General features: G+C 43.3%; 2 protein-coding genes across 2 annotated transcripts in view; both read left to right on the top strand.

The window, feature by feature from the left end:
* The window catches only part of RNF170 (ring finger protein 170), a 39,800-nt gene extending 11,718 nt beyond the window's left edge, over positions 1 to 28,082 (top strand). The window contains exons 3-7 of the mRNA XM_082243906.1: positions 8,960 to 9,035; positions 23,270 to 23,378; positions 24,176 to 24,249; positions 25,615 to 25,722; positions 27,564 to 28,082. Coding sequence (XP_082100032.1) covers positions 8,960 to 9,035; positions 23,270 to 23,378; positions 24,176 to 24,249; positions 25,615 to 25,722; positions 27,564 to 27,833 — 637 coding nt within the window. The 3' untranslated portion in view covers positions 27,834 to 28,082. The remainder of the gene's footprint in view (positions 1 to 8,959; positions 9,036 to 23,269; positions 23,379 to 24,175; positions 24,250 to 25,614; positions 25,723 to 27,563) is intronic.
* A 37,128-nt stretch (positions 28,083 to 65,210) lies between these two features.
* On the top strand, positions 65,211 to 143,455 carry SPINK2 (serine peptidase inhibitor Kazal type 2). The gene is made up of 4 exons (XM_082243907.1): positions 65,211 to 65,372; positions 77,772 to 77,809; positions 137,942 to 138,051; positions 143,234 to 143,455. The coding sequence occupies exons 1-4, from the start codon at positions 65,324 to 65,326 to the stop codon at positions 143,277 to 143,279; spliced, it is 243 nt and encodes an 80-aa protein (XP_082100033.1). The 5' UTR covers positions 65,211 to 65,323; the 3' UTR covers positions 143,280 to 143,455.
* The last annotated feature ends 724 nt before the right edge of the window (positions 143,456 to 144,179 follow it).

The raw sequence follows: 144,179 nt of genomic DNA, 5'->3' as shown, positions 1-144,179 counted from the left end.
ATGACAATATATCTGCAAAGGAAAATAGCAGCAGTATTTCAATTATGCTGTCAGCAATGGTACAAAGCATTGAAAAGTTATTTTACAAATGAAATACTTTTTTATTTTTTTTTATTTTAATTTTGGGTTTTTTTCAATGTGAAACTTGCGTAAATATATGTTAAAGGTGTAAAAATATTAATGAACAAAGCAAAAAAAAAAGTTTTATAATAGTTTATTAAGAAAAATGAATAAATGAATCAGTAGGAAAATAATAATTTATTGGAGACAGAGAATAAGGAGTTAATAAGGCTAAGTAGAGTAAATTGGGGGGGGGGGGGGTTAATAAGGTTAAATAGAGGAAGAATTTAATAAAAACACAAAAAAAAGTATTTTTGTTTTCTTGACCAGGTTTCTTTAACCACTTGCCTACAGTGCACTTTCACCAACTTCCTGCCCAGACTGATTTTCAGCTTTCAGCGCTCTCACACTTTGAATGACAATTACTCAGTCATGCAACACTGTACCCATAAAAAAATTGTGTCCTTTTTTTCACACAAATAGAGCTTTCTTTTGATGGTATTTAATCACTACTGGGTTTTTTATTTTTTGTGCTATAAATAAAAAAAAAAATACTGAAAATATTGTGAAAAAACGCATTTTTCTTTGTTTCTGTCATAAAATTTAGCAAATGAGTAATTTTTCTTCACAAATTTTGGCCAAAATTTATACTGCTACTTATCTTTGGTAAAAATAACCCAAATAAGTGTATATTATTTGGTCTTTGTGAAAGTTATAGAGTCCACAAGTTATGGTGCTAATCATTGAAAATTGATCACACTTGACCACACCTGATGTACTGAAGGCCTATCTCATTTCTTGAGACACTAAAAAGTCAGGAAAGTACAAATACCCCCCAAATGACCCCTTTTTGGAAAGTAGACATTCCAAGGTATTTAATAAGGGTCATGGTGAGTTTTTTTGAAGTTGTCATTTTTTCCCACAACTCTTTGCAAAATGAAGATTTTTTTTTTTTTTACAAATTGACGTATTAACAGGTTATTTCTCTCACACAGCATATGTATACTTGGAACTACACCCCAAAACACATTCTACTACTCCTCCTGAGTATGGCGATACCACATGTGTTAGACTTTTTCACAGCCTGGCCACATACAGAGGCCTAACATCCAAGTAGTACCGTCCGGCATTCTAGGAGCACAAATTACACATATAATTTCCTGACAACCTATTGCACTTTTGAAGGCCCTGGAGCACCAGGACAATGGAAACCCCTCATAAAATGACCCCATTTTGGAAAGCAAACAGCCCAACGTATAATTTTTGAGGCATAATGAGTCTTTTGAATATGTCATTTTTTTCCACAAGTTTTTGGAAAATGTGGAAAGAAAATGAAAACACATTTTTTTTACACAAAGCTGTCCATTTATGCAATATTTCTAACACATAGCATGTACATAGCAAAAATTGCACCCCAAAATACATTCTGCTATTCCTCCTGAGTATGGCGATACCACATGTGTAACACTTTTTCACAGCCTGGCCACATACATAGGCCTAACATCCAAGTAGCCCTTTTCACAAAGTTGTCCATTTATCCACTTTAAGACTGGGCCTATTTTTGACACTTGGTGTTTACAAGCTAAAATCATTTTTTTTTGCTAGAAAACTACTTAGAACCCACAAACATTATATATATATATATATATATATATATTTTTTTTAGCAGAGACCCTAGAGAATAAAATGGAGATCATTGCAATATTTTTTATCGCACCATATTTGCGCAGCAGTCTTCCAAATGCGATTTTTTTTTTTTTTTTTTTTTTTTTTTAAATTCACTTTTTTTGAACTAAAAAATAAGAAAACAGTAAATTTAGCCCAATTTTTTTCCATAATGTGAAAGATAATGTTACGCCGAGTAATTAGATACCCAACATGCCATGCTTCAAAATTGCGCATGCTCACAGAATGGCGCCAAACATTGGTACTTAAAAATCCCCATAGGCAACATTTTAAAAATTTCTGCAGGTTACCAGCTTAGAGTTACAGAGGAGGTATAGGGCTCAAATTATTGCTCTCGCTCTAACAATCGCGGCGATACCTCACATGTATGCTTTGAACACCGTTTACATATGTGGGCGGGACTTGCGTATGCATTTGCTTCTGCGCGTGAGCTAACGGGGACAGGGCGCTTTAATTTATTTTTTTTTCCTATTTATTTTATTTATTATTTTTTTATTTTTACACAGTTTAAAAAAAAAATGTTTTGATCATTTTTATTCATATTACAAGGAATGTAAACATCCCTTGTAATAGAAATAGGCATGACAGGTCCTCTTTATTGTGAGATCTGGGGTCAAAAAGACCTCACACCTCACAACTACACTAAAAAAGAAAAAAAAAAATTGTTGAAAAAGGAAAAATAAAAAAAAGCGGCCCTTTAAACCGCTTCCTAGGCAACGTCTTTTGACGTAGCTCCGGTCCTCCAAGACCATAGAGTCGAGTGAGGGCCATCTTGCCCTCACTCGACTTCCTGTCTGAGGATCCGGGACCGGATAGTTTTCCCCGCTGCCGGCAGGTCCGGTAAGCTGGGAAAACGTCTGGGACGCGGCAGGAGGGGCATCTCTTCCCCTGCACCGTAAGGGTAATTCCGCGGGGAATCCGCCACTGGGACCACCCTTATCTGAAAGCCGACCGCCCGCCTTTTCAAAAAATACCGGGGTTATGGCAGCTATCTGCTGCCATAACCCCAGTACAGTATTTAGCTTTTAATGGCCGACGCATATAGTCGTTAGGCGGTCAGTAAGTGATTGCATGTATATGGCAAACAGGTGACGATGACTGCTGGGGTGACAGGTGACGATGACTGCTGGGGTGACAGGTGACGATGATTGATGAGGTGACAGGTGACGATGATTGATAAGGTGACAGGTGACGATGATTGATGAGGTGACAAGTGACGATGATTGATGGGGTGACAGATGACAATCACTGACGGGGTGACAAGTGACGATGATTGATGGGGTGACAAGTGATGATCACTGATGGGGTGACAAGTGACGATGATTGATGGAGTGACAGGTGACGGTGATTGATGGGGTGACAGGTGACGGGCGATGGTCACTGATGGGTGACAGGTGACGGGCGATGGTGCACGGCGGTACTGATGGCAGTCTCTGGTGACCGGTGAACTTTAGGCTACGTTCACATGTGAGCATAGCAATCATGGGCAGAATCACTGCGATTCTGCCCGCGATCCAGAAATCATTGCAAATGGCGGGACGCCTGTGCGTTGCCCGTGATTTGCAATAGCACCCCAAACGCTGTGCGATGTTGCTGCGATTTCCGCCTGCCCAGCTCTTGTACCTTTTTTGGGCGTCATGCGTTGTTTGCGCGCTGTTACCGCGATTCGGCAGGTGGAAATCGCGGCATCGCACAGCGTTTGGGGTGCCATTGCAAATCACGGGCAACGCACAGGCGTCCCGCAATTTGCAATGATTTCCGGCTCACATGTGAACGTAGCCTTATGGGTGTAAATTTCTGGGCACTGATGAGGTGACTGTTGGGTGACAGGTGCAATTGGGGGGGGCTGAGGACTGTGTGGGGACATTTATTTTTGTGATTTTTTACTTTTACAGGTGTACAGAACAGTAACTCACTGTTTCTAGCTCTGCTCCCCTCACACTGGAAACTGTGTGAGGGGAGAAGAGCTAGTAACAGTGAGTTACTGCTTTTTGTTTACATTTTGTGATCGGCTGTGAATGGATTCACAGCCGATCACTTAGTAAACAGTCACTGTCAGTGACTGTTTACTACTGCCGGTGACAGCTGTGTTCCTACGGAACACAGCGCCACCGACATGACCGCGCTGCGCGCTCCCGATCGCGCATGCGCGGTCATCTTCCGGGCTCCTCCATTGTGATCGGCTGTGTCATTGGAACACAGCCGATCACGTGGGAAACAGCCATGCCCATTGGCTGTTTCCCCCCTGCCGGGGACACCCCGACACTGGCAGTGCAGGGCGGCGCGCACACGATTGCGCGCCTGCCCTGTTTTCTGGGATCACGTCATATGACGTCTTCCCAGAATAATGGTCGCACTGCTCCGCCGTCAATTGACGGCGGGCGGGCGGCAAGTGGTTAAAGAGGAAGTAAACCCTCCTCTGACACTTTTACCTATAGGTAAGCCTATGATAAGGCTTACCTATAGGTACTGTAAATATCTCCTAAACATGTACCTTTTAGGAGATATTTACCTTACATACAGCCAGTGACGTCACTGGCGCATGCGCTCTGAAGGAACGGCCGCTGGTGCCGTTTCTTCAGAGACCCGTGCCGTGACTGTCGGCTCCCGCGCACGTGCGCGGGAGTGACGTCACTGCGGCTCCGGCCAATCAGATGGCCGGATGCCGCGATCCCGTAAGACGGGCGACTGGACATGTCGCCCATCATACAGGTAAGCGGGCTGCACGGCGGGGGCTCGTTCTAAGGTAAGTATTGCATAATGAGCTAGTATGCGATACATACTAGCTCATTATGTGTTTCTCTTACAGGTTGCAAAAAAAAAAAAAAAAAAGTTGTACGGGTTTACAACCTCTTTAAACTGACTTCAGACCAAAGATAATCCCTTTGATCTGTAAATGAATAAACAGGACAGATAAGAAGATACAAGGTTTCTTTTTTTTTTCTTGGTGTTTCAGCAGCTGAGCAATGTTGATAAACATTGCCTGCTGTTTTTTTTTTTTTTTTTTTTGACAGCTGTGAACTTCTCTGATAGCTGAATGAATCATCGGTTGCTAAGCAAGCGGTGCCCCACTCCTTAACATCCCTGGCGGTATGATTCTGTCAGGAATTCTGTACCAAAAGCGGTACAATTTTTTTCATGGAAATTTGGCGTTATGTATTATAGGCCTACAATTCTTAGTAATTACTGACTTAAACCTGACCAAAACAAGAGTCTAGTAGACATCCCAGATGTGATAAATTTGAAACACAAACGCATGAATTATAATCGAATCAATAATATAATTTTATTATATAATATATAATATATGTATATTATAAATATAAATGTTATGTGTGTGTTTGTGTTTTGTGCAACGTTCAATGTTTGAATTTCCCTCCCTAGTTCCGCTCCCATGCAGCATTGCTGCTGCAGGGAACGGAACTAGGAAGTCATCACACCGACGGAGGACGGACGAGCGGCGGGGATCTCAGACGGCTGGCGATCTCAGCAATGGGAGATCCTCGCTGGATCACCAGGAGAAGGTAAGAGACCGCTGCGCGCTCTGCCCATCCACCCCGAGCGTGACTCGGGGATACCGATCCTAGCACAGAAAATCCACCCCGAGTCACGCTCGGGGTTACCGCTAGGAGGGTTAACTGGTGATTTATTGGTGACTGGCTTTTTTTATTTTTTATTTCGGCTGTCAGTGGGGGAATCCAGCCTGAAAGTACATGAATCGTAGAAATGCTGGATTGAGATCGTGATCGAGATAGCGATATTGTAACAATTAATCATGCAGCTCTAATGAATTTACATAGAACTGTGCTACAGGAGATGTTCAGATTTTGGGATAATATTTGTAACCACACCTGATTCATGCTTCTCTAGAACTTCAATAGCATCTTGGGCTTCATGATCCGTTTCTTTAGATATGTTTATTTTGAGATGTTGTGACATTCTAATTGCACAGAGGTGGACTTTTTAGGGGCTTATTCACACCACACTGTGCTGCAGTGCAGGCACCTTTTTGCAACGAGGTGCAATGCCCAGCTTTATGCAGCCAATTCTTTAACTCTTCTCTACACATGAAAAATAGGTCTTGCTGCATTTTCTTGTAGTGCAGCATACTGGAACATACACTACAGTGGGTACGGAAAGTATTCAGACCCCCTTAAATTTTTCACTCTTTGTTATATTGCAGCCATTTGCTAAAATCATTTAAGTTCATTCTTCTTCCTCATGAATGTACACATAGCACCCCATACTGACAGAAAAACACAGAATTGTTGACATTGTTGCAGATTTATTAAAAAAGAAAAACTGAAATATCACATGGTCCTAAGTTTTCAGACCCTTTGCTCAGTATTTAGTAGAAGCCCCCTTTTGATCTAATACAGCCAGGAGTCTTTTTGGGAAAGATGCAACAAGTCTTTCACACCTGGATTTGGGGATCCTCTGCCATTCCTCCTTGCAGATCCTCTCCAGTTCTGTCAGGTTGGATGGTAAATGTTGGTGGACAGCCATTTTTAGGTCTCTCCAGAGATGCTCAATTGGGTTTAAGTCAGGGCTCTGGCTGGGCCATTCAAGAACAGTCACGGAGTTGTTGGGAAGCCACTCCTTCGTTATTTTAGCTGTGTGCTTAGGGTCATTGTCTTGTTGGAAGGTAAACCTTCGGCCCAGTCTGAGGTCCAGAGCACTCTGGAGAAGGTTTTTGTCCAGCATATCCCTGTATTTGGCCGCATTCATCTTTCCCTCGATTGCAACCAGTCGTCCTGTCCCTGCAGCTGAAAAACACCCCCACAGCATGATGCTGCCACCACCATGCTTCACTGTTGGGACTGTATTGGACAGGTGATGAGCAGTGCCTGGTTTTCTCCACACATACCGCTTAGAATTAAGGCCAAAAAGTTCTATTTTGGTCTCATCAGACCAAAGAATCTTATTTCTCACCATCTTGGAGTCCTTCAGGTGTTTTTTTAGCAAACTCCATGCGGGCTTTCATGTGTCTTACACTGAGGAGAGGCTTCCGTCGAGCCACTCTGCCATAAAGCCCCGACTGGTGGAGGGCTGCAGTGATGGTTGACTTTCTACAACTTTCTCCCATCTCCTGACTGCATCTCTGGAGGTCAGCCACAGTGATCTTTGGGTTCTTCTTTACCTCTCTCACCAAGGCTCTTCTCCCCCGATAGCTCAGTTTGGCCGGACGGCCAGCTCTAGGAAGGGTTCTGGTCGTCCCAAACGTCTTCCATTTGAGGATTATGGAGGCCACTGTGCTCTTAGGAACCTTAAGTGCAGCAGAAATCTTTTTGTAACCTTGGCCAGATCTGTGCCTTGCCACAATTCTGTCTCTGAGCTTTTCAGGCAGTTCCTTTTGACCTCATGATTCTCATTTGCTCTGACATGCATTGTGATCTGGAAGGTCTTATATAGACAGGTGTGTGGCTTTCCTAATCAAGTCCAATCAGTATAATCAAACACAGCTGGACTCAAATGAAGGTGTAGAACCATCTCAAGGATGATCAGAAGAAATGGAAAGCACCTGAGTTAAATATATGAGTGTCACAGCAAAGGGTCTGAATACTTAGGACCATGTGATATTTCAGTTTTTCTTTTTTAATAAATCTGCAACAATGTCAACAATTCTGTGTTTTTCTGTCAGTATGGGGTGCTATGTGTACATTCACGAGGAAGAAGAATGAACCTAAATGATTTTAGCAAATGGCTGCAATATAACAAAGAGTGAAAAATTTAAGGGGGTCTGAATACTTTCCGTACCCACTGTATATTGCCAAAAGTATTGGGATGCCTGCCTTTATACGCACATGAACTTTAATGGCATCCTATTCTTAGTCCGAAGGATTCAGTCATGAGTTGGCCCACCCTTTGCAGCTATAACAGCTTTAACTCTTCTGGGAAGGCTGTCCACAAGGTTTAGGAGTGTGTCTATGGGAATGCGTGACCATTTTTCCAGAAGCACATTTGTGAGGTCAGGCACGGGTGTTGGATGAGAAGGCCTGGCTCGCAGTCTCCGCTCTAATTCATCCTAAATGTGTTCTATAAGGTTGAGGTCAGGACTCTGTACAGGCCAGTCAAGTTCCTTCACTCCAAACTTGCTCATTCATGTCTTTATGGACTTTGCTTTGTGCAGTGGTCCAGATCATTTGGTGGAGGGGGGATTATGGTGTGGGGTAGTTCTTCAGGGGTTGGGCTTGGCCCCTTAGTTCCAGTGAAGGGAACTATTAAGGCGTAATTTTGTACAATTTCATGCTCCCGACTTTGTGAGAACAGTTTGGGGATGGCCCCTTCCTGTTCCAACATGACTGCGCACCAGTGCAAAAAGCAAGGTCCATCAGGACATGAATGTATGAGCGAGTTTGGGGTGGAGAAACTTGACTGGCCTGCACAGTCCTGATCTCAACCCGATAGGACGCCTTTGGGATGAATTAGAGTGGGCACTGCAAACCAGACCTTCTCGTCCAACATCAGTGCCTGACCTCACAAATGCCCTATTGGAATAATGGTCAAGCATTCCCATAGACACACTCCCAAACTTTGTTGACAGTCTTCCCAGAAGAAGTAAAGCTGTTATAGCTAAAAAGGGTGGGCCAACTCCTATGGACTAAGACTGGCATGCCATTAAAGTTCATGTGCTTGTTAAGGCAGTTGTCCCAATACTTTTAGTAATATAGTGCATCTTGTGGCGCTTTCTGGTTGAGCATTGGGGTAGCATTCAAAATAAATTAAGACAGCAACACAGCAATGCACTAACACATGTAACGTGCATTACTGCAAAACGGTGGTGTAAATGAAGCCAAACAGTCTTTTTCTCAGAACTGGGCACCCTGTATTGCTCTTGACACATAGAAATTAATAAAATGCCAATACGTGTTGGTAGACAGTTATTCGATTTATGGAAATTAAAACCTCTCTGACTTCAAATATCACAACAGGTTTAGTGCATATATCAGGCTGATTGATAGCAGCTTTGAAATTAGAAACCTGGATTTTCTGAAATTTGACAAATCCACTCTTCACTGATATCTGTTGGAGTTTAAAACTTGATTGATTTGTTTCTTGAAGGATATACAGAAATTACAGCTAAGTTCGCATCTAAAGGAATGCTAGGGATGCTGCACCTGCAATATGTATTGTTACACAGATTGGGGCAACATTTTTCATTTGATGACATACGGTTATGCTATTATTTATTTCTTTTTATTTTTTTAAACAGAAATGAGGAGCAAAATATTCACCCTGAAAACCAAGAAAGGGTGAGAGCCATAAGGGAACAGCTACAAAATGAACAAGTGAGTTACTTTTTTCTTTTGAAGGGCACAACGGTATACTAACCTCCTGAATTATTTTTGCCAGCACAAATCCATGTATATCATAAGGTGTTAGATCTTGCCACTGAAACACTATAACTGGTCTAAATAGGTATGCGTGGATATTACAATTAAAGAAATATTTCAGTTTTTAGTGAATTCTGGGGATTTAACATTTTTTGTGGTTCTTGTATCACTCGGTGGTGGTAATTTCTGCTCATTATTACTAGGCACACCTGCAATGCCTGTTACAATCTATATGTATTTATATTATGGAGTATACAACAGGAATGTGTGAGCACACTAAATATCAAAGTGGCAGGAACAATGGCAGGGATTATAAAATACAATAGAAAGCAGAAAGTGATACAAGAGGCTAGTGGATGACAAAAACAAAGCAGGTTTTACCTATAATGCCTCATGCACATGGGACATTTTTACAGCAGCTGATTTTGGCGTCAGACGTTTCCAAATCAGAAATGCAATCTGGTGAAAAGTGCAAACCAATCTGTGAAATCCCTCCACCTGCTAGATTGGCCTCTCACCTCCAAACAGGACCCAGACGGGCCAGCAAAAGCATGTACTGAGAATATCAGACTCCTGGAAAGACACTCCAGCCTCTCACCTCCGGAGGTCTCAAGACACGGGACATGCGATGCAAAATATAAAAGGGAAAATATAGTGCTCTCCGTTTCAACAATCAGGCTTTATTGAGGAAAATAGAAGTTTACTCACATGTACAGGGCACTTCACCGTGCCTGCTGTTATGGCAATAGTAATAGCGTGTGTCACTCGAGAGATGTTCAGCGTCGGTCACGCAAGCTCCGCCCCCTATACGCGTTACGACGAGCGTATGGCTCCAACGTCTTTCTCGGTAGGGGTGGCTTGTGCGTGCCAAGCCTCTCTTTAAATAAGTATGCCTAGAGGTGGATTGGTTAGTGGACCTCTGCTCCTCCCATTGTTCCTAGCACTACACTGGACACCAGAACCGAAGATACAGGCACTTCCTCTTCGGTGTCACTGGTTAATAATGCTAATGGGGCAGTTTTATTCCATTAGCGGTGCAATGCACATATATTAATCAACTCGGAGATCGCGTGTCATCGCCCACATCTCTCTAGTGCTATATATAATTTAAAACATAATATAACAATGCCAAATATTAACTGCTTCATTAGCAATAAATGATACTCCATCATGTATTTTAGATATCTGAGGCTTTTTGTTTTATTAAGAATGAATTTTAGGATATTTTTACATATTAACATATTTTATTATATTGTTCTTGTAATTTTATGCATATTTTATGAGTATTTAATATTTTATGATTGTAGCGTGATATATATATTTTAGATGTTTTTATATAAATATATGTATTTTAATATTTGGCATTGTTATATTATGTTTTAAATTATATATAGCACTAGAGAGATGTGGGCGATGACACGCGATCTCCGAGTTGATTAATATATGTGAATAAAACTGCCCCATTAGCATTATTAACCAGTGACACCGAAGAGGAAGTGCCTGTATCTTTGGTTCTGGTGTCCAGTGTAGTGCTAGGAACAATGGGAGGAGCAGAGGTCCACTAACCAATCCACCTCTAGGCATACTTATTTAAAGAGAGGCTTGGCACGCACAAGCCACCCCTACCGAGGAAGATGTTGGAGCCATACGCTCGTCGTAACGCGTATAGGGGGGCGGAGCTTGCGTGACCCGACGCCGAACATCTCTCGAGTGACACACGCTATTACTATTGCCATAACAGCAGGCACGGTGAAGTGCCCTGTACATGTGAGTAAACTTCTATTTTCCTCAATAAAGCCTGATTGTTGAAACGGAGAGCACTATATTTCCCCTTTTATATTTTGCATCGCATGTCCCGTGTCTTGAGACCTCCGGAGGTGAGAGGCTGGAGTGTCTTTCCAGGAGTCTGATATCCTCAGTACATGCTTTTGCTGGCCCGTCTGGGTCCTGTTTGGAGGTGAGAGGCCAATCTAGCAGGTGGAGGGATTTCACAGATTGGTGTGCACTTTTCACCAGATTGCATTTCTGATTTGGACACTAATGCACATTTATTGGATTTTGAGCACAATCACAGCTTGTATGGACTTCAGTTATTGATTATATTAACATCATTTATGTTTATTGGTGCACGTCTGGCGCAGCACATTTTTTGTATTTATTTAGTGTGTGCATGAGGCCTAAATATTTTTGGATGGGCCGACCTTTTAATTGAGTTCCTTTTCCTCTATTCTAGGCTAGTGCTGAAGTTCTGTTCTCCAGTACAGCTGCTAAATAACTTCCTAAGGGTTTATTGAGATAGGCGTGTCTATTTATGCAAGATCTTGCTGGCAGCAAGATCGTGTGTAGTATCTTGTCTGCATGTACAGTACTGTGCAAAAGTTGTATTCAGATGTGAATAAATGCAGTAAAGTAAGGATGCTTTCAAAAATATATATTTTGATTGTTTATTATTATCAATTTTACAAAATGCAAAGTGAGCGAACAAAAGAAAAATCAAATCAATATTTGGTGTGACTACCTTTGGGCTTCAAACCAGCCATAATCCTTACACTTGCACAAAGTCAGGGATTTTTTAGGATTTGAATCAGGTGTATGAGTAACCAATTATATCAAGCAAGTGCTAATGATCATCAATTTCATATGTAGGTTGTAACAGTCATTACCTACAACAGAAACCACTGTCTAGGAGACTTAAAGGTGTTGTAAAGTCAGAAGAATGCATTAAGATAAAAGCCTTCTGTGTGCAGCAGCAACCCCTGAGCCCATCTCTATCCAACGATGTCCACGAATGCCTTGGCCGTCCCAGGACTCTCTCTCCTAATTGGCTGAGACACAGCAGCGGCGCCATTGGCTCCTGCTGCTGTCATTTAAAGTCAGCCAATGGGAAGAGACCTCAGTTCCATGTCTGAATGGACACATGGAGCTGTGACTCGGCTCGGGTGCCCCCATAGCAAGCTGCTTGCTGTGGGGGGCACTCACCAGAAGGGAGGGGCCAGGAAAGCAGAAGAGGGACCCGAAAAGAGGAAGATCTAGGATGCTCTGTGCAAAAACAAGGGCAGGTAAGTAGAACATGTTTGTTATTTTTATTTAAAAAAAAAATCGAGACTTTACAGTCCCTTTCAAACTGGGTGAGGAACAGCCAAACTCTCGTACTATGGTGAGCTTGTGGAAGATGATCATCAGTGATCATACACCATGGCAAGATTGAGCACAGCAACAAGACACCTGGTATTTATACCTCATCAGCAAGGTCTCTTCCAGGCAAAGTTTTCAAAGCAGACTGGGGTTTGAAGATGTGCTGTTCAAACTCTTTTGAAGAGGAACAAAAAACCGGAAACCTTAAGGACTGTAGGAGCAGTGGTTGGCCAAGGAAACCTAATGCAGCAGAAGAAAGACACATTGTGCTTTCTTCCCTTTGACATCAGAAGATGTACAGCAGTGCCATCAGCACAGAACTGGCAGAAACCAGTGGGACCCAGGTACACCCATCCACTGTCTGGAGAAGTCTGGCCAAGTCTGGCCCGAAGTGGTCTTCATGGAAGAATTGCGCCAAAAAGCCATACCTCCGACGTGGAAACAAGGCTAAGTGACTCAACTATGCACAAAAACATAGGGACTGGGGTGCAGAAAAGTGGCAGCAGGTGGTCTGGACTGACGAGTCATGATGTTACGCTGAGTAAATAGATACCTAACATGTCGCACCTTAAAATTGCACACGCTTTTGTACTGGCGACAAACTATGGTACCCAAAAATATCCATAGGTGAAGCTTTAAACACCTCTACAGCTTACCTATTTAGAGTTACAGAGGGAGTCTAGAGCTAGAATTATTGCTCTTGCTTTAATGTTTGCGGCGATACCTCACATGTGGTGCGAATACTGTTTACATAAGCATGCATGACTTACATATGCGTTCGCTTCTGCGTGCGAGCACGAGGGATGGAAGCACTTTAAAATTGTATTTTTATACTGTCTCTTTCATTTTATTGTTATCATTTTTATTCCCATTACAAGGAATGTAAACATTCCTTGTAATAGAAATAAGGATGACAGTTCTCTTTATAGAGTGATCTGGGGTCAAAAAGACCCCAAATCTCATCCTTTACCTTTTTAAAAGCAAAATATTTAAAAAATATATATTTTTTTGATCTTTTGCTTTAAAACAAAAAAAAAAATTGTTTACTTTTGCCCTAGACTGGACGTGACGTTGCTTCAGTCATTGCCATAGAGGCAATCAGAGACAATCTGAACTCTCACTGCCTCTGTGACCATCCGGCCGCCCCGTCGGACTGTTTCTCAGGTGAGCCAGTGGAAACAGTAAGCTCGAGAAATATCGGCGAGGGGGGGGAAGCGATCCAGTTGCTAATGAGCTACTCTGATCTCTTTTATGAGAAAGCCAGCCGCGGGCTAAAAAAAGATACTGGGGCTATGGCTGACAGCTTTAGCCATAACCCGGGTAAACCACTTGCAAACGTGTATATATACGTATTGCAGTTGGCAAGTGATTAAGAACCATCTTCAGCGTAAAGAGGAACAAGAGTCCTGGGAGTGATTTGGCTCCCACAGAGCCCTGATCTCAACATCATCGAGTCTGTCTGGGATTACATGAAGATATAGAAGTTAGAGGCAGTCTACATCCACAGAAAATCTGTGGTTAGTTCTCCAAGATGTTTGGAACAACCTACCTGCCAAGTTTCTTAAAACTTGTACTTAGAAGAATTGATGTTTTGAAGGCAAAGGGTGGTCACATCCAATATTTATTTGATTTGGCCTTTTCTTCTGTTCATTTACTTTCCATTTAGTTAATTGATAAAAATAAACTAACACTTGTATTTCTGAATGCATTCTTGATTTACAGCATTTTTACACACCTGCCTAAACTTTTGCACAGTAGTGTACGTGAAGCTTAATTGAACTCTACTGGCTGTTGCTGCCCAGGGCCAAGCATGTCAAAAATGTGTAATTGCATGCTGTTAAGTCTGAATGAGCGGCCTTTAGTAGGAATTCATAAATGACTGCCGAGGGCATACTGCACGTGTATCGCTGCCGACGGCCATCTGCATTCTAGCCAAGTAGGACAAAGATGTGCCAGAAACTGCTGTCCCCTCTACTCCACTCAGGCCAACATCATTAGCCCCTCTTTAACCCAAAAGGTCCCCACCGCTAGACAGCCAGATAATTGCCCATGTCATGCAGGCAATGACATGGATACCTGAAAGAAGGACCGCCACAAGTAAACAAAGGGAAGAAACTCTGGACACTGCAGGGTCTGCTTTTGGTAAGTGAAAAGGATATTTCATGACCATGCTATTGTTTCGATACAACACTGCAGTATTTTGAATGACGGTTGTGCGCAAATAAAATGTATGTCCTTTTTTCAGACAAATAGGGCTTTCTTTTTGTTGTATTTGATCAACTCTGCGTTTATTTTTATTTTTTTTGCTCTATAAACGAAAAAGACCGACAATTTTGAAAAACCAAAAACATTATTTACTTTCTGCTATAAGAGTCCATTCACACTGCTGCGACTTGTGTGCCCTCAAGTCGCCCCAAGTCGCTTGACATAACAAAAGCAATGTTAATCAATGAGTGCCATCTTAATTGGCACTACTGAAGTCGCTCCGACTTCAGAAAAGGGTCCTTTACTACTTTGAGGCGACTTGTATCCGACTTGTCCCATAGACTTTAATGGGAGTCTCCTCATTATCTTATTTGAAGCGACTTGTGATCCGACTTTCCAGGAAGAAGAAGGAAAATTAACCATGTATTCCCCACATTGCAGCCATGCCTACAGTTCCTATATACCATTATCTCTGCCTGGTCTGTGTGAGTGGCACTGGTGGACACTGATACGTGGCACTGATTCGTGGCACAGGTGGACACTGATTCGTGGCACTGGTGGACACTGATTCGTGGCACTGGTGGACACTGATTCGTGGCACTGGTGGACACTGATACGTGGCACTGGTGGACACTGATACGTGGCACTGATACGTGGCACTGGTGGACACTGATACGTGGCACTGATATGTGGCACTGGTGGACACTGATTCGTGGCACTGATATGTGGCACTGGTGGACACTGATACGTGGCACTGACACATGGCACTGGTGGACACTGATTAGTGGCACTGATACGTGGCACTGGTGGACACTGATTAGTGGCACTGATACGTGGTACTGGCAGGCAGTGGCACTGGTGGACACTGATTAGTGGCACTGATACGTGGCACTGGTGGACACTTAGTGTGAGGAAAGGGATATGCAGTGTAGTTAGGGTACTATATACCACTATTGTTAGATTCAATAATCTAGTTTCTGTAGGGAAAGTGTTAAGTGTCAGGGTGACCGTAGTGTAGTTTAGGGTGAACTGACTCTGACTGCTATGCCAGGGTGACCGAACTCATCCATGTCAGGGTGACCGCCATAAGAAAAAGATCATTTTTCTTAGAATTATTAATAGAGCGGGGTAGTGGCTCCGCTCCTTTTACACCTGGGTGTTTTTGTTTCAGGCGTTTATTGGGCTTTTTTGTGGACGTCTTTGGAGGCAGGCATGACATCTGTGTAGGGGGTATATATACACACACACATATATGTATATATACACATACACACATATGGGTTTTAAAAGGAGCGAAACCCTATCCATGCGCTAATTAAATAATTTGCAGGGATATGGTTCCGCTCCTTTTTAAAACCTATATGTGTGTATGTGCATATATACATATATGTGTGTGTGTGTGTGTGTGTGTGTGTGTATTTATACCCCTACACAGAAGTTCAGATGTCATGCCTGCCTCCAAAGACGCCCAAAAAATGCCCAATAAACGTCTGAAACAAAAACGCCCAGGTGTGACAGGAGCGGAGCCACTACCCTGCTCTATTAATAATTCTAAGAAAAATTATCTTTTTTTATGGTTCTGTACATGCTACAGACCTGAAACTTCACAGGTACACTTTTTAGACCCCACAGACACTAAATCCAAAGAAATCTCTTTTTCTCTTACGTCCTCCGACAGTCGCCGCCTCTTCATATTCGTCACATATGGGGGTATTAGACTTTGCTCCGAAGGAGTAGCTAGGCAACAGAATATGTTAACAATAAAGCTTTAACATATCCCACCCTCAAGGGGTGGTCCCCTCAGTCAATACCCTCCTACTTCCTGCAACCATATCTCAGTTTTAATGTCTAGCTTGTCAGGAGTGGCTGGCTCTCTCTGTGCTGGGACTTTTTGTCCCAGACTCTTTCTTCTTTTTAATATTTTATTTGAGTTTTTTCTCTACCTTTACTTAGCTGTTGTTTTTTGTCAGCATTAGTTAGTTCTTCGGACGAAGAGGATCATGCGGACTGGGTCTCGGGCTGATCCCCCTGATCGCAGGTCGTGGGTCAGTGGCTTCCCAGTCTGCCATCGAGCGTTCAGCCAGGTAACGCTCCTGGCACGGTGAACGACCCATCCCTGTTCGGTGCAGGGATGTTTGGTGAGGTGGCTACCTCACCGGACGCTGTGCGGTTTCTTAACCGCCATTGTGTGCGTCTTGAATTGCGACTCTCCCTGCCTCATGTGCAGCGGCTTGTTCGCCTGTGCGGGTTCCCCACGCCATATGAGGTAAGTGTGTCTATGTGGGGACCTGTCTGTCTGGGGGGGGTCTCAGTCTGGGACTGTGTAACCTGCCTTTAAATCGCACTGCTTGTCTCCCTATCTCTCGGCTGCATGCTGTGGGCTGCAAGGGGGGGGGGGGAGCTGTATGACACTGTGTGTGTCAGGCTGGGCAGTGTGGGAAGCTGTGTGCTGTGGGGCATGTTTTTAATGGCATGTTGGGGCATATACAGCGATCGCTGCGGCGATCTAACATGTATCCATATAATGGGATGAAATTGTGTGTGTTTTTATGCACTGTGGAGCGGCGGTTTCGGCGCCAAACGACGCCATTTTACCGGCGCCCGCTCCGGCCGCATGGTTTACATGCACGGCGGCCATTTTCTTGTAGCCTCCATAGGCTTACATAGAGCGCCCTGGCAGCATCACTTCCTTTTTCCTGGAACACCGGTCGAGGCAGCAGCAGCAGCGGGGTCTCCTCAGGTTTTATCCTTCTATTCCTGTTGTCCATTGCCTGTATTCAGTCTGTATATTCCCTGTGGGGGTCTCATTGTGCCTGAGTGTGTGCGGTGGGCTGCGCTTACCGCGCTTGCTGAAAGGGGGCAGTTAACCCTTGGTTGTCTGGCGTACAGGGGCAATGGATTCTCAGGAGGGCAAGTTTCCCACAGTATTGGTGGAAAGCCAGGGGACCGCTGTTTCCCCCCCAGGGGGGGATTTAGCCACTATTGTGGCTGGCCTTGCTGCCCAGGTGCAAATGCTGGTGGCTGCTCAATCTACTAAACGGCCCAGTGTTACTCTGTCCTCCGATTCTGAGGGTGAAGGTGATGGGGCTGTTCTGGCAGGGACCCCCCTATCGGGGTCCCGCTCCTCTCTTGATCTAGTGGGGTCTGAGGTAGAGGCTGAGGTTGAGGGGGTTGGTAATTCTCCCCCTGGCTCGCCTGAAGAGCTTGCAATCATGGATGAGTTGATTGCTTCCATTAAGCAGACGCTACGTTTGCAGGACGAAGTGTGTCCCTCCGCTGCCTTGGCGGCTTATGGGACGCAGAGAAAACGCAGGACGCCGCAGGTTTTTCCCTGCAATGCTGATTTTCAGCGCGCTGTAAAGGATCAATGGCGCGATCTGCGCAAACCTTTTGCGGTACCAAGTAAATTCAAGCTGCGTTATCCTTTCTCCCCTGCCACTGATGAACGGTGGTGTGTGCCTCCACCAGTGGATCATGCAATTGCGGTTTTGAACAAAGCCACTGCGATTCCTGCAGAGGGATCCCCTGTTTTCCGTGATGCCACGGATAGGAGACTGGAGTCTCTTGCCCGTCATACTTATTCTGTTACGGGTTCTATGCTTAAGGCTCTATTTGCTTCTCTCATGGCGGCCCAGGCGATCGCAAGTTGGACGCAGATGCTTAGGCGCGTCCTAGTGGCCGATTCGGCCTCGGCGGCGACCCTGGACATGGTGGATCAGATCCACCAGGGTGTCATGTATCTGTGTGATGCGGACCTGGACCTGATTCCGTTGGCTGCACGTGTGCACAGCGTGGCGGTGTTGTCTCGCCGCCTGGTTTGGTTGAAATGTTGGTCGGTGGACCAATCTTCACGTAAAACCTTAGCCAATCTGCCTTATGATGGGTCTCGCCTTTTTGGGGAGTCCCTGGATGTGTTGATTAAGGGGATCACCGGGGGTAAGAGCACTCTCTTGCCCCATTTCCCCAAGGCTAAGGGGGCTTCTGGGAAGAAGCATGCGAATTTTCGGCCCCCTCAGGGGTCCTTTCGTGCCTTTCGGCCGCACTACAAGGGCAAACCGTTCAAAGGCCAGGGCTCTCAGAAGAAACCCTGGTCTGGGAAACAGAAGTCCGGCCAATCCGGACCTGCGGCCCATAACAGTTCGGCCTGAAGGGGCGCCCTCACCCAGTTTTGGGGTGGGGGGACGCTTGCTCGGTTTTCTTCAGCCCTGGTTGGCCCGTGTGCGGGACAGATGGGTTCTGGAAATCGTTCGATCTGGTTACAAGATCGAGTTTCTCTCTCGGCCAGAGAGCAGATTTTTTCCCTCAAATCTACAACTGTCTCCAGAGCGCCTGCGGGATCTGCACCTGGCGGTGCGGGACCTGAGGGCTCAGGGAGTGGTGGTTCCGGTGCCTCATCGGGACAGATTTCGGGGGTTTTATTCCAATCTGTTCACCGTGCCCAGAAAGGAGGGCAAGGTTCGTCCAATTCTGGACTTGAAAGCTCTGAACCGCTCTGTGCGGGTTCGCAAGTTCCGCATGGAATCCCTGCGCTCGGTGGTGGCTGCCCTGGTTCCGGGGGAATTCATGGCCTCCATCGATTTGAAGGATGCGTATCTTCACATCCCCATATTCGAGAGTCATCAGAGATACCTTCGATTTGCCATTGCGGAGGATCACTACCAGTTCGTGGCGTTGCCCTTTGGGCTCGCCTCGGCTCCGCGGGTCTTCACCAAGGTGCTTGCACCGGTTCTGGCATTATTGAGGGCCCAGGGCATTTCTGTCCTGGGGTATCTGGACGACATTCTGATTCGGTCTGCGACCAGTCAGGGTCTGGAGAAGGACCTGTCTGTCACGATGCAAACTCTGCAGGAGTTCGGTTGGACGATAAATGTTCCAAAGTCGACACTGAGTCCGTCGGTTCGTCTTCCCTATCTGGGAATGATACTGGACTCGGTGCAGGCGAAGGTCTTCCTGCCGGAAGACAAACTCAGGACTCTTCAGGAGGAAGTCAGGTCCCTCAGGGACGTTCCGAACTCGTCTCTGCGGACGTGTATGAGATGTCTGGGATTGATGGTCTCGGCTTTCGAGGCGATTCCTTTCGCGCAGTTTCACACGCGGGGTCTCCAGGCGGAGATCTTGTCCAAGTGGGACGGGCGACCTCAATCTCTGGATCTTCAGATCTCGTTGAGTCTTCGCACCAGGAAAAACCTTCTGTGGTGGCTCCAGTCCCCGTTGGTGTCCGGGGGCAAGTCGTTTCGTCCGATCTTGTGGACGATAATCACCACGGATGCCAGCCTGTCGGGCTGGGGTGGTGTTCTGGGCGTTCTGTCCGCCCAGGGGACCTGGTCGGAGGGGGAGTCTTCCCTCCCGATCAACATTCTGGAATTGCGTGCGATAAGGCTCTGTCTTCATCGCTGGACGGACCGGCTGCAGGGCTGCCCGGTTCGGGTGCAGACGGACAATGCCACGGCGGTGGCCTACATCAACCACCAAGGGGGCACCAGGAGTGCCCGAGCGGCTCGAGAAGTGGCCGACATTCTGTCTTGGGCCGAGACTCATGTCCCGGCGATAACGGCGGTTCACATTCCGGGAGTGGAGAACTGGCAGGCGGACTATCTGAGTCGCCAGACCCTGGATCAGGGGGAATGGTCTCTCCATCCGGCTGTCTTCCAGATGTTGTGCGCGAAGTGGGGTCTTCCAGATGTGGACCTGTTCGCGTCTCGCCTCAACTACAAGGTGAAGAGGTTCGTGGCAAGGACGCGCGACCCTCGGGCAGACGCGTCGGACGCGTTAGTGGCCCCGTGGCATCAGTACAGGCTGATGTACGCGTTTCCACCGATTCAGTTGCTGTCCCGGTTCCTTCGCAGGTTACACTCGGAACGCAGCACGGTGATTCTTGTGGCACCGGACTGGCCTCGCCGGTCCTGGTACGCAGACCTCGTGAATCTGGCGGTCGACGCCCCCTGGCGTCTGCCTCTTCGGGACGATCTACTGTCTCAAGGACCGATTTACCATCCTGCTTTACAGTCGCTGGCTTTTACGGCCTGGCTGTTGAGACCGAGGTCCTGAAGGAGAAGGGACTCTCTCCAGAGGTTGTTCATACCTTGATCAACGCGAGGAAGTCTTCCTCGGGAAAGGTTTATTACCGTACTTGGAAGGCCTATTTTGCCTGGTGTGAGTCCAGGGGGTTTTCACCCCGCACGTACTCGGTTTCCCGTGTGCTGTCTTTCCTTCAGACGGGTGTCGATCAGCGTTTGGCGCTGGCTACGATAAAGGGTCAGGTGTCTGCGCTGGCCGTTCTGTTTCAACGTCCCGTGGCTTCCAACTCCTTGGTTGGCACTTTTATTCAGGGTGTGCGGCATCTGGTTCCTCCTAGGAGGGATCCTTTGCCCCCTTGGGACTTGAATCTAGTCCTATCTGTGTTACAACGTGCTCCTTTTGAACAGATCAGGGAGATCTCGTTGTCTATGTTGTCCAAAAAGGTCGCCTTTTTGGTGGCGATCACTTCGGCTCGCAGAGTGTCGGAACTGGCGGCTTTGTCCTGCAAGTCTCCGTACCTGGTTGTTCATTTGGATAAGGTGGTCTTGCGACCTAATCCTTCTTTTCTGCCGAAACGAGTTTCGGAATTCCATCTTAACGAGGATATTGTTTTGCCTTCGTTGTGCACGAAGCCTAAACATCCAAAGGAGGTGAGATTGCATTCTCTGGATGTTGTTCGGGCGATTAGGGTTTACCTTAAATCGACTGAGTCTTTTCGAAGGACGGACTCCTTGTTTGTTCTTCCAGAGGGTCCTTGGAAGGGCATGGCGGCTTCCGCCTCTACCATTGCCAAATGGATCAGGCAGACCATTGAACAGGCCTATGCCTTGCAGGGGAAGGTTCCCCCTGTGCCTGTGAAGGCGCACTCTACTAGATCTCTGAGTACGTCTTGGGCCTGTCGTCATGGGGCTTCTGTAGCCCAGGTGTGTAAGGCGGCGACTTGGTCGACCGTACACACTTTCACAAAATTCTACAAAGTAGATGTTCAGGCATCGGCGGATGCTTCCTTTGGCCGCAAGGTTCTTAGTGCGGCTGTTCCCTAGGGTCCCTTGTTGGGGACTCCTGGATGTTGGGATAAGTTTTGTATCCCCTGGTTTTTTGTCTTTTCCTGGGTTGTTGCTCCTGTTGAGCACTTATTTTTGCTGTTGCCCAGCTGGTTTCCTTCCTTTGGTAAGGTTCCTTTCTTTGATGTGGAGACTGCGTTGCCTTTCGGCGCGGATGCGTTTCCCACCCCTCATGTTTGCACTGCTTTGGGACGTCCCCATATGTGACGAATATGAAGAGGCGGCGACTGTCGGAGGACGTAAGAGAAAACGGAATTTTTGTAAAATCTTACCTGTAAAATTCCTTTCTCTGAGTCCTCCGACAGTCGCCGCCCCCGCCCCTCTTTTGGGGTTTGAATGTATACTCTACTGCTATTCCACTAAAACTGAGATATGGTTGCAGGAAGTAGGAGGGTATTGACTGAGGGGACCACCCCTTGAGGGTGGGATATGTTAAAGCTTTATTGTTAACATATTCTGTTGCCTAGCTACTCCTTCTGAGCAAAGTCTAATACCCCCATATGTGACGAATATGAAGAGGCGGCGACTGTCGGAGGACTCAGAGAAAGGAATTTTACAGGTAAGATTTTACAAAAATTCCGTTTTTTTTTTTTTTTCAATAATTGGCTCTCTATCAAAAACGACAATTTTTAAGAACTTTTTTTTGGTGGGCAATAAGGAAATGACAACACATCATATTCTGATTGGCCAAATACAAAGTCGTCTATCATACAAGTTGCGCTGAAGTAGCGCTAAGTAGTTTACTAGTAATGGCAGCGATCGGCAACTTATAGCAGGACTATTGCAGCGGACAAATCGGACACAAACTGACACTTTTGATTGACTCTTTTTGGGGACCAGTGACACTAATAGAGTGATCAGTGCTAAAAAAATATGCACTGTCACTGTACTAATGACACTGGCTGGGAAGGGGTTAACATCAGGGGAGATCAAAGGGATAATTGTGTGCCTAGCCAGTGCTTGTGTACTGTGGGTGTGCTGTCCTACTATCCCTTAGCTGACAGCCAGTTAACAAAACAGACAGAAATAGCTTTGTGTTTTATTCCAAAACTGAATTTACTTCTATCAATAGTTCTGTAAACTGCAATACAATCAGAGAGACTTAGAATTGCAATTATGTATTATATGTGACACTTTGCTAATAAGCACAACATTAAACATTACTATGCAGAAAGCTTATATTAAAATGATATATCAAACACACAACAGTTCAGTCCAAGTGTAAAATGAACTTTAGGAAATAATAAATAGACAGAACAGCGATCTGCCTTGTTTACATAGGTAGATCACTGTTCTGGCTCTCTGCCTAATGATCGGCAATTGCCAGCGGACATTGAGTCCACGGTACCCACAGAACAGCTCCCGCTGTGTATAATCACAGCAGAAGTGGGTTGCCAGCAGCACACATGCGCACCCCAGACCTGGAAGTGCAGGATCACGTACTAGGTCTTGCCGCCATTTATGTAAGTTATATGGTCGGCAAGCTGTTACATTTTTTTTTTAATATTAGCAATCAGTGATAGCTCGTGTTTTTGTAATTGTAACCAAGTTATCCTTTAATAAATGTGTATGGCAACTTTCACATCAAGGAAGAGAGAACAATTCTATGCCGAGCACCACACACCACATCTGTGGGGGATCTCATTAGGTGAAATAGGACACGGGTAAAAAATGATTAAAACATGTGACCTCTGTTTTTTTTTTTTTTTTTTTTTTTGTATAAAATATGCATTTTATGTTTCAGGATTTCTACTTTGTATTTTTCAGGAAACGGCAATCCCTGAGAGGCATCAGTTTTACTCAGACATGTCTTGTCCAGTCTGTTTACAACAGGCCACGTTTCCAGTGGAAACAAACTGTGGACATCTTTTCTGTGGTAAATACAAATGTAAACTGAGCACTGCTATGACTGTGTAGGGTTTTTATTTACTGTACTCTGGCCTGAAAAGTAAGATGAACAAATATCCAAAATGAAATCCGAGGACACCCAACTGACCATGTCCAGTTTTAGTGGGGGTAGGGCAGGGGGGAGGAGATGACGTGAAGCACACTACACCAAATGTTGGGTGTGGCCAAATTGAGACATTTAATCCATTGCCTCCTTCAACAATGTCTGCACATAGTAAGTGAGGAGGGACCAGGAAGACCACATGATATTAACATCTGACATCATCAGTAACCCCAGACACAGCCAGGAGCAGATACATTCCTCCCATCCCTCCTCCTGTGCCAGGCCAGTCACAGAATTGTTGCTAAGATGGAATACCCTGCAGCTGCCTGGGCCTGGGACACCATTAATAATGCTGGAAAGAAATCAGGGATATGTTGTTTTAGTCAGGGACTAAATTGTGGACACTTTTTTTTTTCTAGGGATAGACCCCTTAAACCAAGGACTGTCCCCTGAAACTGGGGACACCTGGCCACCCTACTGAAAATGATCTCCTCCCCACTCCTGCTCATAAAATTTAATTTAAAGTTTCAGGCAGACAGTTCGAAAGTGATGGTATTTCTTGTTAAACATATATTAAAACTAATACCTGACTGATTGCTATGAAAATATGCCAACTTGCTCTTATCTTTTTTTTTTTTGCTTTATAAATAAATTGGTTGCGCAATAGGGTGATGTTTTGGCTTGTGCAAAAATTTGAATTAATATTAAACCTCTCTTAACAGGTCCATGCATCATTGCATATTGGAGGTATGGATCATGGCTTGGTGCTATTAGCTGTCCCATTTGCCGTCAAACGGTAAGCAGAATTTTATGTCTTAAGATGGGGACAACATCTTATTGGAAAGTTGACAGTTGTCACAGGAATAGATGTGCTGATTAGAATGATTTTCCTATTTAAGAATCAAATAATGTGATTTCCATTGTCATGCTTTGCCAGTGCAGCAGCAGAGACAGGAGAAATCACACTAGTGTGAACGGGTCCTTAAGTGGGGTACACACAAGTAGAAAATCTGCCGAAAATTCCCGTCCGAGGTAAAATCGTCCGATTTTCGCCTAGTGTGTACACAACTTTCAGCAGCCGATGCCGACATTTTCAACGAAAAAAAACGGAGGGACTAACACCAAAATTTTTATCGTCCGTCCCCAGACGACCAATTTTCGTTTAATGTGTATGCAGTACATCCGTGAAAAATCGGATACGAAAGACCGCGCATGATCTGAAGTTGCTGACAACCCGGAAGTCTAGGAACAAATGTGCCAAAAAAAGAAAAATCGGACGAGAAATTTCGTGAACATTTATGCACTGTCAACTAAAAACGGTAATGAACGCTGAGCAAGAGATAGAAAAATCGGAGGATATTTCGTCCAGTGTGTACGGCCCTTTAGGGTGAATGCACTCACTCCTCCACTTTAACTATGGAGGAGCCATTGCTGGGGAATTGTATTCTGATAGTGGCACCTGCAGCAGTTAGGTTACAGTGATCAGCGACTGCCGCTGATTGATAACATTTTCAAGCATGACCCTTCGACAGAAGTAAAAAAAAAAGTAAGAAATCAGGAAATCAAATGGTCGACTTCTATTGAGCATGGACAGCAACACTCTTAAAAAATTGTCTGGTTTAGCAGGACGCAGACACATTTTTATCAGTGTGTGGCCAGCTACAGAAGTATTGAAGCCTGGCACAGTGAAGAGCATGGACAAGTATATTTTTATGTAAACGGTCTTATCAATGTGTGTGTTAACATATTAACACATGTTTCTATTTACCACTTGTAATTATATTTGTACATGGGACAGCCATATTTACTGTTGCATATGCAATCTCGATGAAGAAAAAAGACTAATATTGTGATGTGCTCCAGTTAGCCAGAAATGATAATGTATTTGCCTAGACTAAGATCACCCGAGGTAGCGAACATTACCTCTTTCCTACTCAAGGCAAGACAGAGGTTCTCATCAGTGAAGTACAATTTGATAGTGTTAACGTGTGCCTTGTTTATATGTGAAGTGTGTTTTTTTATGATAGGCTCACTCTAATCCAGTGCAGTCACTGAATAATAGATTAGTGGTATGAATAATTGATCACTGTATGTGTGCGTGCATTTTCCGACTTTAGTTGAGTGAATTTGGGATTTTAATTGAAATACTTGTTAATTCTAGGTTACTTTACTATTTCCGATGTTTCAAGTCAGTGAACAACCAGATGTGCAAGAGATATTTCAGGAAGTTAACAGTTATAATAGAAGATTTTCGGGACAGCCTCGTTCTGTAAGTGCAAATTACATAAATATTCAAAATTGGATCCCAGTTCGTCAGTGCAGCAAAAGAGATTCATTTCTTTTTTTGCTTGCTACTTGGTCTCTTTTCAGCCAACAGTATGTCAATGTGAATGTGATCGATTTAACACTGAAGTTTAGTTAACTTTTTTTTTTTTTGCTTCAGCTAAAGTTGACTAACATGTAACATTGTTTTTCCCACACTCTGCAGGCTGATGGTGTCTGTAGAAATCTTCTCTCCACGGATGCCTGGTCCTCTTCACAGTGCTAAACTTCAGATGCTGCAGGGTTCTTTGAGTCTAACATTGAAAGGTACTGAAGAAGTCCTTTCCTCCATTGTCAAAAGTCCTTGCATTGTTTTCACAGAATGTAACACTGTACAACAAAGCAAGGACTTTTTTTCGAACGAGGCAAGGGGAGGAAGGAGCTGGCATCCATCGGGACCTTCTCTAGCGTTGGACCCTATGTTATTACCACTGCAGCACCGAAAGCACTGTGAAGAAGACCAGACACCACTGGAAAGTAGATTTATATAGCAACCATCAGCCTGCAGGACATGGGACATATTTTCATTACAGGCAAGTTATGAGAATGCAGCAAAAAAACATTATTTTTTTTTAACAAAAAGTGATACTAAAGCCAAGGTGTTTTTTTTTTTTTCTGCAAAATAACAAATATGTTCTACTCACCTGCTCTGTGTAATGGTTTTGCACAGGGCAGCCCCCATCCCCTCTTCTCGGGTCCCCCACTGGCGCTCCTGGCCCTTCCCTCCTGGCATGTTTCCTCAGAGGAAACAGCTTGCTGTGGGGGTAACCAAGCAGGCTTGCTCCCGAGCCGCTGCTCTGCATGTCAGTTCAGACACAGAGCCACGGCTCAGCCCCACTCCCTCTCTCTTCTCATTGGCTCACTGGCCTTGATTAACAATGCAGCTGGAGCCAATGGCTGCTGTCTTGGCCAATGAGGAAGGAAAGTTCCTGGAAAGCTGAGGCTCTCGTGCAGATCGCTAGATCGTGATGAGGCTCAGGTAAGTATTAAGGGGGGTTTGGGGGGCTGCTGCACACAGAAGGTTTTTTTAACTTCATGCATAGAATGCATGAAGGTAAAAAACCTTGAGCCTTTAGAACCACTTAAACTTTAGCTTTAAAACTACATGTTAATACAGTATGTCTAATCTTTTGGCTAATAAATCAGTCATGTATGTAACCTGTTGTCCACAAATCCATTTGTTCTCTAGACATATAGCCAAAGCTTGCGTAGAATCCATTTAAGCATTTGTCTCAGGTATAATTGTTGTCCGTTAGATTTGTTGAGTTTCTTTGCTGTGCTGACTTCAAGTACAGATAGCTTATTGAGTTATATGTTAACTAAGGCTTGAATGTCAAGCACACCCAAAACTGATATTTTAGTCTTGGAAAAAAGGGGGTTAAACAATGAAGGAGCCAAGGGGGAATGATTGTTTGGGTGTGCTTAGGGCACCAATTGCACCTGATCCAGTCCTGGTTGTATGCCTATATAATGCCATTCATAGAACAGTCTTGTTCCACGAATGGCTTTATAAAGGCATATGAAAATCTTAATGTTAAAGGCATAGGAAAATGTTAACATAATCTGATTAATGTTTTGAAGTGAGAAGCTGGTTGGCTACCATGCACAGCTGCACCAGATTTTGCACTCTCCAGTTTTAGTAAATCAACAATAGTTTTGCAAATAGCGTTTTTGAAAACAGAGTTCAGCAATGGCAGCCTCCATATTTATCTCCATTCAGGTTTATTAAGAGATGCATTGCTAAATGTAAACAAGAAAATGATTCTGTTTTGTATTTTAATATTCTAGCTTATGGAAAGGATTATGGATCTGCCTACCTTATTACGCCATGCATTTCGAGAGATGTTTTCAGTGGGTGGGCTCTTCTGGATGTTCCGAATCAGAATTGTTCTCTGTCTGCTGGGAGCCCTTTTCTATCTTGTGTCACCACTGGACATTATTCCTGAAGCTCTCTTTGGTATTCTAGGTTTCATGGATGATTTCTTTGTTCTCTTTTTATTGCTTATTTACATTTCTATCATGTATCGGGAAGTTGTGACCCAAAGACTGAACAGGTGAAAAGAGGTATGTTTAACGCAGGAGCCTTCAAAAAATTCTCTATGCAGTTTTGAATATGTGATATTCTTTTTTGCTTAACTGGAATTGTAAATGAGTTGTTCATGGTGTAATAAGACATCGTTAAAGGTTTCTTTGCTTCCCTAAATGCTTGTTTTGTACTTGTATCTGAATCTTCCAGCAACATATTCTTTGTCTTGCATGTATCTCATCATGTAGCTCTTTGATGGCCACCTGATGGGTTTATAGCAAGCCAGATGGTAACATATTGTACTGAATTAGAATCCCTTTTAAGATACAAGGGATTGAAACTTCACAATCTGAAAAGAGCACTTGTTTAACACTGCATTGTTAAGTGTTTTTTTTTTTTTTTTTTAATTTTAGTAACCAATTTAAAGGTTACAGACTGGCAATAAAATGTAAAGAAAAACATTTTAAAGCAGACCCCCACCCCCAATTGATTATTTAGTTCAGGAAGACATGTTGCCATGTTTTATTCTCAACAGTGACTTTAAAGGGAATGCATTGTCTTTTCAATTTGTTGTTGTTCTTCTTCTTCTTTTTTTTTTTTTTTTTTTTATAAACCTGAAAAAAGAGAACAACTTTATGTAAATAATGGTAACGTTTTCAACATCTGGATTATATGTATAGTTTGTAGATGTATGTACATAAGGGCAGTCATATTTACTTGTTATATACAGCCTCTGCTTCCTGCTTTGTCATACTATATAAAAGTTATGCTTTAGTGCCGGTTCACACTTCAGCGATGTCAGACATTGCATGTGATTCGCAGCGCACTGCTTTGCAAATCACATGCGATGTCTGTGCGTTGTGAATTCAGCCATACAGATTGTCTGAATTGTCATACAGATTCTCATGTCCGAACTGGGAGTTTGCACTGCGATATGCGAACTGATCGGAGGGTGTCGTTAACTAGTTTGTATTGACACCCCTAGCGATTCGCATAAGGCAGTGTGAACTGCCTGCGAGTCGAGTGCAACGCGGGAACCTGCAGTGGATCCCGCATGGGTTCCCACATCACATATGTGTGAACTGGCACTTAGACTACATGCACACTGTACTCCAAAGGACTCCTAGGAGGAAAGCAGCTGGAAAAATATGGTAAAAGCTGTGTTTTTTGCATACATGCTTATGCACGTTCATGCATTTGGCATTAGTGCATTCTATTGGCCAGAATATTCATTTATTCTGGTCCCTAGAATGTGTGACCGTGCATCAACACGTTTCTATGGGCCTTTTATTTTAGCTCAAACACGCAAGTGATGGGTTTATTCTGCCACTAAATGCTCCTGCTTCTAAATGCCTATAAACGCATATGTGTGCATGGACACATAGGCTAACATTAGGGGTGTTTAGAGGTAGAGAAAAAAAAAACATGAAATGCCTGTAAAACAGGCATTTTTGAGCTGTAGCGTGCATGAGGCCTTACTATTCCTCTAGAAATGCACATTTGTGAGCTGGCTGACTCCTTGAAAACCATACACTCCCTATGTGATTGATATCTTATCTCAACAGTTGTTAAGAAAAAGACGGTTGCATTTCACTTAGTCATTTGGAGTTCCCTCACGTGGCTAATCTAAAAAAAATCTCAGTATTTTAATACGGAAGTATGGGATTGCAAGCACTCTACTACTTTAAAGTGTCTGTATACCTAATAATGAGTTTGTTAGTTACCCCCCCCCCCCCATTTGATCCGTTAATATACCATTGAAAGTGTTTTGTTCTATCTGTTCAAAATGTGCAAAAATACCTGTTGAACCTGCCAGAAATCCAGTGCACCCTATGCATTCTGTAGTGTCATTATTATTAGCCCTGCCAAGTTCACCTCTGTTAACTAAAACCCATCATAGTAAATTATGTAGATGAGGAGTAGGGTCTTTAAACCTAATTCTCTTTTATGCTAAGGTGACAACGCTACCTCTCCTTAGATACAGTATTTTGAGTGTTGTCACCCTAGGACAAAAAGTGTGGTACTGATACAGTCTCAAATGGCACTTTTCCACTGCAAGCACCGGCTCGGCCCAGCTCGGCTCAGTTTGCTTTTCCACTGCGTGGTACGAGTCGGCACCTTTCAGCCCTGTATAGGCTCTACTCAGCTCGGTTTGCATTTCCACTGTTGTAGTACTTAGTACTAAGTGGCTGGGATTACAACGATTCTCTGACCAATCAGTGGCTAGTAATGACAAACAATCAATGCTGCATGCAAAGGATTGTGGGATATGATACCGACGCCGTACCATGTAGTGGAAAAGCGCAGCTGTGCCAAACCATACCGAACTGTTCTAACCCGTACCGTGCGGTATCATGCAGTGGAAAAGCGCCAAACCGATCTGTACCATGCAGTGGAAAAGCGCCTAAAGTAAACATATACAAGGTCTGAAAAATAACACAAATGCAGCCACCACATCTAAGGACTGAAGCTGTACTATATTACATTTTTGTTTTTGAGTTTCGATTCCAGATTTTAGATACACTTTAAAGTCAATGCTACAAATGTAATTCAAAATATATGCTGACAGAAAATACACTATGTTTTTTCCTTTAAAAATCCTATGTTCCTATCAAAAAAAGTCTCCTCCATCCCCTAGCACAGCTGTATAAACTCTCCTATTGTTTTGAAGTAGGACATTTTTATAAAATTACAATTTTCCATATATTCCCGTAGAAAACCCAGTATAGAGTGGGTAAAACAGCAGTGTTACCAAATACACATTCACGTTTAAGTTTACCTTTTACAGAAAAATTGTAAAGGTGAACTAACCCCAGGCACCCTATCCCCCTGTCCCTGCTGTACTTACCTCTGGGGTTGCCGAGCTGTCCGCACTTCTGCAGGTGGTCCGGGGATGGAAATTCTTGCTTCTCTTCATCTTCTCAGCAGCGCTTCTGGGGCAGGCCAGATAGATTCACTGTGACGCTGCTGGCCAGTCAGAATCGATCTGGTCCATCCTAGAAGCAGTGCACAGGGAAGAGAGTGAGGAGCGGGTATTTCAAATTTCTGGACTGCTGGACCAGTTGCTGGGGTGCCGGCAACTCGGCAACCCCCAAGGTAAGTACAACGGGGACAGGAGTGATGGGGAGGTTGCCCAGTGTTCACCTGTAAATTTTTTATGTAAAGCTGAGCTAACCCTTTAATGAATTCTCCATAGAAAAAATATATACATTTATAATTTATACATATACAGAATGTGGGGATATATATATATATATATATATATATATATATATATATATATATAATACACATTTTTTTAAACTTCTTTTTAACATTTGGACAGTGAAAGCTTAAAACCCTGCCAGTTTTTTTTTTTTTTTTTGCAGTCGCTGTTCCCATTAGGGAGATTCATTTTCTCTGTCCTTATCCCCAATATTACTGGAAATGAAGGTGATGGGAGATCCAAAAAGTTTGAGTTGCCACCAAAACAGGAATAGAGGGGAAATATTCCAGTGGAAACTTTTTTCTCATGACAGCTATCGAAGTGGGGATTTCTCTCGCATTGGAAAGAGATCATTTGCATTGAGTCTACAGGACACAAAGTGAGGGGAAGTTTCATTAATGAAATACAGATGGTGTAAATAAAAGATTTTTTTTTAGCAATTTTAACCTTTTAACGCTATTCCAATTGAAAAAGGAAAAACAAAAAGTTTTGACTTTAGATATACTTTAATGGGACTTAACTAGCTTGGAGCATGGACATGCTCATTGGCAAACAAATATATCTTCACAGATGCAGCTTCATGCCTGGTGTTCAGGCCTGCAGTGGTGAGAGCGTCATGGCATCAACCAAAAAATAAAAAACCTATATGGTAGTTATGGACCGCAAAGTAACGGTGATATTGAATAACCTGAACTTCCTACAATACAGTTCTGTATTTGAGTGGCATATAAGACGGCCTGAACACTGTCATATGAAGGACAGTGGGCATGGCTAGTCCTACACAAATGCTGACTTTCAAAAAGTCAGTATTTGCATAGCGTTTTCAGTGAGCTGCTTGCGTTTGGTTAGGAGAGCTGCAGTTAAGGTCATTGCAAACACTTTATGGTGTCAGTTATACAGTATCAATGTCCCTTTTGCACAGGGTGGATTTGATTTAAATCAAGTCGATTTAAATCACTAGTAAAAAGGCTTGATTTAAATCAACTCGATTTAAATCATAATTTTTAAAGCGCAGCTGTCATCTCTGTCCCCCAGCGGCTCCTCCTCTGACCTGCTGTTGACTCACTGACAGTCCCATTCACTTTAATAGGACGGCTGGTGATGCAAAAGTGACACAACAAGGTGAGGGACGTGGCAGCAGCAGGTGAGTGGATGCCCCCTAACACGCGCTGCCATGATGGATCTGAAATCACAGGTGCTCTTTAAATGTAAGGACTCCTTCTTGCTTGTAGTTACTGTGAAATTTTGTGAATGCAGTGAAAAAAAAAAATGCAGTGCATGTTATCTTAGCTTGCAGAGCTTGGATTCATTGAATGAGTTTACCAAAAATGTAAACATTGCAGAATATACAGCCTCATGCTACGTAACTAAGCTCCATTTCATGCTGAATAAACTAAAATATTATAAATAGAAAACTATCTTTAAATAGATTTTTACTCCAAAACCATTTTATTAAAATAAATTTAATAAAAAATCAAAAAAATCTGATCTAAATAAAAAATAAATCCGATTTTAATTTAAAAAATAATATATATTTTTTTTATTTTATTTTTTTTTTTTAAATCATCAGTTTTTATCTACCCTGCTTTTGCAGTCTGTATAGTTTGTGCTTTTCTTAGAGGAACAGCACAGCTCAGTACAGCACCACATTCCAGTGGAGGGACCTATGCACTGTTTGTATTCTCAGTCACGAGCTGCGGCACATGCTTTGGGCAGATGGCATCAAGCTGTTTCTGTGAACACACAGCTATTCTCCCTTAGCTGGCAGGCAAGACTATTAACATATACAAATCATTTAGTGCAATAACACACAGGGAAGAGTTGAACATTATGATTTAGCTTTAAAACAGTCAGTGGACATTGTTCTATATTTATTGTATACATTCCTATGGTTTTTACATTACACCAGTGCCATTTTTAATGACAAAAGCTCTCTCTCTGTCTGGATAATATTAAATGTGGAAAAAAAGCCCAGAAACCTTGAAAGGCTGCCAGCTGAGCATCCCGTTGTATGCTCTTTAGTCCATGTGACTCAATGTCAAATGTAACTCCACTTTCAGCAGTTACACTTTGTGCTCTCTCATCCTCCAATGACAAATCACATATTTATATGTCTTTGCTGCACTGAGCTTTTGGTGTGTTGACTACTTTACGCCACACAGTCTCTTCTTTACAATCCTCCTTTTCTTTTGTTTTTTTTAATGCATGTGTGCTGCTATATCCATTAATTTAGAGAATTCCGAAGAATAGGGTTGTGCAGCTCCAAGACACCACAGAGTGGGGATTGATAAGTATGAGAGTTGTTAGGGGGGACAAAGTTGCTTAGTAAATGAAACTCCACTAAAAGGACTTGCATCTTAGGTGAGGACCAAGAATTTAGTGTACGCTTTGTTTAGATTCCAGAGTAAAAGGTCTTCATGCTTTACAGCATATGCAGCAAAATGTCAGTGCTGTACCATAAATAACATTTATAACATACAGTAAGTACTTCTGTATTTTGAAGTACTCCAATGTGCTTAAAACTTGTTTTAAAACAGTGTTTTCCGACTTCTTGCAAGTATGCAACCCATTATAAAGGCTAGTTTTGGCAAAATACTCCAAATGTTAAACGCCTCTTGACTTGTTTACCGTATTTTCCGGTGTATAATTTTCAAGTTAAAACATAGGTTTTGGGCTATACTCGCCGTATAAGACTACCTCCTTTCCGAAGCAAGGCAACACCATTGAAAAACATCAGATTTCTAATAGATCTCAAGGTATCCTAAGTACTGTAATACATGTAATCTCTCATATCTCCAAGGTACCCCAAGTATAAGTATTACCGGTAGATGTAATCAAGATGCTGGCTGTGCGGGAATCCTGTACCGGTATACCGTATGTACCGTAGCTTCGGCTACATATAGTATACCGCGCTGAGCCAATCACGGAGAGCGATGTATTCTATTATTTAATGCAAAGCCTGCTCAGATTGGCAGAGTCAGAGAGCCGGGCTGATGTTACTCTGCCAATCAGAGCAGGTATTCCGGTACAGGATTCCCACACAGCCAGCGTCTTGAGAGATTACATCTACCGTTAATACTTATACTTGGGGTACCTTGGAGATATTATAGTCGGCGTATAAGACGACTCCCCATTCTTGGAGGATTTTCTTGATTTTCTTGAGGTTCAAAAGTAGTCTTATACACCAGAAAATACAGTACTTTTATTGCCTGTACTATTTCCCCAGTCCCTCAATTTTACATAAATGTCTTCCAGGCAATTTTTTATTTTTAATAGCAAGAAAATACATGGATTGGTTTCAAAAGTATTATAGGATTTGCTGAAATTTCAAACCTGTCATTAAGAATTTACATTATGCTAACAATATACATTGTGGTTCACAAGGCAGCAGTTGACATCCTATATTGTTGAAGACTATTTTGAGAAAGGCTATCTCTTATCTACTCATAATGGTCTAATGATGTCACCTTTTATAGTGGATCTTTTAAAGGGAATCTATCTTTTAAACTAGATGTTCTTTTCCTCCAAATAATATTATGCTGATATAAAAATGGTCAAGTCAGAAGCACTAACGAAAGTATATTCCTGTGAATTTATGGCTAAAGTGACACTAAACACAAAATTCTATTGTTGTATTCTTAACTAAAAAAAAAAAAAACCTTTTAATTGCCCTCAGCCTCCTCCAAAGTTCCGAATTTATTTTCGTTGTTGATGTAATCTGAATTCCTGTTGGAGGGTTGCTACATTTGTTCTTCATAGTCCCACTGTATGTAGGAATGTAGCTACCTTGCTTGCTCCTTAGGTGGACTAGGGGCTATGAACTATGGTAGTGCGCACAGAGAGTGCACCACAACTAACATGTACTGCTTGCTTCAGACTAACAGATGTGGGGGAGCAAAGGAGAGGTTTGGGCGCTCATAGAGGAAGCTACAAGGAGGCAGAAAAGCACAGTAAGGGTCCAACCACATGTTTTTAGCACCCTGAATGGATGTCCCTTAAGTTGCAAAGGCAACTGACAGAGATGTGGGGGGGGATTACCATTCGGGGTTGGTCCACCTGATTCTGCCATAATTGCACAATCGAAATAAAAATTATATAAAAATATCCGTGCTATACAATTGAAAAAGCCCTCTTAAGAACCATAAAGGTTCACGGAAAAGGGAGGCTCAAGCAGCCAGCTAAATGCATAGACAGAGCATAAATAAAGTATAAAATGTCATAAGCAGCGCTTGATAGAAGGGAAAATCCACCACCTTCAGTGCGTCTGATAGCACACACCACCAACATGTGATCTCTCAATCTCCTTACCAGAATGAAGATGAAAAAAGCATGTAGCCAGTGTCGGCAGAGGATCAACCCAATGATATGTCAGTCCCCAATTTCAGCTTTGAACCAATCAACAGGGATGGTGAACCTCAGGTGATGGCTGATTGGCCAAAATGCATCAGGTGGGCACGCTGACACGCACATGCTGAATGACCTTTGACTTCTGAAATGTTTTAATGCTTGGATTTTATCTGCTTTTGTAAATATGTTTGCAAATAAATTTTAAAAGTTATTGAACATACTGCACTATGAGATCTCCTTTATCCCTCTTGGTTTACATCGGAGTTGCTGGCTGGAGAGTTATATCGGATTACACCATCCCTGTTGATTGGTTTAAAGCTGCAATTGGGTACTGCCATATCATTGGGTTGATCCTCTGCCAACACTGGCTACATGCTTTTTTGATCTTCATTCTGTTGCTGGCTGGAGAGTTATATTGGATTACACCATCCCTGTTGATTGGTTCAAAGCTGCAATTGGGGACTGACCTATCATTGGGTTGATCCTCTGCCGACACTGGCTACATGCTTTTTTCATCTTCATTCTGGTAAGGAGATTGAGAGATCACATGTTGGTGGTGTGTGCCAGCCCAGGTCGTAACTGGAGACCTCAGAAGGAGAAAATCTGGATGCCCGCATACTGAAATCATCTTTATTGAAAGATATCTATAGAGTATCTATAAATACCAGTGAATACATAGTGGAGGGGGAGAGACTAGCTAGCTGTTTCATGCTTATTAGCACTTGTTGATAGTCTAGGTTTTTATAGTATGTTATGAATGAGCGCTAGCTAGTAAGCTTGAAATGTGTTAGCTGGTCTCTCCGAAGCAAAGGGTAACTTTATCACTATAGCAGATGTTACAGTTAAATGCCGGAGCTGCCTTACCAAAGAACCCAATCTTGCCCCTTGCTCTTTATGACAGACTTGTGTGAATGTGCAAAATAGCTGTGCACTTCATATGCATAGGTACTCCTTTTCCTTTAACCTCATAGTTGTAGATCGGCAGTGTGAGATCATCTAAGACAGTGGTCCTCATCCCTGGTACTCAGGGCCCACTAACAGGCCAGGTTTGCAAGATAACTGAAATGCATCCCAGGTGATATAATTTGTTGCTCAGTGATTGCAGTACTCTAGTCTGCATCTCCCCAAGGTAATACTTAAAATCTGGCCTGTTAGTTGGCCCTGAGAACCGGAGTTGAGGACCACTGATCTAAGGCACCGTGCCTCTGACTGCTTGTCTTAGGAGACTATGCTGTGCGGATCAGTTCGCCTTTCTGGGGAGGAAACTCTGCCTTGGGAAATGCAGTGCAAGGATACATTCTGTGGGTCAGTGCTTTCTCCACCTCTCCTGCTGTTTTCCTGAATATTTTCCCTCAGGAGCTCTGACACAAATAAGAAAAGCCCTATCTTGTACCAAGATGGCCCTCTCCACAGAAAGAGGCTATATGGAACAGGGCATGGTAAGATCAGCCCACGAATCCAAAGTCAATACTGGTGAGACGTCCTTTGCCTTTTGAGCACAAATTCCATGGTTCAGGTCCTTTTAAGGCATTCAAGAATTGTAGAAGATAAACTGCAGTATAAGTGGGAAACACTTTTTCATTTACACCTTTTTTTTTACTTTTATTATTTTACAAATTTTGGATAACACTGTTTTTTCATTTAGTTATGAATTTATAACAATAGTCAACACATAACACACTTGTTTCTTTTTCCTTTTTTATTTAAATGTATTTTTCATGGGTACACAACAGTAAAATTCATATCATGGTTCCACTCAAGATGACCCAATACACGGGCGATGAATAGGCAACCTCAGATAAACGAGGTAAAAAAGTTCTGGAAACTGAACCTGGTTACAGACAGTATAAGGAGTGGTAGCTATATTTTGGTAAAATACAGTCCAGTGATATTAATGGGAGTGCTAGGCTTCGAGAATGCATTGTGTAAAAGATAATTGATGAAGGAAGATTGTTGGCCTAGTGGGCAAAAGTACAGGATTTGGATATTGCCAAGAAACCAGTATAGGTATTTTAGCCCATGGGAAATGTAGAGTGGAGTAAGTAAAATGTTTTCAATTGAGAAAGGTGAGATGGGAGTGATAGGAAGAAAGGAGGTTTAGGGGGAGCAAGACAACAACTAGGTACCTTTTTTGTAGGAAAAGTTTGGTAGAATGGTTTTAACTATGAGCATCAAAACAGACCCAGGGGTCCCACACTTTGTTTCATAGGTGGTAAGAGCATTATAAAAACTGGCTGTAATTGCTACCTATAAGTTTTTATTCTCCAGTGCAAGAGTACAGGTCAAGATAAAGTGAGACTTGGTCAGCCAGAGATACTTAAGCATCATGCTGCTATTATTGCTTGCAAGAGTAACTTTCTGGCGTCTTTTGACCCGTTGGATGGTGGGAGGCCCCAGGCTGGGTCAAGAGTAAATTGAAGTTGTTGGAGAGTATAAATAAGAGCTTCTACTTCCTGCCATACATGTGCAGTTTACAGACAAGGTTGTCTATACAGACACTAAGTTTCCAGATGGGACAACTACCAAAAACAATCCCTATAAAGAGCAGTCATGAATATATCTTAATAATCAGAGTATTTCCTGTGTGAAAAAAGTCACATCCCGTATAAGGGGGGCTGAAGGTGTTCTGTTCTACGCGTTTCTCATCAAAGCTTCATCAGGAAGATGTAGTCTAAAAATACGCTGGAACAATCTAATTTGCTTAAGAATAAACATTGACTGTTTTCATATCCATTTAATACATACAGTGCCTTGAAAAAGTATTCCTACCCCTTTTACATTTTCCACATTTTGTCATGTTACAACCAAAAACGTAAATGTATTTTATTGGGCTTTTATGTGATAAATCAACACAAAGTGGCACATAATTGTCGAGAGGAGGGAAAATAAAATAAAAAAATGTTTTTTAAAATTTTTTACAAATAAATATCTGAAAAGTGTGGCGTGCATTTGTATTCAGCCCCCTGAGTCAATACTTTGTAGAACCACCTTTCGCTGCAATTACAGCTGCAAGTCTTTTTGGGTATGTCTCTACCAGCTTTGCACATCTAGAGAGTGAAATTTTTGCCCATTCTTCTTTGCAAAATAGATCAAGCTCTGTCAGATTGGATGGAGAGCGTCCTGTGAACAGCAATTTTCAAGTCTTGCCACAGATTCAACTCAATTGGATTTAGGTCTGGACTTTGACTGGGCCATTCTAACACATGAATATGCTTTGATCTAAACTATTCCATTGTAGCTCTGGCTGTATGTTTGTTGCCTTGCTGGAAGGTGAACCTCTGCTCCAGTCTCAAGTCTCTTTCAGTCTCTAACAGATTTTCTTCAAAAATTGTCCTGTATTTGGCTTCATCCATCTTCCCATCAACTCTGACCAGCTTCCCTGTCCCTGCTGAAGAAAAGCATCCCCACAACATGATGCTGCCACCACCATATTTCAAGGTGGAAATGGTGGTGTGTTCAGGGTAATGCGCAGTGTTAGTTTTCCGCCACACATGACGTTTTGCTTTTAGGCCAAAAAGGTAAATTTTGGTCTCATCTGACCAGAGCACCTTCTCCCACGTTTGCTTTATCCCCCACATGGCTTCTCACAAACTGCAAACTGGACTTCCTATGGCTTTCTTTCAACAATGGCTTTCTTCTTGCCACTCTTCCATAAAGGGCAGATTTGTGGAGTGCATGACTAATAGTTGTCCTGTGGACAGATTCTCCCACCTGAGCTGTGGATCGCTGCAACTCCTCCAGAGTTACCCCTTGGCTGCTTCTCTGATTAATGCTCAACTTGCCTGGCCTATTACTTTAGGTGGACAGCCATGTCTTGGTAGGTTTGCAGTTTTGCCATACTCTTTCCTTTTTCGGATGATGAATTAAACCGTGCTCCGTGAGATGTTCAAAGCTTGGCATATTTTTTTTAACCTAACCCTGCTTTAAACTTCACCACAACTTTATCCCTGACCTGTCTGGTGTGTTCCTTGGCCTTCATGATGCTATTTGTTCACTAAGGTTCTCTAACAAACCTCAGAGGGCTTTACAGAACAACTGTATTTATACTGGGATTAAATTTCACACAGGTGGACTCATACTAATTAGGCAACTTCTGAAGGCAATTGGTTCCACTAGATTTTAGTTAGGGGTAATAGAGTAAAGGGGGCTGAATACAAATGCACGCCACACTTTTCAGATATTTATTTGTAAAAATTTTGAAAACCATTTATCATTTTTGTTCTACTTCACAATTGTGTGCCACTTTGTGTTGGTCTATCACCTAAAACCCTAATAAAAAACATTTACGTTTTTGGTTTTAACATGACAAAATGTGGAAAATTTTCAAGGGGTGTGAATACTTCTTCAATGTATTGTAAATAATGCATGTATAGTAACTATTAAACACTTGCTGGGCCTCATCCATCAAGCCAGACTAACAGGAGGTAATGTTTGGGAGTCCCACCACAAGGCACACAGTTCCCCAAGAACAGAAAAGGTAAGAACGAAACCCACATGCATCAGGAGACCACAGGGAGAAACAGAGGTTGTGCAGTTGTGCAGTTTCCTTTATCAGATATAAATGGAGTATGTGTATGTATATATGTATATATGTATATGTATATATATATATATATATATATATATATATATATATATATATATATCAATGATATATGACCAAAGTAACTGGATTAGAACATATAGGGGCAAAATAATAATTGGAAAGGCACATGTATAAAGCCTATATTTTAACAAAACAATTGGACCCCACATAGTGTTTGGACTAAATTGGTATTTATGTCCTCAAATATATGGTCATAATAGTGAAGGTATTCAAAAATGACATTAAATGCTTAAATAAAAAGCTTATAACCTACCTCGCTAGGTGTAAAAGAAGAGTAATAAGTAGCCAAATGGCAGGGGAGAGATAAGTCCCATATATAGAGTTAAATAGTGTCTGAAAATTGTTTTCATATGGTAAATCAGCCATCACTAATTCATAAGGCCGCTATGCTTCCTTATGTGCCAGATTCTACCTGTATTAAATAGCTACCATAGTGTGTCCCACCAGCATATCCAACAAAATTGAGGCAATGGGTATACTCCTTAGATGTCCCCCCCGCCCCCCACCAACTGCAATGGTGCACTTGAAGCTTGTGTTACATCCGACGCAGACACCAGGACATTTCTTGTGTGTCATTGATGTTGAGATACAGTCCACCCATAGTGCCCAATCCAGACCCTGCCATAAAGGCGAGTAGGAAAAGCTATAAGCCCCTGTGCTTACATATGGTTCCCCCTTGCATGGAGGGAAGAAAAAAAGGGGAGAACATCTAGAGCCAAGGATGAGGTATCAAACCGCATCAAATCCTCCTATTCTAGATAAATGCAGCATAATAATACAGTTCATTAAAAAAATGTTAACAAGCAAACATAACATTAGGCATATACAGTATATTGTATATCTATTTCAAAAAGTGTCATAGCTTACCTAGATGATATATCAAACGTTATAAATGTGGGGGGATATCAGTGGGGAAGACCAGTGATCTAAGATAGCCACAAACAGTTCGATTTATCTTAATGCTACAGTTGCTAATTCTATTATAAAAGAGATGTAACTCTAAAGTTTTAGAAGTGTGGTGGTTTTCAACATTTGTATCCATATTGTTTTATGGTGCTATAGGGGTTCAGCAATACCTCCTCCTTTCTGTTGCATGAACATGGTTAAACACAAAACATTTCCTAACTGAAGTATTGAAATTGTGGTATAAGCCATCATAGCGGCTGATTGGAGTTTCAGGTTTGCCATTAGTCACCATTGGCCATCACATATTTGTGAAAAAAAGCTTTTTTTTTTTTTATGTAGAATGCACCACATACATTCATCTTTAAAGTGGCTGTAAATCTTTGTTTTTTTTTTTTTACCATAAAAATAACAAACATGTTATATTTACCTGCTCTGTGCAATGGTTTTGCACAGAACAGCCCTGAACCTCCTCTTCTGGGGTCTCCCACCGTCACTCCAGGCCCCTCCTCAGGTGCCCCATGGTAAAGCCACTTCACCTGGGGGCACCCATGTGTGCTTTCTCCCAAGTCCCGCTGCTGCTTCCATTGACACAGACAGTGGGACTCGGCCCCGCCCCCTGCTCCTGTGTTACCAGCTTTGATTGACAGCAGTGGAAGCCAATTGCTCCTGCTGCTATTAATCTGTCCAATGAGGAAAGAGACAGTGGCGGGAGGTGCTGCGTTCGTGCACATCGCTAGTTTAGATGGGCTCGGATAACGAAAAGGGGGGGGGGATCTGGGGGGCAGCCACAGCAGAGAAGGTTTTCCACCTTTAAAGTATAGAATGCACTTAAGGCTTTAGAACCACTTTAGGTACACAACAGCAGTAGTTTGACAAGTAGCAAAGTATTGGGGGGGCGGCCCAAGTATGTCCATTCAGTAGGACAAAACTTCTCCCCTCCTAGATCTACGGACATTGATTAAAATTTACACAAGGAAAGATCCACTACCTTGTGCATGGGTCACCCTTAGGTTGACCTGAATAGTGACAACCAATAAGACTGTTCCGAATAGATTTAGGTCTTCTAAGGATGAGTTGGGGCTTGCAATCCTACATATTTGCTAAAAGCATCACCTGAACCAAGTAAATACCAATATTTGGAAATGAGGTTGCATATCTGTTGTTGCTTAGTAAACAATTTTAGTTGTGTGCTTTTGCTCACTTGACTTCTTATTATAAATAAGAGATTCCATCTCATGTGATTTAGCTTGATAATCCGGTTTTTAAACCTTTTTGCTGTTTCCCTCTTTCCATCAATCTCATTTGTGAGACTGCTACCATCACATATTCTCAGTGTTCATCCTAGCGCATCATTATGTATATAGAGCACTGTTTGCGGCTATAGCTGCTGGCCTTAATCAAATGGAACAACCAGCCTGTCCATACATGGATGGAAATTTTAATCCATCTATAGTCAGCTTTCCTGGTAGTGACAACAGTGAACAATGTCTGCACAATTTGTGTTGGCACAGCTGATTGTAGTCTCCACTGGGAGCATAACTAGTGGTCACCGCATAACAAGAAGTGCCTAAACAAAGACCTTAATGGAAGTGTCGCCAGGTATTTTATTGCAAAATGTAAAAAGATTGAAAACCTTTGAAATTGCATCAACATGCTAAAGCCTATATGGGTTTTTAATGATTTGATCTCCTTTTAAAGAGGTTGTACACTCGTTTAAAAATGTATTATTTTTTTTACAACCTGCAAGAGAAACGCATAATGAGCTAGTATGCATCGCATACTAGCTCATTATGAAATACTTACCTTAGAACGAGCCTCCGCCGTGCCGCTCACTCACCTGTATGACGAGCGACATGTTCAGTCGCCCGTCTTCCGGGATCGCGGCATCCGGCCATCTGATTGGCCGGAGCCGCGGTGACGTCACTCCCGCGCACGCGCGCGGGAGCCGACGGTCACGGCACGGGGCTCTGAAGGAACGGCACGATCAGCCGTTCCTTCAGAGCGCATGCGCCAGTGACGTCACTGGCTGCATTAAAGGTAAATATCTCCTAAACGGTGCATGTTTAGGAGATATTTACAGTACCTATAGGTAAGCCTTATCATAGGCTTACCTATAGGTACAACTTCCCGAGGAGGGTTTACTTCCTCTTTAATGGACTCTCTGTGATGGATTCATACTGTTCCTTGTGCATTGCAGCATGTTTGGCAACACACAAGCTTAGGTGTGAATGGGCCCATATAGTTTTCATTTCAAAATGCCCTTAACTACAGGTCATAAATGCACCTTTTGTAGTAATGGATTTAAGAATTTAGGTGGGGGCTGTTCTTATCCAGGGATGCAACAATATGTCCTGTTTTTCATGCGCTAGTGTCTAACCCCTTAGCTTTTTAGGTACGTGGTCTCGTAATGTATACATTTTTTTTTACACAGTTTACCATTGTTACTATATTATCTCTGCTTTGTGAACAATTCAGCTGTATTGTTCATTTCATATATGTAAATTCTTTAACACCAGTTTTATGCATTCTGAAAATCTTGAATAAATACTTATTTACCTGTACAGAATAAAATATGGAAGCTGTTATTGTTGACTTGTTTTTGAGGGTGCAGACATTGTGTACCTGACCTGTAACAAGCATGCAGCCAATAAAATCTAAAGTTTGATCTCCCATCCTGCATACTTCTTCCATGTCAGGGACTCATTAGGTGGCTAGAATTAGCATGACCGCTCTGGAACCTGGAACTTTAAAAACAAGTAGGCAATAGCAGCTCCTATATTTTCACCAAAATTCATCACTTCTTCCTAAGCTATACTTTTAACCAGCAATCCCCAGCTTTGTGAACAGAATTTGCAGAAAGCAGATGTGTTTCTGTTTAGGGGAGCTCCACTTGGCATAACTCACCAATGAGCTGGCTGTACTGCAGGGTAAACATCATTGGGCATCTACACTAAAATGGCCATTGTCCATGTCCACATCGCTGGGAATGGACAAGTGGAACCTCTGGGAGCTCTTTCTTTGACCCACATGGGGGAACTATATAAAAAATATGGCTCAATTTCTCCATTAGGGGCTGGAATTATACAGGCAAATTATAGAGCTGTTCTGTCCAGGGTGTCTATATGTTTTGGATTATGATCCAGCAGTCTCTGCATAGTGTGAATTAAGGTGATACAGTAATAACATAGAGTTCTCTTTGGGCCTTGTTAGGCACAGTAATAACATGGAGTTCTCTTTGGGCCTTGGGAGCATTATGGCTAAGGATAGTACACAATAAAGTGGTAAAAATCCGTGAAGAAGATTTTATTTGTATTTTTTCTAAAAGCGTTGGATATCCCCACCTATTGGGAACAATCTACAGTTTTCAATGAATGATGGAACCGAACATTAGGTAGCTGGGGAATACCAATCCTATGCAATTTGGATGCTTCCTATGATTGACGTCATTGTGTCACAAGTTATTGTATATAGAAAGAATCTCATGAGATTTGAAAAAATTGTTTTTATATAATTCTATTCTTTTAAGTGAAAAAATAAAGATATATTTTTTTTAATATATTGATGTGTAATTGCCCTGAAAATCCTGTTTTAAAGAGGATACAAACTGCGAACCATAAAGAAGGGATGATGGCATTTACACCCTCATCCATTTGAGTTTTCTATGACAGGCAGAGAGTTAGGATTGCCGCAGCCATGAAGCGGAGCATCGCAGCATGTGTGCAGGCCCATTCACCTGTATTGTTAGAACCCTGGCTCAGCTGCCTGTATTAACCCCCCCCCCCCTCAACACCCTGCCCCCCCACTCCAGACTGCCTATGGGAAAGAGCCTCGCTTACCTCCGTTTAAAAAAGAAAATATGAGAGAATAGTAAAAAGTCTATGCAGGCTAGTTTTGGATTGGTAACTCAAACAAGAGGGTCTAAATGACAGCCAGGAAAAAAACCTTTTTTTTTTTTACTAAAAACCTTTCCATAATCACAAGTAATAATTTCAGTTACAGATATGAGCTGCTGGTGGCAATCTTTGTAAAAAAAAAAAAAAAAAAAAAAATCATTAAAAACAATCAATTTGGTCAAAGGGAGCCTTTAAACATGTGATCAAAACCAATATTCTTAATCAGATTCATCTAAAGTCCTCATGTGTTTGGGTGAGATCTGACACATTTATACTGGCATACTTCTCTGTATGCACTCTGATGCGTATTAACTTTGTATTTAAGACTGTTGGTATGACAGATTTATATGTAATATTTTTGGGAGGATGAATAATAGTATGACTTGCATAACATGAAAGGGCTAATATTAAAATATTTTGCAATATTAATGCAGACTCTAGCTCTGTAGCGTTTGCTTGTCTGGAGTTAAAGTATTTGGACTAAGTTTGTATTATGAAATATATGCTGCATTAAGTATTAAAACTGGACATTTAAGCATTTGCGTGTGTAATTTATTTGCCTCTAAAAATATTAGCTCTTAACTATTGTCCTTTTTATGTCTTTCCTACTGTGTTACCCTTTTCTCTTTAAACATGGCCTACATGTTGTATAGATTTTAGTGTTTAAAATTAATATTTACAGGGAAAGTAAGCTGTGTTCTAGATAGGAAGAAAGAACAGTTTTAAGAGATACAACCTGCATGGCTATTGCTGCTTGATGTGCTTTCCAGCTGTATAATTAATAAGAAGCACATGTAGCTGATAGTAGAGTTGTGGTGGCTGAAGGTTTAACTGCCAGTTCTGTTAGATGATATATGGTAGATTAGCAAGATTGACTTTCTCTGATCATATGACCAAGGAAACAATTAAATTAGCTAATGGGATTGCACACTGAATAGAAAACCATAGCCAGAAGGAGAGGGGGATGAGGTATACTACTAAGGCCGGTCATACACTGTTCGATCCGGCTGCCAAGATTCAAACCATTAATGGACAGGCTGAATGTTGATTGATTGATTGATTAACTTTGGTACAACTAGCCTTGTGTATTCTCTTGCAGTTATCACTAGTGGCTGTTATAGCTGCTATCAATAATAACTGTCTTCTCCCAGCGGGGATAGCTTCCCCCGCCCTCCCGCCCAGAGAAGGCAATTGCTGAAGGCCTGTACACACGTACCGATTGTCGGCCGCAAATGTTCGGCCAACGTCCGATCGGCCGATTGTCGGCTTGTTAGTATGATGCTTCCGACAACCGACTGCGACTTTTCGGCCGAATAAAATCTGATCTGCATGCTATAAAATTTTTGTTGGCCAACAACAGAATGGCCGATTGTTCGTCAGTCAGTACAGATTTCGGCCGACAAACATCAGATGAGCAAGACTGGGCATGCTCAGAGAAGAAAAAATACACGAAAAGTAGACCAGAACATGACATCACTTCTGCAGTTGGTTGTTGTTGGCCGACAAAATTCGTGTGCAGTCTAGAGCACATTTCAACCAACACAACAACAGTGGACAAAAGACGGCCGACAATCGGTGCGTGTGTACGGGGCTTAATTCCCCTGTCAGCAGTGTCTGTATTGATGGGGGAATCATGCAAATTTCTTTCTTGCAACCCAAGGTTGCAGAATGTAGTGATTTTTTTTTCTTTTTTTTTGTTTTTACCAAAAATAAACTTTAAAATAATTGTCATAAAAAAAACATGGTAGCTACTATTACATAGTTAAACACATAGTCAAGTTGAAAAAGGCACAAGAAAACATGGTAGCTACTATTACATAGTTACACACATAGTCAAGTTGAAAAAGGCACAAGAAAACATGGTAGCTACTATTACATAGTTACACACCTAGTCAAGTTGAAAAAGGCACAAGTCCATCTGGTTAAACCAATAAAAAAAATAAATAGAAAACCCTCCATATACAGAATTCAAAACCCACAGTTGATCCAGAAATATGCAAAAAAAACTCTAATGAAGGGGAAAAACAAATTCCTTCTTGATCCCCTGAGGGCAATCGGATTTTCCCTGGATCAACAAACTTTGCTGTTATTACCTATTAATTTCAATATCCAATTATATTTTGCATATTTATATAATTGGGAAATATCTACTGAGCTGGCCAGATCTTTTTCTTGAGAAAGTGTATTCACCGCTCTTACTGTGAAGAAGCCTTTCCATATGTGGAGGTTAAATTGATTTTACTCCAGATATAAAGAGTGCCTTGTCCTCTGTGATGACCTTAAAGTGAAGAGAATAAATTCAGTTCCCTCTAATATTTCCTCATAGCTGAGCTCCTCCATGCCTCTAATCAGTTTGGTTGTACTTTCTCCAGTTCCCCGATAGCCTTTATGTGAGCGGGTGTCCAAAACTGAACTGCTTATTTCAGAAAGTATTTTTCTAGTTTATTTTGCTAGCTGCTAGAAACTGCAGCTTGGTATTGCATGCTATTATTAAATATATGATCTACCAGAACACCCAGATCCTACTCAATGTGCATAACTTTACGTTTATCAATAATAAACCTTGTTTGCCACATTAAATTGTGCATTGAGGTTTGCATGTAAAGCTGGGAATAACTATTAAAATTACAGTTAGCAGGAACCAGACGAATTTCAGTATCTTTGTCCCCCTGTCTGTTCAACAGAAGCCAATCTTTAAGGCCCGTACACACGTACCGATTGTTGGCCGTAAAGATTCGGCCGACGACCGATCGGCCGATTGTAGGCTTGTTAGTATGATGCTTCCGACAGCTGACAGCGCATTTTTGGCCGAACAGAATCTGTCGTGCAAGCATTAAAATTTTTGTTGGCCAACACCAGAACGGCCGATTGTTCGCCAGCCAGTACAGATTTCGGCCGACAGACAGCAGATTTGCAAGACTGGGCATGCTCAGAAAAGAAAAAAGACAAGGAAAGTTAACCATCACATGACATCACTTCTGCAGTCGGCTGTTGTTGGCCGACAAAATTCATGTGCAGTCTTTTGCACTTTTTAACAGACAAGACAGCCCTCGGACAAAAGACGGCCAATCGTTCGGCCGACGATCGATACGTGTGTACGGGGCTTTAGACTGCCTTCTGTTGAATGGTCCTGCTGGAAAACCAGCATCTGATCAGCTGCTGCAGCTCTGATCTGTGTATTCTGATGGGAAGAGTATATGCTGTCCACATACAAAAGCACAAAACTGACATCAAACACAGAACTGGAAACCTGGAAGAATTAGAGGGATGAGCATTCCAAGACACAGCAAGGAACAATGTGAGTGACTACAACACAACACAAATATTGCATGCTCCACTAGGTTACTTTAACATCTTTCCAGAGAAATAGCGGTGGTAAGATTGAATCACTGATGGTGTTCTCCAGGTGGATACAATGTACATGTACTGAACAAGAATGGGGAGAACTTGGATGGTAAACTGAGTAGGCTACATTGTATTCAAACTGCTGCTGTGAAAGCATAAAAGTATGAGATAACAATGTTGCTGATCACCGCCACAGAGGTCCTATTGTTTCCAGATAAATGTAAGTCAGCAACCGTGTTCCTGATTGCTAGCTACACCGATCCCAGTGTCATCCAGCAACAGTGTTCCCAACCACCACCAGACCAATGCATCCATCAAATGTGTTCCTGATTGCTGCCACACCAATGACACTGTCACCAGACCAGTGCAACCAGCAACAGTATTTCTTATCACCGTCACACCACTGCGATGTTGCCTCTACCTACCATATGGACTGACCCTGGCCTGTTTATTGGGCACATTTCTACTTGCTGTCTGGACCAATCGTTTGCCTGTATGCTGACCATGTCTCTGCCTGCCACCTAAACTGACCCATCTGCAGGTCCCACTGACTAAGTTCAGACTGGACAATAGTCCCAACCATCCCCTGTGGACAACTGCACTCTTGAAACCACAGGAACTCTTTTGTTCTTCTTTTCTTTGGCCTCCTGGCTAGTGAACATAGCATTCCTGGGGGCAGCCACATACCAGTAGGCTAGGCTTTTATGACTTGTTAGAATGGGGGCTGCTATAGGTAATGCTACGCTAAGCTATATTCCTTGACCACATGTACAGAGGCAACCATTACAGTACAACATTTTTTATACAATATTAAATGATTTTTCTGACACACAAGATACAATTCTGCTACTCCTCCCATGCATGGCGATACCACATGGGGGATGCAGAGCCCCCCCCTGCCCCAAAGCACCCACCTCCCCATGTTGAGGACGTGTGTCCTGGTATTGTCCAGAAGGGGGTGGGGCAGCTTGCTCATCCCCTCCCCTTTCCTAACCTGCCCGGCTGCATGCTCGGATAAGGGTCTGGTATGGATTTTGGGGGGAACCCCGTGTCATTTTTTTTTTTTTTTTACATTTTGGCGTGGAGTTCTCCCTCAAGATCCTCGGAGCGCAATTCGCACCACAAGTTGGATCATCATGGTACGATTTGGATGCGACTTCTGTTCAAATCGATGGGCTTAAAGCCCTATCAAAGATGGCTCAAAGGCAACCATTGATTTTGAATAGAGGCAGAAAAAGGTTGCAAAAAGCTAACACGGCTAAACGCGCATTAATGCCAATGGAAAAAGCTACTAAAAGCAAGTTTTTACAGCTACTTTTTTCCTGGCGTTGGTAGTGGCTCTACAGCTTGTTTTTTCTAACGCCCTGTGTACATGAGGCCTAAATCTTCCTTCCACCCTACATAAAGTTTGATGTCTGACTCCTAGGTAAAATAACCATATATCCTACTTCTGGGTGAATTTATTATTATATATATGATATAAGTAATATCCGGTCCATAAATATTGGCACATCTACACAATTCTAATCTTTTTGGCTCTATAATGGATTTGAAATGAAACAAACAAGATGTGCTTTAACTGCAGGCTTTCAGCTTTAATTTGAGGGTATTTACATCCAAATCAGGTGAAAGGTGTAGGAATTACAACGGTTTGTATATGTGTCTACCACTTTTTAAGGGACCAAAAGTAATGGGACAATTGGCTGCTTAGCTGTTCCATGGCCAGGTGTGTGTTATTCCCTCATCCCATTTACAAGGAGCAGATAAAAGGTCCAAAGTTAATTTTAAGGGTGCTTTGCATTTGGAATCTGTTGCTGTCAACTCTTAATATGAGATCCAAAGAGCTGTCACTATCAGTGAAGCAAGCCATCATTAGGCTGAAAAAACAAAACCAACCCATCAGAGAGATAGCATTAGGTGTGGCCAAATCAACTGTTTGGAACATCCTTAAAAAGAAAGATTGCATCGGTGAGCTCAGCAACATCAAAAGACCCGGAAGACCACGGAAAACAACTGTGGTGGATGACCAAAGAATTCTTTCCCTGATTAAGAAAACACCCTTCACAACAGTTGGCCAGATCAAGAACACTCTCCAGGAGGTAGGTGTATGTGTGTCAAAGTCAACAATCAAGAGAAGACTTCACCAGAGTGAATACAGAGGGTTCACCACAAGATGTAAACCATTGGTGAGCCTCAAAAACAGGAAGGCCAGATTAGAGTTTGCCAAACAACATCTAAAAAAAGACTTTACAGTTCTGGAACAACATCCTATGGACAGATGAGACCAAGATAAACTTGTACCAGAGTGATAGGAAGAGAAGAGTATGGAGAATGAAAGGAACTGCTCATGAACCAAAGCATACCACCACCGCATGGTGGTGGTAGTGTCATGGCGTGGGCATGTATGGCTGCCAATGGAACTGGTTCTCTTGTATTTATTGATGATGTGACTGCTGACAAAAGCAGCAGGATGAATTCTGAAGTGTTTCAGGCAATATTATCTGCTCATATTCAGCCAAATGCTTCAGAACTCATTGGACGGCGCTTCACAGTGCAGATGGACAATGACCCGAAGCATACTGCGGAAGCAACCAAAGAGTTTTTTAAGGGAAAGAAGTGGAATGTTATGCAATGGCCAAGTCAATCACCTGATCTGAATCCGATTGAGCATGCATTTCACTTGCTGAAGACAAAACTGAAGGAAAAATGCCCCAAGAACAAGCAGGAACTGAAGACAGTTGCAGTAGAGGCCTGGCAGAGCATCACCAGGGATGAAACCCAGCATCTGGTGATGTCTATGCGTTCCAGACTTCAGGCTGTAATTGACTGCAAAGGATTTGCAACCAAGTATTAAAAAGTGAAAGTTTGATTATTGTTAATCTGTCCCATTACTTTTGGTCCCTTCAAAAGTGGGAGGCACATATACAAACTGTTGTAATTCCAACACCGTTCACCTGATTTGGATGTAAATACCATCAAATTAAAGCTAAAAGTCTACAGTTAAAGCACATCTTGTTTGTTCCATTTCAAATCCATTGTTGTGGTGTATAGAGCCAAAAAGATTAGAATTGTGTTGATGTCCCAATATTTATGGACCTGACTGTAAATATACCCCCTTATAGTAGCGTTTATTTGCTCTTTTTGTACTATAAAGGGCTAATTCTAGTTTTATTAACCCCATTATGACAGTTGATACAAAAGAAAACATGCTGCTGCTACTAATCGTCTTAGGCCTGGTTCACGCCTATGTGTTTTTTGGTGCTTTTTACACAAACACACTACAGTTCATTTAACATAGTTTCCAATGGGACACGTTCACATCTATGCTTTTTTCAGTCACTGCGTATTTGGAAAGGGTGAAGGACTTTCTTCAACGCAAAACGGTGCTTTTTTTGGTTCATTAGACTTCAATAGAGAAGCTGCAGAAAAGCACGTAGTACGTTTTTTTCCGCAATTTGCGTTTTTTAATTAGCCCAAGAACAAATTGGCCAAAAAAAAGCATAAACAATGTAAATTGCAGCAAAATTGCGTGTGCAAAAAGGCACAGCAAAAAGCACTGTAGAAACAGATCAGAAGCTAACTGCATTGGTGTAAACTGAGCCTTATGCTGGCCATATTCTTATCAATTCTCAGATGAGAGTATTCATACGAAAAATCTTTGTACATTCACTGAATGAAAGAATTTCGTTTGAAAATTTCACTTGCTTTTAACATTCAGTTTTAAAACGAATATCATTTCTGAACGAAAACCACATAAACTGTCTGAAAATTCCTTTAACCAAGAAGTTTTCTCTTCTGCTCCTTCAAATCTTCCCATCACTGTGGTCGAAAAAGAACATTGATTTGACCCCACTAACAATTAGAAAATTGAACGAACGTTCTTAAAATTACATTTTTTTGAAGGAAGACATTGTATGACCAGCATAAGTGACAGCAGGCGCAGATAGTTTTTATGAAGCCATCTGCCTATGACAAGGGAGTCTGTCATACATAATATATTACATTTCTGTCTAAAAATCAGCAAAAAAGTCTTTAATTTTTTTTCTTTAGATAAAAAATGTAAACTCTGAGTCTGATATTTACCTCTAATTAGATTCAACCTCTAATAGTATATACAGTATATCTTTTCTGGCTGTTATTCTCAGAGTAGATTAGCGATTTTGCTCCCTAACCAAATAGTTGGTTATTTATATTTAGCACAGCATATAGATATTTAAGAATGATTTGCCTTTTTTTTTTAAACTTCATATATTAACTAAATTATGCGCCACACTTATTTTAAGGTTATTATTAGATTATTCAAAACCATAATCGGCCAACTAATCGGTTATGAAAATAATCATTAGTTGCAGTCCTAGATTTTGGGCCTCTCAGTCTCGTTAGGCTGTGAAACTCATACAAATATTATACTCGGGAGGAGTAGCAGAATGTGTATTGGGGAGTATTTCTAAGTATGCCTATACTGTGTGGCAGAAATACCTTAATACTTGACAACTTTGTGAAAACAATAACATTTCCATTTTCCTTCCGCATTTTCAATAAACTTGTGGCAAAAAATGAAGTCTTCAAAAGACTCACTATGGAGTTGATTTACTAAAGGCAAATATGCTGTGCACTAGAAGTGTACTGCAAGTGCAGTTGCTCTAGATCTGAAGGGAAGCTCTTTAATGAAGGTTAGCTCTGCTGATTTCTATCATCCAAGCATGTGCAAGTAAAAATGCAGTTTTTATTTTCCTTGCATTCTACCCTCAGATCTGGAGTAATTGCATTTGTGGGTGCACTTGCAGTGCACAGGCTATTTACCTTTAGTAAATTAACCCCTATGCCTCATAGAAGACATTTTGAGGTGTTAACTTTTCAAAATATGCTCATTTTATGGGTGTTTCCACTGCCCTGGTCCACCAGTACCTCCAAAAATGCGATAGCTAGTCAGGAAATTTACTGTAGATGCATAATTTATAACCCTAGAATGCCTGAAGATGCTCCTTGGATTTTGGGCCTCTCTATCTTACTAGGCTGAGAAAAAGTCTCAAACATGTTGTACCCCATACTCTGGAGGAATATATGTTTTGGGGTATAAGTGTATGACTATAATGTGTGTTAGAAATATCCTATTAATTACCAAATTAAATACATTTTCATTTTCATTCTGCATTTTCCAAAAACGCATGGCAAAAAATTAAGTCTTCAAAAGACTCCCTATGCCATTTTGAAGATACCTTGGGGTGTTTGCTTTCCAAAATGTGGTAATTAATTGGGGGTTTCTCCTGTCCTGGAACTTCAGGAACTCAAGAAATAGATTAAGTAGTCATGAAAATATATGCTTAATATATGCTGCTTTAAAGCCCAAAAAAGCTGCTTGGATTTTGGGCCCTGCTATACGTCTAGGCTATAAAAATGTCTCACACATGTGGTATCCCCATACTCAGAAGGAGTAGCAGAATGTGTTTTGGGGTGTATTTGTAAGTATGTTTATGCTGTGTGCAAGAAATAACTTGATTAATTGTTAATCAAAGTGTGACCGCAATGAAAACGGCTTGGGCAGAAAGGGGGTTTAGCATGCTGGTCTTCAAGAGGTTAAGGCACCATTCACACAGGCATTTTTCCACACTGTGAATCCCAGTAGCAGAAATCTACTGAATTCTGCTGTTGGGATTAACAGCTGCATGTGGATACAGTGGCCTCTGAACCCGTACATTGGAATGACAGGCTGTCGGCGGCTGCAGATACAGTAACTGTGGTGATCCTACCAAATAGTGAATACACTATCCAAATGCAGCTGTCAATCCCAGGAGCAGGAATCCCTGCCACTGGGATTCGTAGCATGTTGTGATATTTAAGGATCAAACTTGGACAGTTGCTGTCACGCCGAGCGCTCCGGGTCCTGCAGCGTCCCCGGAGCACTCGAGGCATGCTGCTGGTAGCAGCGCTCCTGTCATGGTCTTACCTTCTTGCTGTTCTCCTTCGTTTGACATGTGCTGGCGGCCATCTTGGTTTCTGGGTTTCTTGTAGCCTCCCACCCTGCGGCTCCTCCTTCCCACTGGGAGGAGCTGGATGCCTAGCTCATATATATAGGAGGTCTGTGGCTTCAGTTCCTTGCTTGGTCCTCCTGTGTTCACATGCTTCTAAGACTGCTGCTGCTTCTGGTTCCTGATCCTGGCTTCGTCTGACTACCCTGCTGGTTCCTGATCCTGGCTTCGTCTGACTACCCTGCTGGTTCCTGATCCTGGCTTCGTCTGACTACCCTGCTGGTTCCTGATCCCGGGTTCGTCTGACTACCCTCCTGGCTCCTGACCTCTGGCTTCGCAAAGACTCTGCTTCGGTTTTGCCATCCGTTTGGACTTTTGCTTTACAGCTTGATTTTCAATAAAGCCTTCTTATTTTCACTTATCTGTTGTTGTACGTCTGGTTCATGGTTCCGTGACATTAGGACCAAGCCATGAATTCTGACGGTACAGGGCCATCCTCGCTACCCACGCTGGTTGCCAGACTTGATCAGCAGGATCACCTGTTGGGTTAGTTCGCCGTGGCGTTGCAAATCCTGCTTGAACGCACGGCTCATTTCGCTCCCGTTGCCGATGGTTCGGTTGTCGCTCCTGGGCCCGCTCCTACTGCCGCTCCGGTTGTTGCGCCAGAGTCTACCCCGACACCTGTTGTTGCGCCTGCGGTGTTTCGGGGTATGACCGGTTCTGCCCCCCTTCCACAGCGCTTTGGGGGGAGAGCCAACTCAGTGCCGAGGTTTCCTTAACCAGGTGGGCATTTATTTCGAGCTGCTGCCACATGCCTTTCCTACTGAGAGATCAAAGGTGGGCTTCTTAATTTCGCTGCTCTCGGACAAGGCCTTGGCCTGGGCCAGCCCTTTATGGGAGAACAACAATCCGGTGGTTGCCGAGTTTTCCGGTTTTGTTGCTTCTCTTCGGAGGGTATTCGATGTGCCGGCTCGTGCTGCCTCTGCTGCGAAGCTCCTTATGTCCATCAGACAGGGTTCACGATCCGTAGCTGAATACGCCATTGAGTTTCGTACCCTGGCAGCAGAGGTGGGCTGTAATAATGAGGCTCTGGTCGCTGCTTTCTCTCATGGTCTCTCGGATGCCTTGAAGGATGAGGTTGCAGCTAAGGACCTACCAGTGGAGCTCGAGTCTCTTATTTCTTTCCTGATTTTGATTGACACCAGACTCAGGGAGAGACCTTCCTTTAAGGAGAGTCTGCGGAGGCCTCCTAACAGATTGGCGCCTACCTTTGCTGTCCCACCCGTGCCTCCCTCTCCTCCCACGCCTCCTGGGGATGACTTGGCTGGGGATGAACCCATGCAGCTGGGCTTCGCTCGCCTGTCCGAGGGGGAGAGGGTACTCCGGAGACGCGAGGGCCGATGCATGTACTGTGGTCTCGGTGGGCATTTTCGGTTGGCATGTCCGAACCGTCCGGGAAACGCTCGCACTTGAGATCCTGTCGGGGGCAGATCTTGGGTGGAGTCTCCTCGTCCCCGGTTTCCCGTGTTGACAAACCACTGATCACTGTTGTCCTCTCCTGGGTCGGGGGTTCAGTGACGACCCAGGCGTTGGTGGACTCTGGTGCTGGTGGTTTGTTCATTGATAGTGTGTTCGCTGCCGCCAATTCCATTCCTCTGCAGGTCCGAGGTTCTCCACTGGCTCTTGAGGCGATAGACGGCAGACCCCTTCTGCCGCCACACGTGACTCATGAGACCCTTCCAGTGGGGATAGCCATTGGTGCCGTTCACAGAGAGTCGGTCTGCTTCCAGGTTATTTCGTCTCCACACTACTCGGTGGTCTTGGGGTACCCCTGGCTCCAGAAGCATAATCCGACTTTCGATTGGAGATCGGCCGAGATCCTCTCGTAGTCACCACAGTGTGGGGCTAGTTGCATCCATGGGCCTGTCAAGTTGCTGTGTACTTCCTCGGACTCTCTGTTGCCTCCTGAATACGAGGAGTACCGGGATGTATTCGATAAGGTGCGCGCGGTTGCCCTACCTCCGCACCGCCCATACGATTGTGCCATCGAGTTACAACCTGGTGCCGTTCCTCCTCGTGGCAAGGTCTATCCACTGTCGGTAGCGGAGAATGAGGCCATGGAGGAGTACGTGAAGGAGGCGCTTTCACGCGGACACATTCGCAAATCCTCGTCCCCGGCAGGGGCTGGATTTTTCTTTGTGAAAAAGAGGGGCGGTGAGTTGAGGCCTTACATCGATTACAGGGGTCTCAATCGCATTACGATCAAGAACGCTTACCCGATACCCTTGATTTCCGAGCTGTTCGATCGCCTCAAAGGGGCCACGGTCTTTACCAAACTCGACCTGAGGGCGGCATATAACCTCGTAAGGATCAAGGCGGGCGATGAGTGGAAGACCGCGTTTAACACCAGGACCGGTCATTATGAATCCTTGGTTATGCCCTTTGGGTTGTGCAATGCGCCCGCAGTCTTTCAGGAATTCATTAACGATGTTTTCCGTGACCTGTTGCAGCAGTGTGTGGTGGTCTATTTGGATGACATCTTGGTATATTCTGAATCCATGGAGACCCACATTCTGGATGTCAGACGAGTGTTGCAACGGTTACGAGAGAACAAGCTGTTCGGTAAGCTTGAGAAATGCGAATTTCACCGATCCCAGGTAACCTTCTTAGGTTACATCATTTCCGCTGAGGGGTTCTCCATGGATCCTGAGAAGGTTTCGGCTGTCTTACAGTGGCCCCAGCCCAGTGGTCTTCGCTCCCTGCAGCGCTTTTTGGGCTTCGCCAATTATTATCGGAAGTTCATCAGGGACTTTTCCATGCTAGCCAAGCCTCTCACGGATCTGACCAGGAAGGGCAGTAATTCCCAGGTCTGGCCGCTCGAGGCCATCCGAGCTTTTGAGGCTCTAAAGTCCGCCTTTGTGTCGGCTCCGATTCTGTCGCATCCCAACCCTGGGTTGCCCTTTGTCCTCGAGGTGGACGCGTCTGAGACGGGAGTAGGCGCCCTTCTGTCTCAGCGTAGAACACCAGAGGGTCCTCTGCTTCCTTGTGGGTTTTACTCCCGGAAACTGTCTCCCGCGGAGTGCAACTATCAGATTGGTGACAGGGAGTTATTGGCCATCGTGCAGGCCCTTAAAGAATGGAGGCACTTGCTCGAGGGTTCGGTGGTTCCGGTCCTCATCCTGACGGACCACAAGAATCTGACCTACCTTTCTGAGGCCAAGAGATTGACACCACATCAGGCCAGATGGGCTCTGTTCTTGTCACGTTTTAATTACGTGGTCTCCTACCTACCCGGTTCCAAGAACATCAGGGCGGATGCCTTATCACGGCAGTACTCCGACCTGTCCAGGGAGGAGTCGATTCCGACTTCGGTTATACCTCCGAATCAGATCCTGGCCGCCATTCGCACCAGCCTGACCTCTCCCCTGGGTGAGCAGATTTTGGCGGCTCAATCTGGTGCTCCCTCTGAGAGACCCAATGGCAGATGTTTTGTGCCTGAGGAGTTGCGCACTCGGTTGCTGCGAACCTACCATAACTCCAAGACCGCGGGGCATCCTGGAAAGAATCAGCTGTCCTGGGCTGTTTCACGTCTGTTCTGGTGGCCTTCCCTACGTTCCGACATCGCCGCATATGTAGCGGCATGCTCCGTTTGTGCCCAGAGTAAGTCCCCTCGGCACCTTCCGTTGGGCCTTCTGCAACCCATAGCCACCGGGGAGCGCCCATGGTCACACCTGGGGATGGATTTCATTGTGGACCTCCCTGCATCCCGAGGCCATACGGTCATTCTCATGATTGTGGATCGATTTTCCAAAATGTGCCACTGTGTTCCTCTCAAGAAGTTACCCTCTGCACAGGAGTTGGCCACGATTTTTGCCAGGGAGGTCTTCCGGTTGCACGGTTTGCCCAAGGAGATTGTGTCGGATCGGGGGAGTCAGTTTGTGTCCAGGTTCTGGCGCGCCTTTTGCTCCCAGTTGGGGATTCATCTCTCCTTCTCCTCGGCCTACCACCCTCAGTCCAATGGGGCCGCAGAACGATCCAATCAGGCCTTGGAGCAATTCCTTCGTTGCTATGTCTCCGATCACCAAGACAATTGGGTTGACCTCCTGCCTTGGGCTGAGTTTGCCAGGAACACGGCGGTGAACTCTTCCTCTGGGACGTCTCCCTTCATGGCCAATTATGGGTTCCAACCTGCCGTGTTACCGGAGGTATTCTCTCCCCAGGATATTCCGGCTGTGGAGGATCACCTTTCCGTCCTACGTGCTTCTTGGGTACAGATCCAGAAGTCCCTTGAGGTCTCCACGCAGCGCCAGAGACTCCAGGCTGATCGCAGACGAGCGCCTGCTCCTTCCTACCAGGCCGGAGACCGTGTATGGTTGTCCACCCGCAATCTCAACCTTCGAGTGCCCACTCCCAAGCTGGCGCCTCGCTTTGTTGGTCCCTTCCGAGTGCTTAGCAGGGTAAACCCGGTAGCCTATGCCCTTGCGCTTCCTCCTGGCATGCGGATCTCCAACGTGTTTCATGTCTCCCTGTTGAAGCCACTGGTGTGTAATCGTTTCACTTCCTCGGTTCCTCGGCCCCGTCCGGTCCAAGTGGGCAATCATGAGGAGTATGAGGTGAGCAATATCCTGGACTCCGGTCGGGTGCAGTTTTTGGTTCATTGGCGTGGTTATGGTCCAGAGGAGCGTTCCTGGGTTCCCTCCGCAGATGTCCATGCTCCTGCCTTGCTCCGAGCCTTCCACGCACGCTTCCCTCAGAAACCGTTCTTTACTCCGCGGAGGAGGGGCCCTTGAGGGGGAGGTACTGTCATGGTCTTACCTTCTTGCTGTTCTCCTTCGTTTGACATGTGCTGGCGGCCATCTTGGTTTCTGGGTTTCTTGTAGCCTGCCACCCTGCGGCTCCTCCTTCCCACTGGGAGGAGCTGGATGCCTAGCTCATATATATAGGAGGTCTGTGGCTTCAGTTCCTTGCTTGGTCCTCCTGTGTTCACATGCTTCTAAGACTGCTGCTGCTTCTGGTTCCTGATCCTGGCTTCGTCTGACTACCCTGTTGGTTCCTGATCCTGGCTTCGTCTGACTACCCTGCTGGTTCCTGATCCTGGCTTTGTCTGACTACCCTGCTGGTTCCTGATCCCGGCTTCGTCTGACTACCCTCCTGGCTCCTGACCTCTGGCTTCGCAAAGACTCTGCTTCGGTTTTGCCATCCGTTTGGACTTTTGCTTTACAGCTTGATTTTCAATAAAGCCTTCTTATTTTCACTTATCTGTTGTTGTACGTCTGGTTCATGGTTCCGTGACACCTTCCCCGACCGTGAGCGCCGCTCCCCCGCACTCCTCACTCAGTCGGTCCGCGCGGCGGGACATTCCCGCCCGCGGACTCCACTCACCTCCCGTTCGGCTTCCTCCCGGCGCGCGCGGCCCCGCTCTCTAGGGCGCGCGCGCGCGCCGCTGGTCTGAAATTTAAAGGGCTAGTGCACCACTAATTGGTGCCTGGTCCAATCAGTCCAAATGGTATAAAAACCCACTTCCCCTTCCTGTCCTTGCCGGATCTTGTTGCCTTTGGTACCTTGAGAAAGCTTTTGGTGTATCGTTCCCTGCCTGTGTATCTGACCTTCTGCTGTTGCCCCTGACTACGAACCTTGCCGCCTGCCTTGACCTTTTGCTCCGTCTGACCTTGCCTTTGCCTTGTCCTTCTGTACCGCGCCTGAATCAGCTGTCTTTGAGGTTGAGCCGTTACCGGAGGATACGACCTGGTTGCTACCGCCGCAGCAAGTCCATCCCGCCTTGCGGCGGGCTCTGGGGAAAACCGGTAGTAACTTAGAACCGGTCCCCTGGTACGGCCCACGCCAATCCCTCACTGACACAGAGGATCCACCTCCAGTGCAGTCACCTGCCGCTAGTCCGGACCCTGACCGTAGATCCGGCCATGGATCCCGCTGATGTGCCGCTGCCTAGTCTCGCTGACCTCACTCCCGTGGTTGCCCAGCAGTCCCAGCAGATTGCCCAACAAGGACAACAACTGGCACAGTTGACCGCCATGCTGCAACAGCTTCTTCCCGCACCGCAGCAGCTGCCTGCTTCTGCTTCCGCTCCACCACCGCAGCCGGTGGCCGCCACCTCCGCTAGAATCCGTTTGTCTCTCCCGGACAAGTTTGATGGGGATTCTAAGATGTGCCGGGGATTCTTGTCCCAATGTTCCCTGCACCTGGAGATGTTGGCCGACCAGTTTCCTACGGAACGATCTAAGGTGGCCTTCATGGTCAGCTTATTGTCTGGGAAGGCCTTGGCCTGGGCCACGCCACTCTGGGACCGCAACGATCCTGCCACTGCCTCCGTCCAGTCTTTTGTCTCTGAAGTCCGCAGTGTCTTCGAGGAACCTGCCCGTGCCTCGTCAGCAGAAACGGCCTTGCTAAACCTCGTCCAAGGAGACACTACAGTAGGCGAATATGCTATACAATTTCGCACACTGGCCTCTGAACTGACTTGGAACAACGACGCCCTCTGCGCAACTTTTAAAAAAGGTTTATCCAGCCATATCAAGGATGCTCTAGCCGCACGAGAGATACCTTACTCCCTGACGGAACTCATCCAGTTGGCTACTCGCATAGATATGCGCTTCATTGAAAGACGCCAGGAACTTCGCCAAGAAAAGAATCTTGTTCGCAACAGGACGTTATCCACGCCTGGCACCTCTCTTCCAGCAACCATTGCAACCGGTTGCTGCGCCTCCCGCCGAGGAGGCCATGCAAGTGGATCGGGCTCGCCTGACCCAGCAAGAAAGGTCTCGCCGGAGGAATGAGAATTTATGCTTATATTGTGGGAGTTCCGAACATTTCTTAAAGGACTGTCCAGTTTGTCCACAGCGTCAGGGAAACGCTCGCACCTAGTGAACGTAGGAGAGACGTCGCTGGGTGTAGAGTCTTCCTCTCCACGCTTGATGGTTCCAGTACGGATTTCTTCTGCCGCTAAAGTCTCCTTCCCTGCACAGGCCTTCTTGGACTCTGGTTCTGCAGGAAACTTCATTAAAGCCTCCTTCATAAACCGCTTTAACATTCCTGTGATCCGTCTCGTCAAGCCTTTCTTCATTACTACAGTTAACGGTGAGAATCTAAACTGTACCGTGCGTTATCGCACAGAACCTGTGCTCATGACCATAGGAGTCCTCCACCAAGAGACCATTGAATTTTTTGTTCTACCGGACTGCACCTCTGACGTCCTTCTTGGTCTGCCCTGGCTCCAGCGCCACTCTCCTACCCTCGACTGGACCTCTGGGGACATTAAATCATGGGGGCCTACCTGCCACACTCGTTGCCTCAAGTCGGTACCTACTAGAAAAGTCTCCGTTTCCTCACCATTGCTCGGTCTTCCTAAGGCTTATCAGGACTTCACTGACGTCTTTTGCAAGAAACAGGCGGAGGTCTTACCACCACATAGACCCTATGATTGTCCCATTGATTTGCTTCCTGGTACCACGCCACCCCGTGGCAGGATTTACCCTCTTTCCATCCCTGAAACCAAGGCCATGTCAGAATACGTTCAGGAGAACCTTAAGAAAGGTTTTATCAGGAAATCTTCTTCTCCTGCCGGAGCAGGATTTTTCTTTGTTGCCAAAAAGGATGGGTCACTACGCCCATGTATTGACTACCGCGGTCTTAACAAAATCACGGTAAAAAATCGCTGCCCTTTGCCTCTCATCTCGGAACTCTTTGACTGTCTGCGCAGAGCAAGGGTCTTCACTAAGCTTGACCTCAGGGGCGCTTATAATCTCATCAGAATCCGTGATGGAGATGAGTGGAAAACCGCTTTTAATACCAGAGATGGCCACTTTGAGTATCTCGTCATGCCGTTCGGCCTGTGCAACGCTCCTGCAGTCTTTCAAGACTTTGTCAAGGAGATCTTCCGGGACATGTTGTATACTTGTGTAGTGGTCTATTCTAATCTTCTCCTCCACCCTGGAGGAACACCGTCGCCATGTTCGTCAAGTGCTCCAGCGCCTTCTCGTGTCAACCATCTGTACGCCAAAATGGAAAAATGTCTTTTTGAACGTAGCTGTCTGCCGTTTCTGGGATACCTAGTTTCTGGACAAGGTCTTCAAATGGACCCTGACAAACTCTCTGCAGTCTTGGATTGGCCACGCCCCTCAGGCCTTCGCTCTATTCAGCGCTTCCTTGGATTCGCCAATTATTACCGTCAGTTTGTTCCCCACTTCTCCACTATCGTGTCGCCTATTGTGGCCCTAACCAAGAAAGAAGCGAATCCGAAATCCTGGCCTCCCCAAGCTGAAGAAGCCTTTACTCGTCTTAAAGCCTCCTTCGCCTCCGCTCCAGTCTTGAATAGGCCTGATCCGCTGAAACCATTCTTCCTGGAGGTAGATGCCTCCTCTGTTGGAGCCGGAGCGGTTCTTCTTCAAAAATCTGCTAAAGGGAAAAACGTCACCTGCGGTTTCTTCTCAAAAACTTTTTCTCCTCCTGAAAAGAACTATGCCATCGGAGATCGTGAACTACTAGCCATTAAATTGGCACTGGAAGAATGGAGACACCTTCTGGAAGGATCCCCTCATCCGATCACCATCTATACTGACCACAAAAATCTCTCGTACCTTCAGTCTGCCCAGCGCCTTAATCCACGCCAGGCCAGGTGGTCATTGTTCTTTGCCCGATTCACCTTCCAAATCCATTTTCGTCCTGCTGATAAGAACATTAGGGCGGATGCCCTATCACGCTCCACCGATGCCTCCGAGGATGAAACCGTTCCTCAACACATCATTCCTCCTGAGTGTCTAATTTCAACTGCCCCTGCTTCACTGGTGCCAGTTCCTCCAGGGAAAACATTTGTTCCTCCACGTCTTCGCCTGCGGACTCTCAAATGGGGTCACTCCTCTCGCCTGGCGGGTCATGCTGGAATTAAAAAGACGACTCAACTAATTGCCAGACACTATTGGTGGCCTTCCTTTGAGAAAGATGTAACGGAGTTCGTTCGGGCCTGTACTGTCTGCGCACGTGATAAAGCTCCCCGCCAGAAGCCTGCAGGTCTTCTTCTCCCTCTGCCAGTGCCTGAACAGCCTTGGTCCCACATAGCAATGGACTTCGTCACGGATCTTCCTGTATCCCATGACAACACAGTCATATGGGTGGTTGTCGACAGGTTCTCTAAAATGGCACATTTTATTCCGCTTCCTGGTCTCCCTTCTGCGCCACAGCTGGCGAAGCAATTCTTTTTACACATTTTTCGTCTCCATGGTCTTCCAACACACATCGTCTCCGATAGAGGCGTTCAGTTTATCTCAAAGTTTTGGAGAGCTCTCTGCACCCAATTGAAGATCAAATTGAACTTCTCCTCTGCCTACCACCCTCAGTCCAATGGACAAGTGGAGAGGGTTAACCAGATCCTTGGTGACTACCTGCGACATTTCGTCTCCTCCCGTCAGGATGATTGGGTCGACTTGTTGCCCTGGGCCGAATTTTCTTACAACTTTAGAGACTCTGAGTCATCCACCAAATCTCCGTTTTTTGTGGTGTACGGCCGTCACCCGCTCCCCCCCCTCCCCATTCCCACTTCTTCTGGAGTTCCTGCCGTTGATGACTTGACCCTGGACTTCTCCTCCATCTGGAAAGAGACTCAAAAGTCGCTCACCCTGGCCTCTTCTCGCATGAAGAGACATGCAGATAGGAAAAGAAGAACTCCTCCTGTCTTTTCTCCTGGGGACAGAGTGTGGCTCTCTGCCAAATACATCCGGTTTCGGGTCCCCAGATACAAACTGGGTCCACGTTATCTTGGGCCTTTTAAAATCAAAAGCCAAATTAATGCTGTCTCTTACAAACTCCATCTTCCTCCTTCTCTCCGTATTCACAACTCCTTTCATGTATCCCTCCTCAAACCCCTCATTCTTAACCGATTTTCCCCCAAGGTCATCGTTCCTGCTCCTGTCTCTGGGTCCTCTGACGTCTTCTCGGTGAAAGACATCCTCGCCTCCAAAGTCGTCAGAGGTAAAAAAAAATTTCTTGTTGACTGGGAGAATTGTGGTCCGAAGAGAGGTCGTGGGAACCTGAGTCCAATATCCTCGACAAAGAGCTCATCCACAGATTCCTGGGCTCCAAAAAGAGGGGGAGACCAAAGGGGGGGGTACTGTCACGCCGAGCGCTCCGGGTCCTGCAGCGTCCCCGGAGCACTCGAGGCATGCTGCGGGTAGCGGCGCTCCGGTCACCTTCCCCGACCGTGAGCGCCGCTCCCCCGCACTCCTCACTCAGTCGGTCCGCGCGGCGGGACGTTCCCGCCCGCGGACTCCACTCACCTCCCGTTCGGCTTCCTCCCGGCGCGCGCGGCCCCGCTCTCTAGGGTGCGCGCGCCGCTGGTCTGAAATTTAAAGGGCCAGTGCACCACTAATTGGTGCCTGGTCCAATCAATCCAAATGGTATAAAAACCCACTTCCCCTTCCTGTCCTTGCCGGATCTTGTTGCCTTTGGTACATTGAGAAAGCTTTTGGTGTATCGTTCCCTGCCTGTGTATCTGACCTTCTGCTGTTGCCCCTGACTACGAACCTTGCCGCCTGCCTTGACCTTTTGCTCCGTCTGACCTTGCCTTTGCCTTGTCCTTCTGTACCGCGCCTGAATCAGCTGTCTTTGAGGTTGAGCCGTTACCGGAGGATACGACCTGGTTGCTACCGCCGCAGCAAGTCCATCCCGCCTTGCGGCGGGCTCTGGTGGAAACCGGTAGTAACTTAGACCCGGTCCCCTGGTACGGTCCACGCCAATCCCTCACTGACACAGAGGAGCCACCTCCAGTGCAGTCACCTGCCGCTAGTCCGGACCCTGACAGTTGCAGAAGCAAGGATATTACCAAAATGCTACTGCAGCCTTGTGAAGTTGATGTGTAGCAGCTGTTCTCTAGATCTAAATTAATTTTACATTATACTGAAATAGGATTTCTATTTTTTGGTCAAAGACTGTAAACATCATTTATCTGTGATGTAAATTAGGGAATGATCTAATACCAAACCAGGTGGTCACATTCTGAATAGTATTTGATATTTGAAATAAGAACTGAGTGTATTAAAGCTCTGCAACCAACCTGAGTAAAACCTACGGTGTGCAATGTGTGTGTGTGTTTTTTTTTATAAAACGGTGTTGGTGGGAACAAACTCAGCCTCATCTTATTTCAGTGAGCCTGATAAAAGCAGACAATGGATAAACTTGTTCTGTTCTAGAAAACAGCAGCCTACAGTCCTGAACACTAGACTGCAGACAGGCAGATACAACCATGGAGCTGAAACTGACAAGACTTGTACTTCTCTGCACACTAACAGCAGGTAGTGACACCAATGCATGCTAAATATATTATCTTTTTACTATAACCGATATATTTGTATCTGCTAGAATCCCATAAGAACAGTTTTCCTTAGATATATAGTATATATAATAATAAATGTAACTAGTTTTGTATTTTTATTATGTTTATTATATTAACTATAGATTTTACTTGTTCTGTAACACACACATTCCCCACATTGTGGAGCATCCTAATCTCCAATCAGTTTAAGATGACCATTAATAAGCATATGTATTAAAAAAAAAAAATCTGTGTAAATATGTATATACACAGGGCTTTTTTTCAGTGAGGATGCAGTTCCAGCACCTCCAGAAATGAGTGCGTTTGTAATGACAAGGAGTGCTGGGTGTGCTGTAGGGTCTAATAATGCTGGCTGGTGGGGATCTATTTTCGCTGGTGGGGATCTATTTTTGTGTGGGGATTTTTGTTGCTGTAAGAGATCTACTGCTGGAGGGTCTATTGATGCTAGTAGCTGGGAGATCTGTTGTTGCTGAAGGGGGTCTCTTGTTGCTGGGGTGGTATATTCTTTCGGGGGTCCTTTGTTGCTAAGAGGGGGGTCTATTGTTATGTGGGGGATCTATTGTTACTGGAGGGATCAATTGTTGCTGAGGTGGGGTCTATTGTTAGTATGGGGATCTATTGTTGCTGATATTGCTATTTTTGCTCACTGCAATACTGTCTTTTTTGTTATCATTAACAAATTCCATACAAATTACTAATTATCACAAAATGATACTTGGTTCTGTATTCTCTATAAGGGGCAGTACTGGGAAGTGGGTAGGGAGTGGAACCAAGGGACGATGCTCAGAGGTGGGTGGGGGGCCCATACAAAGGGTGACTCAGAAGAAGGGAGTTCCTGCACCTATTCTCTGAGAAAAAAAGCCTTGTGTATATAAACAGTGAGGGAAAAAGTATCTGATCCCCTGCTGATTTTGTACGTTTACCCACTGACAAAGAAATGATCAGTCTATAGGTGTATTTTAACATTGAGAGACAGAATAACAACATTTTAGTGAAATAAGTATTTGACCCCTTCACAAAGCATGACTTAGTACTTGGGGGCAAAACCCGTGTTGGCAATTACAGAGTTCAGACGTTTATTCTAGTTGGCCACCAGATTAGCACACATCTCAAGAGGGATTTTGTCCCACTCCTTGCAGATACTCTTCAAATCATGAAGGTTTTCGAGGCTGATGTTTGGTAACTCCAACCTTCAGCTCCCTCCACATATTTTGTATGGGATTAAGGTCTGGAGACTGGCTAGGCCACTCCAGGACCTTAATGCGCTTCTTTTTGAACCACTCCTTTGTTGCCTTGGTTGTGTGTTTTGGGTCATTGTCACTCTGGAATACCCATCAACGACCGAATTTCAATGCTCTGGCTGAGGGAAGGAGGTTCTCACCCAAGATTTGATGGTACATGGCCCCGTCCATCATCCCTTTTTGATGCGGTGAAGCTGTCCTGTCCTCGTAGCAGAAAAACACCCCCAAAGCATAATGTTTCCACCTCTATGTTTGACGGTGGGAATGGTGTTCTTGGGGTCATAGGCAGCTCTTCCCCTGCTCCAAACACGGAGAGTTGATGCCAAAGAGCTCGATTTTAGTCTCATCTGACCACAAAACTATCACCCAGTTCCCCTCTGAACCATTCAGATGTTCATTAGCAAACTTCAGAAGGGTTTGTACATGTGCTTTCTTGAGCAGGGGGACCTTGCAGGCACTGCAGGATTTCAGTCCTTTACGGCATAATGTGTTACCAATTGTGGTCCCAGCTGTCTTAACATCATTGACAAGATTCTCCTGTGTAGTTCTTGGCTAATTCCTCACTGTTCTCATGATCATTGAAACTCCACGAGGTAAGATCTTGCATGGAGCCCAGACCGAGGGAGATTAACAATTATTTTGTGTTTCTTCCATTTGCGGATAATCACACCAACTGTTGTCACCCTCTCACGAAAGCCTCGTACACACGCGTCGAAAATCGGCAGGGAATTTTCATCCAACAACCGATCTCCCGATTTTCGTCTTGTTAGTATGATGCTTCCGACAACCGACTCCGACTTTTCGGCCAAAAAACATCTGGTGTGCAGGCTATAAAATTTTTGTCTGCCGTCAAAACACGGCCGATTTTTGTGCAGTCAGTACAGATTTCGACAGGGAAAAATCTAATGAGCAAGACTGGGCATGCTCAGTGAAGAAAGAGCACAAAGAAAGCAAACCAACACATGACATCACTTCTGAAGTAGAATTTTGTCGGGCGAGAAAATTCGTGTGCAGTCTAGGCACATTCCAACCAACAAAACACCACTCTGGACAAAAGACGGACGATCGGTCGGCCGATAATCGTTGCGTGTGTACTAGGCTTAAGCTGCTTGGCGATGGTCTCGTAGCCCATTTCAGCCTTGTGTAGGTTTACAATCTTGTCCCTGACATCCTTGGACAGCTCTTTGCTCTTGGCCATGGCAGAGAGATTTAAATCTGATTGATTGCTTCTGTGGACAGGTGTCTTTTATACAGGTAACAAGCTTTAAGAGAGTGCTCCTAATCTCAGCTCATTACCTGTATAGAAGACACCTGGGAGCCAGAAATCTTGCTAATTGATAGGGGATCAAATACTTATTTCACTCATTAAAATGCAAATCAATTTATAACTTTTTTGAAATGCGTTTTTCTGGATATTTTTGTAGTTATTCTGTCTCTCACTGTTAAAATAACCTACCATTAAAATTATAGACTGATCATTTCTTTGTCAGTGGGCAAACGTACAAAATCAGCAGGGGATCAAATACTTTTTTCCCTCACTGTATATACAGTATCTCACAAAAGTGAGTACACCCCTCACATTTTTGCAAATATTTTATTGTATCTTTTCATGTGAAATTACACTTTGCTACAATGTAAAGTAGTGAGTGTAAAGCTTGTATAACCGTGTCAATTTGCTGTCCCCTCAAAATAACTCAACTCATAGCCAATAATGTCTAAACCACTGGCAACAAAAGTGAGTACACCCCTAAGTGAAAATGTCCAAATTGGACCCAATTAGCCATTTTCCCTCCCCGGTGTCATGTGACTCATTAGTGTTACATGGTCTCAGGTGTGAATGGGGAGCAGGTGTGTTAAATTTGGTGTTATCGCACTCACTCTCACATACTGGTCACTGGAAGTTCCACATGGTACATGGTACCTCATGGCAAAGAAATCTCTGAGGATCTGAAAAAAAGAATTGTTGCTCTACATAAAGATGGCCTAGGCCAGTGGTTCTCAACCTTCCTAATGCCTTGACCCTTTAATACAGTTCCTCATGTTGTGGTGACCCCTAACCATTAAATTATTTTCGTTGCCACTTCATAACTGTAATTTCGCTACTGCTATGAATCGTAATGTAAATATCTGATATGCAGGATGTATTTTCATTCTTGCAAATTGATGCAAGGGCTGCGGGCATGGTGCAGGAGATGCAGGGGCTGCGGGCATGGTGCAGGAGATGCAGGGGCCGCGGGCATGGTGCAGGAGATGCAGGGGCCGCGGGCATGGTGCAGGAGATGCAGGGGCCACGGGCATGGTGCAGGAGATGCAGAGGCTGCGGGCATGATGCAGGGGCTGCAGGCATGGTGCAGGAGATGCAGGGGCTGCGGGCATGGTGCAAGAGATACAGGGGCCGTGGGCATGGTGCAGGAGATGCAGGGTCCGCGGGCATGGTGCAGGAGATGCAGAGGCTGCGGGCATGGTGTAGAAGATGCAGGGCTGAGGGCATGATGCAGGGCTGTGGGCATGGTACAGGAGATTCTCCTGAGGAGATACAGGGGCTGCGGAGGGGGTCTCACTTACCGTTTGGTGAGGCGCTTTGGCTTTGCATTTAAAAATGTCGCCGCCCGGCGCCAACACCTCACTGCGCATGCGCCGTCTGCCCGAGTGTTTTGCGTGCGTTTCTAGCGCGGTTACTTTGCGGTACAACCAAGGAAACTTAGACCTTTGTGGTATATAAATGTGCTTTTACTATGCAAAAACAATCTGTACATACAAAACTATTACAATATTTAGGAGCATAATACAAGACTAGCAGATACAGATAAAGATAAAGCAAATATACTTAGCTAAAAAGAAATTAGCAGCCATGGAGTCTCATTCCAATGCACATGGCTCAGGGAAGTCAGGTTTAGCTTCTTGCTTCATGGATGTTCCGTTTGAGACTGCAAACTTGCAGCTTTGAGCAGTCATTTAGACTTGTGATTAAAGAATATACCATCCCCCCCAAACCAACACCATTTGTCCTGAGAACAAAAGGGTTGTTTATCCATTGTACAGTGACTTTGAAGGGGGGGGGGGGTTAGGCTTGGCCAAACTTCCTTCCAAAATCTTTACAAAAGAAAGCTATCATTTAGTGAGCCACTGTCAAATATGCAACTTCCACAACACTCCACCCCTTGGCTCACAAATGACATAATGTCTCCAACTTTACATAAAGACATCTAATAATTCTCCCACCCCCCAGTTTATCTTAAATAAAACACAATGGGGGAACTAAACTAAAAAAAACCCCCTCCTATAACTATGAAGGTATTTCAGTCTTTGGCTAAAAGTTCATTAGAAATCTAACGTTCTTTAGAAGACAAGTCCAGGCTTGTAATACATCAAAAGGCCTTGCTCTCCATAGCTCTTGCGGTCTTCCATCATTCTGTCCATCATGTAACCACTTTCTCTGGTCTTTCTATGGATCAAATCGGAGACAGCCTGTGGAGTGGAAAACAAAGGGGATTATCTGTTCCTTCTAATAATACATATACAGTAGATCCCGGCCCTTCAGCTACAATCTCTCCTCTAACTGACTTCTTGCCTGGATCTCTGACCAACACTTTTCCACCTGCCTGTATCCACTTCTGACCCTCCCAAAGAACATCAATAGGGAGGAGAGGAAATATACTGATATTTCCTAGAAGATCACTGCTGTTTATTTTGGAAGGTTTGATATTATAGAGCCTCACCTTCCACTCTTGCTGGGAAGTATCCACTAACCAATCAGAGTCCCAGCCACTGTCTTGAAGCTCATCTGCCAATGCAAATATAACTTCAAACCTTCCTGCCAGATTCCCTCTCATTCCTAGATAGGCTTCAGCTTCAGATACGTCACTCTTGGTTTCTATGTCATGGGAAGCAGTAACTTGGTACCTGTTAAACCCTGTTCTTTCAGGAACCTTGTGTAAATACTGAACTCTGCACTCTAGCTGTGGAATCTGCACCCCAGCCCCAACCATCCTTTCATATGGTGTGCTTTTGGCTAGTGGCCTAGAATTTAACAACATGACTGCCTGTGTGAGGACCCGATCCCACCCCCTTAGTGTACGTGTGGGTGTAAGTTTGCGTATCTGGTCCTTCAATAGCCCATTGTATCTTTCAATCAAACCAGCTGCCTGTGGATGGTATGGGGTGTGGAACAACCAGTACACTCCAGAATCTTTGGCCCATTGCTGTACTGTTGATCCGGTGAAGTGTGAGCCATTATCACTTTGGACTTGTTTGGGACAGCCATACGCAACAACAATTTTCTATAGCAGTTGAAGTGTTGCGGCTTGATCTGCACATTTGCAAGGATGAACAAACAAAAGTCCTGAATAGGTGTCCACTGCAGTGCAACAATACCTCAGTCCATTGTTTCCCTGGGGCAGGGGACCGATGAAGTCAATCTGCCAAATCTCTGCAGGCCTCTCTCCCCTCTTAATCGACCCGGTGGAGTACTTTTGCAATGGCCATTGTCGCACTTCTCCACACACTGTACAGTTGCCTATTACAGTCCTTATCATGTCCATTGATATGGGCAATCCTCTTTGCTGTGCCCATTCATATGTTGCTTTCTGCCCCAAATGTCCAGATTGCTTGTGGGCCCAGTTGGCCAAGTTCATCAAGACAGGATCAATTGGCACAACTGCATTTACCTTGGCAATTTCATCTGCCACTCTGTTATAGTTCTCAAAGTCTGGGACCAGGGGCACATGTGCATCAACATGCCCCACTTTTATGGTGCGGGAGTGAGCTTCCTTCCAGATGAAGTCCCAGACTTCCTTGCCTCCCCACAAAACCTTTCCATGAATCAACCATTCATTGGACTTCCACGTGGGCATCCAAGTTGTCAGTCCTTTAAAGACCGCCCAGCTGTCAGTGTAGATAGTGACATGGGAAGAAAGATCCTCCTGAAGAGTCATCACTACAGCTTTCAACTCTGCATACTGACTGGACCCTCCAATTCCGGTCTCCTGCAGGACTGTGTCTGTACTCGGGTTGTAGGCTGCTGCTGTCCATTTACGCCCAGACGAGGTGACTATGGCTGAACCATCAGTGAACCATGCTGACTCCTTCATCTTATCGGACAAAGACTCAAAGGGTGGAGCCTCATGAATGGGGGATGACTGCAGCACAGGAATTTCTTCCGTATGGGTGCTGGTAAAAGTGACAAGCCCAGCCAACTGTTTTGAAATGTCTCTGACATCCCCAGCTGCAATACCCCCTCTTTCTTGAAGGTACCACTTCCATTTCATCAGTGTTTGGTTCTGGGCTACAGCTGCCCTAGTGGTCAGTCCATTATCTCTCACCCATCCTGCTATTGGCAATGCAGTATGGATGGTGACTGTGTCCTTTCCTGTAATGGTCTCTACGTGTTGAAGTGCTGTGTAGGCCCCAAACAGGTACTTCTCTAGGGGCGTGTATCTCTTCTGTGCCCCTGTAAGTTGTTTGGACCAAAATCCAATGGGTATTGCTCTCAGTCCCTTCTTTTCATTTGGCTGCCACAGACTCCAAGATATTGTACCATCCTGCTCAACTACATCCAGCTGAAATGGTACTCCTTGTCTCACAGGTCCCAATCCTTGATGCTGCAAAATGGCTTCTTTAGCAGCCAGGAATGCGGTCCGCTGCTCTGAACCCCATGTGAACTCAGTCTTTTTCCTTGTGACATTGTATATAGGCCTCAGAATCAGTCCAAGATGTGGGATGAATGATCTCCAGAATCCCACAACTCCAATGAACTTCTGTGCCTCCTTTTTGGTAGTAGGTGGCAACAATGCCTGGATAGTTTGCACAACTGTCTCTGGAATTTTCCTCTGTGGCCCAGTCCACATCATTCCCAGGAATTTCACCTCTATGGCAGGTCCTTGGACTTTGTCTCTGTTGATAGCCCACCCTCTGTTCTCCATGTGCTGTATCAGCAGGTGCAGTGCTTCAGTTACATCTTCCTTTGTTCCAGAGATCATGATGTCATCAATGTAGTGAAACACAGCGACTTTCAGATTTAGGGTGCTTAAATCTCGGGCAATCAGTCCATGACAAATCATTGGAGAATGAAGGTATCCTTGAGGAAGGACAGTGAAAGTGTACTGGCGGCCATTCCACACAAAGGAAAACTGGTTCTGACACTCTGGGTCTATTGGAATCGAAAAGAAAGCATTAGCCTTGTCTATCACAGCATGATATTCTCCTGCCTCTTTAGCAATTTTCTCAATGATTGAGATCATATCCGGTACAGCTGACTTTAATGGAGGTGCCACTTTGTTCAGACCTCTGTAATCCACAGTCATTCTATATGTCCCATCAGGTTTCTTTACTGGGAACACCGGAGATGAGAATGGACTTACAGCAGGTCTAAGGATCCCTACTCTTAACAGTTCATGAATAGTCTCCCCAATTTCTTTGTGGCCTCCAGGAAGTCTGTATTGCTTGAGACAGACTGGCTTCTCTGGTGGAGGAATAAAGACAGGGGTCCATTTTGCATGACCTCTGACCACAGCCTTCACCGCCCTGACCAGATACGTTTTATCAGGATACCCGAATGTGAATGTACCTTGTTCAGTCTGAATAGACTGACCTTGAAGTACATCCATCCCAAGAATATTTTCAGGTAACTCTGATACCAAAACATTTGTCCAAAATCCTGGTCCCTTGCCAATAGCCAATTTCACCCGTGTCCTAACTGCTGGTGGGGTTTGCCCTCCCAAACCTTCTACATAAAGCATTTCTCCTTTGTGATGGGAAGGATCTCCTTGCAAAAATGTAACTTCAGCTCCAGTATCCACTAAAGCCATGACATGTGTAGGAGGAGACGACTTCCCCCACCATACAGTGACAGGTGCATATGGGCGTCGGTCTCCTGCTGTCACTGTTCTTATTGCTATAACAGGAGACCCACCTTCCCCTCATAAAGGATAAGGAACCTCCCAATCCCCTTTTCTAATTCTCTCTAACTCCTCCCCAGGATAAAGGGATTTGGGTTTGGGTTCATGTTCAGTTTTGAGAATGGGTTTGGGGCTAACAGGAGGGGTCTGTTCTGTTGTCTCTAAATCTAGGCTGATGTTATCTTCACTAGGAGTAGTGTTTCTAACCCTGACAGTTTTCCCCACTAAATGTTTCCACCGCTTCAAAATTTCTGCAGTAGAGATGCCATCTATCTCACTTTTAGGTACTCCTGCCTTTAATAGGTCCACCCACATTTGTTTCCTAGAGATAACTAGCCTGGTTTTCTCTTCACCTCCTGTCTTCTCTCCCACATTCCCTTTCTTCTCTTTAAAAGTCCTTTTCAGCCTGTTCTCTGCCTGTCTGACCTTATCTACTGCCCTGACAGGTTTTGTTTTAGTCTCCTCTAGCTCCCCCAACTGGCTTAAAAGGGTTGTTGCTTCATGAATTTTGCTGTTTAAACCCAGGCCTCCCAGCAAAGACAATAAAGGAGTCCTGAGATTAAATGGTGCAGACTTCATTAGCTTAGAGCGCAGAGCAGACGTGAAGGGTTCTATATCTGGACCCATCCATTCTGGAAATGTATTTATTCCGGTTATACAACCCATCTCACGTAACCTGGAAATACCTTCTCCTAATGTTCTCCACGAGCAGGTATTTTCCAGGTCACTAGGATTAGCGTATACTCGGACTATACTATCTCTCACGAGGTCTAAGAGTGAAAAATTCACACTAAACTCTCGGGCTTTTCGCATGGCCTGACGCAATTGTGGATCATGGGTTAACACTCCCAAAGCCACTGCTTCCTTGCCTGACAAAACAACACTGTCCGCCCCTTCATCCTACAAACGTAGGAGCCAACTCAATAGGGGTTCCCCGGACCTTTGTTTGTATTGTTTTGCCAGCTCATGGAGTTCAGTTTGTGTAAACTCCCTGACTTCTTCAAATTCAACATCTCTGGGGTTGCGATAATGCACCTCCCCATCTGCCATATCCTCTCTATCATGTTGCCTTTTCCTATGCTTAGTAATGAGAGGTCTGGCACACTTTTTCTTTCCCATTGGATGATCATCATCAGAAACATCAAATTCTATCTCCTCATCCTCACTATCATTGGAGGAGACATCCTCACAATCCCAGTTTTGGGATGTGACAATGGCACGTACCCTGGCTTTACTAACAGGTTTACGTCCCTTTCTTTTCCTTAAGGCATTAATTGATTTGGTCATGAGGGCTGCACACCGCTCTTGCAAATCATCAGCCCTACTAGCAGTTGAACGCACACACTCTGAAGCAACTGCTAGCTGGTCTTTCAATACCTTAACTTCTGCCTCTGCCTTCTCCCTTCTCTGTGATTCTGTATAGAGAGCATGAAGAAAATACCAACCTACTGTGGAAACTGTCCTCTTCTCTGCTTTACTTAAATCCAACCCCTTAAGGCTAAAATCTACAAAATGATCTGAGCTTTTACCACCCCAAGTCTTATTCAAAGGAGAAGCATACTTTGCAAATACTTTAGCAATAGACTCCCACTCATTGTCTCTGGCCCAGATAGGTAAACTGCACATTTCCTTCTGGACACCAGAAACCTCTGCAGCCTTGCTTTTCCTAAACAGCTTACGCAGCATTTTTTACCTATGACAAGCTACACAACACACCACAGAAAACAGGTCTGTTTCAGTTGAATTTATAGCGCAAATCGCGGACGAGCCCCCAAATGTTTTGCGTGCGTTTCTAGCAACGGTTACTTTGCGGTGCAACCAAGGAAACTTAGACCTTTGTGGTATATAAATGTGCTTTTACTATGCAAAAACAATCTGTACATACAAAACTATTACAATATTTAGGAGCATAATACAAGACTAGCAGATACAGATAAAGATAAAGCAAATATACTTAGCTAAAAAGAAGTTAGCAGCCATGGAGTCTCATTCCAATGCACATGGCTCAGGGAAGTCAGGTTTAGCTTCTTGCTTCATGGATGTTCCGTTTGAGACTGCAAACTTGCAGCTTTGAGCAGTCATTTAGACTTGTGATTAAAGAATATACCATCCCCCCAAACCAACACCATTTGTCCTGAGAACAAAAGGGTTGTTTATCCATTGTACAGTGACTTTGAAGGGGGGGGGGGGGGTTAGGCTTGGCCAAACTTCCTTCCAAAATCTTTACAAAAGAAAGCTATCATTTAGTGAGCCACTGTCAAATATGCAACTTCCACAACACCGAGAATAGCCGAGCTTGTACGGGCTTTCCCGAACGGCGGCGGCACATGCGCATTGTACCTGTCGGACCGACTGTGGCCATTGTTTTTTTCTGCGGTGTGTTCCCTGCCTAAGACCATCAGAAATATGTGTTTTCCGATGGTCTTGGGCGACCGCTGTGAAAGGGTTGTTCGACCCCCAAAGGGGTTGTGACCCACAGGTTGAGAACCGCTGGCCTAGGTTATAAGAATATTGCCAAGACCCTGAAACTGAGCTGCAGCACGGTGGCCAAGACCATACATTGGTTTAACAGGACAGAATCCACTCAGAACAGGCCAACCAAAGAAGTTGAGTGTACATGCTCAGCATCATATCCAGAGGTTTTTTTTGGGAAATAGATGTATGAGTGCTACCAGCATTGCTGCAGAGGTTGAAGGGGTGGGGGGTCAGCCTGTTAGTGATCAGACCATACGCCACACACTGCATCAAATTGGTCTGAATGGCTGTCATCCCAGAAGGAAGCCTCTTCTAAAGATGATGTACAAGAAAGCCCACAGTTTTCTGAAGACAAGCAGACTAAGGACATGGATTACTTGAACCATGTTTTGTGGTCTGATGAGACCAAGATAAACGTATTTGGTTCAGATGGTGTCAAGCGTGTGTGGCGACTACCAGGTGAGGAGTACAAAGACAAGTGTGTCCTGCCTACAGTCAAGCATGGTGGTAGAAGTGTCATTATCTAGGACTACATGAGTGCTGCCGGCACTGGGGAGCTGCAGTTCATTGAGGGAACCATGAATGCCAACACGTACTGTGACATACTGAAGCAGAGCATGATCCCCTTCCTTCGGAGATTGGACAGCAGGGCAGTATTCCAACATGATAACGACCCCAAACACACCTCCAAGACGATCACTGCCTTGAGGGTAAAGGAGAAGCTGAGGGTAAAGGTGATGGACTGGCCAAGCATGTCTCCAGACCTAAACCCTATTGAGCATCTGTGGGGCATCCTCACATGGAAGATGGAGGAGCGCAAGGTCTCCAACATCCACCAGCTCTGTGATGTCGTCATGGAGGAGTGGAAGAGGACTACAGTGGCAACCTGTGAAGCTCTGGTGAACTCCATGCCCAAGAGGGTTAAGGCAGTGCTAAAAAATAATAGTGGCCACACAACATATTGACACTTTGGTCCCAATTTGGACATTTCCACTTAGGGCTGTACTCACTTTTGTTGCCAGCAGTTTAGACATTGATGGCTGTGTGTTGAGTTATTTTGAGGGGACAGAAAATGTACACTGTTAGAGCCGGTTCACATACAGGCGACCCGACTTCCCGGGGCGACCTGTGAAGTCGCGGTGCACAGCTCGCACCGCGACCTCGGAGCGGCATGCACGGACTTCATATCATTGAAGTCAATGCAGGTTGCTCCAGGTTGCCCCAAAGTAGTACAGGACCCTTTTTCTAAGTCGGAGCGACTTGTGTCGCTCCTATTAAAACGGGTCCTGTGCTACTCTATGGCAGGCGACCCACGGCGACTTGTCAGGCGACCAGGTCGCCTGACAAGTCGCCCCAGTGTGAACGGGGTCTTATACAAGCTGTACACTCACTATTTTACATTGTAGCAAAGTGTCATTACTTCAGTGTTGTCACATGAAAAGATATAATAAAATATTTACAAAAATGTGAGGGGTGTACTCACTTTTGTGAGATACTGTATCTCACAAAAGTGAGTACACCCCTCACATTTTTGTAAATATTTGATTGCATACTTGTTTTAGGCAACTAGCATTTTTTTAAAAAGAAGGCCAGCACAGGTTTCACTATAGATGATTTACTTGATTTACTTCACATGGATCATATTCACATGTACTGTCTATTAAAATAAATTATTTTATAGCTGGAATTAGTATTAGGAGAATTGTTGCATTCTATTGTATCTTTAATTTTGTCTTTGCTTTTTAGCGCTGTTTTCAGTTCCTGAAACTGAAGCTGTAGAAGCGGTAAGCAGTTACTTGTTTATTGCAGGTTTAGGAAAAGACCTTTTAAAGGTCCTAGGTATTTCATGTAATTTTACTTACCTTAAGTCCTCCTTCACACCGGTACTAATTGTCATGTGACTCTACTGTCGGCAGTGGAACTGTTCAACTGTGGAACTGACACCGACATTGCGGTGCCACAGCAATTTGAAAAAGTAGTTCCTGCACTACTTATGGCGATTTCAGGTGTGTTTTGCATAGACATCTGCCCATGAAGTTGCACAGAAGTTCGCAAAATCGCACCTGAAGTAACACTGACACGCGGCTTTGAAATTGCACAATTTCAAGTGGAGTTGCACGCTTTAAAGCTGCATTCAGTGTGAACAATGGTAAATGGAGACATCTGCCTGATGTCTGCAGCATCAGAACTTGCTTCCTTCTCTTGTGCATATGATTGGACAGACTAAAATAGCATATGCATACTGAACACCTTCATTTTTTTTATTTAATCGAAAAGAGGGAGGGAAGAATCTTTCAAGGAAATTTTCCAACAAGTTAAAGCAAAATTTCTGGGCAAAACAACTTTCATTTAAATATCTTGCTCAATAACCACAAATGATATAAATCCACACTGAGTGCACAAAATGCCTTGCAAAACTGACACTGTATAGCACATAGCCTGTAGGGTTGTGGGTGAGACACAGCAAATTCACCAACTACAGGCTGCCTGTAGAAAGCTACAAGGGGGCGAATACAAGACCAGTCATCCTGCACAATTCAGAAGCAGATTCAAGAAAGAACACACATGCCTCTTGTATTTAGAAAATATATACACTATATTGTCAAAAGTATTGGGACGCCTGCCTTTACACGCACATTACCTTTAACTACTTGCCGCCCGCTCACCCACCGTCACATGGAGCAGAGCAGTGCTGCTCTCGTTCTGGAAGGACATCATATGACGGAACGGCCACTCCCCCACGCCTGCGGGGGCATGCAGCATGGCCATCAAAGCTGCGCTGTGTTCCTAGGACACGGCGCCACCCTGATCTTGGTAAAGAGCCAATGGCGTGGCTCTTTACCCATGTGATCGGCTGTGTCCAATCACAGTCGGTCACATGTAAAGGAGGAAGTGCCATTTATTGGCGCTCCTCGTCTCACACTGTCAGAGTGTGTGGGGAGGAAAGCCGATCAGCGGCTCCTCCTCAAAGGGAAGTCCAGAACAGATAATCGGGGCACTGATCATCAGTGCCCTGATTACAGTAAAGAAAAAACAGTGCACATCAGTGACACCAACCAATGCCCATCAGTGACCCCAATCAGTGCCCACAGTGACCTCAATCAGTGCCCATTAGTGATGTCAGTCAGTGCCCATCAGTGCCGCCTATCAGTGCCACCCATCAGTGCCCATCAGTGCCGCTTATCAGTGCTTATGTACTCGGCATAAGATCATCTTTTAAATTTTACCAAACAATTTGGAGTTATATAGTGTATTTGTGCAATAAATTAAAAAAAAGTTTATTTTTTTTTCGCAGAAATTGCGTTTGGAAAATCTGTGCGCAAATACCGTGTGACAAAAAAATTTGCAACAACCACCATTTTGTTCTATAGGGCCTCTGCTTTAAAGAAATATATAATGTTTGGGGGTTCAAAGTAATTTTCTAGTAAAAAAAAAATATTTTTTCATGTAAACAAAAAGTCACAGAAAAGGCTTGGTTTTCAAGTGGTTAGAAGAGTGGGTGATGTGTGGCTAATATTGAGCATAAAATGCCAGGACAGTTCAAACACCCCTCAAATGACCCCTTTTGGAAAAGTAGACACCCAAAGCTATTTGCTGAGAGGCATATTGAGTCCATGGAGTATTTTATATTTTGCCCTAAGTTTCGGGAAGATGACAATTTGTTTTTTTTTTACAGAAAGTTGTCACTAAATTATATATTACTCACGCATGCCATGGGTATATGTGAAATGACATCCCAAAATACATTTTGTTGCTTCTCCTGAGTACAGGGATATCACATGTGGGAGACTTTTTGGGAGCCTAGCTTGTGTACGGGACCCCGAAAACCAAACCCCATCTTCAAGTTTTCTAATGGCGTAAATTACTTATTTTACCTCTGCACTACCTGTCACAGTTTCAGAGGCCCTGAAATTTCAAGATAGCAAATGACCCCATTTTGCAAAGTAGACACTCCAAGCTATTAGCTGAGAGGCATGGTGAGTCCATGGAATAGTTTATATTTTGCCACAAGTTTCGGGAAAATTATTATTTTTTTTTTGTTTTTTTACACAAAGTTGTCACTAAATGATATAATGCTCATATATGCCATGGGTATATGTGAAATGACACCCCAAAATACATTCTGCTGCTTCTCCTGAGTACAGGGATACCCCATGTGTGAGACTTTTTGGCAGCCTAGCCACGTACAGGACCCGGAAAACCAATCCGCGTAAATTGTTGATCTCACTCCTTACTACCTATCACACTTTTGAAGGCCATGAAATGCCAAGATGGCACAAAACCCCCCCACATGACCCCATTTTGCAAAGTAGACACTCCAATTTATTTGCTGAGAGGCATGGTGAGTATTTGGCAGCTCTCATTTTTTTTGGAAAATGAAGAAAAAAACAGGAAAATGCATTTTTTTCCGTCTTTTTTCAATTTCCAAAACTTTGTGACAAAAAGTGAGATCTGCAAAACACTCAACATGCCTCCCTGCAAATAACTTAGGGTGTCTACTTTCCGAAAAGGGGTCATTTGGGGGGGGGGCTGTGCTGTCTTGGCATTTCATGGCCTCCGAAACTGTGATAGGTAGACAGAAGTGAAATCAACAATTTACGCCCTTGGAAAGCCAGAAAGTGGGGATTGGTTTTCGGGGTCCTGTACTCGGCTAGACTGCAAAAAAGTTTCACACATGGGGTATCCCTGTACTCAGGAGAAGCAGCAGAATGTATTTTGGGGTGTCATTTCACATATACCCATGGCATGTGTGAGCAATATATCATTTAGTGACAACTGTGTGTAAAAAAAAAATATATATATATATATATTTCCCGGAACTTGTGGCAAAATATTAAATATTCCATGGACTCACCATGCCTCTCAGCAAATATCTTGGGGTGTCTACTTTCCAAAATGGGGTCATTTGGGGGGGTTTTGTGCTATCTTGGAATTTTAGGGCCTCCGAAATTGTGACAGGTAGTGCAGAGGTGAAATGCACAATTTACGCCATTAGAAAACCTGAGAGCATTGATTGGTTTTTGCGGTCCTGTACACAGCTAGGCTCCCAAAAAGTCTCACACATGTGGTATCCCTGTACTCAGGGGAAGCAGTAGAATGTATTTTGGGGTGTCATATACCCATGGCATGTGTGAGCAATTTATCATTTAGTGACAACTTTGTGTTAAAAAAAAATGTAATTTTCCCGAAACTTGTGGCAAAATATAAAATATTCCATGGACTCACCATGCCTCTCAGCAAATAGCTTGGGGTGTCTACTTTCCAAAATGGGGTAATTTGGGGGGGGGGGTTTGTGCTATCTTGATATTTCAGGGCCTCTGAAACTGTGATAGGTAGTGAGGAGTAAAATCAAAAATTTACGCCATTAGAAAACCTGAAGATGGTGATTGATTTTCGGGGGTCCAGTACACAGCTAGGCTCCCAAGAAGTCTCACACATGGGGTATCCCCATACTCAGGAGAAGCGGCAGAATGTATTTTGGGGTGTCATTCCACATATACCCATGTCATGTGTGAGAAATGTATCTTTTAGTGACAACTTTGTGTTAAAAAAAAATTGTAATTTTTCCAAAACTTGTGGCAAAATATAAAATATTCCATGGACTCTCCATGCCTCTCAGCAAACAGCTTGGGGTGTCTACTTTCCAAAATGGGGTCATTAAGGGGGTTTTGTGGTATCTTGACATTTCAGGGCCTCCTAAACTGTTATAGGTAGTGAGAAAATGCAATGAAAAATGTACGCCCTTTGAAATTCTGATGGTGGGGATTGGTTTTCGGGGTCCTGTACACAGCTAGGCTCCCAAAGTCTCACATATGTGGTATCCCTGTACTCAGGAGAAGCAGCAGAATATATTTTGGGGTGTAATTACACATATACCCATGGCATGTGTGAGCAATATATAATTTCAATGACAACTTTGTGTAAAAAAAAAAACATTTTCTTTTTTTTAGTCATTTTTTAAACACCTGTGACAAAAAAATGAAATCTTCAATGAGCTCAACATGCCTCTCAGGACATTCGGATGTCTACTTTCCAAAAAGTGGTAGTTTGGGGGGGGGGGGGCGGTTGTACTGCCCTGCCATTTTAGCACTTCATGAAATGAGATAGGCAGTCAGAAATTAAAGCTGCGTAAATTTCAGTATTTACACCATAGTTTGTAGACGCTATAAATTTTGCGCAAACCAATAAAAAATACGCTCATTGAAATTTTTTTTGTCAAAGACATGTAGCTAAATACATTTTGGCCAAAAAATATGACATAAATTGAGTATATTGGATATTTTTTAAAAGACAAATTTGAAAATGTCATTTTTTCTCAAAATGTTCGCTCTTTTTTTATTAATATCGCAAAAAATAAAAAGTGCAGAGGTGATCAAATACCACCAAAAGAAAGCTCTGTTTGTGGGAAAAAAGGACGTAAATTTTGTTTAGGTACAGCATTGCATGACCGCGCAATTGTCAGTTAAAGTCACGAAGTGCCAAGTTGAAAAAAGGGGTCTGGTCAGGAAGGGGGTAAAATCTTCCGGGGCTTAAGTGGTTAAAGTGTGACAGCACTGAAAGCTGAAAATTGGCCTGGGCAGGAAGGGGGTGAAAGTGCCCTGTATTGCAGTGGTTAATGGAATCCCAGTCCTGACCTCAACCCGATAGAATACCTTTGGGATGAATTAGAGCAGAAACTGCAAGCCAGGCCTTCTTGTCCAACATCAGTGCCTGACCTCACAAATGAGCTTCTGGAGGAATGGTCAAACATTTCCATAGACACACTCCTAAACCTTGTGGACAGCCTTCCCAGAAGAGTTGAATTTCTCATAGCTGCAAAGGGTGGGCCAGCTCAATATTTAACCCTACGGACTAAGACTGGGATGTCATTAAAGTTCATGTGCATGTAAAGGCAGGTGTCCCAATACTTTTAACAATATAGTGTAGGTAGCCTGTAGTTCAAATTAAATAAAGGGCTGTAAATCGCCAAAAAAAAAAAAATAATAATAATAATAATAATGGAGAATTCTTAGCAGCCAAGTGATAAAGTATCTTCGGTGTTTATTAAGTTGCTTTGTGCATTTAGTCTAATACATGTCCAGCAGATGGCTGAGGTCAATATTCTCTTTTGTTTGATGACAAAAGATTGCTCTGTTCAGACTAATAGGTCTTTTTTGCATTGCTGAATATGTCATACATCTAGCTCTACAAATGTTCAGGAAAAATGTGTCAATTACAATATAAAAAGGTCTTTCACTAGCATTTTCCTGTATCCTCGGGTTTTACTCAATACAAGATTCTGATTTCCTTTGTACATACAGGGTACACCTCATTCCCACACTGTGCTTGCCTATTCTCTGAACTCTGTAGCTATTATACTGCAGCTACCTGAGAGTGCAAGCTGCTTTCACATCTATTAAGTTGCAAGTGTACAGTACATCCACTTTGTAGTCTCAGTAGAGTTGCCATTCTTCTGCTAAGAGCATAACAATGCAGCTTTTATAACAAAAAAGAAGACTTTAGGAGCACCTACAAAATATTAGCCCTTACAGAAAAAAAAAAAAAAAAGAAAAATTAAAAAAAAAAAATCAAGTTAATGCAAAATGCAACGGGTGATTTACAAAAGAGGTACTATACATATTACACTTGTTACAGATATTTGTACGCTTTACACTTCCAAACACTTATTTTTCTTTTATTCATTGGAGTACAAAGCTCCCCTTTAGATTATCACCTATTGGGTATAGTGCCACCTTCAGCAGAAGGTACAACTGTAAAAACAAGACATCTCAGGGACGTCCTTGCTGGTGGCTAATTTCCCCCATGCTGTGGTAAAAGCACAGTTAGTAACGTAATGTCGAGGAGTCGGAATTCCTTTTCTCCTGGAAATTCTACTACCTTTGGTTTTCCTTAAAGCAAATTTCTGCCTGGTTGACAGTCTGGTTGGCCTCAAGCTGTCCTGTCACAGTGATCCCCTCAATGAACAGCACCCCAGCTGAAGTGGATGAAATCATACTCCTCCAGGGGACACTCATGATCCTGGGTAGCAGTATGGTAAGTGGAGGATCTCCCTCTATTTTTTTCCTTCTTCTCCTACCCATGGTCTGGTGTGCAGTGCTCTCTCATTCTGAGATGTGCAGTGTGGGGGCTGTACTTACAATCCATGTCCTTCAGGGGACTTTTCGTCTGCAGCTACTACCCCTATGAGAACTGGGCAGCCAAGCATTCTCATTCTCAACCCTTTTTTTGCATTTTATCCTTTTGGGGAAATTTGTTGAGGACTGCCTGGCTGTTCCTGGTTACAGCACAGGCTGGTAGTAAATTTAACCTTTGGCTTCGGTCTAAAGTCGAGGCTGAGGTCTTTATTAGTAGCACATTTCCCTATTGCCGCAGTAACGATCACTGGAAAGAAAAAGCCTTCTTTCCCTTTGTAAGTGCACATTCTGGGAACAGAACCAGTATATGAGGTCAGACAGCCTGCAAAATACTTTAACCAGTATAGAAGAATATTGAAAGTTGCCCAGGGCAGTTGAAGGCTCAGCAGATGGTTGCTGGGGGCAGAGAGGGCGAGTCTGGCCTCCATGGAGGGCTTGCAGAACCGGCGGTGGGCGTAGTTTTAATACCTAATGAGGTGTTGGATATAGAGACGTCCTACTTAGGGAGTGACGACAAAGCATCGGTTAGAGATACACTTCCGTGTCATCTGACACCCCAGTACCTTATAGGAAAAATAAACAGGAGCATTTCGCTAAGGTTTTTCCCTAACATTAATCATAGATGATTTCATTTATAAACAGTGGGAGCAACTGAATTGACCATTTGTTTTGTTACGGTGCTTTTTGGTGCATTTCCCCTTTGAGGAGGAGTTTACTAAAAAGTGGGCATATTTGCCCATATATGTTCCAATTTTTATATTTTCTTAATTTTGGTATAAAATATGTGTTTATTGCTTACTATACAATCTTCCTGTATTACTGTTGTGTAATATGCAGCTATGTCCAACCTCCTTCTCTTTGTTGTGAATGAAAATGTGGCCAATACAAGCATTTGAGTTCACATATAAGGAAGTGAATACAGAGTACGTGCATTCCATTTCTAAAGACGTCAAACCCTGTGACGAAACAAGTCAATTTGGAACGCACATAGACCACTTGACTTTGGGGCAGAAGTGGTAGGTGGAAAACGTTAGTTCGTGTGGCGTCCTCTCCAATCGACTTAATCTCAGATGGATCCTGATGGAGAAGCCGGTATGGATAAGATGTTACCAGGGACGGTCACTGGATAGATGTTCCACCATATATCGCACTCGGACCATATATATCATAAGCGGCATCCATCCATCCAGGGGTTAACATACAGGAAATAGAAAAGCAATTCCTAGATGTGATGGCAGCATTCTTTCTCTTTTTAGGGATTTATTTCTTCTATTTTCATCTATTGATACAGGTCCTAAATAAATTTAAATATGGGATGCTCCTGGTAAGATAGCATATGGTCACAGCACATGGCCAGCCCATCGATATGTTTGATGCATCAGCATCTCAAATCTGCTGGGGTAACCAGACTACCAGGTCGCTACGATTCTTACCCCTTAGCTTCTTTCCTTTGAGTGTGCTAAATGAGGTTTAACGAAGGATTTGCAGCGGAGATAGATTTCAGGCAAGTTCCTAGATCTGCTTCCCAATAACAGACTTTATTAAGGGCACCATTTTCATGTTTGTATAGCTCAGATCTCTTTTTAAAACAAACAGGCTTGTCTTGAAATAATATTCCACAGTCTTTGGAGCAAACAGGTTTATAGGCAACTTATATCACAGCTCTAGCCAGAGCTACAGTCTCACCCAATACAGGTCACAGACAGCAATGGAGCTTCCCTCTCAGCGTGCTGGTGTCTCTCCACTCCTAGCAAACAGCTTCTCACACAGCTCCACTGATACTTTCAGATCAGGTGCTTAATAAACAGGTCTGCCCTCTATAATTAACCCTCTCTTTAGCCTGTCCCAGGCTGACTCTCTACATATCCCCCCCCCCCCTCCGTTCCAGGCCAGGGGTCTGGACACCATGCACAAAATGGCAATAAACCCGGGAAAGGGCATCAGGATCTTCCTGGACCATCACACTGACTGTCAAAACATCTCTATCTTTCCATGGTTTGATCAGGTTAACATGGTAAATCTGGCAGGGTTTACGTTTGGTGAACCCGAACCCCAGGTTTAAACTCCCTAACCTTGGCGGATCGGTTATACACCCGACTCTGGGCCTTTTGGGCAGCCTGCAAATTTTCTCTAACTATGGGCATAACTTTTGTTATTCCATTCTGCAGTTGTGAAATGTGTTCCACCAAACTCTGATAAGGGGAAGACTCTTGTTCCCACGTCTCCTTCACTATATCCAGTAGTCCACGGGGGTGTCTCCCATAAACCAACTCAAAGGGGGAGAATCCCGTGGAGGCCTGGGGTTCCTCTCTTATGGCAAACAACAGGAGAAGCAGTAAGTAATCCCAATCACGGCCATCCTCTTCCACTGCTTTTTTGAGCATCCCCTTCAGGTTTTTGTTGAACCGCTCCACTAACCCGTCAGTTTGTTGATGATACCCCGAAGTCCACAAAAGTTTAATCTTAAACAGCTTACAGAGATCCTTCATTACTCTTGATATGAATGGGGTACCTTGATCCGTCAAGATCTCAGATGGGAGCCCCGTTCTCATGAACATTTAAAACAACTCCCGTGCAATGACCTTGGATGAGCAGTTTCTTAAAGGGACTGCTTCCGGATACCTGGTGGCATAGTCAAAGACAACTAAGATGTACTGGTGTCCCCTAGCTGACTTGGGTACAGGGCCCACCAAGTCCATGGCTATGCGATTAAAGGGAACCTCGATAATTGGAAGCGGTACCAGCGGACTACGAAAATGGGGCGTTGGAGCAGTTCTTTGACAGGTGGGGCAGGACTCACAGTAGTCCTTAATTTCCCGATATACCCCTGGCCAAAAAAAACGCTGCAAAACCCGTTCCTGAGTTTTAGCCGCACCAAGGTGTCCCCCCAAGCACATGACTATGTAGCACTTTAGACCTAAAAGTTTTGGGTACCACCAGTTGTTCCAACACTTCATCATTGACTTTGGTTACCCTGTACAACAAGTCATATTCACAGCAAAATGGGGGAACTGTGTATCCGCCCCAGGTTGCTGTGGCTCACCGTTCAATAATATGGCCTGTTCCCTGGCGGGGATCAAAGTAGGGTCCCTCAACTGAGCACTAAGGAAATCTTCCCGGGAGCCCCTGAGATCTGACAACTCTGGCTCAGAGGAAGTACCCTCCGCTCACTTTCTGCAGTTTCAGCCACCTGGTACTTTTCATCAGTATCAACCTCTTGTGGGTTCTTGCTTTTGGGAAAAAAACCCTGAACCTTTGAGCTTGTGCTCATACAAGTCCCAAAATATGGAGCAGTCTCGCCCAATTATTAAGTCATGAGGCAATCCTGGGACCACTCCCACTTTTAGTGTAGCAGTTCCTGCAGGTGTACACAGGGTCACACAGGCCACCCGATAGTCCTTCACATCACTATGCACACAGATGACCCCAACCTGTTCCCCTGACACCAGAGTTTTCTGCAACTTGTCCGCATTGAGCAGCGTGACAACACTCCCAGAGTCAAGGAGCGCTACCACCTCTTGTCCATTGACCTGCACCACACACTCCTGTGGATTCAGGTTGGCTGCAGCGCACACTCCATAGGCATACATGGAGTGACGATGACCCATGCCACACGCCATTGGTTCTTTCCGTCTTGGGAACTGGGCCACCAGATGACCGAGTTGATGGCAGGACCAACAGCGAACCTCAGGGGGTTCCCCCTGACGGCTCTCCCGAAGCTTTGGTACTGGGGTGATCCTATCAGTTGTGTTATGCACCCGAGCAGACACCCTGTGGTCAGTGGATGCCATCTTAGTGCTAGAATGCACTTTGTTGGTTTGGCTCAGCTCTTTGGTGATAGAGGGACACCCATGGGAACTTTCAGCACAGTTGTAGCACTCAACATCCAGGGACTGAGGCTCAGACTGAGCCACCCATCGGTGGAGCTCCCTTGGCAGCCATTGCAGGAACCGATCCAGTGCGGCTCTTGACGATCTGAGTGGGTGTCTTCTCTTCAGGTTTCAGCGAGTCCTGGAACAAATGCATCAAGTGGTATAGCTGCACCTGGGCAGGCCGAGGTTTCCTGTCTGCGGATTCACTGCAGAGCCTTCTCCATGTCAAGTGTCATGGCAGCCACTGTCCCATTCTGCAGCATGCAGCACATGGGCTGCATCAGGAGATTCCCTTCCCTTTTTTGCCTACATCTATTGTGGTGCTTGGTGTCACTAAGGCCAGTGTTTGTTCCCTGGCCACCACCTTCTGCAGCAACAATTGTTAGGCAGTCTGACCACTCCACCGTCCGCTAAGATGGTGGGCCTGGTAAAGGGTTAAGCACCTAACAGTGCTTTACTTGGCAATGCCTGGCACAAGAAAGAGGGCAGATCACCATGTGGATGCTGGCAAACCCATTGCGCAATCCTAGATTGCTGAATTTTTTGTCTGCAACTGCAGTCCTGTTTATTACGGAATTCGATGGGGGGGGGGGGGGATTGTATATGAAGCGCTGGTTGCAGATCTGGGTCTAAGCTTAACCTTATTTATACTGTTGATGACATGCCATTAGACTTGAGGAATTCTCACCCTTATGTGTGACAATTATGAAACCCGGATTGCCCAAACACGCCTTAGCAGGAATTCTTTGTCTTTGCAACTAAGTGTGAAAAAGCAGTTCTGGAGTTAAAGATAGCCATGGGGCATAAAGAAATGACTTGCATGGTGCAAAAACTGTACTCTCAGGACTTTAGAGAATTGGCATTTGCTTCCTTTAGAATCACTGTGTCCACACAATGTACTGATGAGAGCCAAATAGCCTGAAACAGCTTTATGCAATTTGAAATGACTGATTCTATTAATTTAGGCTGTATTTGTGCCAATCTAGCAGTCGTTCCCTGTGCAAAATAAGCCTTAGGAATATAAAGGAATTATTTACTTGGCTCTTCTTTCACTCTTTATCTTTTCTTTACATGCTATACTTTCCATGTTGTAATTGGTTTTGTATTCTCCTTTTTTTTAGCTTATTTGGACTTATTTTTATATGCCTTTGTGTATTTATTTAGCTCCCTATTTGTAAGAAGCATGTTTACAGAGTGCAATAGCTCCAACTTAATGTGTACACACACACATATGAAGCAAAAAGAGATGACCGCACTCTGATGTAAATCAAAAATTGGAGTAAATTTATTCCACATCAAACAATAGGCAAACTGGAACAACACACTGTGGATGCAGGACACAAAGGCAGACGCGTTTCACGACTTAACCACTTGCCTACAGTGCACTTTCACCCCCTTCCTGCCCAGACCGATTTTCAGCTTTCAGCGCTCTCACACTTTGACTGAGAATTACTCAGTAATGCAACACTGTACCCATACAAAAATTGTGTCCTTTTTTCACACAAATAGAGCTTTCTTTTGATAGTATTTGATCAATACTGGGTTTTTTATTTTTTGTGCTATAAATAAAAAAAGACTGAAAATATCGTGAAAAAATGCATTTTTCTTTGTTTCTGTCATAAAATTTTGCAAATTAGTAATTTTTCTTCACAAATTTTGGCCAAAATTTATACTGCTACTTATCTTTGGTAAAAAAAAACCCAAATAAGTGTATATTATTTGGTCTTTGTGAAAGTTATAGAGTCCACAAGCTATGGTGCGAATCATTGAAAATTGATCACACTTGATCACACCTGATGTACTGAAGGCCTATCTCATTTCTTGAGACAATAAAAGGTCAGGAAAGTACAAATACCCCCCGAATGACCCCTTTTTGGAAAGTAGACATTCCAAGGTATTTAATAAGGGGCATGAGTTTTTTGAAGTTGTAATTTTTTCCCACAATGCTTTGCAAAATGAAGATTTATTTTTTTTTTTTTTTTTACAAATTGCCGTATTAACAGGTTATTTCTCTCACACAGCACATGTATACTTGCAACTACACCCCAAAACACATTCTACTACTCCTCCTGAGTATGGCGATACCACATGTGTGAGACTTTTTCACAGCCTGGCCACATACAGAGGCCTAACATCCAAGTAGCAGCGTCCGGCATTCTAGGAGCACAAATTACACATATCATTTCCTGACAACCTATCGCACTTTTGAAGGCCCTGGAGCACCAGGACAATGGAAACCCCCATAAAATGACCCAATTTTGGAAAGCAAACAGCCCAACGTATAATTTTTGAGGCATAATGAGTCTTTTGAATATGTCATTTTTTTCCACAAGTTTTTGGAAAATGTGGAAAGAAAATGAAAACACATTTTTTTTACACAAAGCTGTCCATTTATGCAATATTTCTAACACATCGCATGTACATAGCAAAACTTGCACCCCAAAATACATTCTGCTATTCCTCCTGAGTATGGCGATACCACATGTGTAACACTTTTTCACAGCCTGGCCACATACATAGGCCTCACATCCAAGTAGCGCTTTACACAAAGTTGTCCATTTATCCACTTTAAGACTGGGCCTATTTTTGACACTTGGTGTTTACAAGCTAAAATCATTTTTTTTGCTAGAAAACTACTTTGAACCCCCAAACATTATATATTTTTTTTAGCAGAGACCCTAGAGAATAAAATGGAGATCGTTGCAATATTTTTTATCACACCATATTTGCGCAGCAGTCTTCCAAATGCGATTTTTTTGAAAAAAATTCACTTTTTTGAACTACAAAATAAGAAAACAGAAAATTTAGCCCAATTTTTTTCCATAATGTGAAAGATAATGTTACGCCGAGTAATTAGATACCGAACATGTCATGCTTCAAAATTGCGCATGCTCACAGAATGGTGCCAAACATTGGTACTTAAAAATCCCCATAGGCAACATTTTAAAAATTTCTGCAGGTTACTAGCTTAGAGTTACAGAGGAGGTCTAGGGCTCAAATTATTGCACTCGCTCTAACGATCGCGGCGATACCTCACATGTATGGTTTTAACACCGTTTACATATGTGGGCAGGACTTGCGTATGCGTTTGCTTCTGCGCGCGAGCTAACGGGGACAGGGTGCTTTAATTTTTTTTTTTTTTTCCTATTTATTTTATTTATTATTTTTCTATTTTTACACAGTTTAAAAAAAAAAAATGTTTTGATCATTTTTATTCCTATTACAAGGAATGTAAACATCCCTTGTAATAGAAATAGGCATGACAGGTCCTCTTTATTGTGAGATCTGGGGTCAAAAAGACCTCACACCTCACAACTACACTAAAAAAGAAAAAAAAAAAAAAATTGTTGAAAGAGGAAAAAAAAAAAAGCAAAAAAAAAAAGCGGCCCTTTAAACCGGTTGCTAGGCAACGTCTTTTGACGTAGCTCCGGTCCTCCAAGACCATAGAGTTGAATGAGGGCCATTTTGCCCTCACTCGACTTCCTGTCTCTGAGGATCCAGGACCGGATAGTTTTCCCCGCTGCCGGCGGGTCCGGTAAGCTGGGAAAACGTCTGGGACGTGGCAGGAGGGGGGGGGCACCTCTTCCCCTGCACCGTAAGGGTAATTCCGCGGCGAATCCGCCACTGGGACCACCCTTATCTGAAAGCCGACCGCCCGCCGTTTCAAAAAATACCGGGGTTATGGGGGCTATCTGCTGCCATAACCCCAGTATTTAGCTTTTAATGGCCGACGCATATAGTCGTTAGGCGGTCAGTAAGTGATTGCATGTATATAGCAAACAGGTGACGATGACTGATGGGGTGACAGGTGACGATGACTGATGGGGTGACAGGTGACAATGACTGATGGGGTGACAGGTGACGATGACTGATGGGGTGACAGGTGACGATGACTGATGGGGTGACAGGTGACGATGATTGATGAGGTGACAGGTGATGATGATTGATGAGGTGACAGGTGACGATGATTGATGGGGTGACAGGTGACGATGATTGATGGGGTGACAGATGACAATCACTGACGGGGTGACATGTGACGATGATTGATGGGGTGACAAGTGACGATCACTGATGTGGTGTCAAGTGACGATGACTGATGGGGTGAAAGGTGACGATGACTGATGGGGTGACAGGTGACGGTGATTGATGGGGTGACAGGTGACGGGCGATGGTCACTGATGGGTGACAGGTGACGGGCGATGGTGCACGGCGGTACTGATGGCAGTCTTTGGTGACCGGTGAACTTTAGGCTACGTTCACATGTGAGCGTAGCGATCACGGGCAGAATCACTGTGATTCTGCCCGTGATCCAGAAATCATTGCAAATCGCTGGACGCCTGTGCGTTGCCCGTGATTTGCAATAGCACCCCAAATGCTGTGCGATGTTGCTGCGATTTCCGCCTGCCGAATCGCGGTAACATCGCGCAAACAACGCATGACGCTCCAAAGAAACTCTTGTACCTTTTTTGGGCGTCATGCGATGTTTGCGCGATGTTACCGCGATTCGGCAGGCGGAAATGGCGGCAACATTGCACAGCGTTTGGGGTGCTATTGCAAATCAGGGGCAACGCACAGGCGTCCCGCGATTTGCAATGATTTCCGGATCGCGGGCAGAATCGCTGTGATTCTGCCTGCGATCGCTACGCTCACATGTGAACGTTATGGGTGTCAATTTCTGGGCACTGATGAGGTGACTGTTGGGTGACAGGTGACATTGGGGGGGGACTGAGGACTGTGTGGGGACCTTTTATTTGTGTGATTTTACTGTGCTTTTACATTTTACAGGTACACAGAGCAGTAACTCAGTGTTTCTAGCTCTGCTCCCCTCATACTGGAAACTGTATGAGGAGAGAAGAGCTAGTAACACTGAGTTACTGCTCTTTGTTTACATTTTGTGATCGGCTGTGAATGGATTCACAGCCGATCACATAGTAAACAGTCACTGTCAGTGACTGTTTACTACCGCCGGTGACAGCTGTGTTCCTACGGAACACAGTGCCACCGACATGACCGCGCTGCGCGCTCCCGATCGCGCATGCGCGGTCATCTTGTGGGCGCCTTCATTGTGATCGGCTGTGTCATTGGAACACAGCCGATCACGTGGGAAACAGCAACGCCCATTGGCTGTTTCCCCCCTGCCGGTGACGGGGGGTGTCCCGGGGACACCCCGACACCGGCAGTGCAGGGCGGCGCGCACGCGATCGCGCGCCTGCCCTGCTTAAAGTGCCGCCGTCATATGACGGCGGCCCAGGATAATGGTCGCACCGCTCCGCCGTCATATGACGGCGGGCGGGCGGCAAGCGGTTAAAGATGTTGCTTACTCATTGCCAAGTCCATTCTGTGTGTGCAACTACCACAGATAAACCCATATATGCAGCTGAAAACATTCAGGTTCATTAACTGATTAATCATCTGAATAGGCTGCAGCTACAAGTCTGTGGTTTTAAAATGCACAAACAGGATGGCCCCAAACGAAAACTAATTCAAATACACAAAATTAGTGATATATGTGACAAAAACATCTATTTCAAAATATTCATTGATGTAATCAAAAAATGTGCATTTATGTTGAACAAAACTCAATATTTTTTAAAAATACATGAATATAATCGTGCTAATAAAACCTGTATATACTATATATATATATATATATATATATATATATATATACTTATGTAAACTGTGAAGTATTCAGTGTAAAAATAAATAATTTTGAATGATGTGAGTGTGTACCAACATACTGATCGGTGCTCGATCAGAAAAGCTTTCTAACCGATGTATATGAATCCCCAATATGGTGATTATAAGGAAACGAAGTGTATGTACCATGTTGGAGTAATATATAGAATATATGTGGTACTAGATGAATAAACTTCGATCCTAAATATATACAAAAAACACTATTTAAAGTGAAAAATTGTTCAAAAAAAAAAAATATATATATATAAATATTCAAAAATTATATATATTGAAAAAACATATATATTGAAAAATTGTATATATATATATATATCTCTATGTGCATGATATTACATAATTAAAAAATGATATACGTGGAATGTATATGAAAAAATCATAAAAATCATAAAAAGTGTATAGGAAATAGTTGGATAAAGGTGTGTGTGTGTATATATATATATATATATATATATATATATATATATATGGTTAAGTATCATGTTCTAAATTGATTAGATGTAAAATATACATACACATATATATCATGTTCCAGCATTCCACAACAATGAAGACCACATAAAATATCTTACGTATTATACACAAGATATATTCTTTCAAATCGTTCTATGAACAGTGTTTAAAACCATATATAATAGAAAAAACTCACAGTATTAGAAGTGTTGTTGGAGCTAATTAGCAACCCAGACATATATTTCTGTGAGAGGGGGAAGGGGGTGGTAACGGGGGAAGGATAGCCCATTAGATCAGATAGCTGACTGCTGTCCGATCCAATTAAACCATAGTTGGATTGCTAGAGAACCCCAGATATCTGAAATCGGGTTGTGTGTGGAGAATAGTAAGGGAAAACATCCAATATAATCCAAATCTGACAGAAACATGGATTCTGAATGGAACCACAAGATATGTCAATGTATAAGAACTCTCTAAATGTAACTAGTCAGATTATAGATCATGGATGAAAAAGCCATAATATGTTTATGTGCTCAATTGCTAAAAAAATTATATATTGGAAAGGCTACTATTTCCCATTCCACAAGGGGGAAAACAAAGATTATGAAAAAATCTTCTTGGATGAACCTGTATCGAGATAGAAAACAGACTAATTGGCTAAAACAGACTAATTGGCTAATTGTATTAAAAAATATATTCAATTAAGTATTCAATTTATTACAATCGAGAATATATCCATACAATATAAGCCTATCGTGTATATTTGCACAGCACTTTTCCCAAGAGGTCTACGGATAAAAAAGTTCCCAACATTTGATCTCTTCAAAGAAGAACTAAAAAAGCAATGGACAGACACTCTTTCCACCTGTTCCTTTAACCTCATGAAGCTCATAATAGACTCAAAGACTTTGGAACTGAAGAGGCTACAGGATGAAATCACCAAACTACAAGAAGAAATATCTCCATTAAAAAGCAATTCTCTATTTACGGAACTTGACCGCAAGCTAAATGATAAAATAAACAAGCTAGAAACGAATACTATCAGCGGTAAAAAAGAGAAATTAATGAGAGATAAAGTGGATTACGAGACAAATAATGTCTACATTTGGAAAAAACCGAACACTTGGAACCGTCATCATCCAAAGAAAAAAGTGAGTTTTTCGGATCCAGAAACAGCAGGCACGGATACATCGGTTGCCTATACGTCTTCTGACACTTCTGTTGACTACACATATGCATCTAGATCTAATTCTAGTCCATACAATGGGTCAAAAAAGGAGCAGAAGAGGGGCAGAATTGTAACAAAAAAGAAAAAAACAAAAAAGTCAAAACAAGGAGAGGAGGAAAGAAACATCAGTGAAAATTCAAATGGCCAATACAATTTGAGGACACACAGCAGATGATGTCCACAAATGTGTTAAATCTATCTCAGAGAGTCCTCACAACTAATGAGATTTCTCTACTATCTAAAGGACTGAATTTTTGCCCCCATACACATCTAGATCCCTTTTGATACGATTTTACACATTAACAAGTTTATCCGTAACCTTACTTTGAAGAGACATTTCTATGTTGATACTGATCAAGACCTCATAGAAGGATCCGATCAAGATCTCAACGCTTCCAAACATGGCCCTACAAATGCTCCAGTTCTTTCCTTTCGGGAACAATGTGCTGTATCAGAATTAGAAGATTTGATCTATGAGTCATCTACATCCTATTCTGATAGAGAAGAAGGAACCCGTCGGGTCCTCTTAAAAACACCATCTTCGTTTTATCCCATACAATCCCGGTCTGCAGAAATGGACAAATTCCAAAAGCTAATTGAAACCGATATCTTCAAGTTGGCATCCAATTTACCTCCATATGTTAAGTCAAATATGGACAATCTGACCACAGAGGAAAGAAAATCTTTGAAACTTCTACAGGAAGGCCCTTTAATCATCATAAAAATGCAGACAAGGGAGGAGCTGTTGTGGTTTTAGACAAAGCACAATATAAAGCGGAAGCCATGAGACAATTATCGGATTCTAAGACCTATCAAACCCTCAAGAGTGACCCAACCAACAAGTATAAAATTGTCTTAAGGGAATTGGTAAAAAAAGGGGCCACTATAGGAGCTTTCTCCATCAGAGAGTTTGAAAACATGATCCCTGAGTTTCCAGTAACACCGATATTCCATCACTTACCGAAGATCCATAAGGGATTGGACCCAGTAAAAGGCCGGCCAATAGTAGCAGGCATTGGATCCTTGAACGAGCGATTGGGAGAATGGCTGGATGGACAACTCCAAAATATAGTACACACACTTCCCAGCTACTTAACCACTTACCGCCCGCCCGCTGTCATATGAAGGCGGGACGGTGCGGCTATTATCCTGGGCGGACGTGATATGATGACACCTGCAGGAAATGCAGGGCAGGCGCGCGATCGCGGGCGCGCCGCCGTGCACTGCCGGTGTCGGCGTGTCCCCGGGACACAGCCGGTCACCGGCAGGGGGGAAACAGCCAATAGGCATGGCTGTTTCCCACGTGATCGGCTGTGTTCCAATGACACAGCCGATCACAATAGCGGAGCCCGGAAGATGACCGCACATGCGCGATCATGTCGGTGGCACTGTGTTCCGTAGGAACACAGCTGTCACTGGCGGTAGTAAACAGTCACTGACAGTGACTGTTTACTATGTGATCGGCTGTGAATCCATTCACAGCCGATCACAAAATGTAAACACAGAGCAGTAACTGACTGTTACTAGCTCTTCTCCCCTCATACAGTTTCCAGTATGAGGGGAGCAGAGCTAGAAATAGTGAGTTACTGCTCTGTACACATGTAAAAAAGTAAAATCACACAAATAAAGGTCCCCCCACACAGTCCTCAGCCCCCCCCAATGTCACCTGTCACCCAACAGTCACCTCATCAGTGCCCAGAAATTGACACCCATAAGGCTACGTTCACATGTGAGCGCAGCGATCGCAGGCAGAATCACCGCGATTCTGCCCGCGATCCGGAAATCATTGCAAATTGCGGGACGCCTGTGCGTTGCCCGTTTTTTGCAATAGCACCCCAAACGCTATGCGATGTTGCCGCCATTTCCGCCTGCCGAATCGCGGTAACATCACGCAAACATCGCATGACGCCCAAAAAAGGTACAAGAGCTTCTTTGGGGCGCCATGCGTTGTTTGCGTGATGTTACCTCGATTCGGCAGGCGGAAATTTGCTATTGCAAATCACAGGCAACGCACAGGCGTCCCGCAATTTGCAATGATTTCTGGATCGCGGGCAGAATCGCAGTGAATCTGCCCATGATCGCTACGCTCACATGTGAACGTAGCCTAAAGTTCACCGGTCACCAGAGACTGCCATCAGTACCGCAGTGCACCATCGCCCGTCACCTGTCACTCATCAGTGACCATCGCCCGTCACCTGTCACCCCATCAATCACCGTCACCTGTCACCCCATCAGTCATCATCATCTGTCACCCCGTCAGTGATTGTCATCTGTCACCCCATCAATCATCGTCACTTGTCACCTCATCAATCATCATCACCTGTCACCTCATCAATCAACATCACCTGTCACCTCATCAATCATCGTCACCCCATCAGTCATCGTCACCTGTCACCCCATCAGTCATTGTCACCTGTCACCCCATCAGTCATCGTCACCTGTTTGCCATATACATGCAATCACTTACTGACCGCCTAACGACTATATGCGTCGGCCATTAAAAGCTAAATACTGGGGTTATGGCAGCAGATAGCCCCCATAACCCCGGTATTTTTTGAAACAGCGGGCGGTCGGCTTTCAGATAAGGGTGGTCCCAGTGGCGGATTCGCAGCGGAATTACCCTTACGGTGCAGGGGAAGAGGTGCCCCCCCCTCCTGCCGCGTCCCAGACGTTTTCCCAGCTTACCGGACCCGCTGGCAGTGGGGAAAACTATCCGGTCCCGGATCCTCAGAGACAGGAAGTCGAGTGAGGGCAAGATGGCCCTCACTCGACTCTATGGTCTTGGAGGACCGGAGCTACGTCAAAAGACGTTGCCTAGCAACCGGTTTAAAGGGCTGCTTTTTTTTTCTTTTTTTTTTTTTCCTCTTTCAACAGTGTAGTTGTGAGGTGTGAGGTCTTTTTGACCCCAGATCTCACAATAAAGAGGACCTGTCATGCCTATTTCTATTACAAGGGATGTTTACATTCCTTGTAATAGGAATAAAAATGATCAAAACATTTTTTTTTTTAAACTGTGTAAAAATAAAAAAATAATAAATAAAATAAATAGGAAAAAAAAAAAATTAAAGCGCCCTGTCCCCGTTAGCTCGCGCGCAGAAGCAAATGCATACGCAAGTCCCGCCCACGTATATAAACGGTGTTCAAACCATACATGTGAGGTATCGCCGCGATCGTTAGAGCGAGAGCAATAATTTGAGCCCTAGACCTCCTCTGTAACTCTAAGCTAGTAACCTGCAGAAATGTTTAAAATGTTGCCTATGGGGATTTTTAAGTACCAATGTTTGGCGCCATTCTGTGAGCATGCGCAATTTTGAAGCATGACATGTTGGGTATCTAATTACTCGGCGTAACATTATCTTTCACATTATGGAAAAAAAAATGGGCTAAATTTACTGTTTTCTTATTTTTTAGTTCAAAAAAGTGAATTTTTTAAAAAAATATCGCATTTGGAAGACTGCTGCGCAAATATGGTGTGATAAAAAATATTGCAACGATCTCCATTTTATTCTCTAGGGTCTCTGCTAAAAAAAAATATATAATGTTTGGGGGTTCCAAGTAGTTTTCTAGCAAAAAAAATGATTTTAGCTTGTAAACACCAAGTGTCAAAAATAGGCCCAGTCTTAAAGTGGATAAATGGACAACTTTGTGTAAAGCGCCACTTGGATGTTAGGCCTATGTATGTGGCCAGGCTGTGAAAAAGTGTTACACATGTGGTATCGCCATACTCAGGAGGAATAGCAGAATGTATTTTGGGGTGCAATTTTTGCTATGTACATGCTATGTGTTAGAAATATTGCATAAATGGACAGCTTTGTGTAAAAAAAATGTGTTTTAATTTTCTTTCCACATTTTCCAAAAACTTGTGGAAAAAAATGACATATTCAAAAGACTCATTATGCCTCAAAAATTATACGTTGGGCTGTTTGCTTTCCAAAATGGGGTCATTTTATGGGGGTTTCCATTGTGCTGGTGCTCCAGGGCCTTCAAAAGTACGATAGGTTGTCAGGAAATTATATGTGTAATTTGTGCTCCTAGAATGCCGGACGGTACTACTTGGATGTTAGGCCTCTGTATGTGGCCAGGCTGTGAAAAAGTCTCACACATGTGGTATCGCCATACTCAGGAGGAGTAGTAGAATGTGTTTTGGGGTGTAGTTGCAAGTATACATATGCTGTGTGAGAGAAATAACCTGTTAATACGTCAATTTGTAAAAAAAAAAAAAAAATCTTCATTTTGCAAAGAGTTGTGGGAAAAAATGACAACTTCAAAAAACTCACCATGCCCCTTATTAAATACCTTGGAATGTCTACTTTCCAAAAAGGGGTCATTTGGGGGGTATTTGTACTTTCCTGACTTTTTAGTGTCTCAAGAATTGAGATAGGCCTTCAGTACATCAGGTGTGGTCAAGTGTGATCAATTTTCAATGAATAGCACCATAACTTGTGGACTCTATAACTTTCACAAAGACCAAATAATATACACTTATTTGGGTTATTTTTACCAAAGATAAGTAGCGGTATAAATTTTGGCCAAAATTTGTGAAGAAAAATTACTCATTTGCTAAATTTTATGACAGAAACAAAGAAAAATGCGTTTTTTCACAATATTTTCAGTCTTTTTTTATTTAAAGCACAAAAAATAAAAAACCCAGTAGTGATTAAATACCATGAAAAGAAAGCTCTATTTGTGTGAAAAAAAGGACGCAAATTTTTTATGGGTACAGTGTTGCATGACTGAGTAATTGTCATTCAAAGTGTGAGAGCGCTGAAAGCTGAAAATCAGTCTGGGCAGGAAGGGGGTGAAAGTGCACTGTAGGCAAGTGGTTAAAGGATACTACAGTGGTTAAAGGAACAATTATGGATTCTTTTGTATGGTCAGACGACTACAGCTGGATCACATGCGATGTATCCAGCCTGTACTCGTCTATCCCACATGCTTTAGCTTTGGAAGCGAGATATAGGTGAGATATAGCTTGGAAACCTTCACAGAAATGTCTACTGTTTTACAAGATTTTGTGGTGGAAGTTCTTGAGTATTTACTTACACACAACTATTTTGCCTTTGATGATGTCTTTTACCTCCAAAGATGCGGGGCTGCGATGGGAGCCAAGTTCTCACCCTCCCTAGCCAATCTCTACATGGGTTGGTGGGAGAAGTCCCGCATCTTTGGAGGTAATAACCCATATAGGGAACTAACATACCTATATTTTCGTTATATTGACGATCTACTGTTTGTATGCCATAGATCCATTGATCTCGACACATTTGTTTGCTTTTTGAATAACAACGATTTAAATCTCACTTTTACTGGATTTTCCAAACCAGATAAAATAGAGTTTCTTGATGTAACCTTACAACATGAAGGTAAAAAAGTCACTTCCACTTTATACAGAAAACCCCAGGCGGGTAACAGTTTACTGCATGCCAAATCAGGACATCCTCTCCACACAATAAAAGGTATACCTGTAGGACAGTTCCTTAGGCTTAGGAGAATTTGTAGTGACATCGATACCTTCAAGGAAGAATCGGTCTATCTGTATCAGCTGGACAGAGCATACCATCTGGCCCTCCAGAGGAACCGAACTGATTTATTATTTCCATTAGCGATCAATCAAACAGCGGTAGATTATCAGTCTAATTCTAATAGTTTAAGGATGCCAACAGAAAACAAAAAATTATATAAAAAGAAAAACACCAAAAATAAGAATAAAAACACATTTTCTGTTACTTTGGCACTTCCTTATAGCTTGGAATTTAATGAGATAAAACATATTATCAGGTAACATCTGCCAATTTTGCATGTAGATCGCATATGCGATAACATTTTAAATAAGGGTGTCAACATTGTAGCAAAGAGAGCGGTTACACTGGGGAATACATTATCTCCCAGTCTCTTCTCTACAAAAATTACCTCCTCGTCATCCACATGGCTACATTGTAAGGGCAACTTCAGATGTGGAATGCAGGACTGTGTCACCTGTCCCCACATTTTGAAAAGCCTGAATTTTCAGTCTTCAAGTAGTGGGAGGAATTTTAAGCTCAATAAATTCTTTAACTGTAATACAGAATATATTATATATTTGATCACCTGTTAAAACTGTTTGAAACAATACGTAGGTAGAACTACTAGGAAACTGAAGGACAGATTCAGGGAACGCCTAAGTGACATTCGATGTTTAAAATCAATAAATGTGGCCCGTCACTTCAATGATTTTCATGGAGGTGACACTTCACTAGTAATGATTAAAGCCATAGAAAAAGTTTTAAAACCCAAGAGAGGAGAAGATTTATTCCAGATCCTCTGTAAAAGGGAGGTTTTCTGGATATTCATGCTCCGTACAAGAATACCCGAAGGCTTGAACTTCGAGTGGGACGTGACACATTTTTATACATAACATTAAAAGATATAGACATTTCATCTGCATATGCTAAAATAAGTATCCATATATTACATATGACCCTGACAGTTGACATTTGAAGTCAATATACACTAAAGAATTTTAAATATGAGGACATGTTTAGACATATGGTAATATATCTATATGTTTATACATATAAATAAATTGATCGTACCCTATGTTCTTTATATTCTATATATTCTTTGTAGTCCATTTTCAAAGCATATAGTTTCAATGAGCCGTCAGTATAGGAAAAAGTGCTGTGCAAATATACACGATAGGCTTATATTGTATGGATATATTCTCCATTGTAATAAATTTAATACTTAATTGAATATATATATTTTTTAATACAATTAGCCAATTAGTCTGTTTTCTATCTCGATACAGGTTCATCCAAGAAGATTTTTTCATAATCTTTGTTTTCCCCCTTGTGGAATGGGAAATAGTAGCCTTTCCAATATATAAATTTTTTAGCAATTGAGCACATAAACATATTATGGCTTTTTCATCCATGATCTATAATCTGACTAGTTACATTTAGAGAGTTCTTATACATTGACATATCTTGTGGTTCCATTCAGAATCCATGTTTCTGTCAGATTTGGATTATATTGGATGTTTTCCCTTACTATTCTCCACACACAACCCGATTTCAGATATCTGGGGTTCTCTAGCCATCCAACTATGGTTTAATTGGATCGGACAGCAGTCAGCTATCTGATCTAATGGGCTATCCTTCCCCCGTTACCAACCCCTTCCCCCTCTCACAGAAATATATGTCTGGGTTGCTAATTAGCTCCAACAACACTTCTAATACTGTGAGTTTTTTCTATTATATATGGTTTTAAACACTGTTCATAGAACGATTTGAAAGAATATATCTTGTGTATAATACGTAAGATATTTTATGTGGTCTTCATTGTTGTGGAATGCTGGAACATGATATATATGTGTATGTATATTTTACATCTAATCAATTTAGAACATGATACTTAACCATATATATATATATATATATATATATATATACACCTTTATCCAACTATTTCCTATACACTTTTTATGATTTTTATGATTTTTTCATATACATTCCACGTATATCATTTTTTAATTATGTAATATCATGCACATAGATATATATATATATATATATATATATATATATATATATATACATACAATTTTTCAATATATATGTTTTTTCAATATATATAATTTTTGAATATATATATATTTTTTCAACAATTTTTCACTTTAAATAGTGTTTTTTGTATATATTTAGGATCGAAGTTTATTCATCTAGTACCACATATATTCTATATATTACTCCAACATGGTACATACACTTCGTTTCCTTATAATCACCATATTGGGGATTCATATACATCTGTTAGAAAGCTTTTCTGATCGAGCACCGATCAGTATGTTGGTACACACTCACATCATTCAAAATTATTTATTTTTACACTGAATACTTCACAGTTTACATAATTATATACATATATATAAATATATATATATATATATATATATATATATATATATATATATATATATAGTATATACAGGTTTTATTAGCACTATTATATTCATGTATTTTTAAAAAATATTGAGTTTTGTTCAACATAAATGCACATTTTTTGATTACATCAATGAATATTTTGAAATAGATGTTTTTGTCACATATATCACTAATTTTGTGTATTTGAATTAGTTTTCGTTTGGGGCCATCCTGTTTGTGCATTTTAAAACCACAGACTTGTAGCTGCAGCCTATTCAGATGATTAATCAGTTAATGAACCTGAATGTTTTCAGCTGCATACATGGGTTTATCTGTGGTAGTTGCACACACAGAATGGACTTGGCAATGAGTAAGCGACATCTTTAAGTCGTGAAACGCATCTGCCTTTGTGTCCTGCATCCACAGTGTGTTGTTCCAGTTTGCCTATTGTTTGATGTGGAATAAATTTACTCCAATTTTTGATTTACATCGGAGTGCGGTCATCTCTTTTTGCTTCATATGATTCTGGATTGACGGATCCGACCAGCACCTGATACTTAGCCCACCTGGAGCGGTCTTTCCCAATTGGATTTCATCTACACACACACATACACACGTCAGAGCAGTGGCCCATTCCTCTTATTTTCTTTACAACCAAATGCCTTAAAGTGATATTAAAGTCTTGTTTTTTTTTGTTTAAAAACAACAAACATACAGTGGTGATCGAAAGTTTGGGCACCCCAGGTAAAAATTTGTATTAATGTGCATAACGAAGCCAAGGAAAGATGGAAAAATCTCCAAAATGCATCAAATTACAGATTAGACATTCTTATAATATGTCAACAAAAGTTAGATTTTATTTCCATCATTGACACTTTAAAAATTACAGAAAACAAAAAAATGGTGTCTGCAAAAGTTTGGTCACCCTGCAGAATTTGTCCTGACTAACAGGGTGCGCTCAGATAGGTTTCCCTAGGAAAAGGCAGCACTTGTACCTTTTTTTGTGTTCTCTCAGTTGTCAGCCTTTTCAGCCAGCAGCAGGTCCCTAAAACAGAGAAAGTGAAATAGAGAAAGTCCTCTCCATCTGTCATTTCAGATAAAAAAGACCTCCAGACAGCTGAGACTGATTAGTGAGGTCTGGTCAACAGACAAAATGTGGGCACAAATAGAGCATTATTTTTGTGGTATTTGATTACCACTGCATTTTTTAAATTTTTGCACCATTAAAAAAAAAAAAAACCAAAACAATATTTTTTACTTTCTACTATAAAACATATCCAATAGAATTTTTTTTTAAAAAAAATCGTATTTCTTGATAAATTTAGGTCAGAATGTATTCTGCTACATATTTTTACTAAACAAAAATCCCAATAAGCGTATATTGCTTGGTTTGCGCAAAAGCTATAGCGTCTACAAACTATAGAATATATACTGGAATTTTTATTTATTTAAATTTTGTTTTACCAGTAATGGTGGCGATTAGTGACTCATAGCGGTACTGCAATATTGCGGCAGACATTTGGACACTAACCGACACATTTTGGGAACCAGTGACACTAATACAGTGAAATATGAAATATGCACTGTCACTGTACTAATGACAGCGGCTGGGAAGGGGTTAAACATCGTGGACAATCAAAGGTTTAAATGTGTGCCTAGCCTGTGTTTATGTGTAATTTGTGTGGTGCTTTCATTAGGGGAAGTAACAGATTTTATTCCCTGCTTTGTGAGGAAAGAAAATCTATTACTTCCCCGCTGGCAGGAAAGGGCTCTGCCTTGTTTACATTGGCAGAGCCCTGTCTTGTGTAAATTAATGATGATGGCCGATGGCCGGCACCCGGTGATTGACATCTGTTGTGTTTAATCACAGCACAGGCGGGTCACTGGCAGTGCGTGCCCGCTACTTGGAAGTGTCAGATCACATACAGCCGAACCACCTTGCCGCCATATATCTAGGTTATAGGGTCAGTGAGCAGTTAATATAGATTTAAACTCTGAATGATGTAGATTTGCTAAAGCTCTGGTCTCCTGCAGCTTTTGCAACCACTTTTTGACTGCAGGTATGTATTGATGGCTGCATGACATTTCTAAAGGCCCATACACACAAGTCGAAATTCGGCCGGGAATTTTTGTCCGGCGACCGATATGCCGATTTTCGGCTTGTTAGTATGGTGCTCTCGACAACCGAATCCGACTTTTCGGCCGAAAAAATTCTGGTGTGCAGGCTATAAAATTTTTGTCCACCGACAAAACACGTTCGATTTTCGTGCAGTCAGTACAGATTTCGACAGGGAAAAATCTAATGAGCAAGACTGGGCATGCTCAGAGAAGAAAGAACACAAAGAAAGCAAACCAACACATGACATCACTTCTGAAGTAGAATTCTGTCGGACGACAAAATTTGTGTGCCGTCTAGAGCACATTCCAACCAACAGACACCACTCTGGACAAAAGACGAACGACCGGTCGGCGGAAATTCGTTGTGTGTGTACGAGGCTTGAGGGCGTGTTATCTGATAGTGACAACATTGGACCATGCCTTTATATTGTGTTAGAAATTGCCACCTGTACTCTATATTGGTAACCTGTGTGACAGGATGACCATGCAGGAGTGCAGTTGGGAGACAGAAAAAGGACCTCCTTGGCAGGGTCACCAGGTCTTATTTTTTTGAAAATATTGAAAATTACTTTTTAATTAATTAGCATGAACATTCAATTGGGGAAACTGAAATTTTTTTCCCCTGCTGGAGCAAATTGGATCATGCTTTATTGGGGTTTTTTTTCCTTCCTCTGGATCAACTGTGGGTATTGGATTGTGTATATATTTTTTTGCAACCAGACTAACTATGTATGGGTTTATATTTACCTAAATGGAATTATAGGAATGATGGAATTATAGGAATGATAGACTGTAAAATACATTTTGTCCAGCAGGTGGCATCACATATCTTTTTTCAATTTCTTTTTTGAAGTGCGTACAGCTACTGTCAGAAAAAAAAAAAAAAAAAAAATATATATATATATATATATATATATATATATATATATATATATGTTTGGTTTTTTTTAAATTTGAATTGTTTCATTTTGTCCTGAATTGTTTTAAAACTACAAAACAATGTCACAAAGTTGTGTTTACGTATTTATTATCAGGATATAAGGAGGTTAAGGAATAGTAAATGCATTCCAATCCAAATCTTTTCACTTTTTTGTCATTGAAGAAAAGAAGAAGAACTTTTATTAATTGAAGGCTTGAGGTAGGAGAAAAAAAAATTGCAAGAAAAAGATATGTCGTGATGGGGGAGGTGGGTTAGGCATTCAAGTAAACCTGCTGCTTTGCCTTGCAAAGATTCTCTTTTAGGCACCCATAGACAGAAATAATTAAGGACATTTTTTAAAGCAATGTACTGAGCTGGCCAGAACCTGCTCTTGAGGGAGTATATTCCACATTTTCACAGCTCTTACTGTGAAGAAACCTTCCTCTAAAGAGTGCCCCCTTGTCCTCTGTGATGACTCAACACCATGTTCACTATATGGACCCCTTATGTATTTATATGTACAAGTCTCCTTTGACCACTTCTGGACTGCACGCCCACCGCGTATTTACGTTGCTACTTTGATGGTAGATACGGGGGTTATGGCAGCTATCTGCTGCCATAACCATGGTATTTTTATACGTGGCCAGCCGTCCTCTTTCACAAAATCACTTTTATGGGCGGCGGGAGAGGTGCCCACCCCCCTCCTGCCATTTCCAGGTCATTTTCCCTGCTTACCGCCGTTAGTAGCGAGAAAATGATCCGATCCGTGCATGTGGCAAGATGGCGCCCACTCGACTCTATGGCCTTGGAGGACCTGAGCGACGTTATATGTCACCTCCTCCCAATGACCTTAATGGTGCCCATTTTTTTTTTCTTTTAAGGGTAGATGTGAGATTTGAGGTCTATTTGACCCCAGATCTCACATTAAAGAGGGCCTGTCATGCTTATTTCTATTACAAGTGATGTTTACATTCCTTGTAATAGGAATAAAAGTGATAAAAAAAAAAAGGGACAATGAAAAAATAAAAGGTAAAATAAATATGAAATATTTTTTTTAAAGTGCCCCGTCCCTTCGAGCTAGCATGCAGAAGTGAACGCATACGCAAGTGTTCAAACCACACATGTGAGGTATCACCGCGATCATTAGAGTAAGAGCGATAATTCTAGCACTAGATCTCTTCTGTAACTCTAAACCAATAACCTGTAGAAAATGTTAAAGCGTCGACTATAGAGATTTTTAAGCACCAATGTTTGTCACCATTCCACGAGTGTGTGCAATTTTGAGGCCTGACATGTTAGGTATCAATTTACTTGGCGTAACATTATCTTTCACAATATAAAAAAAATTGGGCTAACTTTACTGTTTGCTTATTTTTTTTAATTAAAAAAACTTTTTTTTTTTTAAATTGCGTTTGTAAGACCGCTGCGCAAATACAGTGTGGCATAAAGCATTGCAACGATCTCCATTTTATTCTCTAGGGTCTCTGTTAAAAAAAAATATATAATGTTTGGGGGTTCTAAGTAATTTTCTAGCAAAAAATACTGATTTTATCTTGTAAACAGCAAGTGTCAGAAATAGGCCTGGTCCTTAAAGAGGAAGTAAACTTTTATCTTTAGGTTTTACCTATCGGTAAACCTATATTAAGGCTTACCTACAGTGCCTTGCGAAAGTATTCGGCCCCCTTGAACTTTGCAACATTTTGCCACATTTCAGGCTTCAAACATAAAGATATAAAACTGTATTTTTTTGTGAAGAATCAACAACAAGTGGGACACAATCATGAAGTGTAACGAAATTTATTGGATATTTCAAACTTTTTTAACAAATAAAAAACTGAAAAATTAGGCGTGCAAAATTATTCAGCCCCTTTAAGTTAATACTTTGTAGCGCCACCTTTTGCTGTGATTACAGCTGTAAGTCGCTTGGGGTATGTCTCTATCAGTTTTGCACATCGAGAGACTGAAATGTTTGCCCATTCCTCCTTGCAAAACAGCTTGAGCTCAGTGAGGTTGGATGAAGAGCGTTTGTGAATAGCAGTTTTCAGTTCTTTCCACAGATTCGCGATTGGATTCAGGTCTGGACTTTGACTTGGCCATTCTAACACCTGGATATAGAATAGTAGGCCCAAACCATGATGCTGCCACCACCATGTTTGACAGTGGGAATGGTGTGTTCAGGGTGATGAGCTGTGTTGCTTTTATGCCAAACATAACGTTTTGCATTGTTGCCAAAAAGTTTGATTTTGGTTTCATCTGACCAGAGCACCTTCTTCCACATGTTTGGTGTGTCTCCCAGGTGGCTTGTGGCAAACTTTAAACGACACTTTTTATGGATATCTTTTTAGAAATGGCTTTCTTCTTGCCACTCTTCCATAAAGGCCAGATTTGTGCAGTATACAACTGATTGTTGTCCTATGGAAAGAGTCTCCCACCTCAGCTGTAAATCTCTGCAGTTCATCCCGAATGATCATGGGCCTCTTGGCTGCATCTCTGATCAGTCTTCTCCTTATATGAGCTGAAAGTTTAGAGGGACGGCCAGGTCTTCGTAGATTTGCAGTGGTCTGATACTCCTTCCATTTCAATATTATCGCTTGCACAGTGCTCCTTGGGATGTTTAAACCTTGGGAAATCTTTTTGTATCCAAATCCGGCTTTAAAATTCTCCACAACAGTATCTCGGACCTGCCTGGTGTGTTCCTTGTTCTTCATGATGCTCTCTGCGCTTTAAACGGACCTCTGAGACTATCACAGTGCAGGTGCATTTATACGGAGACTTGATTACACACAGGTGGATTCTAGTTATCATCATTAGTCATTTAGGTCAATATTGGATCATTCAGAGATCCTCACTGAACTTCTGGAGAGAGTTTGCTGCACTGAAAGTAAAGGGGCTGAATAATTTTGCATGCCCAATTTTTCAGTTTTTTATTTGTTAAAAAAGTTTGAAATATTCAATAAATTTCATTCCACTTCATGATTGTGTCCCACTTGTTGTTGATTCTTCACAAAAAATACAGTTTTATATCTTTATGTTTGAAGCCTGAAATGTGGCAAAAGGTTGCAAAGTTCAAGGGGGCCGAATACTTTCGCAACGCACTGTATTAGGTAGTGTAAATATCTCCTAAACATGCACCATTTAGGAGATATTTACTGAGCTAGCAGCCAGGTACGTCAGTGACGCATGCCCGCGGCGGCTTCTCCTCAGTCCACCGGCGTCTCCTCGAGTCCTCCCGCCTCCTCCTCGGCCAATGGCATGCGTTATTCGTTCGCCCTTCTGTCAATCAGGAAGTGGGTCTCGGACTTGCTTCCTGATTGGCCAGGAGGAGGATCCATGTGACAATAGCGAATTTTCATTAGCTATTGTCACACAATGGATGGGCTCGGGGCGCACTGCTCTGCGCCCCGGGTCCACCCTCTTCTGAAGCCTATTAGAGCCTCTGGCTCTAATCAGGTGATTAAAAAAAAATACCATTAAACTCCATGTGTCCGGCGCCTCGCATGCAGATTAGGGGGCCGAACGCATGGATAGGGGGGGCGGCGCCCCTGCGTCCCCAACGCACCAGCCGCCACTGATGCATGCGCTCTGAAGGAACGGCCACCCGTGCCGTTTCTTCAGAGCAGTGTGCCGTGACCGGTGGCTCCCGCGTGCCTGTGCAGGAGTGACGTCTTTGGCAAGTCTCAGAGCCGGACCTGCGAACCCAGAAAGAAAGACCGGGTAGAGATGGGTGTTGCCTCCAGCGATGGCATCACTGGAACGCTTTGTTTTCAGGTACGTTTAATACAATGTGCTAGTATGTGATGCATACTAGCACATTATGGCTTTGCCTTGCAGGTAAGAAAAAAAAACCGCAGCGGATAACAACAGCTTTAAGTGGTTAAGGGGTTGTGGCGGGAGGGAGGGTTGTCCTATGCCTTCATACTTTTGCTAATAGGTGTCCCTCATTCCCATTTCAGAAAGTTGGGAGGTATGGCTACATTAACTCAGCACTTGAGTCACAGTTTTTAAGGGAATCAGCCACAAAGCAAACAGTCTGAAAATACAGTTCTATGTCTCCTAGTCCACATACCAATAATAAGGCCAGCAGGTATATCAATACTATGTGGTATTTAGGTGTAAAGAGGTAGCTGTCATTAGGACTAGGGTTGAGCGGACACCTAGATGTCCGTGTTCGACGGGTTCGGCCGAACTTTAAAAAAAAGTCCGGGTCCGTGTCCCGGACTTTTACCAAACTTTTCCCGGACACCGAACCCCATTGAAGTCAATGGGGACCCGAACTTTAAGGCACTAAAATGGCTCTAAAACACCAAAGGAAAGGGCTAGAGTGCTGCAAATGGCAGCAAAACGTAATTAAGAGCATGGCAAGTGCTCTGCAAACAAATGTGGATAGGGAAATAACTTAAAACAACAAAAAAAAAACAGAAAAATAAAACAATGTTCTTCTTCATCTCTGAAGGACGAGGCCCATATGGAGTAGGAGGGAGGTTGAAGTGGTGGTGGATGTGGCGGTGACATAGGCATGCGCACAGGGTGTGCCGGGTGTGCCTGGGCACACCCTAATCACCTAGGGCACATAGCATTGCCAGTGAGATGGGAAAGATCTCCCTCGGACCTGCTCTGCTCTATTTCTCTTTGCCTACAGGTACATGGCCCCGATACATTACTCTCCCTGCTGGCAAACACATGCATGTGTATTTCAACTTTGGGGTGCACACCTTAATGCAATAGGCTGCGCACACCTATGGGCGGTGTAGGTGGAAGCGGCGGTGGAGGAGGACCAGGGCCGAATTAAGAGCATCATGGGCTTGGTGCTGAGGATTTTGAAGGGCCTTAAGGGCCGTGCCTTGCCATGCACCCAGAGGAGGAAGGGTGCAGCCATGCATGCCTAATTCAACATGGGATGCTGTCTCTGAAGCCCATAAACACATCCATGCATCGGCAACTGTCCCTCCTTGTCCGGCCTTCGCGCTGTGTGGGGAGGTTCTGAGGGTGCTGCCTGGGGAAGCGAGCATAGAAGCCAGACTTCTGTGTTTACAAGTGACAGAAGGATGGTAACAGTGAATATGGCCAACCCAGGGCCTATATAAAAGGTAGGGGCCTGGAGCTGCAGCTCCAATAGCCCCTACGTTAATCTGGCCCTGAGGAGGAGGACGAGGTAGCCAACACTGCTTCTTTTCACAAATTTTAAATGAGGGTACACCCCAAAAGAGTGAGAAAGAGCAAAAATGGAACAATGGGTGGGTAAGGTCAGTATCCATTGCTATTCTGCATAAGGTACGGAAAAGTCCCGTGGGATCCATGCCTGGTTCATTTTAATGAACGTGAGCTTGTCCACATTGTCTCTGGACAGGCGGCTGCGCTTGTCTGTTATAACGCCCCCAGCCGTGCTAAATACTCGTTCAGATAATACACTGGCTGCAGGGCACGCCAGCACCTCCAAGGCGTAAAGGGCAAGCTCAGGCCATGTGCCCAATTTGGAGACCCAGAAGTTGAAGGGGGCAGACCCCTCATTCACTACATGTAGGCGTGTGCACACATACTGCTCCACCATGTTAAAATGGTAAAATGCTGCCTCCTGCTAAGACGTTCCATCTGAGCTGCTGGTGCTGCTGTTTGTTGTGGCGTGCTGACAAAGCTTTTCCACATTTCGGCCATGCTAACCCTGCCTTCTGAGGTGCTGGCGGTGCCCTGGTTGCGTTGGCGACCTCCTCCTCCTCCTCCTCTGCCTTGTGCTTCCACTGCGGCCCCGCTGTCAGATGGGAATGCCAGCAGCATGGCGTCTACCAGCGTGCGCTTGTACTCGCGCATCTTGCGATCGTGCTCCAGTGAGTGAATTAAGGACAGTACGTTGTCCTTGTAACGGGGATCCAGCAGCGTGGCCACCCAGTAATCAGCACAAGTTAGAATGTGGGCAACTCGGCGGTCGTTGTGGAGACACTGCAGCATGTAATCGCTCATGTGTGCCAGGCTGCCCAGAGGCAACGAAAGGCTGTCCTCTGTGGGAGGTGTATCGTCCGTGTCCTCTGTATCCCCCCAGCCACGCACCAGTGATGGCCATGAGCTGGCCTGGGTGCCACCCTGCTGTGAACATGGTTCCATCTCCTCCTCCAGCTCCTCCTCCTCCTCATCCTCCTCATCCTCCAGAACTGTGCCCCTGCTGGACAATTGTGTCCCTGGCGTTTGTGTGTGCAGGAACCCACCCTCGGAGCCCCTTGCGAATGACTGCCCTGAAAGCCTTGGAAATGTTACCTCTTCATCCTCCTCCTCCTCCTCATCCTGTGCCACATCCTCTTCCATCATCGCCCGAATTGTTTTTTCAAGGAGGCATAGAAGTGGGATAGTTAAGCTGAGAACGGCGTCATTGCCACTGGCCATGTTGGTGGAGTATTCAAAACAGCGCAACAAGGCACACAGGTCTCGCATGGAGGCCCAGTTATTGGTGGTGAAGTGGTGCTGTTCCGCAGAGCGACTCACACGTGCGTGCTGCAGCTGAAACTCCACTATGGCCTGCTGCTGCTCGCACAGTCTTTCCAGCATGTGCAAGGTGGAGTTCCACCTTGTGGGCACGTCACATATGAGGCGGTGAGCGGGAAGGCCGAAGTTACGCTGCAGCGCTGCCAGGCAAGCAGCAGCAGGGTGAGAACGCCGAAAGTGCGCACAAACGGCCCGCACTTTCTGCAGCAGCTCTGACATATCGGGGTAGTTTTTAAGGAACCTCTGCACCACCAAATTCAGCACATGCGCCAGGCAAGGGATGTGCGTCAAACCGGCTAGGCCCAGAGCTGCTATGAGATTTCGCCCAGGCCGGGCTTGAGGCTCGCTGGCAGCAACCACTCATTTGTCTGCTGTTCTATGCTCCTCCACAACTCCTGCGCGGTGTGTGGTTTGTCCCCCAAACAGGCAAGTTGTAAAACTGCCTGCTGTCGTTTACCCCTGGCCGTGCTGAAGTTGGTGGTGAAGGTGTTACGCTGTCCGGATGAGGAGGCGGTAGAGGATGAGGAAGCGGAGTAGGAGGAGTTAGGAACAGGAGGCAAACTGAAGCGCCCTGCAATCCTCGGTGGTGGAAGGACATGCGCCAAATTGCTATCCGCCTCAGGCCCATCCGCCACTGCATTTACCCAGTGTGCTGTTAGGGAGATATAACGCCCCTGACCGTGCTTACTGGTCCACGTATCGGTAGTTAGGTGGACCTTGGCACAGATGGCGTTGCGCAGTGCACACCTGATTTTTTCCCCCACTTGGTTGTGCAGGGAAGGGATGGCTTGCCTGGAAAAGTAGTGGCGGCTGGGCACGACGTACTGTGGGACCGCCACCGACATAAGGTTTTTAAAACTGTGCGTCTCCACCAGACGGAATGACAGCATTTCAAAGGCCAATAATTTTGAAATGCTGGCATTCAGGGCCAGGGATCGCGGGTGGGTAGGGGGGTACTTCCTCTTCCTCTCAAGTGTTTGGGAGATGGAAAGCTGAACGCTTCCACGGGACATTGTGGAGATGGCTGTTGGTGACCCAGGTGGTGGTGTTGCTGACAGATCGTCTGTTTGCGGGGTGGCAGGTGCCGGTATCACTACAGATGTGGCTGGAGCGGCCGAGACTGCAGCAGAAGAGGAAGCAGGATGAGCCAGAGACGTTTCTTGGTTTTGAAGGTGTCTACTCCACTGCAGCTCGTGCTTTGCACTTAGATGCCTGATCATGCAGGTTGTGCTCAGGTTGAGAAGGTTTATGCCTCGCTTCAAGCTCTGATTGCACAGGGTGCAAACCACTCGTGTCCTGTCATCAGCACATTTTCTAAAGAACTTCCACGCTAGAGAACTCCTTTGAGCTGACTTTGGTGCGCTCGTTCTCTTGCTGCGTTGGGCAGTAGCGGGCGTAGTGTCTAGGGCACGGCCGCTCCGCTTCTGCACCCTGCTCCCTCTTCTGCTGTGCTGGTGGCTCTGTGCGACCACCGCCTCTTCCTCCAAACTACTCAGGTCACCTGCATGACGTTCATTCCATGTGGGGTCGAGGACCTCATCGTCCTCCACATCATCTTCCACCCAGTCTTCACCCCTGCCCTCCTTGTCAGTCTCCACAATGCTGAATGCCGCAGCAGTTGGCACCTGCGTTTCGTCATCATCGGAGACGTGCTGCGATGATCCTTGCATGTACTCATCTTGAGAAATAAGTGGTTGGGCATCGCTGCACTCAATCTCTTCCACTTCTGGGGCAGGGCTAGGTGGATGGCCCTGGGAAACCCTGCTGACAGAGTCATCAAAAAGAAGAAGAGACTGCTGTATGGCTTGGGGCTCAGACTGCTTGCCTGATTTGCAAGGGGGTGAGGTGAAAGACGGTTGGACATCGGCTGCAGGTGCCAACTGTGACCTTTCTGCAGTAGACTGGGTGGGAGAAAATGTGAAGGAACTGGAGGCACTGTCAGCAGCAAACCAATCTACTATCGCCTCCACTTGTTCTGGCCTCATCACTTCTAGGGGCGTATGATGCCCTACCAAATACTGATGCAGGTTCTGTCGCCTACTCACACTTGAGGAAGGTGTTTCACTTGTGCGTGTAGCTGGCACAGATCGACCACGTCCTCTCCTTGCAACAGGTGCTCTACCAGCAGCACCATGACCCAGGCCACGGCCCTTATTTGACGGTCTCCTCATATTTCTGTAATTTAAGATCTTGCCCTAGAAAGGTTTTTATTGAATAGCGGAATAGGAAATATGATCCAAAAAAGTGTATGTATCTCGCACGTACAAAACCACACTAGGCCCCAGTTACTATTGTTTCTACCCCTAAAAGGATGGATGAGGAGTAGGAGGAGTATGGAACAGACAGCACCCTCAAATCTTCAGAAGTATGAGATGAACCTCAAAAACTTGGAAAGGTGGATCTCACACGTACCGACACAGACTATCCCGCAATTCAATTGATCCTCAAAGGTTTTTATTGAATAGCGGAATAGGAAATATGATCAAAAAGAAAGTGTATGTATCTCACACGTACACCACCACACTAGGCCCCAATTACTATTGTTTGTACCCCTAAAAGGATGGTTGAGCAGTAGGAGGAGGAGTATGGAACAGGCAGCACCCTCAAATCTTCAGAAGTATGAGATGAACCCCAAAAACTTGGAAAGGTGGATCTCACACGTACCGACACAGACTATCACGCAATTTAATTGATCCCCAAAGGTTTTAATTGAATAACGGAATAGAAAATATGATCAAAAAGAAAGTGTATGTATCTCACACGTACACCACCACACTAGGCCCCAATTACTATTGTTTGTACCCCTAAAAGGATGGTTGAGCAGTAGGAGGAGGAGTATGGAACAGGCAGCACCCTCAAATCTTCAGAAGTATGAGATGAACCCCAAAAACTTGGAAAGGTGGATCTCACACGTACCGACACAGACTATCACGCAATTTAATTGATCCCCAAAGGTTTTAATTGAATAGCGGAATAGAAAATATGATCAAAAAGAAAGTGTATGTATCTCACACGTACACCACCACACTAGGCCCCAATTACTATTGTTTGTACCCCTAAAAGGATGGTTGAGCAGTAGGAGGAGGAGTATGGAACAGGCAGCACCCTCAAATCTTCAGAAGTATGAGATGAACCCCAAAAACTTGGAAAGGTGGATCTCACACGTACCGACACAGACTATCACGCAATTTAATTGATCCCCAAAGGATTTAATTGAATAGCGGAATAGAAAATATGATCAAAAAGAAAGTGTATGTATCTCACACGTACACCACCACACTAGGCCCCAATTACTATTGTTTGTACCCCTAAAAGGATGGTTGAGCAGTAGGAGGAGGAGTATGGAACAGGCAGCACCCTCAAATCTTCAGAAGTATGAGATGAACCCCAAAAACTTGGAAAGGTGGATCTCACACGTACCGACACAGACTATCACGCAATTTAATTGATCCCCAAAGGTTTTAATTGAATAGAGGAATAGAAAATATGATCAAAAAGAAAGTGTATGTATCTCACACGTACACCACCACACTAGGCCCCAATTACTATTGTTTGTACCCCTAAAAGGATGGTTGAGCAGTAGGAGGAGGAGTATGGAACAGGCAGCACCCTCAAATCTTCAGAAGTATGAGATGAACCCCAAAAACTTGGAAAGGTGGATCTCACACGTACCGACACAGACTATCACGCAATTTAATTGATCCCCAAAGGTTTTAATTGAATAGCGGAATAGAAAATATGATCAAAAAGAAAGTGTATGTATCTCACACGTACACCACCACACTAGGCCCCAATTACTATTGTTTGTACCCCTAAAAGGATGGTCGAGGAGTAGGAGGAGGAGTATGGAACAGGCAGCACCCTCAAATCTTCAGAAGTATGAGATGAACCCCAAAAACTTGGAAAGGTGGATCTCACACGTACCGACACAGACTATCACGCAATTTAATTGATCCCCAAAGGTTTTAATTGAATAGCGGAATAGAAAATATGATCAAAAAGAAAGTGTATGTATCTCACACGTACACCACCACACTAGGCCCCAATTACTATTGTTTGTACCCCTAAAAGGATGGTTGAGCAGTTGGAGGAGGAGTATGGAACAGGCAGCACCCTCAAATCTTCAGAAGTATGAGATGAACCCCAAAAACTTGGAAAGGTGGATCTCACACGTACCGACACAGACTATCACGCAATTTAATTGATCCCCAAAGGTTTTAATTGAATAGCGGAATAGAAAATATGATCAAAAAGAAAGTGTATGTATCTCACACGTACACCACCACACTAGGCCCCAATTACTATTGTTTGTACCCCTAAAAGGATGGTTGAGCAGTAGGAGGAGGAGTATGGAACAGGCAGCACCCTCAAATCTTCAGAAGTATGAGATGAACCCCAAAAACTTGGAAAGGTGGATCTCACACGTACCGACACAGACTATCACGCAATTTAATTGATCCCCAAAGGTTTTAATTGAATAGCGGAATAGAAAATATGATCAAAAAGAAAGTGTATGTATCTCACACGTACACCACCACACTAGGCCCCAATTACTATTGTTTGTACCCCTAAAAGGATGGTCGAGGAGTAGGAGGAGGAGTATGGAACAGGCAGCACCCTCAAATCTTCAGAAGTATGAGATGAACCCCAAAAACTTGGAAAGGTGGATCTCACACGTACCGACACAGACTATCACGCAATTTAATTGATCCCCAAAGGTTTTAATTGAATAGCGGAATAGAAAATATGATCAAAAAGAAAGTGTATGTATCTCACACGTACACCACCACACTAGGCCCCAATTACTATTGTTTGTACCCCTAAAAGGATGGTTGAGCAGTTGGAGGAGGAGTATGGAACAGGCAGCACCCTCAAATCTTCAGAAGTATGAGATGAACCCCAAAAACTTGGAAAGGTGGATTTCACACGTACCGACACAGACTATCACGCAATTTAATTGATCCCCAAAGGTTTTAATTGAATAGCGGAATAGAAAATATGATCAAAAAGAAAGTGTATGTATCTCACACGTACACCACCACACTAGGCCCCAATTACTATTGTTTGTACCCCTAAAAGGATGGTTGAGCAGTAGGAGGAGGAGTATGGAACAGGCAGCACCCTCAAATCTTCAGAAGTATGAGATGAACCCCAAAAACTTGGAAAGGTGGATCTCACACGTACCGACACAGACTATCACGCAATTTAATTGATCCCCAAAGGTTTTAATTGAATAGAGGAATAGAAAATATGATCAAAAAGAAAGTGTATGTATCTCACACGTACACCAACACACTAGGCCCCAATTACTATTGTTTGTACCCCTAAAAGGATGGTTGAGCAGTAGGAGGAGGAGTATGGAACAGGCAGCACCCTCAAATCTTCAGAAGTATGAGATGAACCCCAAAAACTTGGAAAGGTGGATCTCACACGTACCGACACAGACTATCACGCAATTTAATTGATCCCCAAAGGTTTTAATTGAATAATGGAATAGAAAATATGATCAAAAAGAAAGTGTATGTATCTCACACGTACACCACCACACTAGGCCCCAATTACTATTGTTTGTACCCCTAAAAGGATGGTCGAGGAGTAGGAGGAGGAGTATGGAACAGGCAGCACCCTCAAATCTTCAGAAGTATGAGATGAACCCCAAAAACTCTGAAAGGTGGATCTCACACGTACCGACACAGACTATCACGCAATTTAATTGATCCCCAAAGGTTTTAATTGAATAGCGGAATAGTAAATATGATCAAAAAGAAAGTGTATGTATCTCACACGTACACCACCACACTAGGCCCCAATTACTATTGTTTGTACCCCTAAAAGGATGGTTGAGCAGTAGGAGGAGGAGTATGGAACAGGCAGCACCCTCAAATCTTCAGAAGTATGAGATGAACCCCAAAAACTTGGAAAGGTGGATCTCACACGTACCGACACAGACTATCACGCAATTTAATTGATCCCCAAAGGTTTTAATTGAATAGCGGAATAGAAAATATGATCAAAAAGAAAGTGTATGTATCTCACACGTACACCACCACACTAGGCCCCAATTACTATTGTTTGTACCCCTAAAAGGATGGTTGAGCAGTAGGAGGAGGAGTATGGAACAGGCAGCACCCTCAAATCTTCAGAAGTATGAGATGAACCCCAAAAACTTGGAAAGGTGGATCTCACACGTACCGACACAGACTATCACGCAATTTAATTGATCCCCAAAGGATTTAATTGAATAGCGGAATAGAAAATATGATCAAAAAGAAAGTGTATGTATCTCACACGTACACCACCACACTAGGCCCCAATTACTATTGTTTGTACCCCTAAAAGGATGGTTGAGCAGTAGGAGGAGGAGTATGGAACAGGCAGCACCCTCAAATCTTCAGAAGTATGAGATGAACCCCAAAAACTTGGAAAGGTGGATCTCACACGTACCGACACAGACTATCACGCAATTTAATTGATCCCCAAAGGTTTTAATTGAATAGAGGAATAGAAAATATGATCAAAAAGAAAGTGTATGTATCTCACACGTACACCACCACACTAGGCCCCAATTACTATTGTTTGTACCCCTAAAAGGATGGTTGAGCAGTAGGAGGAGGAGTATGGAACAGGCAGCACCCTAAAATCTTCAGAAGTATGAGATGAACCCCAAAAACTTGGAAAGGTGGATCTCACACGTACCGACACAGACTATCACGCAATTTAAATGATCCCCAAAGGTTTTAATTGAATAGAGGAATAGAAAATATGATCAAAAAGAAAGTGTGTGTATCTCACACGTACACCACCACACTAGGCCCCAATTACTATTGTTTGTACCCCTAAAAGGATGGTTGAGCAGTAGGAGGAGGAGTATGGAACAGGCAGCACCCTCAAATCTTCAGAAGTATGAGATGAACCCCAAAAACTTGGAAAGGTGGATCTCACATGTACCGACACAGACTATCACGCAATTTAATTGATCCCCAAAGGTTTTAATTGAATAGCGGAATAGAAAATATGATCAAAAAGAAAGTGTATGTATCTCACACGTACACCACCACACTAGGCCCCAATTACTATTGTTTGTACCCCTAAAAGGATGGTCGAGGAGTAGGAGGAGGAGTATGGAACAGGCAGCACCCTCAAATCTTCAGAAGTATGAGATGAACCCCAAAAACTTGGAAAGGTGGATCTCACACGTACCGACACAGACTATCACGCAATTTAATTGATCCCCAAAGGTTTTAATTGAATAGCGGAATAGAAAATATGATCAAAAAGAAAGTGTATGTATCTCACACGTACACCACCACACTAGGCCCCAATTACTATTGTTTGTACCCCTAAAAGGATGGTTGAGCAGTTGGAGGAGGAGTATGGAACAGGCAGCACCCTCAAATCTTCAGAAGTATGAGATGAACCCCAAAAACTTGGAAAGGTGGATCTCACACGTACCAACACAGACTATCACGCAATTTAATTGATCCCCAAAGGTTTTAATTGAATAGCGGAATAGAAAATATGATCAAAAAGAAAGTGTATGTATCTCACACGTACACCACCACACTAGGCCCCAATTACTATTGTTTGTACCCCTAAAAGGATGGTTGAGCAGTAGGAGGAGGAGTATGGAACAGGCAGCACCCTCAAATCTTCAGAAGTATGAGATGAACCCCAAAAACTTGGAAAGGTGGATCTCACACGTACCGACACAGACTATCACGCAATTTAATTGATCCCCAAAGGTTTTAATTGAATAGAGGAATAGAAAATATGATCAAAAAGAAAGTGTATGTATCTCACACGTACACCACCACACTAGGCCCCAATTACTATTGTTTGTACCCCTAAAAGGATGGTTGAGCAGTAGGAGGAGGAGTATGGAACAGGCAGCACCCTCAAATCTTCAGAAGTATGAGATGAACCCCAAAAACTTGGAAAGGTGGATCTCACACGTACCGACACAGACTATCACGCAATTTAATTGATCCCCAAAGGTTTTAATTGAATAGAGGAATAGAAAATATGATCAAAAAGAAAGTGTATGTATCTCACACGTACACCACCACACTAGGCCCCAATTACTATTGTTTGTACCCCTAAAAGGATGGTTGAGCAGTAGGAGGAGGAGTATGGAACAGGCAGCACCCTCAAATCTTCAGAAGTATGAGATGAACCCCAAAAACTTGGAAAGGTGGATCTCACATGTACCGACACAGACTATCACGAAATTGAATTGATCCCCAAAGGTTTTAATTGAATAGCGGAATAGAAAATATGATCAAAAAGAAAGTGTATGTATCTCACACGTACACCACCACACTAGGCCCCAATTACTATTGTTTGTACCCCTAAAAGGATGGTTGAGCAGTAGGAGGAGGAGTATGGAACAGGCAGCACCCTCAAATCTTCAGAAGTATGAGATGAACCCCAAAAACTTGGAAAGGTGGATCTCACACGTACCGACACAGACTATCACGCAATTTAATTGATCCCCAAAGGTTTTAATTGAATAGCGGAATAGAAAATATGATCAAAAAGAAAGTGTATGTATCTCACACGTACACCACCACACTAGGCCCCAATTACTATTGTTTGTACCCCTAAAAGGATGGTTGAGCAGTAGGAGGAGGAGTATGGAACAGGCAGCACCCTCAAATCTTCAGAAGTATGAGATGAACCCCAAAAACTTGGAAAGGTGGATCTCACACGTACCGACACAGACTATCACGCAATTTAATTGATCCCCAAAGGATTTAATTGAATAGCGGAATAGAAAATATGATCAAAAAGAAAGTGTATGTATCTCACACGTACACCACCACACTAGGCCCCAATTACTATTGTTTGTACCCCTAAAAGGATGGTTGAGCAGTAGGAGGAGGAGTATGGAACAGGCAGCACCCTCAAATCTTCAGAAGTATGAGATGAACCCCAAAAACTTGGAAAGGTGGATCTCACACGTACCGACACAGACTATCACGCAATTTAATTGATCCCCAAAGGTTTTAATTGAATAGAGGAATAGAAAATATGATCAAAAAGAAAGTGTATGTATCTCACACGTACACCACCACACTAGGCCCCAATTACTATTGTTTGTACCCCTAAAAGGATGGTTGAGCAGTAGGAGGAGGAGTATGGAACAGGCAGCACCCTAAAATCTTCAGAAGTATGAGATGAACCCCAAAAACTTGGAAAGGTGGATCTCACACGTACCGACACAGACTATCACGCAATTTAATTGATCCCCAAAGGTTTTAATTGAATAGAGGAATAGAAAATATGATCAAAAAGAAAGTGTGTGTATCTCACACGTACACCACCACACTAGGCCCCAATTACTATTGTTTGTACCCCTAAAAGGATGGTTGAGCAGTAGGAGGAGGAGTATGGAACAGGCAGCACCCTCAAATCTTCAGAAGTATGAGATGAACCCCAAAAACTTGGAAAGGTGGATCTCACATGTACCGACACAGACTATCACGCAATTTAATTGATCCCCAAAGGTTTTAATTGAATAGCGGAATAGAAAATTTGATCAAAAAGAAAGTGTATGTATCTCACACGTACACCACCACACTAGGCCCCAATTACTATTGTTTGTACCCCTAAAAGGATGGTCGAGGAGTAGGAGGAGGAGTATGGAACAGGCAGCACCCTCAAATCTTCAGAAGTATGAGATGAACCCCAAAAACTTGGAAAGGTGGATCTCACACGTACCGACACAGACTATCACGCAATTTAATTGATCCCCAAAGGTTTTAATTGAATAGCGGAATAGAAAATATGATCAAAAAGAAAGTGTATGTATCTCACACGTACACCACCACACTAGGCCCCAATTACTATTGTTTGTACCCCTAAAAGGATGGTTGAGCAGTTGGAGGAGGAGTATGGAACAGGCAGCACCCTCAAATCTTCAGAAGTATGAGATGAACCCCAAAAACTTGGAAAGGTGGATCTCACACGTACCGACACAGACTACCACGCAATTTAATTGATCCCCAAAGGTTTTAATTGAATAGCGGAATAGAAAATATGATCAAAAAGAAAGTGTATGTATCTCACACGTACACCACCACACTAGGCCCCAATTACTATTGTTTGTACCCCTAAAAGGATGGTTGAGCAGTAGGAGGAGGAGTATGGAACAGGCAGCACCCTCAAATCTTCAGAAGTATGAGATGAACCCCAAAAACTTGGAAAGGTGGATCTCACACGTACCGACACAGACTATCACGCAATTTAATTGATCCCCAAAGGTTTTAATTGAATAGAGGAATAGAAAATATGATCAAAAAGAAAGTGTATGTATCTCACACGTACACCACCACACTAGGCCCCAATTACTATTGTTTGTACCCCTAAAAGGATGGTTGAGCAGTAGAAGGAGGAGTATGGAACAGGCAGCACCCTCAAATCTTCAGAAGTATGAGATGAACGCCAAAAACTTGGAAAGGTGGATCTCACACGTACCGACACAGACTATCACGCAATTTAATTGATCCCCAAAGGTTTTAATTGAATAGAGGAATAGAAAATATGATCAAAAAGAAAGTGTATGTATCTCACACGTACACCACCACACTAGGCCCCAATTACTATTGTTTGTACCCCTAAAAGGATGGTTGAGCAGTAGGAGGAGGAGTATGGAACAGGCAGCACCCTCAAATCTTCAGAAGTATGAGATGAACCCCAAAAACTTGGAAAGATGGATCTCACATGTACCGACACAGACTATCACGAAATTGAATTGATCCCCAAAGGTTTTAATTGAATAGCGGAATAGAAAATATGATCAAAAAGAAAGTGTATGTATCTCACACGTACACCACCACACTAGGCCCCAATTACTATTGTTTGTACCCCTAAAAGGATGGTCGAGGAGTAGGAGGAGGAGTATGGAACAGGCAGCACCCTCAAATCTTCAGAAGTATGAGATGAACCCCAAAAACTTGGAAAGGTGGATCTCACACGTACCGACACAGACTATCACGCAATTTAATTGATCCCCAAAGGTTTTAATTGAATAGCGGAATAGAAAATATGATCAAAAAGAAAGTGTATGTATCTCACACGTACACCACCACACTAGGCCCCAATTACTATTGTTTGTACCCCTAAAAGGGTGGTTGAGCAGTAGGAGGAGGAGTATGGAACAGGCAGCACCCTCAAATCTTCAGAAGTATGAGATGAACCCCAAAAACTTGGAAAGGTGGATCTCACACATACCGACACAGACTATCACGCAATTTAATTGATCCCCAAAGGTTTTAATTGAATAGAGGAATAGAAAATATGATCAAAAAGAAAGTGTATGTATCTCACACGTACACCACCACACTAGGCCCCAATTACTATTGTTTGTACCCCTAAAAGGATGGTTGAGCAGTAGGAGGAGGAGTATGGAACAGGCAGCACCCTCAAATCTTCAGAAGTATGAGATGAACCCCAAAAACTTGGAAAGGTGGATCTCACATGTACCGACACAGACTATCACGAAATTGAATTGATCCCCAAAGGTTTTAATTGAATAGCGGAATAGAAAATATGATCAAAAAGAAAGTGTATGTATCTCACACGTACACCACCACACTAGGCCCCAATTACTATTGTTTGTACCCCTAAAAGGATGGTCGAGGAGTAGGAGGAGGAGTATGGAACAGGCAGCACCCTCAAATCTTCAGAAGTATGAGATGAACCCCAAAAACTTGGAAAGGTGGATCTCACACGTACCGACACAGACTATCACGCAATTTAATTGATCCCCAAAGGTTTTAATTGAATAGCGGAATAGAAAATATGATCAAAAAGAAAGTGTATGTATCTCACACGTACACCACCACACTAGGCCCCAATTACTATTGTTTGTACCCCTAAAAGGATGGTTGAGCAGTTGGAGGAGGAGTATGGAACAGGCAGCACCCTCAAATCTTCAGAAGTATGAGATGAACCCCAAAAACTTGGAAAGGTGGATCTCACACGTACCGACACAGACTACCACGCAATTTAATTGATCCCCAAAGGTTTTAATTGAATAGCGGAATAGAAAATATGATCAAAAAGAAAGTGTATGTATCTCACACGTACACCACCACACTAGGCCCCAATTACTATTGTTTGTACCCCTAAAAGGATGGTTGAGCAGTAGGAGGAGGAGTATGGAACAGGCAGCACCCTCAAATCTTCAGAAGTATGAGATGAACCCCAAAAACTTGGAAAGGTGGATCTCACACGTACCGACACAGACTATCACGCAATTTAATTGATCCCCAAAGGTTTTAATTGAATAGAGGAATAGAAAATATGATCAAAAAGAAAGTGTATGTATCTCACACGTACACCACCACACTAGGCCCCAATTACTATTGTTTGTACCCCTGAAAGGATGGTTGAGCAGTAGGAGGAGGAGTATGGAACAGGCAGCACCCTCAAATCTTCAGAAGTATGAGATGAACGCCAAAAACTTGGAAAGGTGGATCTCACACGTACCGACACAGACTATCACGCAATTTAATTGATCCCCAAAGGTTTTAATTGAATAGAGGAATAGAAAATATGATCAAAAAGAAAGTGTATGTATCTCACACGTACACCACCACACTAGGCCCCAATTACTATTGTTTGTACCCCTAAAAGGATGGTTGAGCAGTAGGAGGAGGAGTATGGAACAGGCAGCACCCTCAAATCTTCAGAAGTATGAGATGAACCCCAAAAACTTGGAAAGATGGATCTCACATGTACCGACACAGACTATCACGAAATTGAATTGATCCCCAAAGGTTTTAATTGAATAGCGGAATAGAAAATATGATCAAAAAGAAAGTGTATGTATCTCACACGTACACCACCACACTAGGCCCCAATTACTATTGTTTGTACCCCTAAAAGGATGGTCGAGGAGTAGGAGGAGGAGTATGGAACAGGCAGCACCCTCAAATCTTCAGAAGTATGAGATGAACCCCAAAAACTTGGAAAGGTGGATCTCACACGTACCGACACAGACTATCACGCAATTTAATTGATCCCCAAAGGTTTTAATTGAATAGCGGAATAGAAAATATGATCAAAAAGAAAGTGTATGTATCTCACACGTACACCACCACACTAGGCCCCAATTACTATTGTTTGTACCCCTAAAAGGGTGGTTGAGCAGTAGGAGGAGGAGTATGGAACAGGCAGCACCCTCAAATCTTCAGAAGTATGAGATGAACCCCAAAAACTTGGAAAGGTGGATCTCACACATACCGACACAGACTATCACGCAATTTAATTGATCCCCAAAGGTTTTAATTGAATAGAGGAATAGAAAATATGATCAAAAAGAAAGTGTATGTATCTCACACGTACACCACCACACTAGGCCCCAATTACTATTGTTTGTACCCCTAAAAGGATGGTTGAGCAGTAGGAGGAGGAGTATGGAACAGGCAGCACCCTCAAATCTTCAGAAGTATGAGATGAACCCCAAAAACTTGGAAAGGTGGATCTCACATGTACCGACACAGACTATCACGAAATTGAATTGATCCCCAAAGGTTTTAATTGAATAGCGGAATAGAAAATATGATCAAAAAGAAAGTGTATGTATCTCACACGTACACCACCACACTAGGCCACAATTACTATTGTTTGTACCCCTAAAAGGATGGTCGAGGAGTAGGAGGAGGAGTATGGAACAGGCAGCACCCTCAAATCTTCAGAAGTATGAGATGAACCCCAAAAACTTGGAAAGGTGGATCTCACACGTACCGACACAGACTATCACGCAATTTAATTGATCCCCAAAGGTTTTAATTGAATAGCGGAATAGAAAATATGATCAAAAAGAAAGTGTATGTATCTCACACGTACACCACCACACTAGGCCCCAATTACTATTGTTTGTACCCCTAAAAGGATGGTTGAGCAGTAGGAGGAGGAGTATGGAACAGGCAGCACCCTCAAATCTTCAGAAGTATGAGATGAACCCCAAAAACTTGGAAAGGTGGATCTCACACGTACCGACACAGACTATCACGCAATTTAATTGATCCCCAAAGGTTTTAATTGAATAGCGGAATAGAAAATATGATCAAAAAGAAAGTGTATGTATCTCACACGTACACCACCACACTAGGCCCCAATTACTATTGTTTGTACCCCTAAAAGGATGGTTGAGCCATAGGAGGAGGAGTATGGAACAGGCAGCACCCTCAAATCTTCAGAAGTATGAGATGAACCCCAAAAACTTGGAAAGGTGGATCTCACACGTACCGACACAGACTATCACGCAATTTAATTGATCCCCAAAGGTTTTAATTGAATAGCGGAATAGAAAATATGATCAAAAAGAAAGTGTATGTATCTCACACGTACACCACCACACTAGGCCCCAATTACTATTGTTTGTACCCCTAAAAGGATGGTTGAGGAGTAGGAGGAGGAGTATGGAACAGGCAGCACCCTCAAATCTTCAGAAGTATGAGATGAACCCCAAAAACTTGGAAAGGTGGATCTCACACGTACCGACACAGACTATCCCGCAATTTAATTGATCCCCAAAGGTTTTAATTGAATAGCGGAATAGAAAATATGATCAAAAAGAAAGTGTATGTATCTCACACGTACACCACCACACTAGGCCCCAATTACTATTGTTTGTACCCCTAAAAGGATGGTTGAGCAGTAGGAGGAGGAGTATGGAACAGGCAGCACCCTCAAATCTTCAGAAGTATGAGATGAACCCCAAAAACGTGGAAAGGTGGATCTCACACGTACCGACACAGACTATCACGCAATTTAATTGATCCCCAAAGGTTTTAATTGAATAGCGGAATAGAAAATATGATCAAAAAGAAAGTGTATGTATCTTACACGTACACCACCACACTAGGCCCCAATTACTATTGTTTGTACCCCTAAAAGGATGGTTGAGCAGTAGGAGGAGGAGTATGGAACAGGCAGCACCCTCAAATCTTCAGAAGTATGAGATGAACCCCAAAAACTTGGAAAGGTGGATCTCACACGTACCGACACAGACTATCACGCAATTTAATTGATCCCCAAAGGATTTAATTGAATAGCGGAATAGAAAATATGATCAAAAAGAAAGTGTATGTATCTCACACGTACACCACCACACTAGGCCCCAATTACTATTGTTTGTACCCCTAAAAGGATGGTTGAGCGTTAAGAGGAGGAGTATGGAACAGGCAGCACCCTCAAATCTTCAGAAGTATGAGATGAACCCCAAAAACTTGGAAAGGTGGATCTCACACGTACCGACACAGACTATCACGCAATTTAATTGATCCCCAAAGGATTTAATTGAATAGCGGAATAGAAAATATGATCAAAAAGAAAGTGTATGTATCTCACACGTACACCACCACACTAGGCCCCAATTACTATTGTTTGTACCCCTAAAAGGATGGTTGAGCAGTAGGAGGAGGAGTATGGAACAGGCAGCACCCTCAAATCTTCAGAAGTATGAGTTTGTGTTCACTGTACCCCACAAAGATTGTGTTCACTGCACCCCACAAAGATTGTGTTCACTGCACCTCAAAAAGGATTTTGTTCACTGCACCCCACAAAGATTGTGTTCACTGCACCCTAAAAGGATTTTGTTCACTGCACCCCAAAAAGATTGTGTTCACTGTACCTCCCAAAGATTGTGTTCACTGCACCCCACAAAGATTCTTTTCCCTGTACCCCACAAAGATTGTGTTCACTGCACCCCACAAAGGATTTTGTTCACTGCACCCCAAAAAGATTGTGTTCACTGCACCCCAAAAAGGATGTTGTTCACTGCACCCCAAAAAGGATTTTGTTCACTGCACCCCAAAAAGATTGTGTTCACTGCACCCCACAAAGGATTTTGTTCACTGCACCCCAAAAAGATTGTGTTCACTGTACCCCCCAAAGATTGTGTTCACTGCACCCCACAAAGGATTTTGTTCACTGCACCCCAAAAAGATTGTGTTCACTGTACCCCCCAAAGATTGTGTTCACTGCACCCCACAAAGATTCTGTTCACTGTACCCCACAAAGATTGTGTTCACTGCACCCCACAAAGGATTTTGTTCACTGCACCCCAAAAAGATTGTGTTCACTGCACCCCAAAAAGGATGTTGTTCACTGCACCCCAAAAATGATTTTGTTCACTGCACCCCAAAAAGATTGTGTTCACTGCACCGCACAAAGATTGTGTTCACTGCACCCCACAAAGGATTTTGTTCACTGCACCCCAAAAAGATTGTGTTCACTGCACCCCAAAAAGGATTTTGTTCACTGCACCCCAAAAAGGATGTTGTTCACTGCACCCCAAAAAGGATTTTGTTCACTCCACCCCAAAAAGATTGTGTTCACTGCACCCCACAAAGATTGTGTTCACTGCACCCCAAAAAGGATTTTGTTCACTGCACCCCAAAAAGATTGTGTTCACTGCACCCCACAAAGATTGTGTTCACTGCACCCCACAAAGGATTTTGTTCACTGCACCCCAAAAAGATTGTGTTCACTGCACCCCACAAAGATTGTGTTCACTGCACCCCACAAAGGATTTTGTTCACTGCACCCCAAAAAGATTGTGTTCACTGTACCCCCCAAAGATTGTGTTCACTGCACCCCACAAAGATTCTGTTCACTGTACCCCACAAAGATTGTGTTCACTGCACCCTAAAAGGATTTTGTTCACTGCACCCCAAAAAGGATGTTGTTCACTGCACCCCAAAAAGGATTTTGTTCACTGCACCTCACAAAGATTGTGTTCACTGCACCCCACAAAGATTGTGTTCACTGCACCCCACAAAGGATTTTGTTCACTGCACCCCAAAAAGATTGTGTTCACTGCACCCCAAAAAGGATGTTGTTCACTGCACCCCAAAAAGGATTTTGTTCACTGCACCCCAAAAAGATTTTGTTCACTGCACCCCAAAAAGGACGTTGTTCACTGCACCCCAAAAAGATTGTGTTCACTGCAGCCCAAAAAGATTGTGTTCACTGCAGCTCACACACAGAAAAATGGATGTGGATCACTGACACCTGCCTATCTCCTATCCCACACCACACAGCAATATCGATTGTAGTTTGTAGAACACAGTTTCCCTAAAATTCAGCAGCAGCAGCCTCTCCCTAACAGGATTGAGAAGAGATCGTAGATCAGGATTGAGTGCAGAGTCACCCCACCCCCCACACAGCAATATCGATTGTAGTTTGTAGAAGACACTGACCCTATAATTCAGCAGACTCTATCCCTAAAATGCCTACAACTCGCCCTGCCTAAACACTCCGACCTGTCCCTCAATTCTATCCGGACACAAATGCTTTTTTCCTGTCTGTCTTTCCCTAATCAGCAGCCAGCACGTTGATGTGTGCTCTGTCCCTGATCTAAGCAGCAGAATGAAGACGCTGCGGCTGCCTGGAACTTATAAAGACTTGGTCACATGCTTCAGACGGCCAATCACAGCTACTGAGACATTTGCAGGCATGGCTGGGATGGCTTAAGGCACACCAGTTAAACGATTGTTGATTGGCTGTTGAAAGCCCGCCATGAAAAGAGCGCCAAAGCATGCAAAACCCGGAAATAAAACGTCCGAACACGGATTTTTACCCGAACATACAGTAAAGTGTCCGTGTCCGTGTTCGGGTACAAAAAATCCAATTATTCGGTACGAACACGAATAATACAGTCCGTGTTCGCTCAACACTAATTAGGACATCTACAATGCTGTAACTTCTGATGAATTCTGCATCTCCCCAGCATGTACTGTATATGCAGTCTATAAATAGACTGACTGTACCCGGAAATTATGTCTTTGAAAACACCCACTGTACTGGGGAAACGCGTTGACGTAATTTCCGGTTTACGGGTACGCATCGTCACATCCGGTTTTACTTCCTGGAATCGGTGGAACGCACGCCGTCAGCGGCGCTCCTCATCTCTTTGTTCTCATTCAATGCAAGTTTTTATTATTCATTTTGTAAGTATAATATATGCTTTGGGGGAATACATTTTAAAAACATATTACACTATTGGCCCCCTTTCTTTTCTTCCATCGGAAAAAACTGAGACCTTTTGGAGTGATCCTATTCAAGGCATTTCTCTTTCCCTGGGATTATCCATACTGCAGCCTGGTTGCCATAACCATATATGATCCTATCAAGCGCATATGATACATATTTGTGGTGAGTAGGGGACCTGGAGGGACGGGCCACTCACTTGAGCACCTTATATTTATCACACCAAGATTTAAGGACTTTTTATAAAAATATTTATAACCTATGGTCATTGCTGGTTTATATTTATATATCTTTATTGTGATTTATTGACGGTTCACATCTATATTTATATTTCATATTATCCATTTATTATTTATATTGATCACTTTGCACTTTTAGAACCTTTAATATATTTACTAGCCAATTTTTTATGTGATGCTAGCGCTGTTCTAATTTTATTTCACATCTCTTTATTGTCACGGGCTATATTCTCAACTTTCCAGCTAGCTTTGATTTAGAATAAACACTAATTGCAGCTAACATTCTGTATTTTGTTCCCAGTGAACCTTGACACTGATCCTCCAAATCTGATATCCACCCCAGTTTCAAATTATTCTAGGCTGACTTGGCATATCCTTAAGTGGAAAAAGCCAGAATATTAGGCTTTGCATGCATAAAAAAATATATATTATGTGGATCTTTGCTAGCTTCTAATGGTCAGATTGCTTAACGAGTAACTCCACTTTTGTTGAGAAAAAAAAACATTCCCCTCTGGGTGTTCAATGTAGACTGCAGGGATTTTAACAAACTTTGTTGCAGATCCTTGCCTTTTGTTAGTCTGAAGAAATAGCTGTTTGTGTCCATATGCTTAGTGAATCTGTTTGGGAGTGGTTTTATAAGTATCAATCAACTGCTGCACCTGCAGGGCTCTAATGAAGCCCTTCTTGAGCATATTTTCCTTTTTCACAATAAATAGAAGCCATTTCCAGTGCCATTTTTGGTCCAGCTATCCCAAAGTGCTTTTTTTACACTTACCTTATCCCCAGGAGGTTTAAAAGCTTTTCAGTTTGTTTGAATTTTTACCAATTCTGGACCGGAAGATTTTCCCCCTTAATGACCAGGCCATATTTTGCGATTTGGCACTGCGTTACTTTAATGGACAATTGCGCGGTGCCATGCTGTACCCAAATAAAATTGATGTCCTTTTTCCCCCCACAAATAGAGCTTTCTTTCTGTGGTATTTGATCACCTCTGCAATTTTTATTTTTTGCGCTATAAACAAAAAAAGAGCGACAATGCTGAAAAAAAATATTTTTTTTTCACTTTCTGCTATATAACATTCCCCCCCCCCCCCCAAAAAAAAAATTAAAAATCAAAATTTTTGAACATTTTAGGCCAATTTGTTTTCTGCTACATATTTTTGGTAAAAAAAAAATCACAATAAGCATATGTTGATGTCATTTTTTTTTTTGTACTAGTAATGGCGGCGATCTGCGATTTTTAGCGGGACTGTGACATTGCGGCAGACAGACCAGACCCCTAACTGACATTTTTGACACTTTTGGGGGGACCAGTGACATTACTACAGTAATCAGTGCTAAAAATATGCACTGTTACTGTAATAATGACAATGGTAGGGAAGGGGTTAACACTGTGGGTGATCAAGGGGTTAAATGTGTACCTAGGGGTGTATTTCTAACTGTATGGGGGTTGGGCTTGTGAAATTATCATTTTAGAGCGAACGGCCAGCTGTGTTTACAAGCGGGGAACGATTGCGGGTGTCAGGCGGCAATTGGAGCCTCCTGCTCCATGCATCAGAGTCCCCACTGCCGAGTGGGGGCGGGAGCGTGCCTCCGCCAGCATGCGCTCGCCCCCTAGCTGCAGGCGCATGACCGACATAGACCTATGTATTTTTGTGCAGGAGGGCCGCCCTGCCGCAGTAAATTGGTGGCGGGCTGTCCGGAAGACGTTAACATGATTTTCAGATTCCATCACTTGCTGTAGATCATCTCTCAGCATTCACTTTCTGTATGTCATTTCCCAGAAGCCTTCACTTTCTTGTTGCATCACAGAAGAGGGTGTGATAGGGTGTGTTCACCAATCTTGACCACACCTCCCTCATTACATTACCACCTTCCACCCACCTTCTATACAATCTGTTTGTGCAATCTCCTTGTCAGCTCTAGATCTCCCATCAGCTATGTAGTACAAGGGTCTATCTGATTTGATACAAATTGAATGGATTGTTCAGGTGGGTTCTCCTATGCCATTGTTCTAGTAAATCTACACAAACACGATGCACTTTTGCAGGGTTTTTGAAATGCATGGCAAAGTGCCCATTTTCTGTGCGGTTTGCCATGCATTTGGAAACACACAGATGTGAATTCCATCCGTGTCCATTGTTCTTGTGTAAATGCACCAATTTCACTTTCAGACCCTATTCACACCTATACCAGTGGGAGCGCATGTTTTTTGGCTTGTTTTTTCAGTGACATACATAGGGCAGCCCGTTGATTTCAATAAAAATAAAAGTAAATGGAAACCTAACGCGTCATACTTTAAAATTGTGCACGCTTGTGGAATGGCACGAAACTACGATACTTAAAACTCTCCATAGACGACGCTTTAAAAAAATGTTTACAGTTTACCAGTTTAGAGTTACAGAGGAGGTCTAGTGCTAGAATTTTTGTTCTTGCTTTGACATTCGTGGCAATACCTCACATGTGTGGTGTGAGCACTGTTTACATATGTGGGCGTGACCTGCGTTCACCTCTGTACGCGAACACAGGAGAACAGGGGTGCTTTAAATTTATTTTTTATTATTAATCTTTTTTTTTTTTTTTTCAATTTTTTTACATTTTTACACTGTCTCTTCACATTTTTTTTTTTTTTAAATCACGCTTTTTCCTATCACAAGAAATCTAAACATGTGATTATTGTGATAGAAATATGGCATGACCGGTCCTGTTCACGAAAGCTTCAGGGTCTGTATCTCTTTAATAGTGATTCCCCTTTGAGAGTATCACCCCCAAAATTACATTTTTGTTGCAGGGAATGTTCAAAATCTGACTTGTATTTTAGGGCTGACTTCTGGGAAAATCAGTAAGCCAATCACAGAAGCAGGAAATTACATTTCTGGGGGGCGTTCTGTACACCATCTGTATACAGAACATCTCCAGGTAGCCATATTGCATTTTACAGAAAATTACAGAGCTGCAGATTGAAAAGGAAAGTTCATTTTTAATAACATTTATTTACAATACGACTTGTCGCAATTGTATATGCTATAGTATTTTTTGTTTGCTCGTTTTTTTTCCCAAGGAAAGTGGAGTTACCTTTTAACCACTTGCTTACTGGGCACTTATACCCACTTCCTGCCCAGGTCAACTTTCAGCGCTGTCACACTTTGAATGACAACTGCATTGTCATGCAACACTGTACCCAAATTACATTTTTATCATTTTTTCACACAAATAGAGCTTTCTTTTGGTGGTATTTATTCACTGCTGGGGGTTTTATTTTTTGCTAAAGAAACAAAAAAAATGACCGAAAATTTTGAAAAAAAAAAGTTTAATAGCTTGTTATAAAATTTTGCAAACAGGTAATCTTTCTCCTTCACTGATGTGTGCTGATGAGGCTGCACTGATGAGGTGGCACTGATGAAGCTGCACTAATGGGAACTAAGAAGTGACACTGATGGGCACTGATTGGCAGCACTAATTATTATTATTTATTTTTTCAGGTTCTTATATAGCGCTGTCAATTTACGCAGCGCTTTTACATATACATTGTACATTCACATCTGTCCCTGCCCTCAAGGAGCTTACAATCTAAGGTACCTAACTTACATACATACACAGTAGGGCCAATTTTATACAGGATCCAATTAACCTACCAGTATGTCTTTGGAGTGTGGGAGGAAACCGGAGTACCCAGAGGAAACCCATGCAGGCACAGGGAGAATATGCAAACTCCAGACAGGTAGTGTCGGGGTTGGGATTCGAACCAGCGACCCTCTTGCTGCTAGGTGAAAGTGCTAACCACTACACCACTGTACCGCCCACACCACTGTGCTGCATAATGGGCACTGATAGGTTGTACTGATGGGCACTGATTAGCAGAGCTGGTGGGCACTGATAGGTGGCACTAGTTGACCCTGTAACAGAAGCCGGTTACTGACTTTCTTCTATTTTCCTCCCGTTTATCGGCTTCTGTTTACTTCTGTGATCAGCTGTCATTGGCTCACAGCTGATCACGTGGTAAAAGGGTGCTGTAATTGGCTCTTTACCCTGTTCTGTGATCAGCCGAGTCCGAAGGACTCAACGATCACAGAGTGTGCCGTCTGCGCGCCGAAGCATGATCGCAGGAAGACGTCTATGACCCCCTCCCAGCACTGAAAGCCCACGCATAGCCTTCTTTCTTATGCTGGTGGCTGCTGTTTTTGTTGAAATCTTCATTTCTCTGACATCAACCCCGGATTCTCTTGGAGCTGTGACCTTCTGGTTCTGCAAGGGTTATTATAACCAGCTGGACCTGCTAGAGGCACTCATGTGCCAACTATGCCCACCTTTTCTGCCCCCTTCCCTGTTCATTCTGCGAATGGAGGACCGGCAGACAAATGAAAGGTCCATCACCTCCATTCATAAAGCACTTTTCATTGGGGGAAGCGACAGTACAACTTCTGTGACTGAAGCAGGGGTCATAGTTGCCACTTTTAATGAATGTCAATGAGAGGTCTTCTCGTGTTAACCCCCCCCAACACCGGAAGATCACAGATTTGGGAGTAATAGGGAGTAGAGAAATGAATATTTCAAGGAAAATAGCAGGCAATAGCACGAGAGACACTTTTTATTCAATGCAGTACTGAATAAAAAAAAAATGTAGACAAAATGTAAAAGTTGTCTTTAAAGGGACACTGCCATTTTGCCCATTCGGGGAAAAGTGAGAGTGTCTTTGTAACAGGGACCTTCCATTGCCCTAATACACACCTTACTAGCTTTTCCCTGCTGCTCCTTATTCTGTTTCAGCTAGTGAAAATACCTGATGCTTCCTGAATTGGCAAAGTGCAACTGTCTTATCAAATTTAAGTTAATTAATATGAAAGTGTTGCAACCCTCCTTCCTATATTGATACCGGTTCTACCATTTGGCATCAGATGGGTATTTATTATGGAGAAAGAATTTTCTTTATCTCATCACTCAGGGCAGTCATTCCCAACCTTTTTTCAGTCAAGGCACCCTTTAAAAAATTCTAGACAATCTCGAAGGCACCCTTTAAAAATGATGGACAGTCTCGAGGCACCCTGTTCTAAAATGTAAAAACTATTCTAATATGATGCAGCAACATCCACACACGTAGGACACCCAACGTTACAGGTGATTTATTCTTCCAAAGCAAATACACTTTTGCACACTGATACTGACCAGTATTCCAATGTTTCTCTTCTCCCTCAGTTTCTCTCCAATTTGACTGTAATGCTGATGGAAAGGGGCAGGGGAGAGTCAAACAAGGATGTTATGCAGGTAACTGACATCCTTCCAGAAGGTTTAACCACTTTACGTCTGCTCACTGTGCTGCTACTGCGGCACAGTGGCTCGTTATCGTCTGGCGACGTAGACCTACGTCACCAGACATTCCCCTCTCTCGGCGGCTCCCTCTGTATTCAGTTACAGCGGGAGTCGGGCCAGGGGAGGAGCGGCAGTGATCACCGTCGCTCTTCCCCGATCGTCGGGGATCTAGTGTGGAAATCCACCCGCTTGTGTAAACAAAGCGGGCGGATCTCCTAAGTGACAGGCAGGGTCAGATTGCAGGGTTCAAAAAAAATTAACCCCTTCCCTGCCAGTGTCATTTTTACAGTAACAGTGCATATTTATAGCACTGATTACTGTAGTAATGTCACTGGTACCTCCAAAAGTGTCAAAAATGTCAGTCAAGGGTCCGATCTGTCCGCCGCAATGTCGCAGTCCCGCAAAAAAAATCGCAGATCGCCGACATTACTCGTTAAAAAAAAAAAACACCAAAAATGACAGAAATCTTTCCCTTAGTTAGTAAACGCAATAACTTTTGCGCAAACCAATCAAAATAATCGCTATTGCGATTTTTTTACCAAAAATATGTAGCAGCAAACAAATTGGCCTAAAATGTTAAAAATTTTGATTTTTACATATTTTTTTGGGGGGAATTTCATATAAAAAATGTGAAAAATATTGTTATTTTTTCACAATTGTCGCTCTTTTTTTGTTTATAGCACAAAAAGTAAAAATCGCACAGGTGATAAAATACCACCAAAAGAAAGCTATATTTGTGGGGAAAAAAAGAATGTCAATTTAATTTGGGTACAGCATCGCATGACCGCGCAATTCTCCGTTAAATTAACGCAGTGGCGAATCGCAAAATATGGCCTGGTCAGGAATGGGGTAAAATCTTCCGGTCCTAAAGCGGTTAAAAATACCCTCATTGAGAATTTTTTTGTCAAAGACATGTAGCTAAATACATTTTGGCCTAAATATATGACAAAAATTTAATATATTGGATATTTTTTAACTGTCAAAGTAGAAAAATATTGTTATTTTTTCAAAATTGTCGCATTTTTTTATTAATATCGCAAAAAATAAAAAATCGCAGAGATGATCAAATACTACCAAAAGAAAGCTCTGTTTATGGGAAAAAAAGGACGTAAATTTCGTTTGGGTATGGCATTGCATGACCGCGCAATTGTCAGTTAAATTTGCACAGTGCCGAATCGCAAAAAGTGGCCCAGACATAAGACAGCAAAATCCTCCGGTGGTAAAGTGGTTAATGGGCCACAATGAAAACCTGTGGCTTAGTGTAACTAAAAGGCAGGCTTCATCCATGTGCTGGCTTGTTTACAAATTTTGGGCAATTTTTAGGCATTTTGCCAAGGCACCCCTGAAGACACTTCAAGGCACTCTGGTTAAAAAAGGCTGACTTTGGGTACAAAGTTCTTACTCTTCTTTTCAGTGTATCTGGCTGTCTGCAATTGAACAGATACACATGAATCAAAGATCAAGCTGGGTTTCTAAGGTAACTCTATCAGGTCCAAATGCTTTTAAAGCACTCTATATAGAAGACAATTATGGCTTTGTTAAATATTAAAGCTGTGCATTGATTGTTTTTCAGCCAAAATGCCATTTGTACGAACTGCCTGGGTGCCCAAGGAACTTTGAGCCTGTATGTGGAACTGATGGAAATTCCTATTCCAATGAGTGCATGCTGTGTGCCTCAAATAGGTAAAATGTTTTTTTTGTTTGTGCATACTGCTTTTGATAATCCATATTTTTTTTTATGCAAAGCAAACCAGTATCCTTAACCTGTACTTGAAGCAAATAGATAAATATTTCAGTCCATTATGAATGCTGCCACCAAACTCATCCACCTTATCAACTGTTCAGTGTTTGCTACCCCTCTCTGCCAATCCCCCCACTGGCTGCCACTCACCCAACAAATTAAATTCAAAATACTAACAACAACTTACAAAGCTATCCAAAACTCCCAGCTACATCACTAGCCTAATCTCCAAATACCAATCAAATCGTTCTGTTCCTTCCTCCCAAGACCTCCTTTTCTCTAGATCCCTCATCCCCTCCACCCATACTCGCCTCCAGGACTTCTCCTGAGCCTCTCCCATCCTCTGGAATTCCCTACCCGAATCTGTCTATCTCCAACTCTATCCACTTTTACACGATCCCTGAAAGCTTTTCTCTTCAAAGAAGCCTATACTGCCTCCACCTAACCACTATACCTTCATTTTCTTCATCAGCTCATCCCCCACAGTAATTACCTCGTCACAGTAATTACCGTATCACTTGTCCCTCCCTCCTAGATTGTAAGCTCTAACGAGCAGGGCCCTCTGATTCCTCCTGTATTGAATTGTATTGTAACTGTACTGTCTGCCCTAATGTTGTAAAGCGCTGCACAAACTGTTGGCGATTATATAAATCCTGTATTATAATAATATAATAATAAATATATAGCTTAAAATACTACATGTGAACCAGTTCACATTTCCAGATAAATAGTACATTTTTATACTCGGTTTATTTATAAACTTGCAGAACTTATTCTTACTACACTATGGTAGAGTAATTCACTATCTTACTACACTATGGTAGAGTAATTCACTATCTTACTACATTATAGTAGAGTAATTCACTATCTTATTACATTATGGTAGAGTTATTCACTATTTTATTACATTATGGTAGAGTAATTCACTATCTTACTACGCTATGGTAGAGTAATTCACTATCTTACAACACTATGGTAGAGTAATTCACTATCTTACGACACTATGGTAGAGTAATTCACTATCTTATGACACTATGGTGGAGTAATTTACTATCTTACAACACTATGGTAGAGTAATTCACTATCTTACTACGCTATGGTAGGGTAATTCACCATCTTACTACACTATGGTAGAGTAATTCACCATCCTACTACACAATAGTAGGGTAATTCACTTTCTTACTACACTATGGTACAGTAATTTACCATCTTACTACACTGTGGTAGAGTAATTTACCATCTTACTACGCTATGGTAGGGTAATTCACTATCTTACTACACTATAGTAGGGTAATTCTGGTTCATGTTGACATGATTGCAGCATGCAATATACACTCACCAGTCATTTTATTAGGTACACCTGTTCAATTGCTTGGTAACAAATTGGTAATCAGCCAATCACATGGCAGCAACTCAATGCATTTAGGCATCTAGATGTGGTGAAGACAACTTGATGAAGTTCAATCCGAGCATCAATGAGAAAGAAAGGGGATTTAAGTGACTCTGAACGTGGCATGATTGTTGGTGCCAGACAGGCTGGCCTGAGTATTTTAAAAACTGCTGATCTACTGGAATTTCCACACACAACCATCTCTAGGGTTTACAGAGAATGGGGCGACAAAGAGAAAATATCAACTGAGCGGCAGTTGTGTGGATGAAATGCCTTGTTGATGTCAGAGGTCAGAGGAGTATGGGCAGATAATTGAGATGATAGAAAGGCAACAGTAACTCAAATAACCACTCGTTACAACCAAGGTATGCAGAATACCATCTCTGAAAGCACAAAACATCGAACCTTGAAGAAGATGGGCTAGAGCAACAGAAGACCACACCGGGTGCCACTCCTTTCAGCTACGAACAGGAAACTGAGGCTACAATTCACCCAGGCAGGCACTCTTTATGGAGAAATCTGATTTCTATAAGACCCCAAATCCGTCATCTGCACTTAAAAGCATTCACAACACCAAGATCTGCATTTTTGAATACTTTACATTTTTAAAAACTGGCGCCGATGTCATTGCCTTCGGTTTACTGTCACGAAAAGCCAAGCAAAGCCGATCACGGCTTTGCTTGGCTGTCTAGCCAGATGAGACGGGAGAGCCTGGGAGAGGCGGTGGGTCCCCTCTGGCTGCTTGTAATAGCAATCAAGCAGCTAGTAAGCCTCTTCGATTGCTATTACAAAAGAACCAACCGCCAGGCATTATCCCGGTACAGACACTGCCCCCTTGAAAAATTCTGTCCCAGGCAAATGCCTTGTTTGCCTTGTGACAGATAGACCCCTGGGTCCAACCCAGTACAAGCAATGTGTACCTAATAAAGTGGCCGGTGAATATATATTAATGCTGTGAATCTCCTGTTTTGCCACATCCCAAGGTGTTCTATTTCATTCAGATCCAGTGAATGGCTTGCCAACTGTGTGTCTCAGCAGAAATAGAAATAAATCAGAGCAGGGGACATTCTTACAGTCTTCAACTGTCTAGTTTTGGTGAGCCTCTGCCAACTGTCCACAGTCTGTATTCTGTCCTTATTGACAAGAATGGAACCCGATGTGGTCCTCTGTGGTTGTACCACAGTCAGCAAAATGATTACCCCGTGTTATGTTTGGCAGGCTTCACCATACCCGCCAAACAACCCCATGCAATGCCCGAGGTTGTGGAGCAGAAGTACAGGCTTTTAGGTGTTAAAACAGGAGGCAACATAACGTGGCATGCTCTTCAGAGGGTAAATGAGCCTTAGTGATTGAAGCACACTTTTGCACTGCACTGCATTTCAGTACTGCATTCATTACTGCAATGCACGTTCATGCATATTACATGCATTAGAGCATTGTGGTGCCAATCATTTTGAATGGCACCCCAACACATTAAGCCAACACAGCTCCGAAACACAAGCATTGCAGTGTACCACAATGAACGATAATGCACTACTATGCATTGTGTTTGGAAAAAGTAATGTATGTCCATTTCTGTGTATTGGAATCTCATTCAAAATTAATAGACTGCCATAATGCAACATACTGTATCAGCACATTAACTTCCCTGGTGGTCTGATTATGTCAGTATTTTTGAATGTCAAAGCGGTACATTGTTTTGCATGGAAATCTGTTTTATATTTAGGCCTGTAATTCCTAGGAAAAAAACTGTAAAAATGAATAAAAATTATTAATAAATTATTAATCAATGAATTAATAAATTAATTAATAAATTATTAATAAAACATTATTAATAAAAATAAAAGTAATAAAAAAGTAAAAGTGCAGGCAGGGCACTTGACAAAGCACTAGGGACAAAACTGAGGTGAAATGATTTGATACAGTAATGTAAACCGATTACAATGTATCATGTCATGTTTTGTGTACTTTTTTTGCGTTTCCTGCCCGGTTCCGCCCCCCTGCCTTGCTTTGCCTGCAGGAAAGGAAACCCGAAAGTCGGATGCCGGTGTTCTATCAGAATACCGCTACCTATCAGATTCTGCAACCGGAAGTGCCGTTCGGACGAGAAAAACTTACTGCACATGCGCCATCCATTCCATCATGGCTGCTATACGTTCCAATAGCTTTCCTAATGTGACAGAACGCAAAGCGGCTGCGAACTTCTTACACCCACGCAAGTCTTGAATTTTACGTTTATGTTAGCAATGAACCCACCTTATAGACTGAATAACAGTTTTACATTTCTATTATTATTGTAATATAGGAAATATAGCAAGAAATCTGCAGGTAGAAGGTGACGATGGCCATCTTGGTACACCCCACACTCCACACTGCTCAGCGACAAACTGATTATAAAGTGAAATAGACTATTTCACTTGGTCGCGGTGGAATAGCCTATTTCAGTATAAAAGGAGACTTTACTGCTAAAATCAGTCTGAAATTCAAGAGTTGCGTGCGGTGTAAGATGATGTCTGCCGCTGCTTTGTGTTCTGTCACATTAGGAAAGCTATTGAAATGCATAGCGGCCATGTTGGAGTGCATGGCACATGCGCAGTAAGTTTGCTCGTACCAACGTCACTTCTGGTTGCAGAATATGATAGGTAGCGGTATTCTGATAGAACACCGGCATCGGCCAGAGGACATAAGTGGATCGTAGGGACAAGGTACGTATCACTACAGGGTAACCCCAAGTGTGGCTTGGGTGTTACCACTTTTGGTTCTAAAAATGAACCCCGAGCCACGCTCTGGATTACCGCCAGGGAGGTTAATGTTCCACCCAGGCAGTGCTTTAAGTGGGCCGGTATGCACTGGTACTCAGTACCGCCACTTCCAAATGTGGCTCTTGAGCATACCGCCACCTCTCCGTGCGCCTTAGCGTACCAGTACGCTCATTTTGGACATCTATTGCCCCCCCCCCCCAAGAATATTTCCCACTCCAGAGCCAGACCAGTCACCACCAGTGAGTCCCCCTGCTCCGGAGTCCCAGCCCAGGCCAGGGGGGGTGCTTTGTGGGGACCCTAATATGGGGTGGGGGGGTGGGCGACAAAATTTATAGCCTATAATAGAGTACTGGCACCTCTTTTGGGCTACTTAAAGCACTGCACCCAGGAATGGAGAAATGTGAATGGGTCCTGAAGAAGCCAGTTCGTTACTGCCACTGATCTTTTAACTGCAAAATGTGTGCCTGCTCTATGTTCTGTTAATAGTGTCTAAAAATATCAGGTGTGATTTATAATCTTGGGGGATGCAATAGTGTATAAATTGCCATTATCAACCAATTAGATTGAATTTACCATAAATCAGCCCAAACATTTATGGTTGCATAACAAAGAGATCTAATTTCCTCAGGGTCTCCTACCTTTTATTTTCTGTTATACTTTGTATTTTTAACAATGTTTGCTTGCTGGCTGTATAGTTTATCATTGTTTATAGAATATATAAAACAATAATCAAAATTAAGCATGTCATGAATTTTTTAATGCATGTTGCATTTAGCAAAGCTGCACAAAACGAAGAACAGACACTTAGATGTATATTGTTACTGGCACATTACTTTCAAGTGGACTCTATTTTCAGCCCTGGCAGTGCTTAGTGACTATGTCAATATTTTTAGGATGCTAAGTACTTGATAAGGACTCATTATGATACTGGTGCTGCATGGATAATGTAAAATGTATTTGCTTTCTCCACAGACAGAATAAACAGAAGGTTCAGATTAAATCGCTTCATGTATGCTGATGCATGATGGCCTTGCAAAGCTTCAGATGTTGTCACAATCATCACCATGGATAATGTTTCAGTTCACAATGGAACATTTGTCACAAATACAAAAATGTCTATTGATAATGAAGAAAACAAATGATTATGCATGTAGTTTCTTCTACGTCTTCTTTATCCACAATTGTTTTAGAGTGGTACTCAACTCTTCCTACCCCTTTCCATATTTTCCCTCTTATTTGTGTTCCTGGGTTCTTCAAAACACATGTTCATCCACACAGTGAAGCCAGCGTTGTTCTCTGCAATCCACTGTTCAGAATTCTTGTGCTGCCATTGTGGCCCTCCTTAGCTGGCTGCCTCTTCTGGGTGCAGGCAGCCAGCTCTGATGACGTGCCATGTCCAAACCCCCCCCCCCCCCCCCCAGCCACACTGTGTGCTGATTCTGCAGCCTTCTGGAAGATGTGATGTAAGTACCATAGGAGGCTGTAGGACCAGTGACACGTCATTCTGGCTTGGGAGAGATTGGCGATAGGTGCAGGGCCAAAAATTAGAAAATTAAAAATGAATAGGAAAAAAAATCCCGTAATTCTGCTTGGGTGGAGTGAGAAGGGGTTTGTTAAAATGGAACTTACTTCCTTTTGGGAGTTAAGTTCTGCACGAAGCCTTATGCCTCGTACACACGCATCGATAATTGGCCGTGAATTTTCGGCCAACGTCCGATCGGCCGATTTTCGGCTTGTTATTATGATGCTTCCGACAACCGACTCCGACTTTTCGGCTGAAAAAAATCTGGTGTGCAGGTTATAAAATTTTTGTTGGCCGTCAACACAACTGCCGATTTTCCGTCAGTCAGTACAGATTTCGGAAGACAAAAATCTGATGAGCAAGACTGGGCATGCTCAGAGAAGAAAAAACACACGG

This window comes from Pelophylax lessonae (assembly GCF_965119305.1).
Source record: "Pelophylax lessonae genome assembly, chromosome: 1".
NCBI classification, from domain to species: Eukaryota; Metazoa; Chordata; class Amphibia; order Anura; family Ranidae; genus Pelophylax; species Pelophylax lessonae.
Note: the sequence above shows the minus strand (reverse complement) of the source record. Positions and strands in the feature narration are given on the sequence as shown.

Excerpts from the sequence above, each read along its gene's own strand:
- SPINK2 (XM_082243907.1), top strand. The coding sequence starts at position 65,324 with ATGGAGCTGAAACTGACAAGACTTGTACTTCTCTGCACACTAACAGCA. Across the intron at positions 77,810-137,941 it reads AAACTGAAGCTGTAGAAGCG|CCAAAATGCCATTTGTACGA; the intron begins GTAAGCAGTTAC and ends ATTGTTTTTCAG. Across the intron at positions 138,052-143,233 it reads ATGCTGTGTGCCTCAAATAG|ACAGAATAAACAGAAGGTTC; the intron begins GTAAAATGTTTT and ends CTTTCTCCACAG.